General features: G+C 51.1%; 1 protein-coding gene across 1 annotated transcript; it reads right to left on the bottom strand.

Annotated features, from left to right (window-relative positions):
• Window positions 1-82,790: 82,790 nt before the first annotated feature.
• On the bottom strand, window positions 82,791-143,074 carry NSG2 (neuronal vesicle trafficking associated 2). Its single transcript, XM_002710389.5, has 5 exons — window positions 142,872-143,074; window positions 141,819-141,969; window positions 122,515-122,598; window positions 84,997-85,107; window positions 82,791-83,103 (listed from the first exon to the last, which is right to left on the bottom strand). Exons 2-5 carry the CDS (start codon window positions 141,945-141,947, stop codon window positions 82,912-82,914), a joined length of 516 nt encoding a protein of 171 aa, XP_002710435.4. The 5' UTR covers window positions 141,948-141,969; window positions 142,872-143,074; the 3' UTR covers window positions 82,791-82,911.
• Window positions 143,075-143,327: the final 253 nt, after the last annotated feature.

Raw genomic sequence — 143,327 nt, 5'->3', positions numbered from 1 at the left:
AAAAAATGAAAACCACCTACATCCTGGGTGGAAAAAATACACAGGTTACCCCAAGCCTGACAGAGGTCAGTCGTTCCAGCAGTTCAGCACATTGGGAGCCCTGGATGTCCCATAGTAAGGCTTGTTGAGAACTATGTCCTAGTGGCTGCAATCTCTCATATGCCCAGCAGGGGGTGCTGTACTGGATAGCCCCAAGTACAGAGCGTTTGTCCCCAGCCTTTGTCAGGTCTGAACTGCGCCAATTTGTGGATCTGGGCAGATCCTGGCTGCGTGAGGTAAATATGACCTGGTGCTACCAGAGCTGAGGTGCCCTCCGCTGCAGCCGGGGATCCTCCATCACGGGTGTGCTGTGTTAAGGATCCTGGCTCTGCCGTCTTCCCCACTGCAGGCACTGAGGAAGGAGCTTCCCTTGCCAGAGCTTCAATTTTCTCAGCTGAAACACGTGGACTTGACAATAATGAAGCCTTTTCCACGGACAGCTGGGACAGGACCCGGATGACTGATTGCACTTGGTACAACATCCTAAGCCAATGCAGATCATTTTTCTTTACGTCATACAGCGAGGATTTGCTTCCTCATGTGTACACGGTGTAGTTCGGCCTTTGGGAGAGAAGATTAAAGAAATCTCTCTGCTGGTATTGATAAGATCTGGCGTTTATGAGGAGTATAGTGTAGCCCTCTCATCCCAGGAACATGTTCCTCCCTTTGCAGATGCGTAAACCGAGCCTGAGAGAGCTAAAGGGCCTCATTTGGGTCTTGCAGTTAAGAAATGACATATCCGGGGGCTGGTGCTGTGGCACAGCAAGTTAAAGCCCCATATAGGATGCCGGTTCAAATCCTGGCTGCTCCACTTCTGATTCAGCTCTCTGCTATGGCCTGGAAAAGCAGTAGAAGATGGCCCATGTGCTTGGGCCCCTGCACCTGTGTGGGAGACCCGGCGAAGCTCCTGGCTCCTGGCTTCGGATCAGCTCAGCTCTGGCCATTGCGGTCATCTGGGGAGTGAACTATTGGATGGAAGACCTCTCTCTCTGTCTCTACCTCTCTCTGTAACTCTTTCACATAAATAAAATAAATCTTAAAAAAAAAAAAGCAATGACATATCTGGAGGGTGTTCCCAAGACCAATGACTACTCTGCTTCTAACTCTCAGAAATATCTGACCGTTTTTGGAAGTTTTATACCCCCAGTTTCACAGCTCTAAACATCAGCTGAAATTGCAAAGCGTTGAGTGTGCCACTCCCCAAGGACAGACCCTATCGCCAGGGTTGGTAACTTCCTCGATGCCTCTGACCTCTCCCACTGTGGTCCACCTGCTGCATGACCCTACCCTGCACAAAATGCCCCAGTGCCACCCCATCATCCTCAATAGAAAGTCTGGCTCCCTAGTCGGCTATTAAGGGGTCTTGTGGAACTTTCTGGGGTCTTTCCTCCTTCCTGTCCTTAGGTTCCTGTGTCCCTGGTAGACTCAGCCAGCCTTGGCAATCTTTTTTTTTTTTTCATCCCAGTGATTTCTGCTTTCCTACCCTTGTGTATTTGGCCCTGCCGTTCCCTTCACTTGCATTCCCACCCATTCCCCCATTCCCCCAGCTTTACACATTTTGCCATCTGAGATCCTACATAGACTTTGAAGTATGATTGCCAATGCAGCCTTCCCGCGGAACGACCTCAGATGGCGCCACCAGAGGAGACCTGGAGCAAGTGCGTGCAGACCGGCTGCTGCTCCAGTGTCGAGCTGACCCCCTTCCCTGGGCACATTCGAATCTCCTGGCTGTTGAGATTTAGGTGATATCGACCACATCCACGGCTTCAGGGTTGAGTCCTTATTGGCTTAATCCTGGTCATAGTCATGAGTTCAAGGACAGACAGAGACCTGAGTCAGGCCGATCAGAGCCAGTGAAGCCTGACTTTAAGTCATTGATTTGTATTCACTAGTAAGGCAGATCTTCTTCCTTGCTACAAGATTTGAATGTGAAGCACAAGCCCCAGAATATTGTTGACAGGCACCCTGCAGCCACGAACCTTGTGAGACTGAAACCACAGAGGAAATGTAAGATTCCAGGTCCATCGTTAGAAAGACTGGGTCAGACCTCTCCTGTAAGCCACACTGAACACTGCTGTTACCCACTCAGTTCTCTCTCCCGTTGAGGGCTATCTCTTGCTCCCCAACACTCTGCAAATCAGTGGTCTGAAACTTCTAGAAAGCAGGGACTCCTCTCTCCTTTGATAATCACCCCAGTCTTTTGGCTTTAGGCTTTCACACTGTGTGCAAAGTTATGGAGAAATTTCTCCTTTCTACAGGACGTCTCCCAAGAAACAGAAGTCCATTCGGAGGACCTAACATGAAGCTCTCAGACCACAGATAACCATGTCACACAAAACATTGTTTTCTGTCCAAAATCATGACTTCCTTCAAAGGGGAATGAGAAAAGAAAGAAGGAACAACCAAATGAATCCTCTTCAATGAAGCAGGAGGTGGAGAAAAGTGAGTGACTGCTCAACAGAGAGAGAAGATGTTTGAGTTGTCAACGCAGCTCAGGAGGAGAGGGGGAGAACGGTAGGAAGACATAGCTGACATGGAAACAAAATCGTCAGTAGAAATTCTCCTCACTGGGTAAGATGCATGGGGTGGAGGGGGCGGGGGTGGAGAGAAAGGCCATTTGTGAGGACCTTGCTCAGTTCCAATCAACACCCTCATTGCGAATAAAATGGATTGCATTTGCAGGGGAGGTGCTAATAAATATTTATCAAATAATGAATGGATGAGCTAAGCAAGCAAAGTTACAAGGACTTTACAAATGCACATCAAGAAACATAATTCTGGGTTCAGGCAAGATTCCAGGTGATAAACTTGAAGGTGTCATTTCCAGTAACTGAGCTGGGGTGAAATGCATGCAAATGCTATTCCCAAATGTAGACAACTCCGCCTAAAGTTACTCCCTAATCCGTGATGCCTTGCTACTAGGAAGATAGAATGAAAGAAATAGAATTGAAACCGACATGGAGTTTTATTTCCCTGGAGAGTCCGGACAGCTGACTTTACCTAACAGATCAGCTGCTTACCTGGGGTGGCTAGCAGAAGGCTGAACCCCTCAGGCCAGAGGCTGAGGAAAAGCATCTTGGCGCTTAAAGTATGCAAAGCCGCAAAAAAAAAAAAAAAAAAAAAAAAAAAAAAGAGAGACATTTTTAAAAACAAAAATCTATTCATGCGTTCAACCACAGCAGTGCGTAGCAGGTACTCCTGACACCTACAGTCATGGAGCGTTCAGTCTAGTGGGAGAAATGGCAGCTATAAAAATAAATGTACATGGGGCCAGGCTGTGGTGTAGTGGGTAAAGCTGCTGCCTGCAGTGCAGGTATCCCATTTGGGCACCTGTTCAAGTCCCTGCTACTCCACTTCTGATCCAGCTCTCTGCTGTGGCCTGGGAAAGCAGTAGAAGATGGCCCAAGTCCTTGGGCCCCTGCACCCGCATGGGAGACCAGGAGGAGGCTCCTGGCTCCTGGCTCCTGGCTCCTGGCTCCTGGCTCCTGGCTCCTGGCTTCGGATCGGCCATTGTGGCCAATTGGGGAGTGAACCAGCAGATGGAAGACCTCTCTCTCTCTCTGCCTCTCCTTCTCTCTCTGTGTAACTTGACTTTCAAAAAAATAAATAAATCTTTAAAATGTACATATTTTTAAAAAGTAGCTTATAAAAGCATACAGTAAATGCCTAGAGGACAGAGAAGGCTTCGGCAGGGAGGGGCCCCAGCAAGGGCTTTCCCTGAGGGACATGGGCGGGGCTGCAACATGATCTGCAGGGGCATTTAAGTGCTTTTCCTCTCCTGGGCCTCTTCCTCCATTAAAACACGCAGACGTCAAAAAGCTCATGGAGAATGGAACTGAAAGCTACGTTCGTGGGTCAGGTGTGTGGCCTGGTGGCTGAGACGAAAGTTGGGAAGGTTCTGTCTCCTGTTGCCAGCGCCCACCCTGACTGAGCTTCCTGCTCCTGTGGACTCCGGAGGCAGCTGGCGATGGCTCAGGTGGTTGTGCTTCTGCCGCTGATGTGGGAGAACTGGATGTGGCACTGGGGATACTAATACCCCATCTCCATTGGGTTGATGCAAGAATTAAATGAGACAACGTAGTTAGGGCTGCAGGCACACGATCGTTACTTAAGCTAAGTCGGCCTGACGCTGTTGCATTGTAGACAGTCTCATTTGTTGCATGAGATCAGCAATGGAGAATCTTGCTTGCAGAGGCCCACAGCATGAGAAGCGCAGCCCAAGGCGAGAGGGGTGGGCACAGGGTGAGACAATGGACATGAATGGATTCCAAAGCTTAAGTGTCTATGAGATGAAACCCACAGGAGGCCGAAGAAAGGAGTCAGTTTGTAGGGGTCGCCGGGAACGGGTAACAGATATGTGTGCTTCCCTCGGTGTATGGTAAGGAGAAGCACCTGGTTCCTGCCTTCGGATCAGCACGGTGCGCCGGCCGCAGCGCGTCAGCCGTGGCGGCCATTGGAGGGTGAACCAACGGCAAAGGAAGACCTTTCTCTCAGCAAAAATAGTAGCAGCAATAACATCCTGTTTGTAACAGGGGTGCCCTCTTCCCTTTTATGTTGGGAGGTGATTTTCCCACCTTTACACAATTTGATGCAAAACATCCCTTAATGCCAGAGAAGAACAGGGCACAAATGGATCCACATCTTGGCTTCTGGATGTTGAAGGCCAACACGCAATTGCAAAACCACTGGAACACACAGAATCATCATCACGGCCCATTTGTCCACCTCTGAAGGTGCTGCATCTGTTGGGGACACAGGGAGGAGACAAAGAAGAGAGGACAGAAGCCGCGATGAGCTAGGGTAGGGATGGTGAGAGGTTCAGAGAGAGAGAGAGAGAGAGAGAAAGGCCGGACCAGAAGCCACAGCCTGGGGATCCTGGCCCCAGGAGAGCAGCCACCTGCAAGCAAGCGAGCACTGCTTCCACCAGCAGCTTGCATAGCCCCTGGGGACAGCCCAGGTCGCATCGCAGTGGGTGGTGTCCCATGGCAGTGCCAAGGTGCTGAGCCAGCTGTCATTACTGTGGGTGAGATGGAGGAGCACCCACTGCCCACTGCCAGCACCAAACACCCAACAGCAGCTACGCTGGCCCCGACATCGCTCAGTCCCCATCTGCCTTCTCTGGGTAAGTCACTGCAGATTGAGCACCCTGGGATCCTCGCAAGCACCCTTCCCAGGATGGGGGCGGGGCTACGGAGCCAGGAAGGAGATCCTGGGAAAGAAGTTTTCCCTTTTGGCCTCTCCCAGGCAGGTGTTTGGTTTAGTGACGAAGACACCTGTTAAGACACCGCGTCTTAACACCTGGCTCTGCTCCTGACTCCAGCTTCCTGCTAATGTGCACTCCAGGGGAGGACCCAGATTGAGTTCTAGGCTTCCGGCTTCGGCCCCAGCATCGTCCTTACTATTGGACATTTGGGGAGTGAATCAGTGGATTTGAGCACAAACTCTCTCTCTTCCTCTCCCCTCTTCCTCTCAAGTAAATAAATACTCTTTTAAAGCCTCTCCACCCACACACAGGTGCATGGGACAGACCCAGCCTGTTTGGTCTGGGAGCTTTTGTTTTATTTTCCTAATGAAGTCAGATTGCAGATATTGATCAGGACCTGTTTTTCTCAAGTTTGCAATACAGCTTAGAGACCATTACTGGTTAGCGCACTTAGAGCTACTGCCTTCCTCCAATTCGTGCTGTTGTGGCAGAATACAGGGTCATTTATCAAGAATGGGGATTTCTTCCTTTCATTTTTTTTTTTTTGACAGGCAGAGTGGACAGTGAGAGAGAGAGAGAGAGACAGAGAGAAAGGTCTTCTTTTTCCATTGGTTCACCCACAATGGCCGCTGCAGCCGAAGCCAGGAGCCAGGTGCTTATCCTGGTCTCCCATGCGGGTGCAGGGCCAAGCACTTGGGCCATCCTCCACTACACTCCCAGGCCACAGCAGAGAGCTGGACTGGAAAAGGAGCAACCGGGACAGAATCTGGCGCCCCAACCGGGACTAGAACCCGGTGTACCGGCGCTGCAGGCAGAGGATTAGCCTAGTGAGCCGCGGTGCCGGCCTCTTTCTTTCAGTTCTAACAAGAGGCTTGGAGTTGCAAGAGCATGGCTCCAGCATCCAGCAACTGTCCCCCGAGCTGCATCGCCACATGGCCGTGTGAGATCATGGACATGAATGGATTAGAAGCCGGGGTCTCCCCTCTTCTTCTGACAGAACCACTGATGATGCCATGGAAGCCCCACGCCCACCACTTCACCAGACTCCACCTCCAGGCCTGAGCAACTAAGCACTTTGGAGATCAAGTTTCCAACATGCAGACTTTGAGGGGCACACTTAAAGCAGAGCAACTGTGTCATTAAAAATGCTTCAAATACGTTTGAGAAGCAGGAAGACAGACGGAGTTCCCACCTGCTGGTTCACTCCCCGAACACCTGCATTGGCCAGAACTGGGTCAAAACTGGGGCTGGGAACTGGGCATGCAAGCCAGGTCTCCCAGGAGGGTAACAGGTACCCAGTTAAAGGAGCCATCACGGCTGCCTCCCAAGATCTGCATTGGCAGGAGGCTGGGACTCAAACCCAGGTACTCCAGTGTGGGACAGGAACAGACTGAAGCCTGCTCCCTCCCTTGTTCTTCTGACATGTTCAAAATAACCCATAACATAGAAACAAAAGAAATTTTAAACATAGTCTGTTGATGAATGCTACATTGTTTCCATTCCCCACTACTGTAAGGAGATGTTGCAGGGACTAACCTTGTATATTTAAGTGTGTGTGTATATGTGTGTGTGTGTGCATATGGATGTCTTTGTGCTTTTAGATTATAGGATTATTTTTTATTATTTATTTTGCAAGTCAGAGTTATAGAGAGAGACTGAGCTCTTCCATCCTCTGGTTCACTCCTCCAAATGGCTGCAATGACCCACTGGGCCAGGCCGAGGCCAGGAGCTTCATCCGGGCCTCCCATGTGGGTGCAGGGGCCCAAGGACTTAGGCCATCTTCTGCTGCCTTTCCTAGGCCATAACAGGGAGCTGGATTGGAAGTGGAGCAGCCAGGACTCGAACCAACAACCATTTGGTATGCTGGTACTACAAGTGGTGGCTTAACCCACTAAGCCACAATGCTGGTCCCTGGAGTATAGGACTCTTGGATCAGATTTTGATGGTATTTTGCTTTATAGATAAAGAGGGTGCCATTATAATCATCACCATTTGGGAATTATTTCGCCTAGACTTAAAGAGAAAAAGGACTCAGCCCAAACCATCTGAGTGGTTGAGTGACAGACACTGGATTTGAACACAGGTCTACCAGTTTCCACAGCCTGGATTGGACATAGACTGCGTTGCTGTGGCAATGAGGGGACTTCAACGATTTTAAAGGACCGAGGCATCCCATGGGCATTTCCCCGTCCCAAAAGGCTTAGCCTCATCTCAGTCCTACACCCCAGAGCTCAGCCCAACACCAACTTCTCAAGAGCAACGCCTGCTCCCAAAGGCAGGATCTTGCGGGTCAGCTCCTCAGTCAGGAGTCAAGGTTACCAAATCAAACAAATTTGCTGCCTGCTGAGCGGATGGCTGAGCCTGTCTTCCCTCTTCAAGCCCCATTTCCCATCTCGCAGGCTTGCAGCTGCGTAGGGGGTGATGTGACTTCCACAGTGCTCAGCGCAAAACACAGTCCCTGGTAGTGAGGTCTCATTAATTTCTTACTCGGGCTTACATGGAGGGTGGAGGCTCCCAGTACAGATCTTGGGGCTCTGTTCCGTTTCTCCCTCTGAAGTAGGAAGAAGACTCTTTCTTCGAATGTATTACTTACGGGCGGTATTTAAATTGATAGGGTCAGAGGGGGAGCGGCATTCGGCACTAATTGGCAAGCTGAGGGTAAGTAGTTAATTAATGTCCTTTGGACTCAGCAGCCAGGCGTGCAGCCCATTCTGTGAACCCTCCTTTATTTCGTTACAGCCCAACTGACTGCCCTCACGCCTACTTATTTATTGCGCCAGGTGACAAGGGGCTGCTTGCCTTTCTTCCCCAGAATAAGCACTCCCGAGGGTTCCGGCAGGGTAGGGACCATGCTGATTCCTCTCCATGCCTTGCACAAGGTCAAAGGCAAGAGCAGGTGCACCTTAAATGTTTGATGGCTGGAGGCTGGATTCATTCATTCCTTTGATAAATATTTCACAGCTACGATGCGCCATGCTCTGCTCAAGACTCTGAGTTTCTGTGATTTAAACAAGAAAACAAAGATATTTAATGGTGCAAGGAAAGAGATTTGAGATTTTTGAGTTTCCTCTTGGCTAGGTTCCAGCTTTCTCTACTCTGTAATCAGGGGCCCTGGAAGACCTCCAAGACCCTACAACCAGCGTTTTGAGGAATAGGTGGTGACCTTTATAAGCTCGGGTAGCTTTCCAAGGAAACAGACAGGATGTTTGACGAGCCCTAAAAGTTCAACCAATATCATCAGTCTCAGGGGAAATCACCAGTCTGTGTTGTTTGCAGACAAAAGAGTGGGTATATTAGTAGGTAAACCGAAAGCCATTGGCAGGCAAGTGGCGGAGGCTAAGACCCAGGTGGGATGGGCCAGGAAAGAGCTACGGGGCTGGAAGCAGGAGACCCGGGCTTGGAGCCTTGTTCTGTCCCTTCCCAGATGCGGCTTCTCCAGGATGCTGTGTGCCTCCCTCACTGTATCTCATCTCCCCCAGCTATGATGAGAATTAAAGGAACCGGCATAAGAATGTGGCACCACACAATGGCTAAACTGTGTTCCAGATCCCAGCGGCCTGGGTTCAAGTCCTGTCCTTGATCTTGGACAAGTCATAAATTGTAAGTTTTTTTTTTTCATATAGAAAATAAAAATCTTTTAAAAATTATCATGAACTCTCAGTAAATGGTAGTTATTAATAAGTAATTGCCTGGCACATAGTGGGTGCTAAAATATTCCCCTTGGAAAAGCTTATTTGAATAACAAGTGTTGCTTGTTCTAGTGCCTCATGGGAACACAGAGTATGATAGGGCTCCTCAACTGTCTTTAGGCATTGTATTTGGTGTCCTGGCATGAGGGAAGAATGGTCAGATTCTTTTTCTTTTTATTCTTAAGATTTATTTATTTATTTGAAAGTCAGAGTTACAGAGAGAGAAGGAGAGGCAGAGAGAGAGAGAGAGAGGTCTTCCATCTGCTGGCTCACTCCCCAAATGGCCTCAATGGCTGGAGCTGCGCTGATCCAAAGCCAGAAGCCAGGTACTTCTTCCAGGTCTCCCACATGGATGCAGGGGCCCAAGGACTCGGGCCATCTTCTACTGCTTTCCCAGGCCACAGCAGAGAGCTGGATTGGAAGTGGAGCAGGCAGGACTTGAACCAGCACTCATATGGGATGTGGCACTGCAGGCAGCAGCTTTACCTGCTACGCCACAGCGCTGGCCCCAGATTCTTTTTTTTTTAATTTATTTATTTTTATTTATTTAAAAGGCAGAGTGTGAGAGAGAGAGAGAGAGAGAGAAGGAGGGAGAGAGAGAAAGAGAGAGAGAGACACAGATCCACTGGTTCTACTCGTTCACTCCCCAAATGCCTGCAACAGCTGAGGCCAGTTCAGGCCAAAGCCAGGAGCCAGAATTCAGTTCAGGTCTCCCACATGGGTGGCTGGGACCCAGACACTTGATCCATCATCTGTTGCCTCCCAGGGTGCATTAGCAGGAAGCTGGAACATGAGCAGAGATGGGACTTGACCTAACACAGCACACTAAGGGGTGCAGGCATTTCAAGCAGGTAGTGAACCCACTGTGCCTCACAACACCAGCTCCAGTCTGGACATGAAGGAACGGAGAGGGCTGAGAGTCTAGAACAAGACAGGGCCAACCTACCTGACAGCGGTGTCCCTCCCCTAAATCCTGCAGCAACGGCTCTGCGCCATGCAGAGAACTAACAGGCCCTGTTTGCGGTGCTTGCCTCCGAATGCAGCACAGCTGCCCCAGGCTGCAAACGGCATCTCGCCTGTCCGAGTGTGGAGAGAGCAATGGTGACTGCTCCGTTGGTTTCTCCAAATGCACACAGGCCTGGGGCCAGTGACCTGCTGTGGTTGGGATCAGCTGGTGAGGCTTCAGGAGGTGGTTTTTTGTTTTTGTTTTTGTTTTTTTGACAGGCAGGGTGGACAGTGAGAGAGAGAGAGAGAGAGAGAGAAAGGTCTTCCTTCCGTTTGTTCACCCACCAAATGGCCGCTATGGCCGGCACGCTGCAGCCGGTGCGCTGCGCCGATCCGAAGCCAGGAGCCAGGTGCTTCTCCTGGTCTCCCATGCAGGTGCAGGGCCCAAGCACTTGGGCCATCCTCCACTGCCTTCCTGGGCCACAGCAGAGAGCTGGACTGGAAGAGGAGCAACTGGGACAGATCCGGCGCCCAATCAGGACTAGAACCCGGGGTGCCGGCACCTCAGGTGGAGGATTAGACAAGTGAGCCACAGTGCCAGCCCTCAAGAGGTGTTTTGAGGTCCATGTTTTGCAGGGAATCTCACTAGCGCAAGGTTATGGTTTGGCTGTGCTTTGTCCCTGTGGAACTCATGCTGGAGTTTGATCGCTGATGTAACAATGTGTTTTTTTTTTTTTTTAAAAGATGTATTTATTTATTTGAAAGTCAAAGTTACACAGAGACAGAAGGAAAGGCAGAGAGAGAGAGAGAGAGAGAGAGAGAGAGAGAGAGGTTTTCCACCTGCTGGTTCACTCCCTAATTGGTCAAAACAGCCGGAGCTGTGCAGATCCGAAGCCAGAAGCCAGCAGCTTCTTCCGAGTCTCCCATGTGGGTGCAGGGGCCCAAGGACTTGAGCCATCTTGTACTGCTTTCCTAGGCCATAACAGAGAGCTGGATGGGAAGTGGAGCAACCAGGACTCGAACCAGCACCCATACGGATGTCGGCGCTGCAGATCGCGCCTTACCTGCTACACCACGGCTCTGGCCCCATGATGTAACAATGTTGAGAGGTGCTGGCATCTTTCAGAGAAAACTAGGCCACAGGGCTCCTCCTTCAGGAATGAATGAGTGCCTTCCTCCCCAGGCTGGGTTAGGTTTCAGGGACTAGATCAGTTACGTCTATACATGGAGATTAGGTTGTTACAAAGCAAGGTCACCCCTGTGTTTTGGTCCCTTCTGCCTGTGCTGTGTTCCCACCACGTGACGTCATCGGCCATGAGACACCCCCCCCCCCCCCAGCAGAAACTGGGCAGAAGCCAGCGCCATTATCCTGGGCCTCCAGAACTGTGAGCTACATCAACCTCTTTTCTTTATCACGCACTTTGTGTCAGGTGAAAGGGACTAAGACACGCGACTTCTCGGGAGAAGGAGACAGGGAGTGGGGGAGTTTGGAAGGAAGCAAGAGGTAGGCGATGGGGCTTCCTTCAGGACACAGAGTCCCCCAGCTTGTCTGCTATCACTGTTGACGTTCGTCTTTCTGAAGAATGGAAGGCAGAGGGGAGAGGAGGGGCGGTGCTCAGTGTTCCACTTGAGCCAACAGTTACAGCCTGACTCGAAGTCACTGTGGCAGGGCTACCAGGGACAGGAGGAAGTGCATGGAACTCTGTCCTGTGAAGGAGGAAGGTGTGGTCCGGGGTCTCTGCAGAGGACTCGACAGTGTACTGGGATCTGGGAAGTTGTGTCTCTTTGGGAAGGCATTCCAGCTCCGGGCAGAGCAGGCACGAAGGATTCACAGAGCAGCACCTGCTCTTCTTGGAGGCATGACCCAGCGGACGCATCATTGTGTGTTAGTGCAATGCTTTCCTCACGTGTGTGTGGGGGGATGCTGGTGCAAACACACCTAGTCCACTGACAGCGGCATAAAAGTATCCCACAGACAATCGTGTACAGTACATGATACCGGATGATGCAAATAAATGTGTTAATGCTGTGTGTGCCTACTGTACCTTTCATTGCTAGTGTAGAATATAGTTCTACTATACATTTTTTAAAAAGTTTTCTGTACAGCTGTGCTTTGTTACTTGGCGGCTGCTTCCTGCATCTCAGGCTTACCGCTTCTATTTTGTTTAAAGATGTATTATGAATTTGAAAGTCAGAGTTGCAGAGAGAGAGGGGGAAACAGAAAGAGAGAGACAGATCTTCTACCCACTGATTCATTCCCCAGATGGCTGCACTGGCTGGGGCTGGGCCAGCCAGAAGGCAGGAGCTTCTTCCAGGTCTCCTATGTGGGCAGCAGGGGCCTGAGCACTTGGGCCATCTTCCATTACTCTTCCCAGGCCATTCGCAGGGAGCTGGGTGGGAAGTGGAGCTGCTGGGACACAAACCTATGCCTATATGCTGGCATCCTAAGTGGTGGCTGCTTTACATTGATCAGATTGTGTCCCCGTTATTAAAGGACACGTGGCTGTATACAGACCGAGCAGCCAAAGACCTCAGGAAGAAGGCACCCAGGCAGCCCCTTCTCTTGTCCAGTGTAAATGAAGGCAATGGAAAACCAAATGGGAGCGTGGAAACCACTGTGAACTGCACACAAGGCCCTGGGCTACGCACTGGCTTGTGTTTAACATCACAGCCATCTTGCCGGGTAAGGGTTATCACCCCCACATCAAAGACAAGCAGGCTGCGGCTTAGGGGAGGCAGAAGTGATGCGTGCAGAGGTGCACCTCAGCTACAGCGTCAGAGTGGCCCTCATGCTACTCAGATTCTGGGTGAAACTGCCCCGAGCCAAGGTCTCTCCTCTGGTCTCCTCCCCTTCCTGGGCTCCAGCTTCCCTGTGTGCTACTGATTGGATGTGATTTGGCACCCAGACTCATGGAGGCTATTGAATCCCAAAGTCATCAGTTAATGGAAATTGAATGTAATTACAGTGTCTGCAGGTGGGCCCAGTGGGAGGCCCTTAGGTCATCATGACGGGCCCTAGGAAGGCAGTTCCTGGGAGAGCATCATTGTAAAAGCATGAGTTGTGCTCAAACTCCCACACCCAGTTCCCAGCTCACCATGTGATCCTCTTCCCACCTGCACTGCGCCATTGCCTTACGCCACCCTCCACAGACGCCAAACCTTGGACTTGATCCAGAAGACCAAGTGAAATCTCTTTCCTTATAACATTAGGCTGCTCGGGTATTTTGTCATAGTGAGGAAAAACTGCCTAATACACCGTGGCGGGTCCACATGCTGTCTTGTGTCCCCCAGACCCAAAACCACCCCCTCCCCACTGTGGCAGAGACTGCAGGTACCTCCCACCCCCACTCTCCCCTTCCTTCCAGGAATAGACTCTGTTGATGTGCTCAGGCAAAGCACCAGCTTATAGTAATAGTAATAATAATAATAATAATAATAATAATAATAATGCTATAGTTCCCAGAAGCCTTTAGGCTGTGACAGTAGCCCCTACCCCAAATCCTGTGAGAGAGATTTCATCAGGCCCCAGGATCTCTCCCTCAGCTTGCCATTGCTGTTTGCCCTGTGCTGATTCCAAGTCAACTCCTTGTTAAAGACGAACTCATTAAATTACAGGAATCTGTCTCTGCCTCCCTCTCTCTCAACCCCCCACCCTCTCTCTGTCCTTCAAATAAATAAAAATGGCTTAAAAAAAAGGAGGAGTTCGTGCTTCACACACAGTGGTTAAGATGCCGCTTGGGGGCCGGCGCCGTGGCATAGCACTGCCGGCATCCCATGTGGGCACCAGCTTGAGTCCCAGCTGCTCTACTTCCAGTCCAGCTCTCTGCTATGGCCTGGGAAAGCAGTAGAAGATGGCCCAAGTCCTCGGGCCCCTGCACTTACGTGGGAGACCTGGAAGAAGCTCCTGGTTCCTGGCTTCAGATCAGCACAGCTCCTGCCCTTCGGCCATCTGGGGAGTGAACCAGCAGATGGAAGACCTCTCTCTTTCTCTCTGCCTCTGCCTCTGCCTCTCTGTAATTCTACCTTTTAAGTAAAAATAAGTAAATCTTAAAAAAAAAAAAAGACACCTCTTGGTGTGCCCACATTCCACATCAGACTGTCTAGGTTCAAGTCCCAGCCCCACTGCCGTTCCTGCACTCCTGCTAGTGTGCAAGTGTTATAGGTACCCTAAAAACCCCCACACCTACAATGTGTCCCGCTCGCGACAGGCATCTGTGTGCTCACTCAGTGTGTTCTCACCCTCTCTCTCCTTTAAGTAAATCCTACTCACCATGCTCTCACTAAGGGTGCCTCGGCTTTGAGTTCTTATCTCTGTGGGGGCAAGAACCTGAAATACAGCTGAAGATACCGAAGTCTCTAACACCTCGACGAGTTTGGGGATTGAATGCTGGCCGTCTGGCTCCTTGCTCTGAGCACTGCAAATGAACCCCTCCTTCCTGCCAGCACTTCCGTGTGCATGCCAGGAACTGGCTCACTGCGCACTGGGTGAGTGCATGCAGCTTGGGGCGTTCTCCAACAGCTGCAAAGCCCTGCCATTCTGGAACCTGCAAGCCAACACCAGCAACCACCTCCTCCAACCTTCTTCCTTCCCCCATGTGTGCAAAACAGCTCGGCACACGTCTTCCCAGATTCACCAGTCCCAACCAAAACGTTGGTGCTGCTTTGTGCATTTGGTAGACGCTACTACCCACCTGTGAGTCATGCAACCTCCTGTTGTTTTTCTATCTCCTTCCTCTCCCTTTTCCAACTCTTGCTCATTTTCTCCCTACCCAAATTCTCAGGAATCGCTAGTTTTTCTTCCTCCAAAGATGGCCAACATCCTCAGCCCTAGTCTCTAAACTTTAAACACAAGCCCATCAGAAGCTCAGCAGAGCAGAAGCCCTGCACATCACAGGACCCCTCCACACACACACACACACATAGGTGGGTGTGTGGGTTTGGGCCTCGTGGCCAGGACACCAGTTGGGTCACCCGTATCCCATATCGCATACCAGGGTTCGGTTCCCAATTCGATTCCCGGGTTCTAGCGTCCTGCTAATGCAGACCCTGGAAGGCAGCGGTGATGGCTTGGGTACTTGGATTCCTTGCACCTGCATGGGGAGCCTGAGTTGTATTCCTGTGCTGTGTAAGGGAACCCATCAGTGATGCACTCACCTAGAACCAGAGGTGCCTGACACCCCCACACATCCCTTGCGGTGGTTACTGTCCCAGATGCAGAATGGAGTCTCTTGTTCCCATTGTATTATCACACAGGCCAGGATTTATTTGTCTGGCTGTGGCTTTCCACAGCTGATGCTCTGAACATCGCTCCCAACCTTCCCCTGTGGGCACAGCAGGAAGCCGCCTCCTGGCCCTCCGCACTGAAAGGCCATCCGCCAGCGGGAACAGCTCTGTGGCAGGAGCCCTGCAGAGCTGGGCACTCTCCATGTTCCCTTTAATGTGTGTGGGTTCATGCACCGGCCAGCTTCAAGGCCAACCAGGAAGCAGAGGGGCAGGAGGGGCTGGGCCTGCCCAGGGCAGCTTCCTCCTTCAAGGATGACCCTAGACTATGCTTTAGGGCAGGAATACCCTCTGCTTTTCACCACAGATTTCTCTTTTTTTTTTCAATTTTTATTTAATAAGTATAAATTTCCAAAGTACAACTTTTGAATTATGGCAGCTTTTCCCCCATAACCTCCCTCCCACCCACAACCATCCTATCTCCCACTCCCTCTCCCATCCCATACTCCACCATGATTCATTTTCAATTATCTTTATATACAGAAGATCAGCTTAGTATATACTAAGTAAAGATTTCAACAGACTGCACACACAAAGACACACAAAGTATAAAGTACTGTTTGGATAGTAGTTTTACCGTTAATTCACATAGTACAACACATTAAAGACAGAGGTCCTACATGGGGAGCAGGTGCACAGTGACTCCCGTTGTTGATTTAACAATTGACACTCTTATTTATGACATCAGTAATCACCCGAGGCTCTTGTCACGAGCTGCCAAGGCTATGGGAGCCTCTTGAGTTCACCAACTCCAATCTTATTTAGACAAGGCCATAGTCAAAGTGGAAGTTCTCTCCTCCCTTCAGAGAAAGGTACTGCCTTCTTTGATGGCCATTGTTTCTGCTGGGATCTCACAGAGATCTTTCATTTAGGGTTTTTTTTTTTTTCTCCACAATGTCTTGGCTTTTCATGCCTTCAAAACTCTCATGGGCCTTAAGGGCTGATTCTGAGGCCACAGTGCTGTATAGGGCATTTGCCATTCTATGAGTCTGCTGTGTATCCTGCTTCCCGTGTAGGATCATTCTCTCCTTTTTAATTCTATCAATTATTATTTGCAGACACTGGTCTTATTTATGTAATCTCTTTGACACTTAATCCTATCTTTCTGATCAATTATGAACTTAAAGAGGAAATCCAAATGGCCAACAGACACATGAATCAGGATCACTAGCCATCAGGGAAATGCAAATCAAAACCACAATGAGGTTTCACCTCACCCCGGTTAGAATGGCTCACATACAGAAATCTACCAACGACAGATGCTGGTGAGGACGTGGAGAAAAAGGGACGCTAACCCACTGTTGGTGGGAATGCAAACTGGTGAAGCCACTATGGAAGTCAGTCTGAAGATTCCTCAGAAACTTGAATATAGCTCTATCACACTACCCAGCCAGCCCACTCCTTGGAATTTATCCAAAGGAAATTAAATTGGTAAATAAAAGAGCTGTCTGCACCTCAGTGTTCATTGCAGCTCAATTCACAATAGCTAAGACCTGGAATCAACCCAAATGCCCATCAACAGAAGGCTGGATAAAGAAATTATGGGATATGTACTCTATAGAATACTATACAGCAGTAAAAAAAAAATGAAATCCGGTCATTTGCAACAAAATGGAGGAATCTGGAAAACATCATGCTGAGTGAATTAAGCCAGTCCTAAAGGGATAAATATCATGTGTTCTCCCTGATCGGTGACAATTAACTGAGCACCTAAAAGGAAACCTGTTGAAGTAAAATGGACATTATGAGAAGCAATGACTTGATCAGCCCTTGTCCTGACTGTCGAGGAACAACTTACTATTTTATTCCTTGAAGTATTTTTTTGTTTTAACTAATACCATTGGTTGAACTCTGTAATTAACACACAATTAATCTTATGTGCTTAAATTTAACTGAAAAGTGATCCCTGTTAAATATAAGAGTGGGAATAAGAGAGGGAGGAGATGTACAGGTCAGCACATGCCCACTTGGACTTGCCAATGGTAGAGCTAGAAACGTGCCAGGGGATTCCAATTCAATCCCATCAAGGTGGCATGTACCAATGCCATCTTACTTGTTAAAGTGATCAGGGTAAGTTCATAATTCATCACAGATTTCAAACTCCCAAATGGTTCTGTCTGGAAACACACACAGCCCCAGCCTGGTCCCACATCCGCACCAGCGGGCTAACCCCACCTTCAGGGCAAGTATGTGCTGCAAGGAGCAGGTCCAGCTCTCTGGCCCCGACCTACCTTCCAAGACTCGTGTCTCAAAAATAATAGTAGGGGTGGGTGTTTGCCTAGTGGTTAAGACACCAGTTAGATCACCAGCATCCCATATCAGCGTACCTCGGTTCAGTTCCCAGTTCCACTCCCAATTCCAGTTTCCTGCTAATGCAGGCCCTAGGAGGCAACAGTGATGGCTCAAGTCATTGGGTTCCTGCCACCCGCCTGGGAGACCTGAGTTGTGTTCCCAGCTCCTCGCTCCCAGCTTTGTCTCAGTCCCAGTTGTTGCAGGCATTTGGGAAGTGAACTGGCAGATGGGAAGTCTCTCTCTTTCTCTCTCCCATAAATCAATAAACAAACAATAATAGTAACCCTGCTACTTAAATAGAAAGGATGTGTTATAAGTAGGGCATTTCTTATCTGAAATGCTTGGAACCGGAAGTGTTTTAGATTTAGGATTCTCTCTGATTTTTGGCGTAGTTGCATATGCATACTGAGATATCTTGAGAATATCCAGGTCTAAACACAAAATCACTTAGGCTTCCTACATACATGATACACAGAGCCTGAAGGTAATTTTGTACAATATTTTAAATAATTTTGTTCATGAAACAAAACTTTTCTGTTTATAGTGTTATAGCTATATTCAAAAAGTCTTTAATTTCAGAGAATTTTTGATTCGGGATTTTTGGATTGGGGTACTCCAACCCTCACTTACATAAAAGGGGACTTCTCAGGGCAGAACCACCATCTGTGAAGGAAGAGAAGACAGAGTCGCGGTTTAGTGTCGCCTTGGTCGACTGGGAGGGTCTTGCAGCTCTCACCCTCGTCTCACCAGCAGCCCAGCATCCTCAGGACCTGGTGCCTGGGCTGGGAGCCCGGCTGAGGAGAGCCCCAGTCAGTGCTCGGAGAGTGGTCCAGGGCTGCACCCACCTGCCTGCTGTCCATGGCCCCCGTCTCCCACTGTTCACCTGTTTCTGGGTGGCTGTTGCTTGGTTGGTTGGTTCTGCGAAGTAGAAGACTGCTGTTCCAGCTAGTCTAAGCCTGGGGCTATCCAGTCACCAGCACGCCAGCTGGAGAAGTCGGCTGCCCCTGGAATCAGCACCTATTACTTCAACAGTGGGCTGGAAAGGCAAAGCGTTGGGGTTCACCACCACCACTAGCTAGCTCAATCGTCCAAACTTTTGGTCAAACAACTAAAACAAAAACTATTTTCCTAGTTACAGAGGCCCGCTTCTAAGAGGAAAACCGTGGTGTGTGTATCCGTGTCCTATGGCTGCCATAACAAACAAGCCACAAACTCGGTGGTTGGTTTCAAAGGACATCCGTTTCTTCTCTGGCAGCTCTGTAGGTGAGAGGTCAGGGGGCCAGTGGAGTCGGATGGTGGGAAAGGGCAAAGGCACAGAATGAGTTCAGCCACAGGTGTGTCCATGGCCCAGCAGGAGGGGGGGGAGATGAGCTAAGTCTGCCCCACTCCCCAGCCCCCGACAAACACCCACCCACTCCTAACCCAACCACAATGCTCAGACACCCTCCCTGATCCGCAGCTCGAGACAGCTCCGGAGCTGGCAGAGCTAGAAAGTCCCTCCCAACCTTTCCCTAGAAAACGCTCTCGGCCTGCAAGACAGACGTCTTTGGTCTTCCGTCTCTACGGTCTGTTCTCCAATACACCCGTCCCAGCTGTTGAGCTGCCTCTTGCTCCTCAGCTGAGCCTTTCACCGCCACTTACTGTTTCTAACACTAGACCCTCCTGGAACCTATGGGAGGAGTCTGCCCTTTGTGTCTCCCAGCTTCTAGTAGCTTCTGGGACCCTTGGCTTGTGGCAGCTGATTGCACCATCTTATGAGGGCTGTGAAAGACTGTGTCAGTCCCACCTGGGAAGCCCAGCCTAATTTCCCAGTGTCGATGTTCCTTAACCATACAAGTCAACCTTAGCTGATCCTAGGGATCAGGACATGGACTTACCTGGTGGTGGTGGGGATGCCATTCAACTTATCACAATGATGGCCAATACCCAGGCTGTGTGTGTGTGTGTGTGTGTGTACCTGCCTGGACACGTGTGTGTCTATCCCTCCTACCAAGCTTTTCTCAGAAAAACGCACCCATCTTACAGAAACCTCCACTTGAGGCCAACTGTGTAGACCTCCTTTGCCAAGCTAGCTGTGTGCACAAAGTTTGTGAATCAAGATCAAAGGCAACTTAGGAGGCTTAAGCTAGCAACTTCTGCTTTTCCCTCTCACCTATAAGATGAGGAGGGTGGCCCAGTGCCACAAGCTCCTGGACGAGCTGCCGTGTGCACCAGGTCCTGCACTGTGGACTACCCTTGGAGGACACAGGGATGTAGGAAACTCAGCCCCTGTCCTGAGACTGGATACAGGGAGAGAGGAGGTGGACAGGCCCCATTGTATAGCAGCCTGATGGGTGCATCAGACGACTGTATCGACAGGATAGCCGGGGAGGGTCCTGACGCCACCAGATCAAGGCCTCTGTGGCAGCAGAGTGTGACAGAGCAAGGCCAGTGACCCACAGGCACACTCGACAAAGGCTTGGAGAATGCCCATACCACAGTGTGCCTGGGAGCTTCACGGAGCTTCTCCATCTGTGTCTCCAGGTTGTGTGAAGATGATGGAAGGTGACAAGTGCGAGCAGCCTTCCATGAACCACATGGCCACGTGCAGGCAGCAGAGGCCCTGCTGTCACCGCTGCATCCGAGGCACCTGTCTCCTCACTCCAGTTCTCGTCAGTAAGACAGGAGCGATCGCAGGAAGTGACCTCAGAGGGCATTCAAGTGGTGGACGAGGCCAAGTGCCTGGGCTTTGGCGGGGGGCGGAAGTGAATAAGACGTTCACGTGGAAACCAGACCGTCACTCTTGGGGCTCAGCCCTCTGATTGGTCGACTCCTCCGCAGTCAGGGCTGAGCGTCTCTTCCCATCCAGACCAACAGGCTTGGCTCCTGCAAACTCCCCGCACGCATCTGCCTCCACCATCGCTCGCTCTCCGCTGGGCACACACCGTGCTCGCCTTCTCCCTGTTCGCCTAACACTCCCATCTCGCGCTGCCCTGCGGCTCTGACACTTGCCACACCCTGAGTGTCCACTGCCAGGCTCCCAAGCCCTCCCGTGTAGCTCCCTCTTTCTGCTCAGCTCGGAAGACTCCTCTGACCATCTAGCCAAACCACCCTCATGTCCCCAGCCACCACCACACACAATCGGCCCACTGGTCGGGGCTCCTGGTTCTCTTCCTCTTCCTCATCCAGTCTGTTCCACCATCGGAAGTTCCTCCGTGCCACCAGCGGCTTGTGTGTCCCCCACCTGGACCACGAGCTTCCCGAGGCTGGGCGCCAGGCCAGGTTTGCCACTGCCGGATGCCTGACGCCTTCCTTGCCGTCCGGCTGCTCTTACATCTCAAGTCCTCCAGTGCGTACCAGCCTTGTTGTCCACACCCAAATGGAGACTGATCATTGTTGGAACACATTTGTCTCCCAGGTTACATCTGTTTCTGTCTTCGAGAATGTCACAGCAGGTGACAGCGCCCAGATATCTGGAGAGAGAAATAAAATTGAAGAATTCATCATTTCAGTGCACATGATCTCCTTGTTCTTTCCATAGCAACCCTGCATGGTGGCTGGCATGATTCCCAATTACACAGATAGGACATAGAAGTACAGAGAGGCTGTGTAACTTGCCTGAGGTCACACAGCTCAGCTGTGTTGGACCCAGGCTCCTGGCGAGCCTGTTTGAAGATACCCCAGGTATCTTCTCTGCGTCTCCCAGGTGCGTGGCCGGGACCCATCCTGCTGAGCCATCTCCCGCTGCCTTCCAGCGTGCACCTCAGCAGAAAACTGCAATCAGGAGCTGAACGCAGACACTGAGCCCGGAAACTCATATTTGGGCTGCCAGTGCCTTAACCACTAAGCCTGACTCCTCCCCTAGCAATTGTTGACTATGTCACACACCCTTGGCCATTAACTGGAGTCACCCATCGTGCGAGGTGGGGTTTCTGACGCTGGCAGCTGAAAGATTCCTGTGTGTGTCATTACCATACCACGTGGCCTGGGGTTTCATCATTCAGAGGCCAGGGAAGGCCTTCTGGAGGAAGCGACATCTGAGTGGGCGTTAAAGGGTGAGTAGGAGCTCTCTAGCAGAGCTGATGGGAAGAACGCAGAGGACGACCCTGCCCCCTACCCCCTGCCCTGGGCCTGGGCAGCTCCGGGCTGCTGAGCTGAGACTGAGGTGGCCAGAGGCAGAGGTGGGTCAGGAGCACCTGCAGACAGGGCGTCAGCTGCCTTACCAACAATTTCAAGCTTTGCTCTGCAGACAGGAGGTTCTCACTCGGGAGCTTTGAGCCAAGGGGCCTGGGTTTCTGAGTCAGCTCCCGTAGCACCAGGTCTCCTCCTCCTGGAAGCCTGCCGGCTCTTCTGGGGCTGGGTGAGCCGCTCCTCCCCCCACGCTTGAGGCCGTGGAAGGGCCTCGGCATCGTTAAGGCAGCCTGGGCCAAACTCCAGAAGCGAAGCAGCCAGGGTGGAGGATACGCGGGTGACACAAGCAGTCACAGGCCTCTTTCAGACTCAGGGCTCTCCCTTCCCTTGCACCCCCCTCGGAGACAAAGCCCCACCGACCGGCTTGTCACGGATTTTTAGTTGTTGGGGGTAGGGGGTGCGTTCATCCTTGCAGGTTCCTCATGCAAGGGCACGCATGTGCTTAGATGCAGGGAGGGGTGGGCACCCTGCTCTCTCCCTCCTGACCAAAGCGGACCTTGGGTAGAAGAAGCTGCTGGGGGCAAGCAGAAGACAGGAGGAAGTGGCATCACTGCCTTCCCTCCAGGCAAACCGTGGTCTCGTTAGCATCTCAGCTGCATCCTGCCGAGAGGTCCTGGGCCAAAACCTGGGCTCTCCCTGGCTGGAGGGGAAGGGGGTGTACCGGGCGCACTGGCCACCTGGAACCTGCCTAAGGGCGCTCTCGGCAGTGGATGCCCTGGTCTCTGGGGAACCTGGTGCTGGCAAAGTCTCACAGAGGTAATAACAAGGTGAGACCCTCTCCCGCCTCCCTGCCTGCACTGGCCACCCCGGCCCTTCCCACCCATGCACATGCCCCTTCCCACGTGCGCAGAGCACCTGCTCCCAACCAACCAGGCTGCTGCCCACGCCCCACACACCAGCTGGCTCGGGAGTGGGGGTGGGGTAGGCAGGCAGCCGCGGAGCCCAACAAGGAAACTATTCACACGCTGACCCGGGGACTCAGGGATGGCCCACAGGTGGGCTACAAGGAAGAATCCCGTTAGATCTGCAAACCCTGTAAACCTCTTCCTCCAGCTGCTCCTGGCTCAGGGCCCCCATCTCCTGGACAGTGCTTGGACCGCAATATAGGGCCGGCACCGCGGTTCAATAGGCTAATCCTCCGCCTGCGGCGCCAGCACCCCGGGTTCTAGTCCCGGTCAGGGCACCAGATTCTGTCCCAGTTGCCCCTCTTCCAGTCCAGTTCTCTGCTATGGCCCAGGAGTGCAGTGGAGGATGGCCCAAGTGCTTGGGCCCTGCACCCGCATGGGAGACCAGGAGAAGCACCTGGCTCCTGCCATTGGATAAGCGAAGTGCGCCGGCCGCAGCGGCCATTGGGGGGTGAACCAACAGAAAAGGAAGACCTTTCTCTCTGTCTCTCTCACTGTCCACTCTGCCTGTCAAAAAAAGAAAAAGAAAAAAAGAAAACCCACTAGTGATTCCTAAGAGCTCTCTGTTATTCTCTTCCCTGCTCTTTCTTCCTACACATCCCCATATATACATACATCTTTCTTCCTTTCTTCCTCTCTCTCTCTCTTTCTTTCTCTCTGGCATGATCTTAATGAGTAGAAAGTGTTTAATACATGCTTGCCCAGAGCCCGGGGCCCTTCACTGGGACCTGCCCTGTGAGTAGCTGAGCCCCTCTTCCTGGGTCACTGTGTACCCCCTACTGTGTGTCAGGAACACTCAGATGCCTGGGTCCCCTCCTCTTGAGTGGTGAACCCGTGTCATTCCCACGGGCGCCACCAGGGAAAGGCTCAGAAGCTCTGCTTCATGCCTCAGGCACCTGCCCCTTGGAGTCACAGTGGAAATTCACCGTAGTTATTAATTCCCTCGCCTCGGAAACTGGCCCTTTGCTCATTGATGCGCCCCCATGTAGACATAGTGAGTGGCATTTCAGAGGGGTGCAGCAGCTTGCCAAGGTGCACTGTGGGTAAGAGGCCAGCAGTGCTAGAGCCTGGACTGGGCTACTCTGGTCACGGGAAGTGGAGGATGGCAGGCAGGGAGGGGTGGAGGGGCAGTGGGCAGCCATGAGGTTGTCACCTAGACAGGAAGAAGACAGTGGCCTTCCATCCCCCAGGCATGGGCTGGGCTCGTGGAAAACACTGCTTGGAAGACAGGGTCATGGGAGGGAGAAAAGGCCAGGACATTCTCGCACAGTGGTGAACGAGCACAAGGAACCGTGCGCTGATTCTGCGTCCACCTGTGGCTGCGGACATCACTCTCGGCCTGCCCAGCATCCACCGCTGACTTTTCTGATTACAGCTTCCTGAGTTTTGGGACTAATCCTTTGGTCCATCTGGCGGGGCTGACCACCACACACCTCTGCTTCCTGAGTGGGCAGCGACAGCGATGGAGTCAAGGACAGCCAAGTCAGGACCAAGTGCAGTGGAAGGAAGAAGTCCCGGGACTGTTGGCTGGAACACTGGAAAAGCAGCTTCTGGTTTCCCTCCAGGGTATAAGACCAGAGTAGGAGCTGTGCGGGGTCCCCATACGAGCAAAGTCTAAATAGGAAACCAAAAAGCCAAAACAGGAGAAAACCATAGACACATGCTCACACACACACACACACACACACACGAGAGGAGGCACAGGAGAAAGGAAACAGTTTGGTGACTGAGTCCCTGGATCCGGCTGTGACGGAAGCGCATCCTACCCCTGGTCTTTTCATTCGTACCATCGCCCCTTTTGATTTGGGGGGAGGTGAGGGAAGGACCCCGAAAGCTCAACTGGGTGAAGCCAATAACAAAGCCAGGGCTGAGAACCAACTGCACCAGCCTTGTTCAGTGGCCAGAGAGTGGAAGGATATGCTAATAAGCGGGAGGGATATTCACTAAATCTCAGGAGCAGGGAGCCGCCTTCTTTTTGTCCTTTTATGGTCTTTTCCCCTGGTTGCCATAGTGATTGTCGTTTGTCATGGTTCCGATGAGAGTGAGTTTCACGGAAATGAGCCCTGGGGTCTGCTTGAGGCAACCCCCCCACACACCTCGGCAGCCTTTCTGGGTCTCTCCCTGATGTAAACCTCTGGACACCCCACCGGGGAGGAACTTCGGCCCCCACCACCCCACCCGGGAGAGGAACTGCGGCCCTCAAGCCCTTCTGCTCTTAAAGGGAAACAGCGTTAGGGAGCGTGGGGGCGGGACCTGAGGGCAGCCTGTGTGGGCTGCAGCCAGGGTCTGAGTCACTACATCTCCTTTGGCTACTGCTAGGTGGCTGTCATTTGCTGCCTGGGAGGTTCTCATTCCTGCACCTGCTTTGGCTTAGCCATCGGCAGCTTGTAATATGATCAGAGGTTAAGGGTACCCTTCGGAGAAGGGTATGGCCATCAGGCCAGGGCACATAGTGTCTCCCCTCCCCCCTCCATGAGAGCCAGCCCTGATTCGCCCCCAAGCCCTAGGAGCCGGCGCTGGGAGGACAGAAGGCCGCTCAGGAGCAGAGCAGAGCAGAGCCGAGCTGAGGTTCGCCCAGCACCTGTGCCTTCCCTCGTCCAGGGCTGCCTCCCACGGGTTAGGGAAAGAAGGGACATCTGTGACTGGCCAGGAGGACCACATGTGCCTCGAACAGGCCAAGAGGGTTTGGGAGGGGCGTCCTGAGCAGGGGACATACAGAGGCTGACCTTGGCTGCGGGAGCACCGAGGGGTGTGACGGAGAGAGTCTGGGGTCCATGTCAGCTGATGTGGGAGGAGGCAGAACAGCTGAGCTGGGGGATGGTCAGAGAGGAGGCCCCCAAGGCTTCCGACGTCACCCTGAAGCAGTTGGCTGTAGCTTCTGACTTTGGGGGCATTCGGGCAGGTTCATGGTAAGGGTTGGGGACGGGGGTGGTTTCTGGCTTTGGAAGGGAAGGAGGCTAGGTGGGGTGAGGCAGGGAGGCCAAGGTGGAAACTGATGCCTGGGTGCAGGTGAGAAATCAACCTGGTTCAAACAGGGCAGGGCAGGGCAGGGCAGCGCAGGGCAGAGAGCACGCAAGTGGAGCGACATGTGGACGACAACCGTAACAATCAACCCAACCTAGCAATCGGTGGAACTGGGAGAGGAACCAGGGAGCCTGTTTTTCAGACGTCGAGGTGGTGGCACAATCAGGCAGCAAAGCGAGTGATTTCCCAGGCAGTGCTTTGAATCTGCGGAGCAGACTGGCAGGTGGGGGCCAGTGACAGGCAGCTGGTGAGAAGCTGGGGGTCGGGGGGGAAGTCAGGGCTGTGGGGAGAGTTCTGGGAAGCCAGCAGCAGCAAGGCGTTCCCAGTGGGAGAGAGCGGCATGGAGGAAGGAGTCAGCAGTCAGCTCTCCTTAAGGCTGGGGCCCAAGGCAGAGGCCCTGCACCCTCCCACTATAAGGAGTGTGTGTCAACCTCAGTCCTGCTCCATTCCACCTGCATGATCTTAGACAAGGAATTTCTCCTCTCGGAGCCTCAGTGTTCTCATCTGCAAAATGGGCATCAAGCCCCCTCCCCCCACTCCAAAGGGCTGTTCTCAGGAGGAGAGGAGCACGTGGCACGTTCACAGCTCCTTGCCAAGGCTTCCTGTCCCACCGTGTCCCCTGGGGACAGAGGGAATGCTTACTCCAGGACTGAATTTACCTGCAGGGCCGGTGAAAGCATTTTATGGGGCAGAAGGAACGTGGGCTCCGTTCTTTTAAATCTTCCTTGCTTGGGAGGCTCTGCGTGGACTTGCTCCACCCAGAAACAGTACCTGATCCAGAGGACAGAGGCAAATTCTCCAACCTAAGGAGCAGCCCTCCCCCCTCACCTGTGCACAGGGCTCGGGTTTGTTCCGGGGGTCTGTTCCAGAGACCTCAAGGTCACGGACGATGCACCCAGGCAAGGGGACGGATCTCTGATCGAACAAAAGTCACCGGCCGTTGGTACCAGTTTTTGTCCCCGACCAAACGGCTAGCCATGGATGCAGCTTCGACTTTGTCAGAACTGCCGTGCTCCGCCAGATGTGCCCACTTAGAACGCCTGTTTCTGGCGGGATCCTTTCTTGCTGTTGCGCTTTAATCCCTAAAGCAGGGGTCACAAATTCCAGCTCCCATGGGGCTCACCCTGCAGAAGCAAACAGGGAGGCTGCCTGAGTGTAAGATCTTGGGGCACGGTGGAGTCTGCGGTGAGCCGCTGAGCCGAGGCCTGGTGCTGTGCTGCGCTCGGCTCCCAGATCACGGCCACGGCCGCAGGTGATTCTAGTGTTTTTTTAGAACTTTCCACTATTCCAGCGAGACTGGAAACGGGCATGTTATGTGAAATTTTCTGAGATTCAGGCAGGCCACCCACTTTTAAAAAAAATATTTATTTATTTGAAAGTCAGAGTTACACAGAGAGAGGAGAGGCAGAGAGAGTGAGAGAGAGAGAGAGAGAGAGAGAGAGAGGTCTTCCATTCACTGGTTCACTCCCCAGTTGGCCACAACAGCTGGAGCTGCACTGATCTGAAGCCAGGAGCTTCTTCCAGGTCTCCCACGTGAGTGCAGGTGCCCAAGGACCATCTTCTGCTGCTTACCCAGACCATAGCAGAGAGCTGGATCGGAAGTAGAGCAGCCGGGACTTGAACCGGTGCCCATATGGGATGCTGGCGCTTCAGGTTGTGGCTATACCCGCTATGCCACGGCGCCGGTCCCAGACCACCCATTTCTAAACAGGACCTAGATGATGTATTGTTGTTCTAGTAAATAATAACAGTAGCGAGCACTTGTCTGGTAATCTTCAGGTTGCAAAATACTTCTCCAGCTGACAGTTTGATTTGTTAATTTTTCTGCTCTGGCTGGCGCCGTGGCTCAATAGGCTAATCCTCCGCCTGGGGCGCAGGCACACCGGGTTCTAGTCCCAGTTGAGACATTGGATTCTGTCCCGGTTGCCCCTCTTCCAGGCCAGCTCTCTGCTGTGGCCAGGGAGTGCAGTGGAGGATGGCCCAAGTGCTTGGGCCCTGTACCCGCATGGGAGACAGGAGGAAGCACCTGGCTCCTGGCTTTGGATCAGCGCAGTGCACCGGCCACAGCGGCCATTGGGGGGTGAACCAACAGAAAAGGAAGACCTTTCTCTCTGTCTCTCTCTCTCACTGTCCACTCTGCCTGTCAAAAAAAATTTTTTTTTTTCTGCTCTGGACCTGGTGCTGGGAGCTGAGGGTTCAGGGAGATGTCAAGAGTGTTGCTTCCTGCAGGGAGCTACCAGCCCTGCCAAGAGAGACCCATGGACTCACAGTCATCAGTCAGATCCCCAAGAACCCCTTTGCCCCTGGCGGAGTCCCAGTGGACAGGGAGGGGACACAGCAGTCACCCAGTCCCCTGTTCCTGAGCCCTGACTTCCTCATGTGTGTAATGGTGAGGATGGAATGCACAGTGAAGACCACCAGCCTCTGTTAACGGGCACGCCCCCTTTCCTTCCTGTGGGGAATCCAGAAAGCCTAGATCCAGCTCCAGGGCTCTGAAACCCAAAGCTCCAGTGTGACCCAGGGGAAGAGACAGCTGCCGTGCAGAGGTCATGGTCGGGCAGTCCCGGCTCCACTGCTCATCGTGACCTTGAACAAGCCCCTGTGCCTTGCTGACCTTCAGCTTCTTCTATAGAATAGGGGTAAAATCTACCTTGGAGGATGAGCATGAGACGGGGTCGCAGAGAGAGCCCAGAAGGCGGCATCTAGTAACTGCACAATACACATCTGTCGTCTACCATCCACCATGTCTGAGGGACAAGGCCTCAGTCCCCAGACTTCACTGGCACTGGACTCTCCCCTGCCCAATTCTCAGAGCTTGTAGGGCTCAGCCTGCACCATCCAGAAAGGCTCCCGGCTCGGGATTTAGAGAGGCATCAAAACGTGGGAGAGGGAGGTGGAGGAGACCTTCAGCCTCACGAAATGGAAGCTACCTGTGCGTTCCCGGGGCGCCATCCCTAATTAGCTACCAAAGCTGAGGGATTTGTTTGTATAGACAATAAGAAAATTCCACCTCCACAGACAGCAGGGGAGGGTTGAATTTGACCTCCAGCCTTGCTGCTAGGCCCTGGCTCGCATTGCAACATCCGGGCACCCGGCCCAGAGAAGCTGGTGGGACAGATCTGGGTGCGAGCTGGCCAAGGAGGCTTTTTCAGTTCTCAAGTGCAGCGGGGAGAGTCTCAGGTGCAGTCAGTGTCATGAACCCCGGGAGAGGGAAAGGAGCGAGAGCTTAATTTCTCACTCTCTAAATATTCCTGCTGCCGAATCTCATGGAGGCTGAGAGGCAATTTTCTTTTCACATTTTCACGTCTGTGAAATAAAAATGTCTTGTCGTCAGCGTGGGAAGGAAGGGCTGCATTATAATTGAGTTGACAGAGTTTTGTCTTGGTGGTATGTCGGCACCGTGGTGCGTCCTCTGCGCAGGCCCGCGGTAGGACCAGGAGCACCGTCCGTTGCACAGAGGCAGTGAGGAGGTGCTGTGCTCCCAGACTTGAACTTGCATCAACGTGACCTGGAAGGCTGGTAAAACGCAGCCCGCTGGGTCCCACCCTAGAATTTCTAATTCAGCAAGTTGGGAGTGGGGTCCAAGAGCTGGCAATTCTATTACATTCCTGGATGATGCCGAAGCATCTGCTGACTGGGATGACACTGACAGGTGTCAGGGCTGTGCCATGCACTTGACCTTGCTGAACTCAAACCCTCACAGCAGTGCTGTGACATGGCTACTGTTCTTCCTCCATGCTGTAGAAAAGCAAGCTGAGTTCTTGGAGCTCAAAGCAGCTGGGAAGAAGCAGGGGCAGGCTTGGTCCCAGGTCCCTGCCCTGTACCACTTGCCACTTGTCAGTAGAATCAGCCTGGAGGAGTCACTTCTGTTGTAAACTGAGGCTGGTGGGCTCCTCCCACTGAGCCAGGCCCTTCTCCAGAGGCTGGGCCACCATGGAGCAGGGTACTGTGAAGGCAAGAGCTGTCTTTCAGAGTCAAAGGATTGGTTTTACAATTCTGTTTGCAGCCAATGGGGACTCAGATGGATCCTAAGTACCTGAAATTCATTCACAGCCATCAGGCCTTGGGTGGGATATCTCAGAGTGAAGTCAGTCCTTTGTCTGTTGATTGCAAAGATTCAGGTTCAAGGAGGAAAAGGAGGGCCAGTGCCATGGCTCACTTGGTTAATCCCCTGCCTGTGGCGCCGGCATCCCATATGGGTGCCGGGTGGGAGACCAGGAAGAAGCACCTGGCTCCTGGCTTCGGATCCACATAGCTCCGGCCGTAGCAGTCATTTGGGGGGTGAACCAATGGAAGGAAGACCTTTCTCTGTGTCTCTCTCTCTTTCTCTCTCACTGTCTAACTTATCTGTCAAATAAAAAAATAAAAAAGAAGGAACAGGATATCCCCAACGAAGCCTTCATTCAACTTTCCAGGAAAATGTACTGGGCACCTTTCCTCTGGCAGCCACTGTGCTGGGCCTGGGGGAAGAGCAGTGAGTGGGGAGTTGTGCGCCAGGGCTTTGCATTACTGTTGGAGGCTGGGAGTAGAAAGAGGGGTGCAAAACTGATACATAATAACCAGTCCAGAAAACTGATACATAATAAACCAATCCGAGAGTGAGCTAAGCACTCAGAGCTGGAGGGAGATAATCCCTGTGTTGGGGAAATACAGACAAAGGGCCAGACAGACAGGGTGGTGACAAAGTTTAACCACAGAGGTGCCCAGTGGGAAGGAACACTGCAGGGAGGGTGTGAATGAGCCAGCACTGATAGCAAGGGGGGCCGGTGTTTAGTGCTTGCTGTGTGCTGGTTACTGCGCTAAGTCAAATGAACGCTTGCAACAGCCTGTTGAAGGCACCGTGAGAGCCAGCCTTCTGTACCCAAGGGTTCTGCAGCCACGCAATCAACTGAGAATTGAACATACTTGAAATTATAATTGCATCGGAGCTGGACATGCACGGAGTCTTTTGTCTCCTCATTATCCTTGAACCAGCAGAGTGTAACATCTATTTACCTAGCACTTACATTGTGTTAGGTATTACAAGCCATCTAGAGAAGATTTCAAGTACACAGGAGTGTGTGTGTATAGGATATAAGCAAATACGACGCCACGGTGCATGAGGGACCTGAGCAGCCCCAGATTTCGTTATCAACAAAACTAAGGAAGTAGGACTCCACCCCCGAGGACACTTACACACAGCTGTACTATGATGAAGTCGATTTTGTAGGTGAGAAAATGCAGACTTTGTACAATTACACACGTGTGCTCTTGAACCCCACTTCACCTGTTAAAATCCTAAAACACCCCCACCCCTGTGCACCCTGTGACGGTTCTAGGAGGCGGGGCCTGTAGGGTGATTAGGGCACAAGGGTGGAGCCCTCCTGGAAGGGAACCCAGTGAGCTCTCTCCTGGCACTCGCCACACGAGGACACAGAGAGACCACAGCCACCAGGGGGCTGGGGGGCCAGGGAGCAAGTCCTCACTGGACACCAAGTCGGCCCGCTCCGTTATCCTGGATCTTCTGCCTCCAAAACTTTGAGAAGCAAATTTTTTAGCATTTGGGCCTCTGGGCTGTGATGTTCCGTGAACGCAGCCTATAGTGAACCAGACCAGGCTGAAGAGGTAAAGGAGCATTTTAGAAAATCAAGGGGTCTAGTACAGTAGCTCCTGCTCGCCAGCAGACTCCTGGACCCGAAGCCCAGGCCAGGGGAGGCTGGAGGGGTCTGGAGAGGCCCAGGAGTACAGGCGTGGTGATGCCTTCAGTGTCAGCAGCTCTGGGGTGGAATCCCTGGCATGCAACTTTAAATGAATCTCCGCCCCTCTCAGAGCAATGGTTCTAGTCCCAGCTTCTCCACTTCCAATCCAGTTCCCTGCTCATGGGAAAGCAGTAGATAATGGCCCAATTGCTTGGGCCTCTGCTACCCATGCAGGAGATCTGGATGGAGTTCCAGGCCCCGGGCTTCAGCCTGGCCCAGCCGCTGCCGTTGCAGCTGTTTGGGAAATGAACCAGTGGATGGAAGACTCTCTCTCCCCTTCTCTCCATCACTCTGCCTTTCCGATAAGTAAATACATAAATCCTTAAGAAAAAAAGAAACGAGAGTGGCAGTTACCATCACTGCTGTTAAATGTGGGGTGGGGAATGTAGTCTCTCAGGTGGCCGGGGCAGGGGCAGGTCCCCAGGTCCCACAGCTGCTGTCTGACATCCATCAGGGCTTCCTGGGCAAGTAGTCAGCCTTCTGACGTGTCCTTAATACCCACCCTGATCTTTCTTTTTTTTTTTTTTTGATTTATTTACTTATTTGAAAGTCAAAATTACACAGAGAGAGGAGAGGCAGAGAGACAGAGAGGTCTTCCATTTGCTGGTTCACTTCCCAATTGGCTGCAATGGCCAGAGCTGCACTCGTCTGAAGCCAGGAGCCAGGAACTTCTTCCAGGTCTCCCACATGGGTGCAGGGCCCCAAGGACTTGGGCCATCTTCTACTGCTTTCCCAGGCCACAGCAGAGAGCTGGATCAGAAGTGGAGCAGCTGGGACTCAAACTGGTGCCCATATGGGATGCTGGCACTGCAGGTGGCAGCTTTACCTGCTAGGCCACAGTGCCAGCCCCACCTACCCTGATCTTTCACAGTCTTGGAAGAATCTTAAACAGGTCCATCCTCCACCAAAGGGTTCTTGAAACAAGGAAAGTCTTGTCTACTCACAACTCTGAAAAACAGCAAGGTGGGTCTGACAGACCCCTGAAAGGGAAGCTCCAGTGCCCATGCTGTGGCTCGGTGGGTTAAAGATGCAGTCGGCAGCGCCGGCATCCCACAGGGGCACCAGTTGTAGACCCTGCTGCTCCACTTCTGACCCAGTTCTCTGCTATGGCCTGGAAAAGATGGCCTAGGTTCTTGGATCCCCGCACCCATGTGGGAGACCAGGAAGAGGCTCCTGGCTCCTGGCTTCAGCCCTGCTCAGTCCCAGCTGTTGTGATCATTTGAAGAATGAAACAGAGGATGGTTCATTCTCTCACTCTGCTTCTCCCTTTCTCTCTCTCTCTGTAACTCTGACTTTCAAATCAAAACTTTTTAAATTTTTTTAAAGATTTTATTTATTTATTTGAGAGGTAGAGTTACAGACAGTGAGAGGGAGAGACAGAGAGAAAGGTCTTGCATCCACTGGTTCACTCCCCAAATGGTGCAATGGCTGGAGCTGCACTGATCTGAAGCCAGGAGCTTCTTCCAGGTCTCCCACACAGGTGCAGGGGCCCAAGGACTTGGGCCATCCTCCACTGCTTTCCCAGGCCACAGGAGAGAGCTGGATCGGAAGTGGAGCAGCCAGTGCCCTTGTGGGACGCCAGTGCTGCAGGCAGAGGATTAACCCACTGTGCCCCAATGCCGGCCCCATCTTAAAGGGAAGTGCGATGCTCCCCCTTCCTCATTGACCTTAAGCCAAACTCGTTCTCTCAGCCAAAGGGAGTCACACATTTTCTTTTCATCCATAGTTTTTTTTTTTTTTTTTTTTTTTGGCTTTGGTCAGAGTTGGATGAAGTGCTGTTTAGGTGGACACTGAGCCAGCGAGGGAGGGGAGAATGGGGTGGGCTGAGGGGCAGGGCTGTGAGCCCAGCAGGGGAGGGCCCTGGCCAGGTGGGAGAGTTCTATGGCGGTCAGGTGAAGACGTCCTGTGAGCAGGTGGATGTGCGGGGATTGCAGCTGTTTCCTGGGACTTGGCTGAGGACGATCGCGGGAGCATCTCAGGATGTGGCTGTGTGCCCTCGGGGGTGGACTTGCTGGTGGCTGCTTGCCCAGTAGTTTGAAGGAGAGGATTTACCGAGTGGCTGGGAGTCAGGGGCAGAGGTGGAGGGGGAAGGGAAGGTGTCCAGGCAGGGTGCATGCTCATAGCAGCTTCACAAGTGGCCAGGGTCTCAGTACCCATGTCAGTGTGCCTGGCACACTGCCAACAAAGCAGGGGTGAGGTGTGTCTGCGTTGTGTGTGTGTGAGTCTGTCCGTGTGCATGGGAAAGTGTGTGTGTGTGTGTGAGCGGTTGTGAGCGTGTGTGTATGTGAATGGGGGTGAGTCTGTATGTGAGAATGTGCATGGGTGCGTGAAGCCACGAATGTGTGTGCACCAGTCCACGTGTGATGTGGGAGCGTGTGTTTGTGTGCAACTGTGAGTCTGTGTGCAGATGCATGAATGTGTGAGTGTGTGAGAGATGACGGTGTGCATGGTTAGTGTGCGTGTGTGTGTGATGGAGCATGAGTCTATATGTGACTATATGTGTGTGTGCATAGCGCCTTGTTTGTATGTGTTCATGATGGTGAATGTGACATGAGTGTGAGTGTGTGTTTGTGCATGTGAGCATGTCAGCACATGCTGTGTATTGTAAATGTACCTGTGAGTGTGTGTGCACATGCACAAGTGTGTGTGCGGGCATCCCCCCCCCCATGACGTGGTGACCCTGTCCTCAGGAGCCGATGACCTCCCGTCAGCGCCCCTCCCAGGCTGGGGGACCTTGGTGTCAGATCTTGGAGCACACTCACGTGTGGCCCAAGCCAAGTGGCTTCTCTCTGAGCCTCAGTTTCCATGTAAACAAAGTGGGTGCACCTTCACTGCAAGGTGGTTTGGGGCGGTTCTTCAGGGCAGGCGTAGAGGCACGAAGCTGGCATCCTGGAAGCCCCTTCAGGGAGGAATGTTCTGGGCTCGACTCCATTCCACTGGGACCAATTGATTCAATACCTATGGCCATTTGCCGCCTTCTAAACCTCACTCACCCTATGTGGTTTTCCTCACTGTCCCCCGCAGCCCTCTTTCCACCTGCCCACTGACAGCTCCTTGTATGGCCAAACTGGGAACTACGGCTCACCTCTGCTCCTCCAGACACCAGCCCCTGACTCCACTCTGCATCCATGCAGTGGGGACAATATACCTGCCACCGTCTACACGGTTGTCACGAAGAGCTGGTGACTTAGCACACATGGATGGGCTGGGTCATCTGTTAAGCTGGGCTTGTGACGGGATAATGGGCGATGATGGGGATGTCAGCAACGCAGGCGAGACCTTGCAGAGAACAGAGCGGCCCAGGCTGCTGAGCCCGTGGCATGGGCTGGGATTCAGACTGCCCTCACCTCCACCTTTCCCCCATGCCTCTCCGCTCCCCTCCTACGTCCTGATCTTATTTGGGCTGGGACACGTTCCAAGAGAAGGGGAGCAGAGATTGCCCAAAAGAGAGGCCAGGGTAGTCCCAGCTGTAGCTCTGTGGAACATTCTGACCTCCTAACAGCACCCTTGGCTCCAGAGGGGCCACATGAGACCAAAAGCAGCTTCCCACTATCCCCACCCCCTAATCTTTGCAGCCAGCTCCGCTCCCAGAGCAAGGGGGAATAAATCTGCAGCCTTCAAGGGCTAAAATTCTCTTGATTCTTGCTGGTGCCCAGTTTCCATGGCAACCAGAAGCTCTCCTCTGCCACCTTGGGGAATGTCATTAGGCTGCGAGGGGGAGGTGGCATACAAAGCTGCAACATTTCAGGCTGCTGCAGACGCCAGGGGGCAGCTCTGCAGGGCAGCAGCCCTTTTTGTGGGCAGGTTTAATTTATTTATTTTTTAAAATTTTCCTCTTAAATAAAATACATAAACCATTTCCTTACATCAAACCGGTTTTTCTAAGGGGGCGGAAAAAAGCAAACTGATAACATGCACCTCAATACTCAATCAAGGAATTGGAAAATCCATGTTTACATTTCAATTCAGACAGCAGGATGCTAGCCATGAGGACCTGGAGGGCGTCGTCCCATCAAACCCTCCCCGCCACCTCTACAGGCCTCCAGAGGTTTGCAGAAAACTCATGCAAGGCAAAAAATTATGCATAGATTTCAAAATTTGGCAGCAACATAAACTCACCTCTTAATTCCATCTTCTAGGAACTTTTAAAAATACTTTCATATTTGATGGTTGAAGAAAGTCTAGGAGGTGAAGCAGAAAGCAGATTCTTTGCTTTCTTTCCTTATTTTTTTAAAGATTTATTTATTTGAAGTGCAGCATGCTAGAGAAAGAGAGAGAGAGAGAGAGAGAGAGAGAGAGAGAGAATGAATCTTCCATCTGCTGGTTCAGTCTCGAAATACTTACAACAGCCTGGGCTGGGCCAGATTGAAGCCAGGAGCCAGGAACTTCATCCAGGTCTCCCCCTTGTGTGGCAGGGGCCCAAGCACTTGGGCCATCCTCCACAGCAGAGAGCTGGATCGTAGGTGGATCCTGTGGGACTCAAACAGGTGCCCATATATGATGGCGGCCTTGCAGGTGGTGGCTTAACCTGCTGTACCGCAGCATGAGCCCTGGCAGCTTCTTTGTGACACAGAGTTCCATCCACAGAGCCCTTGTCAGCATGTGGTGTTCTCCCCAGCACCAATTCACAGTTAGGCACCTGGATTTAGGAGCCAGGAAGGGAGAAGGGAAAGAACACTGCCTTCACTCTGCATCCCCAGGCCGTGATGCTGATGCGAACCTGGAAGAAGCCCATCCATGTCGCCTGCCTTTGGCCAGACAGCACAGGGTGAAGTCCCAGCTCCTCAGTGCCTCCCTGAGAGGCCGTCCCGGTGGGCTCACTGTGGACCCTCCCCCAGAACCGTGCCCATTGCTTCAGCTAGCTGGAGCCCTGTGTGGCTAACCAGACCCTCCGCATTCCCTTCACATGTTTGTCTTTATTTAAGCTGATGCCTCTACCTGGAAGGGCACATTTCCCTGAGAGATGGAAACCCTGGGTGAGCATCCAGCTTCAGCGTGTACCCCCTGCCTTAGAACTCCTTCTGCCTCTAGCTGTTTGCTTTAAGTGCGCCCTCTGAGCTCACCTGCTCACCTATCTGTCTCCCCCACTAAAACATGAACACCTTGAAGACAGGGACCCTATGTGGCATGTCACTGTGATTCAAGCATGTAACAGGTGCCAGGGAATTTCTCAGTGGTTGACTGGCCCACGTGCACCCTCCCACACACACACACACACACACAGATGGACAGAAACAAGAAGAACACGCAAGTGTGATTAAAAAGTGTTTAAAGTGGACTAAGCCAACCAGAGAAGCTGGGATGTACTACTTTCTGATTTGAAAATCTCTTTGGAGTTGTTGGAACATAATTTGTGTGATATAAACAAATCCGATCTGGTGTTGGCCAACAACCAAGCTTATAGCATGGTTATTCAGGCGTGCCGGGGGACTTCAGGCAGCTCGTCTTATCTGTCTAGTGCCGTTAACATCTCCAGCTAGTCCGCTCACTTAGAGAAAAATCTATGGCTCTAAATGTGTTTATAAGAAAACCACAACCGTTGAAAGAAAAGGACTGAGCATGCATCTAAAAAAAAAGGCAGAAAATAACAAAATAAGCTCTGTAAAGGAAGCGACTAAAAAAGATGAAAGCAGAAATTAATGAAATAGAATATAAGCAAAACAAAGCTGATACTTTTGATTGATGCAACCAGAGAAAAGTCCTTTCCAAAGACCAATATTACAGACAAATTTCTGGCAATTCTTATCAAGAAGATCAGAGAAACAATATTAAAAAATAACTTTAGAAATGAGAGAAGGCAAAGAGCTCTAGATAAGAATGATATTAAAAATGTGTGTAAGAATACTCAGTACAACTTCATGTTGACAAACGTGAGAGGTGAATGAATGGCTTCTTTGGAAAATGGAAATGATTCAAGTTGATTCAAGAAGGGCAGAAAACCTAAATAGATCAATAAACAAAGAAGTTTATATGGTGACCAAAGGCCTACCCCCTTAAAAAGGAAAACAAACTCAGGTGGTGAATTCTACCAATTTTTCAAAAAAAGATGATAATATATAAACTGACAGAAAATAAGGTGGAATATTTCTCATGCATCTCTGAGAAGAATTCTGACATCAAAGCTGTAAAAGGCAGAGGTAAATCACATTCACCAGAAACAAACACGCTGAATAAAACATGAGCAAATCAAGCCTGGTTGTATATTAAAACAGTAATTTCACTATTCAACATAGGTAAAAATCTACAAATATAATTTATCAGTTTAAGAGATTAGAGAAGAAAATGATATATGATTGTTTCGATAGATACTTCAAAAGCACTTGAAAATATTCACTACTCGTCTGCTGAAATAAAAGCATAACCCAAAAGTTGACACTGAGCAAAGTTCAGATGTGCTGGGGAAGTATAGACACATTCTCCTCAGCAGGGGGCCAGGCAATGTTGCTTTCTGTATCAGTCCCTGGTGTCCAACATTCTACTCCTGGTCCCTGCCCATGCAATAAGGCAAGAAAAAAGAATTGGACCTACGATCTAGGAATCAACCAAATAAGAACTGCAGAAGATCCAAATGAAGAAAATTATTAGGCCTTATGAAGTAAACAGCAATAACTTTTAAAAACCATAAACCATGGAATTTTGGGACATAATCCCAGAGAAAAAGACAAATTATAAAATGTCAAAAATCTTTCTGTGTAATCATATTCAGTGCAGCCACCATCATAAATTGAACATTATTTTCCATGAAAAGAAGTAAATTCAAACTTTATATAGAATGAATAAAAATGACTAGAGATATCTTCACAAAGAATAACCATATAGAATTTGATATACCACAAGCTCATGCAAAACCATACTACAAGGCTATGTTAGAATACTGCATAACCGACTCCAATGTAGACCCTTGCATGTGAAAGATACAGAAAGTGGATGCCAAGGCCACGGCCTTAAGGCCCATGAGCAACAAGAATCCTTTCCCCAGAAGCAAGGGACCCTGTGGCCACCCGCCCACCTCTATCTTTCTGTGTTCCGCATCACCACCTCCTGGCCTTTTGTGCCAGAATCATTTCCATACATCCACGGCTTCCCAGTAGAATGAAGCAGAACAGGGACTGGGATTTTTTTCCCATGTGTTCTAACCATGCACTAGAGGCACGCCGGGCCTCGGGTAGGTAGTCTATGAATAGTCATTGGATGTTTCAGGGAGTCACAGAGAGTAACTTGTCTAGAGATGCACCACATTTGGTCAGCTTCACAGCCTCCTGGGGTTGCAGGCACTGCATGGGTGTGGTTTGCGCCCCATAGGCTCCTGTGCTGGTCATGGTGCCCCTGGTGGCGATGTTGGCGCGGGGTGGCACCTTTAGGAGGTGGGCTCTCCTGAGAGGTCATTTAGTCACTGAGGGTGCTGCCCTTGCAAGTACTGGTTTTGTGGAGTGACTTCTCCCAAGAACCAGTTGTCATAAGAGCCTAAGCCTGGGGCCCGCGCTGTGATACAGTCGCCGCCTGCAGATGGAAGACCTTTCTGTCTGTCTCTCCCTCTCTCTGTCTGTAGCTCTATCTTGCAAATAAATAAATAAATAAACAAAATCTTTAAACACACACACACACACACAGCAGTAGTGGATGGTGGAAACAAGGCAATAAACTCAGGTTTCTCTGAGGATGACTCTTCAGTAAGTGTGCAAGAGACAAGACTTGCCTACAGAGACAGCTACAGTTTCTGCCCCCCCACCCCCGACAGCCTGCCTTTCCCCCTGGAGAGAAGAACTGAGATAATGAGTGCTTTCAATTCATCTTTCTGAACACAAACCAAATCCTAGCACACACACATTCTCTGACATGCAGCCCTCCAACCAGCAGCCCTGGGCGACAGTGCCACACTTCAGGCCCCTTGCTGGAGGGGAGATCTGGACACTCAATTCTGGTGTCCAGATCCTGTCAAATGGAATAGACTGTTTCCTGCTTCTTTAAAATCCCTTGCAGATTTCTGTGACTTGTAAGGCAATGTATTCAGAAATATGGGCAGCGACCTCAATGCCCACGGTTTCAAGTGTATCCCTTTGGAGCGCTCTGGCCCTTTTGTCTTCCCCATGCCAGCACAGCGCAAAGCAATCTGCGTGTCCATCCCTGCTGCGGGCGGGCGCGCCTTAAGACGTGATCAAAGGCGACGACACTCCAGTCCCAGGGCACTCACAAACGCACCCTCGCAGGATGAGAAACAGAAAGAAAAGAGGATGCTTTCCTCTGACCTGTGTGTTGCTGAGCTTCCTTACAATAATTTTTGTAAACTCAATTTTTAATGGTGGGCCAAAAAAAATGGCAACCTTTATGTTCGCTTGAAAACAAAGAATAAGGCAACCTAGATTTTTTTTTCTTCCATTCACACATCTGCCTGTAGTCTTGAATGGACTTGGATTCACAAAAGACGAGGGAGATGGTTTATATATAGAAGTGTTGGCCGATTCTGCTTTTACCAGTTAGGATTTACAAGGAAACCAATGTTCGCGTGAGGATTTTTTTCTTTTTTTTTAAAGGAAGCTCTTTTCCCAGCTTGGTGCTGAAGCTGCAGAACCCAGTGCAGGTCAGCCGCCTGGCGCCTGCCCTTTCTCCTCCACCGAGAGAGTGAGGGCGTGGCGTCTGGTGCTAAGGGCAGGTGCACCGTCTTGCCTCTGCTCTCTGCTGACAGCGCTGCCTTCCCGGGAGTTCCGGGCCGTGAGTCTTTGGATACCCGTGTCTCTGGAGTGGAGGAAGTACAAGCTCTGACCCTTCCCGGCTGCTCAAAACCTGGGGAAGTTGAGGCGAACTCTTGATCTCGCCGCACACCTGTGTGCCCTCTGTGGACATCGGCCAGCACCTCAGCAGGCCTCCCAGAACCCTCCCTAGGGCTCTCAGGGGGCAGAGTGGACCCAGCCCTGTCCATTTCAGGGTGTTCCTAGACCAGCTGTGCTGTGGCAGACGGGAAGAGGGAACGCCCCCTGCCTGTCCCGTGGGGAAGCCTTGTCTGCTCTCCCTCCCCTTACTGTCGGGGGAAGCCCAACAAGGACTTGAACTTGCAATCCAAGTCTCCCCCTTTCCTGAAGCTCCCGCGTCCTGCCCAAGCCAAGCAGGTTCCCCTCTCTGTCTAGGAGGCTCCACCTAGAGGCAGCATCTCAGAGTGTGAGCCAGCCTAGGCTCCACCCGGCAGGGCCTTGTGGTAAGCCACTCCTCCCTCCAGGTAAGCCACGCCTCCCTCCAGGTAAGCCACACCTCCCCTCTGCTCCCGGAACCGAGGCTGGAGAACACCACCTCCCGGTGTCCTTGGAAAAACAACTGAAATAATTGAGGTCAGCTGTGTGGCTCAGAGTGGCAGGACCGCTAATTATCGGCCTCGTTCCCGGCGTCTGATCTGTATGGCGGGTCATCGCGCCCCTGTGTCGTCCTCCATTTCCTTGTCCGACTGCAGCCTCCAGGAGGAAGAGGGAGGCATCCTGCTGTCTTCTGTGTCATGGCCCCTGGAGCAGGGGGACCAGCTCCACCAGCCCCTCTCTTTGTGAATGAGGTTTGTTTCCCAACTGCTTATGCCTGGCCCACAAAGCCTTGCATTGTCACTGTCTTGTCATTTCCAGAAGCACTTTGCTGGCCTTTGGCCTCCCATAAGGGCTGACAACCCACAGATGTTCAGAACCACTTGTTCTGAGGGTACCCTGTGTCTCGGGCAGTGGTAATGGGCGATTCAGCTGGAATTTCCCTCCCGTTAGGGGTTGCTCCCCCCTCTTTTTGCCAGGTAGGCTTTCTCCCTGGAGTTAACTGGTATTGAACGCTGACGCCCTGGTTCTTAACTTCATCACAACATGCTGGCTCCATGGGGGACAGCGAAACCCCGGTGGAAAGAGAATGAGGCTGAGAAACAGCAGGGAAGAGAGAGAGGCAGAGGCACAGTAGCTGTGCTCTCACTCCTGCCTACTGCCGTGGGCCTTGGGCACAGCCCATCAGTCCAGCCCGGACTGGTGCAGTAGCCCAGCCCACAGCCCGGCATGGGCAGTAGCTTGCTGTTAGTGAGTGGATGAGACGGCTGGGCAGTCTCTTTCCAGCCTACAGACCTCAGGGAGGTGCGCTCACAGCAGCCTTGCCTTGCTTCCCTCCCGGGAGGGTGGAGGGCACAGAGGCAGAGCACTGTCACTATGGAACGGCATCTCTGTGCCAGGCACTGATGTTTTGTTGTGTCCCTCCCACCCCATCTTTTCGTGTCTCTTTGAGTTTTATGACCTGGGCCTCTCCCAGGAAAGAGGAGGGAGGGATGGGGGACTGTTTGCTAAAAGCATTCTCAATCCATTGTCCTAATTCAAGGAGGGGATTGCTGACACCAAACAGAAAACAGTGCTACCGGGGGCAGGTGTTGCGGTGCAGAGGGTGAAGCCGCTGCTTGTGAAGTCGGCATCCTGTATCGGAGGGCCCCTTTGAATCCCAGCTGCTCCGCTTCCAATCGGGCTCCCTGCTAATGCGCCTGGGAAAGCAGAGGAGGATGACCCAAGTGCTTGGCCCCTACCGTCCATGTGGGAGACCCAGATAGAGTTCCAGGATCCTGGCTTCAGCCTGGATCAGCCCCTGGATATTGTAGCATTCTGGAGAGTGAACCAGTGGATGGAAGATTTCTCTCTCTCTCTCTCTCTCTCTCTCTCTCTCTCTCCCCCGGCTTTTCAAATAAATACATAAATCTTTAAAAACTATATAATGCTACCAGATAGTGAGTGCTGATTTTATTGCTTTGAGAAGCCTGTTTGGCAAACCTCACACGTCCATGTGAAACAGATGGCTTCAACCCCATTCCGCAGATGGGGTAACTGACGCTCTGGAAGGTTAAGGGACTCGCAAAAGGTCACACAGGTACTCAGTCCACTAAGCTCAGGGCCTCTCATCCTACCACTGATCTGTTGCCAAAAGAGAATTTGCTTTGCTTTCCTACCAGTAAAGAGGTCCCTATTTAGCACAGGGAGGGTAGCATGGTCACGAAAGTTATCACATTGTGCAGGTCGGGTGCTCAAGTGCTGTTCAGTCCAATACCAGAAACACAGCCCAAGCAGCCTGACTCTTTGGAAAGAGCTGATAATTAGGTTCTTATAATTACCCCTGTTTCCTTGAGATAGAAAGAAAAATTAGATTCCGTAGGTTGAAGGAGAGTTCTTTGCAATTGTCAGAACTATTTTAACTGAACCAGGGAAAACGCCACTGTGCAAATACACCTCCCGGAGCTGGGGTGTGCAGAGCGCATGGCCTGTGGCTTTGCATCTGGAAGGCTTCTTACTTTGAACAGCTCCATAAACGAAGCCCAAAAAGGCTTCAGCGAGGCTTCATTTCAGAGCGGATTTCATTGCACACAGCTGGTGCTCAGGACAGATGTTGGATTGCGCTGTGCCTCCAGGTGCACGGGGCTCTTGGACTTGGGTGTCGGCCTCTCCCAGCATCCTAGCCCCCTTCCTTGGCCAATAGCTGATCTGCGTAGGAGACATGCCACTCCTCCCGCCCTTCAAGTTCCCGGACAAGGAGGGGAATATGGGCCTTAGCCCATCAGCCGCTGAGCTCTGCCCTTGCTCCCAGTGACTGGAGCAGGCGAGCTGACCTCTCTAAGTCTCCCTCTGCTCACCTATACAATAGGCCTTGCCATGATGGTTAAAAGCAGTGAAATGTAACCACAGTTTTGCAGACATTAGCGCTCAGAATGCTAGCTATCATCATGATTATTGCTGCCTGCCATGGTTTACAAAATTACTGCTACACTCCTTAAACTGCGAGGTTAAACACGGCCAAGTCATCACAAGGCCCTCGGCAGGTGTCAGCCCGCAGCGTGTCCTTGGCGGGGACCACGCACCTGCTGCCGCTCTCTGTCTTCTCCTGTCCTCTAGTATTCTGAGCTGCTTGCCCTCCTTCTGGGCTCTCAGCAGTGGCCTGAGGAGCCAGCAGCTCCTGCAGCCACTCTTGTCCTGGTGACAGCTCCATGGCTGTCCTAACGACTGGGGAAATGGCCGTGCAGTTGTAGGTGACGGCTTTACCTACTATGCCACAGTGCTGGCCCTGCACCTCCATTCTTAAGGGGACCAGCACTGGCTTCCTCACTGGGCTGCGAGGGGCCGGATCCCATATCTCTCAACCCTCATGCATCCCAGACCCAGGCACCCTCTGCCGCTTCATCCTCCTGGCTGCTGCCTGGTGGGGAGGGGATGACCCCTTTGCTGTCTTGCAGCCATGGAGGGGGTGGAGAGGGAGAAAGTGGCCAGCAGCCGAGGCCTCATGGCAGGTGACTTGTGAAACTGGATGGAGAACCTGAACGCATCTAGCTCCCAGTGCATGGCCATCTGCTTCCGCGTGCACCCTGCCTTCCGGCCGTGGAGGAACCTAGGACAGCTGTGAAGGCCACCATGATTGAAGACCTGTGGACAGCACAGCGGTGGCGGCGGCTCCTCACACCATCTCACGTTCCCTTCCAGCTGGGACAACTCTCTGTACAGGGCCTGTGGCTATGTTCGTTGTTCCCTGATTATTTGGTCATAAAATTCAGGCAGCATGCATGCGTGTCCTGCAACACCCAGGGAATGTTCTTAAATGCTCCACTGATGTTACTTTATTTATGTTTTTGAAGTCACGCCACGACCCCAGAAGACGGATGTTAAAAAGCCATTAGTGGAGCCGGCACTGTGGCGTAGCGGGTAAAGACGCCGCCTACACTGCCATCCACTGATTCACTCCCCAAAAGACTACAATGGTTGGTCGGAGCTGTGCTGATCCGAAGCCAGGAGCCAGGAGCTTTTTCTGGATCTCCCATGCGGGTGCAGGACCCCAACCACTTAGTCCATCTTCTACTGCTTTCCCAGGCCATAGCAAAGAGCTGGATTGGAAGAGGAACAGCTGGGACTCGAACTGGTGCCCATATGGAATGCTGGTGCCACAGGTGGAGGCTTAGCCTACTATGCCCACAGTACCAGGCCTCCTGCTGTGTTTTGACTATGCTTTGCTTTATCCCCCATCAAAATCCGTGCTGAGGCTTGGCTCCTGAAACAGTGCTGCGAGTGATGGGACTGTTACGTCACGGAGAGGGATCATTGCCTCCATTGTGAGGCTGGGTGAACTCTCTCAGGAGTGAGTGAGTCTCACTTGTAGGGAACAGAATCAGATTCCACAAGATCTTCATGAAGAGTGTTGGCATCTTCCACGCGCACTCACAGCCCTTCCTCTTTCTGCCGTGTGAAGCAGCCCAAGGCCCCCACAAGAAGTCGAGAGAATGTGGCACCATACTCCTGGGCTTTTCCAGTCTCCAGACTCAGGAACCAGTAATCTTTTCTTTTTTAAAAAGATTTATTTATTTATTTGAAAGAGTTACACGCAGAGAGAGGTCTACCATCTGCTGGTTCACTCCCCAAATGGCTACAATGGCGGGAGCTAGGTTGATATGAAGCTAGAAGCCTGGAGCCTGCTACAGGTCTCCCATGTGGGTGCAGGGGCCCAAGGACTTGGGTCACATTCTACTGCTTTTCCAGGCCATAGCAGAGAGCTGGATTGGGAGTGGAGCAGCCAGGATTCGAACTGGCACCCATATGGGATGCCAGCACGGCAGGTGGCGGCTTTACCCGCTACCACAGTGCCGGCCCCTAATCTTTTTTTTTTCTTTATAAATGACTCAATCTCAGTATTCTGTGGGCAGCAGAAAACACATTGAGATGGTGGCTGTGTAGGTGCTGGTCTTTTGACCTTGTATTTCCAGGCTCACTATTTCTGCATCAAGAACTTCTTTTTTTTCTGTCAAATTCAGCTTGGTGTCTACTTAGAGCAGGGGGAGTGAGTTAACTCTCAGTAGACCTCACCCTCCCCAGAAAGAATAACCATAAGCCATGGAGAGGATGTGAAAACACAACTGCAGCAAAGACCCTGGAAAGCCATTGACTGCAGAGCAATTCTGGAAGGGAGTCAACATGGAGAGAGGACTGGCACGCGGGGCTCCTGGGGGTGGGCTGTGATTCCAGGGTGGTGGAAGACAGCTGCCACTCTGAGAGAAAAAGCCCCTCTCCTGAGGAGCAAGAGGATAGAACTGCGAGGCCACAGCCTCCAGAAAATGACCCAGGAAAGGAAAGATCTGGAGAGGGAGTGGGAGCCCCACACTCTGTGTATATACTTTTTTTTTTTTTTGACAGTCAGAGTGGACAGTGAGAGAGAGAGAGAGAGAGAGAGAGAAAGGTCTTCCTTTTCCATTGGTTCACCCCCCAATGGCCGCTGCGGCTGGCGCACCGCGCTGATCTGAAGCCAAGAGCCAGGTGCCTCTCCTGGTCTCCAATGTGGGTGCAGGGCCCAAGGACTTGGGCCATCCTCCACTGCACTCCCTGGCCACAGCAGAGAGCTGGACTGGAAGAGGAGCAACCTGGAGAGAATCCGGCGCCCCGACCGGGACTAGAACCCGGGGCACTGGCGCTGCAGGCAGAGGATTAGCCTATTGAGCCATGGCACCGGCCCTCTGTGTGTATACTTTGCCCACATATGTGGACATGCACTCATTATGCATGCATGGGACAGACTCAGAGTAGTCCAAACCAGGATTAAATACTGACCCAAGGGTGTAGATGTTGTGCTGCAGTGGGTTACACCATTGTTCAGAACATCCACATTAGACATCGGAGTGCTTGTTCAAGTCCCTGATGCTCCGCTTCTAATCCAGCTTCCCTGCTAATGTGCCTGGGGAGGCAGCAGGTGATGGTTCAAGTACCTGAGTCCCTGCCACCCGTGTGGGAGACCAAAGGAGGACTATCAGGAGGAGCTCCAGCCCTGGCTGTTGCAGGCATTTTGGGGAGTGAACCAGTGGATAGAAGATGTCTATGTCATTCTCCCTTTAAAGGGGGAACAAACAAATAAATAAGTCTTTTTAGAGTAGTGACCCAAAAACTAAGCTAACACCCACTATAGTTAAGGCAGAAATCACAGTTTGATTCTGTGTTACTATCTGCTAAAACAAAATCATCAACACTCTTAGACTATAGCAGAAATGCAAAGTTGCTGCAATATAAAAATTGATATTCAAAGTAAACTCAAAACACATCAGAATATGAAAAACCAGGAAAGTGTGATGCATTTTAAAAGGAAAAAGAAAAATCAATAGTGGTAAACCACAAAATGGCTCTAATGTTGGAATTACTAGAAAGAAAACCTGAACTATGCTCAATGAAGTAAAAGAAAATATGTTAATACATGGAAAGTTGGGAAACAACATTAGAGGAAGAGATTGTGGGGTGTGTGTGTGTGTGTGTGTGTGTGTGTACACCAAGCACAAAATCCAGATCTGAAATTTAAAGTACACTAATGATGGACTTCCCAAACTAGCTTAGAATACATAAGCTTGAAAAGAAAATCAAACATTGCTCTCATCTTGACAGAAACAGTAAAGTGCCCAGCAACCTCAAAAAATTAAAATTTTTTAAAAACTCATGACATATGGACACTGGACATATTTTATTCAAATTGCTGAAAACTTAAGATACAGGCAATATCTTGGAAGTATCCAAAGGGGAGAAAGACACTTCAAACAAAGTCAATTTTATAGTAGTGTCATCTATGTACAGTAATTTCTGTCCATTAAAGTACAAAGCTCAAAGAGTTTGATGGCTGCATACCCATGAAACCAAGGTCACAATCAATACACAACATCATTTGCCTCATTCCTAAAGGATTCCTCACACCTCTTTATGCTCCTTGCCTCTCCTACCTGCCTGACAGCCTCAGGCTGATGTGATTCTTACTCTATATTTCCTTGGATTTTATAACAATGGCTACTTTCAACCTGTATACTGATTTTTCTGTTTCAAAATAATGAAAAGATATGACATATATACTATAAAATTTACCTATTACAATTCCTCAAATTTTGACAAATGCATTATGTAGTTACTGGCCAATCAAGATATAGAACAGTTCCGTTAACCACCTCACAGATTCCTCTATGCCCTTGTAATCATCCTCCCACTCTCAGTCCTGTAAGAACGTGCGGTTTTCTATCCCTACTTTCATGATGTCCAGGACATCATATAAATGAGATTGTGTTGTCACCTGTATTCATGGGTTCTGTATCCTCACATTTCAGCCAACTGTTGATTGAACATAAATTTAAAAAGTATCCAGGGCCGGCGCTGTGGTGTAGCAGGTAAAGCCGCCACCTGTGGTGCCAGCATCCCTGGTTCGAGTCCCGGCTACTCCATTTTAGATCCAGTTCTCTGCTATGGCCTGGGAAAGCAGTAGAAGATGGCCCAAGATCTTGGGCCCCTGCACCCATGTGGTAGATCTGGAAGAAGCTCCTGGTTCCTACTTCGGATAGGCACAGCTCTGGCCATTGCGGCCATCTGGGGAGTGAACCAGTGGGTGGAAGACCTCTTTCTCTCTGCCTCTGCCTCTCTGTAACTCTGTCTCTCAAATAAATAATTATTTTTTTTAAAAAAGCATCTATACTGAACATGTACCAACTTGTTTTCCTTATCATTATGTCCTAAACAAATACAGTATAACAACTGTTCACACAACATTAAATACATAGTAATGGGTATTATAAGTAATCTCCGATACAGTCAGCCTTGGACATCTCTTGAGTCCAAGTCCCTGAGACCTGGTGGAGAATAAACAACCCCAGCCACCATAACGAGACAGACATCGGAGCACCCTTCATGCCTTCCTCCTGCGTGCTGCACCTTGTCCAGCTTGTGCTGCATCGGCCTGCGCAGGGCAGGGCACTGGGGATAGAGGATGCTTGGAATGGGCCTTTGCAGTCTGAAGAACTCAACGCTGAAAGATCTTTCAGGATCCTGACTTGCCAGAACACTCGAGTGGCTTCCAGAAACTTCTGAGGCTCTTAGCAGATGCTTGTAGATCTGGTGACCGCCTGCTCAGCTCAGCTCCAATGTCGACCTCTTGTCCCTTCCTGGAAAGAGATAGGGATTCCTCCCCATGCCCGCAGCTCCCTTTCAGCAGCGCCCTCCAGGAAACACGAGTAGCTGTGTCTCAGGCTCCCAGGCCCAGCGTCGCACCCTGGAAAATACTTCGGAGGCACCCAGACCTGAGGAAGGGAGGGTTGAGCACAGGCCTGGGAATACCTGGGAGACAGAATCTGAGGCACATGCAGGGCTATGCCAGGCAGAGGAGACAGGGATAAGCCTGTCTCTCTAATATAAGCAAGAGAGGTAGATGGGGCCTCTTGCTGAGTGGGACGCCGGAAGGCAGCTGGGCGGGTCTGGAGGGGGAATTAGATGCTCCGTAATGAAGGGATCCAGCATCAACCCCAGCACTCCCCCAGCAGGGAAATCCTGACTTCCCGGGAAAAGCTGTGGAGGCAGAGTCAACACACCCCTGTCCCTCAAGCCACTTGTGTTTCAAGGACCTCCACTCAGATGATGGAAACCCCTAGAAGAAATGGATTCTTTTCCTTCCTTCTTTTTTTTTTTCAAAGATGTATTTATTTATTTGAAAGACATAGTTACAGAGAGAGAGGGAAAAACTGAGAGAAAGGTTCCATCTGCTGGTTCACTCCCCAGATGGCTGCAATGGTCAGGAATGAGCCACGAAAAGGCAGGAGCTTCATCCGAGTCTCCCATGTGGGTGGCAGGGGCCCAAGCGCTTGGGTCATCTTCCGTTGCTTTTCTGAGGCCATTAGCAGGGAGCTGGATCGGAAGTGGAGCATCCTGGACTTGAACCAGAGCCCATGTGGGATGCCAGCGTCACAGGCAGCAGCTTTACCCACTACGCCACCACACCGGCCCCTTTTCCTTCCTTCTTAGAGTTCGCCAGGAGTGTTCAGTGTGATGAGCTCAGTGGGTCCCAGGATGCCAGGAGTCACCCTCCCCTCTGATTCCAGCTGATGTCCAATGAGCATCCCCAGTGGCTGTTGGGGACAAAAGGGACAGTGTTAAAAACACCCAGGATCCTGCCCTTTGCACAGAGCCCAGTCTTAGAGTCAAGAGCCCTGTGAGTGTGGCCTGGGATACCCCGTCCATCCCGGGCACTCTTTCTGCTTCTGTTTCCAGACCCTTTTCGGGAAGGTCTTATCCCGATATCATGAGCGAGGCATTCTCTGAGCCTCTCCCCAGCACCTGCACCTGCTCCTTGCTCACTCACGGCAGCTATCATTACAAACCCGGTCACTGCCGTGACCTGAGAAGCACTTGGTCAGCAGAGAGGTGGGGATTCCTGGCCTGAGCTCTGCCTGTCCACATTTGTAGCCTCAGAGAAGTCTCTCATCTTTGGGCTTCTTTTCCTGGTTGTTGTGAGTTTATTTTATTTTATTTTATTTTATTTTATTTTATTTTATTGAGAAGTCCCAATTTTATTGCCCATTTGGTAACATGTTTGTTCCACAAACTAATTTCCCATAAAGCAAAGCACAGCTTTTTCTTATCAATCGTATAGATTATTTTATTTGCAGAAACTTGTTTCAAACCAAGTAGACTACATATTTCTTCTCTTTTAAATATCCAGAGTAATTTTCTATCCCTTGACGTTTGTTCTTGTTCTCTACAGCAGCCAACACGAGTCCAGCTGAGATGCTCTTGATTATAAATTATCAAGCCAGTCACACATTTGAACACAGGAGATTGCTCTCATAACCGAGCTCAAAAAAGCCTAGCAGATTCTGTTACCAAGGAAATTTCTTAACATCTCTCGTTGTGTCCTGGGTGGGGAACATAGTGGGCTTTGGAAAATGATCCTTAAAAGTTTTGTTTGTTGTTTAGCAGAAAATAATCATTTTTACAGTTTGTGCAAAACATTTTGCGGTTTTCAGATGGCTTAAGTGAGCACTACATTACTGTCAGTGTGAATGTAGGGCCTTGAAAGAAAGCATTTTGCGAAGTTTTTTGTTGTGAGGTTTTAAACACAAGAAAAAAGGCACGGACACAGCTTGTCCCTGGAGTGGGAGCGTGCCGTGTGCACAGTGTAGGCGAGAACCCACCCCCAGGACGGCAGAGAGCCCTGGGGACAGGGACCCTCCCCATCCTTGTAGACTCTGTCTCCAGAGTGAAGTGTGTCCTTATTCTCACTCTGCCCTTTACCGAATGGGTGCGCATAAGGCACACAAGTTTCTCTTCTGAACCTCAGTTTCCCAAGCTGTAGAATAATGACTGTGTTAGAAGAAAAAAAATATGGCTAATAAATGTGAAGTGTCTGATAGTTACTATGATGGAACTATACTCCTTAAACGGCAGGGCCCTGTGAAGCTAAGAATCGGTTCTCTAATTTGTGCACTCTTCTACCCTCAGGGCTTCTGTGTACAGCTGCACAAGTTGTGCACTGCACTATTCCGGAGCAAGATTTTGGTGTGAATCATGCCCCTGGAGCCGTATAGCGTCTGGCATTTGAGGTGCTATAAATAGAACCGATTCCGGCTCCCAGGAGCAAGACGCAGAATAATAAATAAGGAAATAAGTAAACGGCCAATACGTGAAATGAGCTGATAGGACGGGACGACTGGGAGAGAAAGGCTTCACGGAGAGACTGACAGGAGCTGAAGCAGGAGGGGCAGCCCCCACAAAGGTGGGGCGGGGAGGAGGGTGCCCCAGGAGGAAAAAACCAGGTCCTGGGGCCATAGCAGTGTGGGGAGGAGTGTGCGCGCCCCAGGCCAGCCTCTGTGGGTCGGGAGAGCGGGTCCCAGGCTCCAGGGTTTCCTTCAGGGTTTAGATATGAGCCAAACATCCAAACATCCTTGTTTTCTGCAAGGGCGGAAACAGGGACCCATCAGGAGCCCACTGGAGACGTCCTGGTTAGAAAAGAAGAGCGCTGGGACCAGCGAGAAGGCAGTGGAAGTGGAGAGAAATCCGTGCAATGAGTACATATCAGGGTGGAGGCGGCAGGGAGACACGCAGCCACGGGACGTGCAGGAGGAGCCCCCAGCGTGGCCCTCATCACTGGGGCTCCAGCCCCTCTTGCACGGATGGGGAGACTGGGAGAGGACTGGGTGTGCGGGAGTTTGCAATGCCCACTGGACGTCCACAGGAAGCCTCTTTCTCAACTAGTGCTTGATCAGACTCCTGGGTGAGTGACTCACTGCATGATGAGGCTCGAGGGCTTCTTTTAACAAGCACAATTTTGTGAAAAGTCAGTGAGATTGTGGATCGCAGGTGGAGGAAGCTGCCCCTGACAATGCTCTGAAGAGAGAGAACTGATCTTCATGGCCTGATCTGCAGCTGCCCCGCACCACCCACCCACCCATCCCCCTGTCTGTCCCAGGACCCTCAGACTTCCTTCCCCAGATATCTCCTGTCATACTCTCTAGGAAGAGCGGCTGCTGCCCAGGGGACAGCCGAGGTCCCTTCTCTGCCACGGGAGGCCCCGCCCAGCTCCTAAAGGCCCAGGATCAGAGTGGCCCAGCCACAGGGCTGCTGAGAGCAGAGACAGAGGCTGGGGCCAGGGCCCCGTGGTGGATACCCAAGCGATGCATTGTTGTCCAGCCAAGCACGGTGGGATGGAGAAGGACACTCCCAGGGTCCTAGGGAGGGGCTGGGACCCGGGCTGCGCAAGGCTGCGGCTCCCTCTTCTTGAAACTCCTCCCCCACTCCTCCACGAGCTGCTCCTCCCACCCTCTCATTTGGCCTTTTCAGGCTGTGGCAGGTGCTGTCTCCAAGCTGAAGGTACCTGCTAACACCGGATGTGCGAAAATGTCAGAGCTCTTATTTCCGTGAAGTTTCATTTTAAACGCCCTTCAAAGAGACCTGGGACTTCCCAGCTGAGCTCTGCCGTCGGATAGGCTGGGCTCGGATCCCAGCAGTGCGCACCACGAGCTGGACGGCTCTGAGAGATTAGCATCCCATCTCGGAGCCTCAGGTGGCTCACCTGTGGGCTGTTGGCGAGGCGTGAGTGTTATTTTTGGCGGTGTGCGCTAGTTCGCAGCCCGACGTCTGTTTCATAACAGAAGCAGACTAAGCATGAATGCATTTCTTTCTCCCAAATCGATGCCAGACCAAAGACCCCAGGAGACTGCTCACTTCACAAATTCCAAGCCAGCGTGGAAGGCCTGGCCCAGGTGTTGGGGTAGAGGAAGTGGAAGGCAAGATGTACAAACTCAGTGCCCAGCGGAGGGTGGAAGCTAACGGGCCCCCCACTCAGCCTCAGACAGCAGAAGAGTTTCTGGGCTGAAACCTGCAGGAGGGGACGACTATCAAGGTCGCAGTGGGGGAGGGAGTCCCATGCTCTGAGGCAGGCAAGAGCAGGACACTTAGAGAAAAGGAAACAAAGGGACCGGCGCTGTGGCAAAGCAGGTAAAGTTGCCACCTGCAGTGCTGGCATCCCATATGAGCACCGGTTTGAGTCCCGGCTGCTCCACTTCCTATCCAGCTCTCTGTATGGCCTGGGAAAGCAGTAGAAGATGGCCCAACTCCTTGGGCCCTGGCATTCATGTGGGAGACCCAGAAGAAGCTCCTGACTCCTGGCTCCTGGCTCCTGACTTCAATTCAGCCCAGCTCCAGCCATTGCAGCCATCTGGGGAGTGAACCAGCAGATGGAAGACCTCTCTCTCTCTCTTGCTTCTCCTTCTCTCTGTGTGTGTAACTCTGACTTCCAAATAAATAAATAAATAAATCTTTTAAGAGAGAGAGAAAAAGAAACAAATACGAAAGGGGATGGGGCTTGAGGGAAGGAAGGGGAATCTGCCTACAGGCTCAGCAGTGCTGTGGAATTGAAGGAGGGTAGACCTCATCCAGAGGCACCCAGCAGCATGGGTGGGCTGGAGCAGGAGCCCGACACAACCCCGCTGATGGACGCTTTGTAGAGAATGAGTTGTAGCAGACAATGGATGAAGCAGGGACGAGGTCAATGCCCAGCTCCTCTTCCTCTCTGGAGCCCTGGAGTCAAGTGGACCAGGTTAAAATCTCAGCCCTTCCACCTCATTTCTAGGTGCACTTGGATAAGCCACTCTTCTTTCAAGTCCTGGGTTTTCTATCTGTAAGAGAGGGGTGGTTTAGAGCATGCCTCTGGGGACTGACACGGAAAATGCAATGATTTAATCCATGCACAGTGGCTGGCACAGAACAGGCTCCCTTGGAAACTGTTACTGTCACTTCCCCTTCCTCCCCATCACGCAATACCCCCCAATCACCTTTATCTACCCCTTTGCCCTTGCATAAAACCCCTCCTCGCATTTATAGCCACTTCCCAGTCAACCTCTGTCAGCAGCTCTGGGTTGAGGGGTGAGTGGAACAGAAGTCTCACGGGATTTGTGCTGTAGCTCAGTTGCCTAGCAACAGCATCAGCATCTGCATCACTGCAGAGCTGGCTGCATCAGGCACTAGTCAAAACAAAGGCAGCAGAAATGAGTCACAGCCAGGCTCTGCAAACTGGTGGGAGCGGGATCTCGCTTTTGGCAGGGATCAGATACACCCAGAATCTTGCTCAAAGAAGAGCCCAGCCCCTATTCTAGTCCTCTCTGCTCCCAAACTTCACAACTCTTGGGCCTTCTTGCACAAGGAGGAGACTCAGAGCTGACTGGGTACCAACCATGTGGTAGAGCACTCTGCATGCGTTTGACTTTCATAGTCTTCTGAACAATGTTCCCCCCTCCCACCCCCCATTATACAGGCTGTGGACCACCAGGCTCAGACAGAATTCACATTCAAAGTTCAAGTTTATGCGCATTCAAAGGCCAAGCTCATTTTACTATGCACAGGGCACAGGGCACAGAGCCACCCCACCCCACCCCACCCCCCCTTGCTGGACCACTCTTCTGATCTCAGGACACAAATAAGCAAGCATTCTTGGGCCTGGCCCGTATGTGAACCACAGGCAGCTCAGCTCACTTGAGAAGATCAGCACTGGGCTGCTCATCTTCTGTCCAACTCCATCTTCTCAGCGCCGGCACCAACGCCTACCATCACCCAGGCCTGACAAAGTGGGCTTCGTCCTGGAGACTTCCTGGTCCACCTCAAGGCCACTCAGCCACACGTCCCAGTGATGGGCCCATGCGACCTCCTTGCCATTCTCAGTTCTCAAGGCCAGGCATGGCCCCGTCTCTAGATGCAGTCCCATCCAGCCCCCAGCCTCAGCCTCCCCACCCCATTCTGCACCCTACGGCTCTGTCCAAAGGTTAAATCTGACCTGGTTACTCCTGGGCTCGAATCCCTATCACGATTTCACCCTGCCCATACTTTAAAGCCCAGACTCTTTATCAGGGCCTCCAAGGCCTTGAATGATCTGGCTCCCATGCCTGCTGCCCACAGCACAGACCTGCACGTGTGAGCGTGCACACAGAGACCCACCTCCTTCACTTCCAATGCATATTGCCTCCCTCCCTCACTAGTGTTCCAATAACGTGCATCCTCCATTCCAGGTCGAGTGCAGTTTATCCCTGCCTCCTGGTGCTCTGATCCCTGCTTACACCTGTGAGACTGACCAGACCAGCAATGCCACGGTGTCCCTGAAGGTGCACAGGTGACCTGGAAAGGCAGTAGCAGGACACTCAAGAGGACTCAACTTTGAATCCCAGGGAGGTGATTCACGGGTTCTGACTGTAGTTGTTTTAAAGTATGCCCATGGGGCCACAGTTGTGGTGGACTGGTCAAAGCTGCACCACCTATGATGCCAGCATCCCTTATGGGCTCCAGTTCAAGTCACGGCTGCTCCACTTCCTATCCAGCTCCCTGCTAATGCACCTAGGTAGAAGCAATGGAGGATGGTCGAAGTGTTTGGGCCCCTGTACCCATATGGTAGATCCAGAAGCAGCTCTGTGCTCCTGGCTTCTACATGGCAGCCATTTGAGAAGTGAACCAGTGGATGGAAGATACCTCTCTCTCTCTCTCCCTCCCTCCCTCTCCATCCTTCTGCATAACTCTGACTTTCAAATAAATAATCTTTTTTTTTAAAAAGTGTGCCCACACAATCTGTTATTTATTTATTTATTTATTTATTTATTTTTGTTCGAGAAGCAGAGCGGGAGGGAGAGGGAAAAAGAGAGAGAAAGGAGCCGGCGCCGTGGCTCAATAGGCTAATCCTCCACCTTGCGGCGCCGGCACACCGGGTTCTAGTCCCGGTTGGGGCGCCGGATTCTGTCCCGGTTGCCCCTCTTCCAGGCCAGCTCTCTGCTATGGCCAGGGAGTGCAGTGGAGGATGGCCCAGGTGCTTGGGCCCTGCACCCCATGGGAGACCAGGAAAAGCACCTGGCTCCGGGCTCCTGCCATCGGATCAGCGCGGTGCGCCGGCCGCGGCGGCCATTGGAGGGTGAACCAACGGCAAAAGGAAGACCTTTCTCTCTCTGTCTCTCTCTCTCACTGTCCACTCTGCCTGTCAAAAAAAAAAAAAAAAAAAAAAAAAAAAAAAAAAAAAAAGAGAGAGAAAGGTCTCATCCACTGGTTCCCTCTCCAAATGCCTGCAAGAACCAGGGCCAGGCCAAGCAGAAGGGAGAGCTGCAAACACAGCCCAGGTCTCTCATGTGGGTGATGGCAAATGAGTCACCCAAATCATGACCATGGCCTCCCAGGGTCTGCACTGGCAGGAAGCTGGAATCATGAGTCAGAGTTGGGGTTCAAACCCAGGCGCTCCGACCTGGGATGCTGGTGTCTTACCCGGGGTCTTAACTGCTCATGCAAATGCCTGCCCTGCTCCACTCACTCTTTGACATACCCTTCAAATGTTGGAGCTGAATGTTCCCCCTGTGAGTGTTCAACTGAATGAGTGATGAGAAAGCAGGAGTGATGGCATGTGACTTCTGGGGTCAGGCCACAAGAAGCCTCCGGCATTGTCTCTGCTCCATGTTGGATCACTCCCTCTGGACAGAAGAGAGCTGCCATGTCATAAGGATGCTCAATCAACCCTGAGGAGGCCAACAGCTGGATGAGTGAACCCTCATCATCTTCAGATCATGACAGCCTTGAGGGAGACCCTAGTGCATCACCAGCAACTCCATTCACGGGTCATTAGGCACAGGAGATGATGAGCAGTTGCTGTTGTCAACCCCTAAGTTGTAGGACCATTGCCTGCACAGCAACAGACGACTCAACAGCATTGTAGAGTAAATCGCTTAACCTAACGATACCTCCAATTCCTCTTCTTTGGGACTAATACGAATATGTGCCTAGGATATTAAAAGAAATGAAGGGTTAGAAAGCACTTAGCATGGTGCCTGGCATATGTTATGTTCAATAAATACTATTATTTTTGATATTATTTATTCTAAAGTATTTATTTCTCATTTCTAAAGACTCCACATTAGATCAAAATCAGGAGGCTGAGCCCTGACCCAGACAGGCCTTCCTGGTGTGTTGTGTCTCCCAGGGGAAGTCTGGAAACTATGACCACGACAGCCACGGCCACGGCCTCTGCTCTGCGGGAGAATTTCAGCCTAACAGCTGGTTAGGGTTTGAACAGGATTTGGCTTCCCTTTCCTCCCCCTCCTTCTCCTCTTGTTCCTCTTCCTGCTCCTCCTTTCAGGAAGATATTTAAATCCCAAATTTACAAATTAATGGCACTAGGCAGGTGGACACTTACTGCAGTTATAATGCTTGAGAAGCGGGCCTAGAACAAGGTCCTGAGGTCACTGGATTGAGCCCTGGGAGGGGAGTTCTCCCGTGAGGACTGGTCACCAAGGCCAAGCTGGGCCCAGCTTCCGTCTCTGTTCCTGGGCTCGCCATGCAGTCCTTCTCGTGCCCAGCCTCTGTCCCTGCCTTCCCATGCCTCACCAGAGGCCAAACCAGTGGGGCCACCTGATCTCGGCCTTGAACCTCTAAAACTGAGAGTTAAACTAAGTGTTCTCTTTATAAGGTTAGCCACGTATTTCATCGTAGTAAAGAAAAGCTGGCTAATCCCTAATTCCTAGACGACTGAGAGATTGATGAGTCCCCTAATAACAACAATAATTATAATAATTAACGATAGGTAACTGCTATCATGCCCTGAGCTCTTACCCTAAATATCTTGCAAATATGAATCCTCATACTAAAAGATACTGGGTTCAGTGACAGATGAGGAGATGAAACCCCAGAGGGCAGTGAGCCGTGGCCAGGGCTCCCCAGTGCATACGCTACGCAGCCAGGACACGGATCAGCTCTGTCGGATTTACAAAGGGAGAAAGCAGAACAGACACTCTGCCCCTACCTCCAGCCCCAGGAACTTCCAGAAAGGAAATGTTGGCTACAGCAGGAAGTGAACACCTGCCTGAAGTCAGAGGCACTGGTTGTTGGAGAGGCCACATTTGCTGAACACCCTCCTGCCTTCACCTCCGGTACTCAGGGCCTCTGGGTGATTCTGGAAGCCAGTAGCTCTGTTTTTCTAGATATGTCGGCACCCATGAGATGCTGGCAGCTCCCCAACCCAGGAGCCATCTGTTGCCTGATGTCCGTGGGGAGCCAAGAAGAGTCAAAGGCACTGGAAGGAGGGCCCCTCGGAGTCAGCCCTGGGGAACACCTGAGCTCCCCTCGCTGAGGGCCCACAAAGGCCAGCAGCACACGGCAGCAGAAAGAGGCTGCTGACCTTCCAAAGCAGACCATGGCCACAGACCCCGGCCCTGAACATGGCTGACTGGCCAGTTCTTGTCAGTGTCTGGGAGCCAATGAGTGACCTCAATGGGTCATCAGAAAATCTGCCTTTGTAGCCCTTTGTCAAGTTCAGGGAGGAGCAAATGTGCAGGAGAAAGACCAAGTTCTGTGTGCGACTGAGGGTGGGAGGTGGCAGTCCCTGCCGACGTGTGGGCTCACGTCCACACTCTGCTGTCCTAACCCAGCAAGAAGTTGAGGCAGCCCCTCAGTGAGCATATGGCAAAGGGTGGCTTTAAAAAAAAATTGTTATTTGAAAGGCAGGAAAAAACAGAGAGAGAGAGAGAGAGAGAGAGAGAGATCGATCTTTCATTTGCTGGTTCACTCCCCAAATGCTCAAAACAGCCAGGGTTGAGCCAGGCCAAAGCCAGGAGCTGGGACTTCCATCCGGAGTCCTCAATGAGTGGCAGGGGCCTGGTACTTGAGCCACCATCTGAGCTCTCCCAGGGTGTGTATTGGCAGGAAAGTAGACTCGATCAGCAGAGCCACGATTCAAACCCAGGGACTCCAACATGGGATACTGTGTCCCAAGCAGCATCCTACCACTGTGCCAGTTGCCCACACCCAAGCTTGTTTCGTGGTGGTGGCTGTTGTTGTTTGTTGATGTCAAGGATGTAAAGCAACACAGACTCCCCTCCCATGCACCCAGAAGGGACTGGTCCACAGGGTCTCACAATGAGGGACCCCCGAACCCGAGAGGGAGCAAGAGAGACTGCCCGCCCCACCTCCCAGCGCTCAGTGCCTCCACCTTCTTGCTGAGAGGATGCTCGGCTTCTCCCAGCATATCTGCTGACAGACAGCTGCTGCTCCCTGAGCCACAGCTTTCTGGGATCCAGATTTTGGAACTGGAGCCTTGAGCCGGATACTGGGTGCAGCTGTGTGGCCCGGGACAAGACCCTTCACTTCCCTGACTTCCAGGGCCCCTGGCCGTATAGAGAGCTCAGAATCTCCCTCCCAGGCCTGCAAAGAGACTCAGATGTCACACTCCGGCTATGGATGTACTTTGGAAAACGCAAGCCACATACAGGAGGTGAGGGTTATTTCTGTCATAATTACCGTGATTATGAGGCTGTCACACAGCACTAATTGTTCCAGAGCTTTCCCTGATATTGAACCCGCATGCGCTCCCCTCAGCACCCACGCACAAGGTCTTTGCCCCCGTAGGGTGATCTCATTGGTTGTGGTGAGGAAGATAAGCGTTTGTCAGCTTTAAGACGTGAGTGCAATCTGGAAATTGTCACCCTGGAAAACCGTGGCCGACACGCACACACGGATGGATTTACCAGTTGTCACAAGGCTGCAGGCACCAAAGAGAGAAGTGAACTCGTCATCCCTCCCCCTCCTCCTATCTGCCAACAAGCATTCTAGCACCTTCTATGCAGGATACAGAGAGACCTGCACAGTCCACCCAACACACAACTCCCCCCCCAACTCCTGCTGCCCTCATTGCCTTCCATCCAATGTCATCTCATTCAATGGTAGTGGTCCCCCTTATCTGGGGCTCTGCTTCCTAGTTTCAGGTATCTGCAGTCAACCATAGTCCAAAAATATGAAATATGATTCCAGAAATCAACCACACAGAGGTTGCACACCATTTTGAGTAGTGTGATCAAATATCCCTCTCTCACACTCCATCCTGCTGGGGACACGCACCATCCCTCTGGCCAATGTGTCTGTGCTGTACACACTACTTGCCTGTTAGCCTATTTGCACAGCTACCTGTGCACCCCTGCTGCTTTCTGGGGTGGGGGTCCGTCAGTTCACAAAGCACACAGTCTCACCTCCATTTTGCAGATGAAAAAACTGAGGCTTAGAGAAGATGAAAAATCCACCGAAGTTTTCACCCATCGCAAAGGGGAGAGGCTGGAGTGAAATCCATTTGCTTCTGACAACAACACTCAGCTCCTTGTGATATGTGTACCTCTGGATCTCCCATGCGGGTGCAGGGGCCCAAGGACTTGGGCCATCTTCCACTGCTTTCCAGGCCATAGCAGAGAGCTGGACCAGAAGATGGGCAGCTGGGTCTCAAACTGGTGCCTATATGGGATGCCGGCACTGCAGGCAGTGGCTTTACCTGCTATGCCACAGCGCTGGCCCCCCAACAGTCTCTAGGGAGACAAGTATGGAGTGGAGGGAACATGAAATCTGTAGGGGATGAGACTCAGATGCCCATGAAGGGCCCCCCCGGTCATAGTCAGTCTTGCCTAAATGTCACCAGCAAAGACAGCAAGTCTGCCTTTGCAGGACTTTTAAAAACGTTTACTTATATTTCTTTATTTAGAAATCATGGGCACCAGTTCGAGTCCTGGCTGTTCCACTTCTGATCCAGATCTCTGCTGTGACCTGGGAAGGCAGTAGAAGATGGCCCAAGTCCTTGGGCCCCTGCACCCACACGGGAGACCCAGAAGAAGCTCCTGGCTCCTGGCTCCTGCCTTCAGATCGGCGCAGCTCTGGCCATTTCAGTCATCTAGGGAGTGAACCAGCAGATGGAAGACCTCTCTCTCCTTCTCTTTCTCTGCCTCTACCTCTCTGCCTTTCAAATAAATAAACAAATCTTAAAAAAAAAATAAAAAGAAATCATAGTGACTTGGAGAGAGAGATGAGGTGTGGGGGTGGAGGGAGGCAGGGAGTAACAAAGACAAATAAAGATCTTCCATCCACTGATTCACTCCCCAGTCACCACAGCTAGGAGCTGGGCCAGGCTGAAGCCAGGAGCCAGAAACTCTACCCAGGTCTCCAACATAGGTGGCAGGCACTCAAGTACTTGGGCCAAAGCCTGCTGCCTTCCAGGGGTGCATTAGTAGAAAACTCTATCAAAAGCAGAGGCAGGACTTAATCCCACTCCTGTGAATGCGCACTCTGGGAGGCAGCAGGTTATGGCTCAAGTAGCTGGGTCCCTGCCAGCCATGTAGGAGACCTGGACTGAGATCCTAGCTCCAAGATTTGGCTCCAGCCCAGCCCTGGCTCTTGCAGGCATTTGAGGAGTAAACCAGGAGATGGAAGCTGGCACTCTCTTGTTCTTTCTCTCTCTCTGTCAAATAATATTTTTAAAAGAAATTTTTGCAGATGCCTTTTCAGATCCTAAGGAAACTCTTCCTTATTCTCAAGGGTGAGATCATCACTGGGAATTGTAAGTGGTTCTCCAGCCCCACCCATTCCCCATATTGCTGCTCCTCCTCTGTGTCTACCCCTCCAGGCCTGCTCTGGGGCTGCCTCAGGGGCTGGATGTGGGAGCTTAGAGCCGAGAAGAAGGGAATCTGTTCCCAGCTCTTCACTTCCAACTTCCAGAAATCTACACCCTGGGGGGAAGAATTACAGCACAGACTGAATATTTAGGCGAAAACATGAGTCTGTGCCAAGATGGGCTTCCCTCCCTTTGTAGGCTGCCACCCACTCAGAACAGAATAGATTTTAGAGAGGAATCAGGATACTTCAGTGGGTTCTTAAAGAAAAAGCCTGGATCTGGGCTCCAGACTGAGCCCCAGGTAGGAGAGTACCCCAAAGAAGTTGGTGGGGCTCCAGAGCAGAAAGGGCATGCCCCTCACTTCCCCTAAGGAGCCCAAGGGAGGTAAAAGAATCTGCAGAAATGGATGCACTCTTTATTTCGGAAGCAGGGCCGTGGACAGCTTCACATAGATGTCCTGGTGACCAGTATGGAATGACTTCTGGGCACCCAAGAGCCAAACAGCAGCCAGTGGGCCAGCCCAGAGTCAGCACATCTCAAAGAGAGCAGCCTTGATCAACGCTCTGTGTGTGTGCATGTGTGTGAGATTGTCTCCCACCCAACCCTGCACCCAGTGCATAAGCAAATCTCAGGTGGGTTCCCTACACCCGAGTCCTAGGAGATTGTCCCTCATTGTCACTGCCTCTACTTTTGCATTTTGTGTCATCCTCACACTGTGTTTCTTACAGGGTTGCAACAAGAATCAAACAAGTTAATGTATTTAGCACACTTCAAACCATGCCCAGTGCAGAAACAAATGTTCTTTGTGTTAAGTACAACTATCCGTGTATTCGACGCATCTGTATTAAGTTTTGTTGGATACCAGACACTGTTCTAATCGCTGGAGACATCATAGTGACCTTGATAGACAAGGTTGTAAGACCAGCAATGAGCATGTAGACAAATAAAGGAACAAGATATTATGTGCTATGAGTTCCCTGATGGGTAAGTAACAGGGTAGTAGGAGGGTGAGCGTCTTGGAGAGGTGACCTAGATAGCATGCACAGCAAGGCCTGTCATGGGAGGTGACGTGGGGGCTAACTCCTTTAGCCTGAATAGAAGGCTGCAGAGGACGAGCTGGAGCAGAGAGCTCTGCACATGAGCAATGGCAGGTGCAATGATGCTGGATGAACGCATCAAAACTCAGCTCAAGAATTCCTGGCTAGACGTGTGTTCAAAGACAGGGAGGAAGTGTGGCTGGGGCAGAGTTCACAAGAGGGAAAGCAGCAAGAGCCAAGACACATGAAACACAGCACAGAGCAGCCAGGTTTAAAGCAGTTGGAGGATCCTTATGGGGGAAAAAAAATCTGGCTTTGGTGCCCCCAGAATCATGGCCGAGCCACAATAGGGGAGGATGTTGAAGAGAGAAGCGGGCATGTGAGCTCTGACGGATACGTAGGGAACCACGGGGGCCTCTACGGGACCAGACTTGATGGGAAGGAAGACCCGTCTTCTGTTGCTGTTTGACCAAGTGCTGTTCGTTTCCCAAGGCTGTTGCAACAAAGCACCTGAGCAGGGGTGGGTACAACGTTTAAGGCAGCAGGAACATGTGTGTCTCCCTGGCTTGCATCTGCCGTGCCTCTATTTTACCTCTGTTGTCACATGGTGTCCACCCCTCCTAAACCCGGTACATGACATCTTGGGACACAAGTCACCCCATATTAGGACTTACCCTCACCCTATTTCCAAATAAGGCAGCATTCACAGGCACCAGGGATTAGGACTTCAGCATGCCTTTGAAGGAGACACAATTCCACCCGCAACCCATATGTATATCAGAGTTTCCCCTGATTCACCTTACAGGCATCTGTAGGCAGGAAGCCATCGCCTTGACACTAGCTAGGAAGCAAAGGTGAGGACCCACGGTTTTGCAGGTTCCAGACACAGCGTTTGCCCTTCAGACCTTCTCAAAACAGTATCTGGTGCAATTTGTTGCCTAAATCCAGCTACCAGCTCCCTGTCAATAATCTTGCCTCAAAGACTGTACAATGCATCATCAAGACCAAGCTTTCTCCCTCCTGGAGATGAACTCGCTTCTCTGCATTTCAGTAAACTGTCTTCCTGTTCCCTCCACCCAAACAGCAGCAAGCTCCCTGGACTGAATGCAGGCCACCCCCAGGAGGGGACATCCCTGTCTCTCTGGCCTGCACAACGGGAGGTAGGAAGAGGGCTGGGGAGGGGGACTGAAGCTCTCCAACCTCTGCCATGGGGCCCGGGGCTGCAGAGACCCCCTTCCAAAGCCTACCTGGTGAGGAGCCCCCACTCGAACCGGGCCGGTCACATGATGCGGGAAGCAACCAGACTTTGAAAGCAAGCACACTAAGCATCACTGTGTTAGGCACAGGTGCCTCGGCGCAGACAGCACTGGGTAGGCGCTTGACCAGTTCTTCCTGATCCTGTGTGTTTGTCAGGACAACGAACTGCTGGAGAGAACAGCTGCAGCAGCCCGCTGGCGCATCGCGACATCAGGAAGCTCCATATGGGTGATCCTGAAGGTGGATTTCTCGGTCCAGATCTGGCAGCAGTTAAGATTGTCCCGCACCTGCAAGCTATCGAATAGGGCTGGCCTCATCGTGTGGGAGCTAATTCCTGGGTCAGAGACAAAAGACACAAGTGCGGTGTTCATTCACATTGGTTTCCTTGGCTCCCTAAGTCCTTTGGCAACCAGGCTGCATGGCCCCAGCACGGCCCCAGCACGTGCTACGCTGTGGGTCTACACCATGGATGAGGAACCCCAAGTGTAGGCAACCTGCATCTTTTATAATGGACGGATGTCTTTTTGATCCTTGCCTCAGTACATCAGGCCCTAACTCAAGAAAACACTATCTTCATCCTCCAAGGCTGTTGGCCATACACAGGGCTCTGAACAAATAGTCTGGATAAAACCGATGGGGTACCTGTGCTCACCAGGCATGGAGACATAGAGGAGCCCGGGGGAAGGATCATCTTTTAACTGTAACTTACGGCTAAGCAAGGACTCAGGCCCAGGCCCATAGCAATACTCTCTATGTTCTAGAATCTTCTCTATGCAACAGGAGCAGAAAGAGAGCAGAGCATTAGGAGTGTTTAATGGCCCAGGCCTAGAAGGGGTGTCCTCATATACCGTTAGCCAGGACCTAGCTAATGAGTCGTACCTGCCCACAAGAGAAGTGGGAAGTGTAGTCTGGCTGTGTGCCCAGAGGAGGGAAATAAAGGCTTTGGTGTGTGACTCATCAAACCCTCTCTTCCTGCTTCCTTTTTTTTTTTTTTTTTTTTTTTTTTTTTTGACAGGCAGAGTGGACAGTGAGAGAGAGAGACAGAGAGAAAGGTCTTCCTTTGCCGTTGGTTCACCCTCCAATGGCCACCACGGCCGGAGTGCTGCGGCCGGCGCACTGCGCTGATCCGCTGGCAGGAGCCAGTAGCCAGGTGCTTTTCCTGGTCTCCCATGGGGTGCAGGGCCCAAGCACTTGGGCCATCCTCCACTGCACTCCCTGGCCACAGCAGAGAGCTGGCCTGGAAGAGGGGCAACCAGGACAGAATCCGGCGCCCCGACTGGGACTAGAACCTGGTGTGCTGGCGCTGCAAGGCAGAGGATTAGCCTAGTGAGCCGCGGCGCCGGCCACCTGCTTTCTTTTTTAAGCCAGATTCCACAAAGATGCTCCAGGGATTTCTGAGAATCTTCTGGAAGGTAGAGAGAGATAGATGGGGGGGAGGTGGAAGTCAAGAAACAGAATGGAAGGGAAGACCACAGTTCTGATGGCATGAGAAAATATTTGTTTAAGAGCGGGGCGGGGCGGGGGGATGACAGTCACAATGTTAAATCTCCTAGGCTACATTTTCCCAGGATGGCCCCACTGCCTCCCCCTGAAGGATTTCCTGGGATGTAGGACTGAATGGGTCCATTTTCCACTGCTGGAACAAAACACCTGAGGCGGAGTAGCCTGTACAGCTCACACTTTGGGGGGTGCGACAGCCGGGTCTCAGCTTCTGCTGGCTCCATCATAACACGGCAGATGGCTCCAGGTGGGAGTCTGTGTACAACGGAGGGGTCACAGAAGGAGGCAGGAAGCCAGAGGAAGGGGAGGAATTAGTCTGCTTGTTTTATAACCACCCATGCTCATAGGATCTGGGATCCCATGAGAACTATTCGAATCCCCTCCAAAGGCAGTACTCCCAATGATGTCAGCACCAGCACTAAACTCCACCTCTTAAAGGTTCCTCCACCTCCCACCACTGCCCCAGTGAGGTCCAAGCTCTCAACACATTAAGGCTTGGGAGACCGAGCAGAGACTGTCAGGGAAGTCCCAGGCAAACCGAGGCAGCTGCGCACCTTACCTCGGAGCCCTCAGCCGCCGTGGGAAGCTATTCGACCCTTCTGAGCCTCGTTTTCTTCGTTTAGCCCCCAACTCACTGTCTACTGAATATGCGATGAGTGGTCCATGAAGAGAGAAAGTCTTTTGTAAAGGATCCCACACCCTTAGAGGGCAGTCTTGGGAAACTGAAATTTAGGGTGGAACAGAGAGTGTTAGTGTCAAGTAGGGGACAAGCTCAGACCCCATTGCCCATTGCTGAACTGGCTTTTTTTTTTTTTTTTTTTTTTTTTAAATAAATGAAGGAATTGATGGGCCTCGGAGAATTAGATGGTGGAGACTCACCCAAGGCCGCCTAACAAGTTTGCTAGCGGAGTTGGAACTCCCAGGCCTCTTTGCAGTGGGCTCAGTGCCCTACCTCTGCCTGGCATTTAATTTTTTCTCTCTTCTACTCCTACCATCTAACAAGCCCCTCCGAGTTTCAGAACGTCGTTCAGAGATGAATGTTGCTCACCCGCGGGTCTCCGTATGTGGTCAGATCAGTAATCGCCAGCCGTCGGTCCCCGCGCTTGCCAACTGCTACATGAAGCGAGTTTGGGAAATGAAATTTTTGTCACTGTCATGAGTATTTATTTCCTTCAATAAACTCTAGCATTGTATTATGTGAGCCCTAAAGTATTGATATTTATCTTGTTTGCAGTCGATGGGGAGTAAAATGCTTTGCACAAATCCCAGCTTATAACTTTAGAGATTTAAAAATGAACTCCTGCATTTCTGTTCAAACTTCAAATGAAGCCCTCGTCTTCCGTCTGGGTCTGGCCAGCTTCTGACCTTCACTGATATAAATATCACTTCTTTCTTCTCGAGTCCAAAGGTGCCACTTATAAAATAATCCTAACCGTTTTTAAAGGCTAATTCAGCATGGCAACGTGTGGAATATTAGGGAGGGAATCTGCTCAGATGTGTTGTTCAAATGCTTATCTGTCATGAAACACTTTGTTGTGGGCACACCAATGGTTCCAACCTGAACTGACAACTGACCAAAAGACAGTTCACTGCTTCCACCCTGGACCTGGTGCTGCTGCTCCTGTCTTCCTGCCCTGGCAATGCCAGAACTGTCCACTCAGGTGCTGGAAATGCAGAATGTGTTCTTGGTGCCTGCCTGAGCATCACCACCCACATGCAATTTGTCACATATGCCATCATGCCTACATCACACACTCCATCATTTCTACGCTCCCCTGTTTACCTCTGAAATCTGTTAGTCACTCCTTCTTCATGGCTACCAACTTAGCTCCATTCTTTTTTTTTTTTAAGACTTATTTATTTATTTGAAAGTCAGAGTTAGAGTGAGAGAGAGAGAGAGAAAGAGAGAGAGAGCCTCCATCTGCTGGTTCACTCTTCAGATGGCTACAATGGCCAGGGCTGAGGCAGGACAAAGCCAGGAGCCAGGAGTTTTCTGGGTATCCCACACCAATGCAGCGACCCAAGTACTTGGGCAATCCTCTACTGCTTTCTCAGGCCTAGCAGAGAGCTGGATTGGAAGAGCAACAGGTGGGACTTGAACCAGTGCCCATATGGGATTCTGGTACTGTAGGCAGAGGCTTAGCCCACGCCGCCACAGCACTGACCCCTATTTTTTATTTTCAAAGATTTACTTTATTTATTCATTTGAAAAGCAGAGGGACAGAGAGAGGGGAAGAGATCTTCCATCTGCTAGTTCCCTCCCCAAATGACCACAACAGTCAAGGGTCGACAAGCTGAAGCCAGCATCCAGGAACTCTACCCAGGTCTCTCACATGAGTGACAGGGGTCCAAGCACTTGAGCCCAATCCACTGCCTTCCCAGGTGCATTAGTAGGGTTCTGGATGGCAAGCAGAGCTGCCAGGGCCCTAACCAGTACTGCAACATAGGATGCCAGTGTCAAAGGCGGCTGCTTAATCCACTGCACCACGACACCAGCCTCACCCCGAACTTTTAAAACCACTTCCCTATCTCAGTGGGCCGATTGAAAAGCTAGCATTCTAATAAACTCCTCCTCTCTCCCCAACCAACTTTTCCCTTAACCTACTAGCAAGTTTCTGATCGGTGCCACCAAAGCCATCATAGCAAATGAGGTGTCTGCAGTTAAGTGAACCTCACTTTCTCATGTATCGCTAAGGAGCAGGCTGATGGGAAGTGGCCTACATCACTTCCTCTCACTCCATTGGCCAGAATTCAGTCACATGAGCTCCTCCTAGGTACAAAGGAGTCTGGGAAATACCGTCCCAAACTCAACGGCTACTTCCCGTTCTATTCCATTGAAGAGATATCTGTCTTTTGTGGACCGTGTCTGCCACTCACTGTCACCAGCAGCTAGCACAGCACTGGTCACGTTCGGGGAGATCAGATAAAGAGACAAGGGAGGACGGCGCCGCAGCTCACTAGGCTAATCCTCCGCCTTGCGGCGCCGGCACACCAGGTTCTAGTCCCAGTCGGGGCACCGGATTCTGTCCCGGTTGCCCCTCTTCCAGGCCAGCTCTCTGCTGTGGCCAGGGAGTGCAGTGGAGGATGGCCCAAGTGCTTGGGCCCTGCACCCCATGGGAGACCAGGAGGAAGCACCTGGTTCCTGGCTTCGGATCGGTGCAGTTCCACCTGTAGCGGCCATTAGGGGAGTGAACCAATGGAAAGAAGACATTTCTCTCTGTCTCTCTCTCACTGTCTATAGCTCTACCTGTCAAATAAAAATTTAAAAAAAATAAAAAAAGAGACAAGGAGGAAGAAATGATACCATGTTCTTTTCCTTTAAGTGGGCAAAAATTTCTATTTACTCTTGAATCTCTTACTCTTTTAACTGAGGGTGAACCACTCTTTTTTTCATAGACATATTGAAATATAACTCAGTGAAAACTTTATGGTTTTATTAAGCAATTTCATTTTCACTCTCAGGATCTCTATGGGAATAAATCACATATAGATAATTCCTGAAAGGTCACCTGGAAAATAGATTTCTGTGAATTAAATCTTGTCTTCCCCTGGCCTTTATTATGCTATCAAAGTCAAGTTTCTGTGGGAACACATTTCTAAGCCATGTCATATTTAAGAATTCAACTACACATATATCACAAACTTCAGTGTGTGTGGATGGGGGCTTGCAAAATAAGTCATATAAAGAAAATGTCTTGGACGAAGATGATTTGGACATTGTATTAGTTTCCTAAGGCTGCCACAACAAACTACCACAAACTGGATGACATGCACACAGGGCACTTGTTGTCTCTTGTTTCTAGATGCTACAAGTCCCAGTTCAAGCTGCCGACAGGGTTGGCTCCTTCCGAAGACTGCAGGGAGAATGTGTTCATGCGTCTCTCTGAGTCTCTGGTGGCTTGTTGAAGATCTATTCCTTTCTTGGCTTGTGGATGCCTCCCTTCTGTTCCTGTGGGATTCTCCCTGAGCATATGTCTGTCACTGTGTCTAACTTTACCCATTGTACAAGGACACCGGCCATCCTGCGTTAGAGGTCATCCTAATGGCTTCGTTCGAATTCCATTATCTGTGAAGACCCAAGCTCCAAATAAGGTCACATTCACAGGTACTGGTGGCTGGAGTTTCAATATGACTTTTGGGAGGACATAATTCAACCCCCATGGGCAGGCATTTAGCCTGGCAGATAAGACACTCGCATCCCATATCTGAGTGTCTGGTTCTATATCCGGCTTCAGCTTCTGAGTGTAGCTTCTTGTCAATGAAGAACCTGAAAGGCACAGCATTGGCTCAAGTGGTTGGGTCCCTGCCAACCATGTGGGAGATCCGGATTGAGTCTCCAGGTCCTGGTTCCAGTTCTGGCCCAATCCTGGCCACCGCAGACATTCTAGGAGTGAACCAAGCGATGGCAGTGCTCTCTCTCTCTCCCCCTCCCTTCTCTCAAATAAATAAATAAATATATAAATAGATAAATAAATAGTAGTGGAAATAACAACAGTTCAGTGCACAAGAGTTAACATCTCAAACAATGTTCAAAATGGGAGCAGCAGGGCCCAGATAAGAAAACAAAGTGCCCTGCACCAAAGCAACTTAACCTCTGCAATCCTCACACTCTTTCCCTAGAGACCTCAGGATCCTTTGGGATTTCCCCAGCCTTATAGTGCCAGGCTTAAAAATAAAACAGCATTGACCTCTAAAAGGGTGAGCATTGAACTTGGGGGGAGGATCGAAGTGTGTGGGTGCCAGAGGAGAGCTGCCCGGGTGCAGACTTCAGGATACTTCCTCCTTAACCGTTCAGCGTGAATGCCATTAGCTAGCACTCAGCATTGGTTTAGACCTGGGTTTTTCAGTAATGTTGAGGTGAGATGTGATAAATGAAATGCACAAATGCTGAGTTACATGTTGTAGGCTTGTGACGAAGGACATCTCTGTGCACAAACACACGCGTATCGAGTTCTAGAACACCTCCATCCCCCTGGGACCTTCTTTGGGCTTCTGTCTCAGTTACTGCACACACTCTCAGCACAGAGGCAGCCAGTGTTCTGATTTCTCTCATTGAGACCATCTATCATTGGTTCACCCACTGCAAAACTTCAGATAGATGGACTCTGGCCTAAGCCTTTTTTCACTCAACACCTTGTTTTTGAGATTGTTAGATGTTATTACATGTATCAGTGGCTCATTCATCCTGTTGCTGACTGGTACACAGTCAATGAGGATAGAATGCAGTTACTTTGCCCATTACCCTACCTGTGGGCATCTGTGCTGTTTCCAGTGTTTTGCTTATTAAGGAAAATGCTCCTAAGGAGATTCTTGTCCGAGTCTCCATGCCTTCATATTCAGTTATATGAGCGCACTTGCTGGGCCACAGAGCAGGTGTTCAGTTTTATGTAAAAAACAACTTCTAGAATGTTTCTGTAGTAGCTGGATCATTCTAGGCTCCCACTAATACTTTCCTGAGATTTTGAAAAATAATGATCACCCTAAGGAAAGCAGACCAGAGAAGAGTCCAGACTGGCAGGTGACTGATTGGGAAAGCATGCCACAAAGATCTCTCTCTCTCTCTCTCTCTCTCTCTTTCAACTTTGAGAAAGGTTTATAACTCAGTACACTTTGGTTCCTCTGTGTGCACCTAGAATAATCCCAAACAACTACCAAGACACCAGACAGGGCTTGGAGAAAGAAAGAAGGCTCCATTCTTAATTTAAACAGTAATTTATTGGGACAAAAAAAGACCTATACAGTGGAATATTTTAGTATCCATGTCAGTGTATTCTTTTATTCACTGTAAAAAAGCTTGACCTACTTAATACAGAGGGAAATAGTCTGGGCTGAGACAGAATGCTTTAGTGATGTTTCCCTATTCGTCTGCACCCAGCAGTTGTGGCAGTGAGCCAAGCCCCCTGCACGTGGCCTCCTTATCAGACGCCTCTGCAGCAGGACTTTGGGTGATGCCTTATGGTTTTGAGAAATCCATGCCTGGAGTTGGAAGTCTCCAGCCCTCTCCATGAAACTATGGAACTCTTAACACACTTTCTGCTTTTACTATCTGGGCATCTTCCACGTGAGGAAACAGACTCTCGGAGGGTACACAGAGTTTGTTTCAGGAAATGAATTCTCCAGTTCTTCAACTTCCAAAAGCCCTAGGCTTCTACAACAGTGTCTCTGGCAACTTCCAGGGGCTAGCTTCTCTCCTATGCCTTCTACTTCTTCCCAGTCACCCTGCTCCCACACAGCAAAAACCAAGCTGGTCACTCATCAAACACTGATACTATCATAGTGTTTTTGCTACCTCTGAGAATAAAGACCCCTAAGCCCAATTAAAGAGAGAGATTCAAGAATGGACTGCTCTAGAAAGGGAGTCATTTCAGCAAAGCAAAGTCCTGGAATGAGGAATGTTAACTAAATGCTCTCTAAGGCTCCTTACTGACTATTCAGCTATCTGTCTGTCTGTCTATCTGTCTATCTATCTCTTTATCTCTTTCCATCTAAGACTCATAATTCAGAAGTGGGATACTTGTCTCAAGGTCAAGTTTATTTGAACTAACTAATGAAGTCACAAGTTTTCTGACCAACAGTTGGATTTGGCCAATGGCTTAAAGAGAGGGCCTTGCTATTTTAGGTTATGTGGCAGGCATTTTCCAAATTCAAAGAGCTACATGTACATCCCCAAAGAAAATTCAAAGACAATATATTTGAAGTACATACTTAAGTATGGAGAAATAGTAAGTTCATCTTTTGCAACTGCTTGAGGGATTTACATGTCATTCTAAAAATGTGGGAAGGAAAATGTCATTTCCCAAGTAATGACAGGGGGCTTTGAGTTCAATGTGCCAGGGCCCATGCCTTAGACTATCCTCTGTCCCATTGCTCTTTCAAGACACTTCCTCCAAATAAACACAGTGCTCTTCTCAAGAGGAATCTGGAGAATTGAGTTCTTCCCGCATCGTGTGTTGCATGGAAAATAAAGCTGTCTCTTGGCTTTTGCAAAAGCAAATTTATTTGTGAAGAGTCCAGTTGGCCATAATGAAGCCGTCCAAGGGGACCCAGATGAAAGAGAGACTTGACAGAGAGACCAGAATCCAGCCCCAGGGAGCGTCCTTCAGCTGCATGGGTTTTCCAGGTCCCAGCTGAAAGAGGCTTTCTTCGCAGAGCTGCGGGAAGGCACCACAGGCCAAACCCCAAGCAAGAAGCAGCGCCCATGGCTTTTCAGCCACGTGGGGTCTGAATCCCCTCTGCCATCCTTGCTTAGTGAGCAGCACTCTTTCCAACATGGAAATGTCCGACATCCCTCCCAGACGGAAGAAATGCAGAAGACGGAAGTGGATTGATGGAGCCCAGCCCCAGGAGCTTTCTTTTTTAAATATTTATTTATTTGTTTGAAAGGCAGAGTTTAGATAAAGAGAGAGACAGAGAGAGAGAGGGAGAGAGAGAGGGAGAGAGAGAGAGAGAGAGAGAGAGAGGTCTTCTATCCACTGGTTCACTCCCCAAATGGGTGCAACGGCTAGAGCTGATCTGGTCCGAGGCCAGGAGCCAGGAGCTTCTTCCAGGCTTCCCACGTGGGTGCATGGGGCCCAGTGGCTTGGGCCATCTTCTGCTGCTCTCCCAGGCGCATTAGCAGGGAGCTGGATTGGAAGTGGAACAGTTGGAACTCAAATTGGCACCCACAAGGGATGCCGGCAGCGCAAGCAGCAGCTTTACCCAGCATGCCACAACACCGGCTCTGCCCCAGCAGTCTTCATCTGTGCTGCCGAGAAGGGCCAGAGTCGTGATGCAGCAGGGTAGTTGATGCCTGCGGCACCAGCCTCCCATATGACAGCGCTGGTTTGCGTCCCAGCTGCTCTGCTTTCAATTCAGCGCCCTGCTAATGAGTCTGGGAAAGCACTGGTAGATGCTCCAAGTACCTGAGGCCTTGAAATCCATTAGGGGACCCAGATGGAGCTCCTGGCTCCTGGTTTGACCTAGCCCAGCCCCAACCATTACAGCCATTTGGGGAGTGAACCAGCAGATGGAAGATCTCTCTCTGTCTCTCTCTCTCTCTCTCTCTCTTTTTCTCTCAACACACACACACACACTTCAAATAAATAAAATAAATCTTAAAAAAAAAAAACAAACAAAAAGAGAGGGGTGAAAGAATGATTAATTAAAAGCACAACTTCTCACGCTGGAGAAAATGCAATAATGACTTTAGAAGATTTTCCGTGTTTTTGTTCCACATGCAATTAAATACCTTTGCTGATTTCAAGCCCAACTTGCTGATGCCATTCCCTCTAACCCTCGTGATTACAAAACAGGAGATGGGGTGCTCACAGCTTACCTGGGGGAAGGGGGATGTTTTCTAGATCGTCTATGCCAAATGTAGCTCCCAGCTAGCTAATCGCTGCACTGTGGCCTGAGTGTGCCTGTTGGTGTGCTGATGGTTGTTCCTGGCACTGGATTGTCCTCCCCTCACCACCCTGCAGGCTGTGGTGATCGTGAACCCCTACAAGCTGTGTAGAACCCTGTGTTCTGTCCCCTAAGGGGCAGCCTGGCCGCTTCACAAGGGCAGGGCCAGGTCCACCCGCGTGTAAGCCCCCAGCAGCTAATCCAAGCAGCAAGAGCCGTGTCCGAATGACCGTGGGGCATTTCAGAGAGCGGCAGCTCGGAGCTGTAAGTGCTTGGCATCTGTCGTTATCAACTCCAGCGGCGAGGGGCGTGCATTTCCATCACTGCTGGCTCCCCAGTCCCTGGCACACACCCTGCTCGTGCGTCCAGCACAAGATGTACTGAATTAGATTCTTGGGACGGACAGCCAGCACACAAGTCAGGAAGGGGCGCAGCGCTGACTGTGTGTCTTACAAACGCTGCAGCGTCTTGACGAACACCGCAAATACTGGCTTCACGTTTCTTTAAGCCAGAGATTCATTGTCTGGGCTCCAGAGGCTGCATGAGGAGCGCAGCTGCTTCCTAAGGACTGGGAGGGCGCTGGTTCCGTGCCCCTCCCCCAGCTTCCGGAACTTCCTGGCTATCTTGGCTGCACCTCACTCTGCTCCCACAAGCCCTTCACCCTACGTGTGGGTCTCTGCCCATTTTTCCCTTTCCTACGGACGCGCATCGTGTTGGGTCTGAGCTCACCCCAGTGACCTCATTTTCCCTTGATTGTCTCTGTAAAGACCCCACCTGTCAGTAAGGTCACGTTCTTCAAGCTGCGAGGAGCAGAGAATTAGGACTTGAGCGTCTTTGCAGGGGGGAGGAGCAGACACAATTCAAGTCACAGCAAAGTAGATCCGCCTGCTTCAAGTCACAGCCCCGTGGGTTCCCAGCAGTGCGACCAGGTGCTCGAGGGCCCCGAAAGGTGTATGTGTGCCACACCTGCTCTTCTACAATTTATTGTAAAGGAATAGCCTTTGCCTACTTCCAAAGCATCTTAGAGAACCCCAAGCATTTGGATATTCTACAAATGATCTTCGCAGCAGCCTAGTGTAGCAGGAATTCCTACCCTTCCTTCATGGGTGAGGAAGCAGAGGCGTGGAGAGGTGCTGTGCCCTCTCCCAGCTCCCACGGCCAGAGAGCGCTGGAGCTGGGATTCAGACCCAGCCCCGCCTGATCGCAGCCCCGGGCTCTTTTGACTCCACCGATCTGGACCTTTTCTCTTTCAGGAGCTCGCTGGTCTGAATTGTGGTTTTTTTTTTTTTTTCCTCTTTTTTAATTAGTTGGACAATTTGCATAGAAGGGAATAAATTACCAGCATAGAAAGATACATCCTCCTAATCAAATGTGTTTATTTAAAGCCACAGGGGGGGAAACCAGCTCCGTGGAGATGTCACTGGGTGTTGTCAGTTCTGCTGGGGAGTGGGGCTGGGGGCCTGCAAGCCAGATGGAGGAGGACTTCCGGGAGGGTGCGGGATGGTGGGGGCAGGCACACACCGACGCCAGGCTCAGGCCCAGGAACTGCAGCAGCAGAACGGGTTCAAAGTCCAGCATTTAACCTTCCAGAAACTCAGTTTCTTCATTGAAAAATGGAAGAAAAATAGCACTCAGGTTTCCAATCTAGAAAGCCAAGTAGTTGGTGAAATCACCACCCAATATAAGGGTCACAAGAAATAAAGCATAGTTAAGGGGAATGAGATGAAGAGTCTGGGGCACGTGTTGAGCTTTAAGGTTCCTGAAAGGGTGCTCAGTTTGAGATAACCAGCAGGCAGAGGTGTCTCCAGACGCAGGATGCGAGACACAGATCTGAACAGGAGAAGGACATTTGGGAATTATTGGCACAGAGATGACCTCTCATCCATTAAGTCAACCGTCCACCCAGGGGCTCACAGACGAGATACTGGCTGATGAAAGTAGACTGTGATAACTCTGTGCCAAAGGAACAGAGAGGATTTGGAGGACCGCGGTGAAAGACCCTCCCTAGTGTGGGGGGGGATCAGGGAGGGCTTCGTGGAATAAGTGACATCTGAACCAAGTCCTGGAATGTGCTTGATGGTTGAGAGGACTTGGAGGCTGAGTAGCTGTCCGGAGGGAGCCTGCCTGGAGGAATGGAGTTGGGCAGGCAAGAGCAGGACACTTAGAGAAAAGGAAGCAAAGGGCCCGGCGCTGTGGCGTAGTGGGCAAAGCTGCTGCCTGCAGTGCTGGCATCCCATATGGGCACCGGTTTGAGTTTTGGCTGCTCCACTTCCTATCCAGCTCTCTGCTATGGCCTGGGAAAGCAGTAGAAGATGGCCCAGGTCCTTGAGCCCCTGCACCTGTGTGGGAGACCCAGAAGCAGCTCCTGACTTCGGATCGGCACAGCTCCGGCCATTGCAGCCAGTTGGGGAGTGAACCAGCAGATGGAAGACCTCTCTCTCTGTATAACTCTGACTTTCAAATAAATAAATAATTAAAAAAAAAAGATTCTTCCCCCCCAAATGCCTATCTCCAGTATCACCACGGGAAAACATCAGCCAAAAACCAAATTGAGAGGCCGTCTTTCAAACACCTGCTCAGCACTCTTCAAAGGGTCAAGGCCGTGAAAGAGGAGGTAGGACCCAGGACGTGTCAGCCACGGCAGGCTACTAAGGAGACATCTAAATACAGTGTGGCGTCCTGGATCAGATCCTGGCCAGAGACAACATTGTATGGAAAACTATGAGATATAAATAAGTCTACAGCTGCTCATAAAGCTTTGGGTTACAGTTGGTTCGCGAATTATGACAGACACCTGAAAGCAATGCTTTCACTTTACCACGGTGTACCCGGGTTCGAGCCTCGGCTCTGGCCCCTGATACCAGCTTATTGCTAATGCAGTCCCTGAGAGGCAGGAGTGATGGGTTCCTGCCTCTCACAAGGGAGACCTGGATGGAGTTCCTGGATTCCTGCTTTGGCTTAACTCAGCCCTGGCCATTGCTGGCATTTGCGGAGTAAAGCTGCAGATGGGGGCTCTCCCTGCCTCTGACTTTCTCTCTGTCTCTCAAATGACAATGCTTAATGATATATTTATGTAACTAGATTTATTAATAAAAATTCTCAGTAGACATGGAAGAGACAGGCAGCCTGTAGGTCTGTGTTGGGGCATGTGCACAAGACACGGGAGACGGGCTTGTGGGATAAGGAGCAGGCAGGATGTAGCCAATGTCACGGCCCTGGCCTCACTGTGACCCATAGCCACCCTGCTGGGGGTGGGGAGGCTCTTCATGAACAATTCCAGTTTAGCAATGAGGAAAGTCAGGCTGAGTGACAGCCTTCTCCACAGCAGGTTAATATGCTGAGTGCCCGCAGGAGGTAAATCTTTAAACATTAATTCATGCAATTCTCACAAAATAAGGTAGGAGCGATTGTCGTCCTCATTTTCAAGATGAGGAAGCTGAAGTGCAGCGAGAGGAAGGCCACTGGCAAAGGCCGCACGCAGAGCTGGCTGCCCTCCTCGTGGGAACCTGATTCTTCTGCCACGTGCCCTACCCTACATGTGGCCCGAGCCCAGCCCAGCGCCAGCCTCGAAGTGACCAGTAACTGACATAGAGTCAGTCCACAGTCTCTGGACACCCTTCCCTTGGGAGGCCACATAGAGAGGGGGTGGGGCATGGAGAAAGGAGAGGGGATGGCGTGTGCAGAGAGAGGGGTGGCCATCTTTGAGGGCCAGGGTTCCCAGAAGGAGATCATGTCTGGCATAAAGCAGAGTCACATAAACACCCCACTGTGCTAGCCTGAGTCCGGACTATGGGATCCAGCATGCATTGTCGCCATGGAAACCTTTTTCCTTAACTCTTCAGGAATTCTTTTTTAAGAGATAGTATTGTGTGCTGCTTGGAGGAATTTTCGGGGATCTATTTCTTCTTCTTTCATACGACCCCCTGGTTGGGTTAGCACACACCATGAGCGGAGGGAACCCTCAACAAGTGATCTTTCAATGTTCCAGAAATGTGGATGCCTCCTGCAGTGTCTCCCGCCCCGATCAGGTGCTGGGAGTGCACCAGGCCCCATCGCTGCCTCTCATCATGCACTTGTCTGTTCTCGCATCTCCTCCCTCACCTCGGTCTGGCCTGGGAGCCCCAGGGGGCAGGGGGGCCATGTGGGCATGTGTCAGCTTTGCATTCAGCCCTGCGCAGGGGAGCCATCCCATGAGCACGTGTGCCAGGAAGCCCTGGGCGCTCTCTCCTCTGCACCTGTCCAAGGCTCTCCCCATTACCTGGGAGGAGACCACCGCGCCACCTTTTCTGCACACTGCTGAATCCAGCCTGCCCAAGTGTAACTCATCCACCGAGGCCCAGTCCTAAGACCAGTTCCTCCAAGAACCCAGGGTGGCACATTAACTAACAAGTCCTCCCATCCTCAGGGCTTGAAGCAGACTCAGCTCCTCTGCCCCACCACCTCTCCTGCCCTCACCTCTCCTCCTGCCTCTCCTCTCCTCCTGCCATCACCTCTCCTCCTGCACTCACCCCTCCTCCTGCCATCACCTCTCCTCCTGCCATCACCTCTCCCCCTGCCATCACCTCTCCTCCTGCCTCACCTCTCCTCCTGCACTCACCCTCCTCCTGCCCTCACCTCTCCTCCTGCCTCACCTCTCCTCCTGCCCTCACCTCTCCTCCTGCCCTCACCTCTCCTCCTGCCCTCACCCCTCCTCCTGCCCTCACCTCTCCTCCTGCCATCATCTCTCCTCCTGCCTCACCTCTCCTCCTGCCTCACCTCTCCCCCTGCCATCACCTTTCCTCCTGCCTCACCTCTCCTCCTGCTGTCACCCCTCCTCCTGCCCTCACCTCTCCTCCTGCCTCACCTCTCCTCCTGTCATCACCTCTCCTCCTGCCATCACCTCTCCTCCTGCCTCACCTCTCCTCCTGCCATCACCTCTCCTCCTGTCATCACCTCTCCTCCTGTCATCACCTCTCCTCCTGCCATCACCTCTCCTCTTGCCTCACCTCTCCTCCTGCCATCACCTCTCCTCCTGCCCTCACCTCTCCTCCTGCACTCACCCCTCCTCCTGCCCTCACCTCTCCTCCTCCTCACCTCTCCTCCTGCCTCACCTCTCCTCCTGCCTCACCCCTCCTCCTGCCTCACCTCTCCTCCTGCCTCATCTCTGTTCCTTCCCTCACCTCTCCTCCTCCTCACCTCTCCTCCTGCCATCACCTCTCTTCCTGCCTCACCTCTCCTCATGCCTCACCTCTCCTCCTGCCTCACCTCTGTTCCTTCCCTCACCTCTCCTCCTTCTCACCTCTCCTCCTGCCTCACCTCTCCTCCTGCTGTCACCCCTCCTCCTGCCTCACCTCTACTCCTGTCATCACCTCTTCTCCTGCACTCACCTCTCCTCCTGCCATCACCTCTCCTCCTGCCCTCACCTCTCCTCCTGCCTCACCTCTCCTCCTGCCATCACCCCTCCTCCTGCCTCACCTCTACTCCTGTCATCACCTCTTCTCCTGCACTCACCTCTCCTCCTGCCATCACCTCTCCTCCTGCCATCACCTCTCTTGCTATCACCTCTCCTCCTGTCATCACCTCTCCTCCTGCCTCACCTCTGTTCCTTCCCTCACCTCTCCTCCTGCCATCACCTCTCCTCCTGCCTCACCTCTGTTCCTTCCCTCACCTCTCCTCCTGTCATCACCTCTCCTCCTGCCTCACCTCTCCTCCTGCCATCACCTCTCCTCCTGCCTCACCTCTCCTCCTGCCATCACCTCTCCTCTTGCCATCACGTCTCCTCCTGTCATCACCTCTCCTCTTGCCATCACGTCTCCTCCTGCCTCACCTCTGTTCCTTCCCTCACCTCTCCTCCTGTCATCACCTCTCCTCCTGCCTCACCTCTCCTCCTGCCATCACCTCTCCTCCTGCCTCACCTCTCCTCCTGCCATCACCTCTCCTCCTGCCATCACCTCTCCTCTTGCCATCACATCTCCTCCTGTCATCACCTCTCCTCCTACCTCACCTCTGTTCCTTCCCTCACCTCTCCTCCTCCTCCCCTCTCCTCCTGCCCTCACCTCTCCTGCCTTCACCTCTCTTCATGGCTCACCCCTCCTACTGCCTCACCTCTTTTCTGAACAGCTTTGATTCTGCCAATCTGGGAGGCTCTTGAAAGAGGCTCCCAGTGTCAGTGAATAAATTAAGAAGTGCACAAAAGGCTTTCTGCAAACCGAGAGGCTGTTTTTATGATCGTGACCTGGGTCCCCAACCCTCTGTCAACCAACAGGGCTCTGCTAAGCCCCATCCCCTAAAATGAAGGGGGGCCTTTCCCCACCAAGTCACCTCTGGTTAAACTGGCCCCTCACTCATTGGATATCCATGGGAGCAGACAGGTCTCCTTCTTTTTTTCTGAAGAAAAAATGGTTAACTCTGCCAGGAAGGGCGCATGGTCTAAGCATCGCTCCTAAAAGCAGAAATATCTGTCACCATCCCCAGTCCAGTCCATTTGCCGCCTTTTCCAGTTGTTACCAATAGCCTCTTCATTCCAGAAAAGGAAGAATGACTTTGGTTGGTTTTTTGAGGCCAGATCCATTCATGACAGAATGTTTGAACATGTGCCCATTAAGTCTTTAGTTGACTCTGTGTAATTGAGAAAAACATTGAGTGTTTATACGTGGGCTGTGTGGATCAGCCAGCCCAGGTCCCTGCCCTGACCTCTCCAACTCACCGCCGCCTAAAGACAGGCTGTGTGGTGTGGGTGTGGGTGAGGTTGTCTACTGCTCTGGGCTCAGCAGCCTGTGTGGCCCCAAAGGGCAGGAGCTGTGCTGTCGTCCTTCCCTCTCCCAGTCCGTGCATCTGCTCGGAGCCTTGGTTACCGATCCCGGCCTCTTCCACAAATGGCCTGCTGTCTAAATTAGAGAAGGGGTGTGAACACAGACTATAAACTGAAATGCAAAATGCAGAGACGCGTGGTTCTGCTGCAAGGCACTGTGGTGAACTCACAGCTACCGAAAAGCGTGGGTTAGAGCCACGCGGCCCTGAGCAAACTGCTTCACGCTCCGTGTCTCCACCTCTGCATCTCAAAATTGGGATGATGACGGCGATGGTGATGGCAGTGGCATCGAAGGTGGGCGTACCTGCCTCTCGGAATAGGCAGGATGGCTTTGTGAACTACAATCCATAAAGCACAGAGCACAGGGAGGAGTTCCGGTGTTCTGTTCTTAACATTCACCACTGGTCCTGAGTGCTGACTTAGAATCAGCCAGTTCACACCTGTGATAATGGTGACTGATAACCTTAACTGTTGCCCGGGCCTGACACAGACCAGAACAATCCATGGGGCCAAGAGGTCACAAAACCTGGGTTTGAATCCCAGCACCTCTGCCGCCGCCCCAACAGTCCCGTCATCCCTCCGAGCCTCCATCTCTTCGTCTGTCACAGGAAGGGTAATGGCTCTTACCTGCTAAGGTCATGCCGAGTCTTACCTGAGCTGGTTATGAAAAGGGCCCCGCGTGTAGCTCGTTGTCTGCCTCCTCAAGTTGTCAACTCACTGCCCATTGCATGTCCCGGGCACCATCACTCTTCTTTTGTTGAGACCTATTTCCTTCCCCAGATGTCAGGGCAGTGCCTGTGTCCCCGCAAAACCACCTGTCCTAAGCTGAATCCTCAGTGGGGAGTGGGTGATGAGGGGTGGTTGGGCCACAGGAAGCCCCACCTTCACAGATGGCCCAATGTTGATTGCCAGAGGGCTCCAGGCTGCCGGGGGCACCTGTTGCTCCCTCTTGTTCTCTCAACACCCTTCCACCACGGGACCAGGCTGGAAGAGGCCCTTGCCAGGTGCAAGCATCTTGAACTTGAACTTTGCAGGCTCCAGAACACTGAGGAATCAATAGATGTTCCTTATAAATTACCCGGTTTGTCCCCATCTGTGATAGCCACAGAAGGTAGGCGGAGACACTGTGTCACAGCACAGTGGGCTCCAAGCCACAGAGCCATGTGCCTCTCTGGGTCCCCGCCCGAGACCTCAGTGTCATCTCAGGCCCCAGGTGCCCCTCCACAGCCCAATTCCAGCCCAGGACACTGCCCCCAGGGCTGACCCCACCCCAGCGCCCTCCCCATGAGGCTCAGCGAGCAGATGACCAAGTTGCAAAGAAAGGTCAAGACGCTCAGACACATCTATCTTTATTTGTTTCCTGTCAGAAAATTTCAAGAATTACACCAAAAAATACTTCAGCCTCTGCTATCTACTGACAAAAATACACCACGAAATTATGAAGCGCTCAGCAGTTTTGCTAGGGACGATGTGTTGTTCCACTTCGGATGACAAATGAATGTACAGGTGACTCGAGGTGATGGGAGGGCTGGGGTGGGAAGGGAGGAAAAACCAGACGAGAGCATTTGGCGGGATACTTTGAGCTACACTAGTCTTATCATCCAGCAGCTGTGTACGATGATTTCGGCAACGTAGCAAGCCACACACACAAATAGTACCCTTTGCATGACCTGCCGGACACTCGTGGGGAACCTGGAGCACCTCTCAAATAAGCAATCCCCCCAGCCAGCCACTTGGGGCCCTGTCGGGCCTGAAGCCAGCACCCCACAGAATGGGCCTCCCTGAAATGTTTGGGAGGGGCCACAGCGTGGGAGTGCCCAGGGCAGGGAAGGGTTCAGTCAGGGCCGGAGGCCGCCTCCTTGTCCAGAGCTTCTGGAATCCCACGGGGGAGCTGGACAAACGTCCCCTGCCAACAGGACGGAGTGGGCACAGACAGCCAACACCCTTCTCAGCTTCCTTTCGCTGCAGCCTCAAGCTCAGCGTCTCTTCCCGGCTCTCACTGAGGGTCCTGGGTAGATCCTATCACGGTTCCTACTGCGATTAGCACTTGGAGAATCAACAAACACAGATTTAAAACTCAGTGCCTGTGCTCTAGCTCAGGCAAGGGTTTACACACCTGCCCTGGGGCTTCCTTCTTCCTGGAGTCCCCCCCACCCTCCACCCCTGCTGTCTTGCAAACCTGGGCAGTGTCCAGCTAGAGATCTAGAAAAATTAGGGGAAAAAAAATGAAGCGAATCTGCCCATGTCTCAATCTCAATGTGTGTGTCTGCATAACCCACGGCCACAGAGTGGGCATTCAGAGCCCAGGCCGTGGGTTGGCTCAGCCACATGGGTCAGCCCCAGCCACAGCAGGGACACTGTGAAGTTGGCAGCAGGGGTCAGTGCGCTCCCGTCCCGGCCGAGTGCGTCCTGGGCTCGGGAATGCCTAAATCAGTCCTTGCTCCGACTCCGCCTCTCCTCGCTCCCCGTGTTCCTATCCTGCAGCCCAGAGGCAGACCACAGAGCCCCGGCGTGTGCGGCTCCCTTGCGCGGCTGCCGTGGAAGCCCACCTTGAAGCTGCTGTTTCCCACCCAGGAAGCCCGCGCCCTTTACCCTTCGGCACTTCCAGAGAGAGCCAGTTCCATGCTTTGGGGTCCTTTCCCTCGTGTCTGTTCTTCTCTGCTTTTAAGTTTGCCTAACAAAGAAGAAGCAGGGGCTTTGAAAATATCTTACATGGGAACAGTCAACACGAAACATGCCTTTGTACATGAGCCTGACTCGGGACGAATCAACAATACCAAGAGACAAAAAGGAACACCGATCCAGACAACTCCAGTGCACGAGATTTTCCAAGAGCTCCTCCCTCCCACCCCACCCCGGCCCCACCCCCGCCCCCATATCCCAGGAGTACGGTGTTGTCTTGTAACTGGAGCTCGGCTTAGCCAACGGGGGTCCCCCTCTCCACCACCGCCCCCCATCCTGGCCGGGCGAGGCCTCTAATGGCCCTGGGTCTTGGGTGGTTTGGGCTCATGGATGACAGCAGCTGCCGACAGCCACGGCCCGATGGCCCGGGCGGTGCTCTGCTTGGCCATGCTGTAGTGGCTGATGACTGTGTAGAAGCGGCTTCTGGAGTTGGGGTCCTGGGAGGAGTAGTAGGCGTCCAGGGAGGCTGGGATGCAGCGCTTGTGCTGGGAAGAAGAGACAGGGTGAGGGGCCGTTCAGGCAGCTGCTTCCACCAGCCCACCACGCAGCCACCCCGTCTGGGGACCACAGCCCCTGTGGGCTCTCATCCAGACGAGAGCAGGTGGCAGCACCCAGCCTGGGCCTGGCACAAAGCGGGGCTTCCCCGGCCCCAACAGCATCACCATTATCAAAGCTGTCCCTTGGAAGACACCCAACGGAATGAGCCTCACACTGACATTGCTTTGTGGCCAACCTCCTTTGCTTTCTGACTGGGTGACTGTAGGGGGCGGTGTTGGCACCACCACCAGACCCCCTCACCCGGCCCCCACTTGCTTTTCCAGGATGTTGCCCGCAGTCACTGGCTGCTAAGTTTGTTTCCTTCATTTTACACTTGTATCTCTTTTCTCTGGTGTCGACAGTCTCAGTTCCTAGCATCAGTGTAACTGTATTTGCATTACCCTACACTATATACAGAGCCATCACAGAACAAGATAAGATCACCACTAAGGATTTGACTACTGAATGAACTTCGAGGTCTTCCTGCTGCTCTGTGTGTTCTCAGAATGCAGACAATTCCCAATTGATGAAGCATCAGCTTCGGAGTTTCTGATTTTGCAGTGGTGGAAAGCTGTGCCCACATTCTGGAATCCCACTGGAGAGCTGGACAAATGTTCTGGTTTTCACTTCCAGTGCAGTAGCCAATACATTACATGATCTAGTCAGCACTTTACTATAAGGGAGGCTTTGTGTGAGAGGACTTTGCACAACTGTAGGTCGCTGTGAGTGTTCTGAGCACGTGTACGGCAGGTTCAGCTAAGCCCTGGCGTTTGGCAGGTTAGGTGGGTTAAATGCATTTTCAACTTGTGATGGGTTTATTGGGAATAACCCCATAGTAAGTTGAGAAGCATCTTTATATTGCAGTTAGGGCCAATATCTTATATTCTGTAGTTGCTGGTGAAATATTTGCTTTCTCTACAAGTTTGCGTCCCCGACTGGATCTAGAGCTACGTTCTGTGTTTAGCTTGTTTCTAGTTACAAGGACCAAGAGTAAGCTACATCCAGAGAAGCCATGCTTCCCTCCCCCAACCCTCCCTTCCCCTTGCATCTTCATTTTTATTAATTTTCTAATTTATCCCTCCAGAATTTCTTTGTGACGAAAACAAGCGAGTATCTTTAGCCTCCCCTTTTCTCACATGAAGGTAAGGTCCCCCTTCCTCCGTTTGTCCACACCATCTTAGAAGACAGTCTGTCCATGCTTCCCCCAGCACAGAAGCTCCATTGCATGGACATAGCGTGGTTTATTCAGCCAGGCCCTAAGGTGCTTCCAGTCTTCAGAACTTTGAGTCCTAGAAGAGTGGAGTCGTAGGAAGCTAACAGCCTATTCCCAGGCCGGGACATCTCCTGTGGAATCCTTCTACTTTGGAACAGAATAGCTGTGGCACCTCAGCAAATCCTCTTAACGTGGCGCTCTTAGCCTCTTTATATAGAATGGGACAACAGACCCTAGTTTTCACAATGATGTACAGTCTCTTTGAGATAATGTTCATGGAAATGTCTAGTTAGGGGCCTGGCAGATAATAGACAATTGATAAATGATAATTACAACTATTGATGCTATCACCTGTTTTAGCTCTAAGGCAGATTCTGTCTTGATTGTCTCTCACGCTGATATGGAGCCTAAAGCTGGACCATCCCCTGACCCTAGAGCGTGGGCTCTACCCTGCCTGCTGGAGACGAATACTGGAAAATGCCTCGCCAGGCTCGCACTACGTCTTAAGCAGTCTGTAGGAAGGCTGCCACAGCCAGAACTTAGAAGCCAAAGAAGAGAAGGCACCAACAATCCCTCTAATGGACGTTGACACTGGCCTGGGGCCACCCACCTGCCCAAAGCTCCTTACCTTATAGACAAATCCTTCTGGGCAGCTGTGGTCATAGGTGAAGGCTTTGTAAACCACCAGGAACACGATGCAGGCGAGGAATGCTAGGGCCAGGCTGACAAGGATGGTGACCTGGGGGAAGACACCGTGGAGAGTCATCCAGCCTCTGCTTGCCCACCCGTCAGCTCACATGCACGGCTCTCAAAACCTGGAAAGAACAGGGCTCCAGGAGCCCAGAAAACTAGAACCCGACTTTGACACTAACTTGCAGCCTTAGGCAAACCACCTGCACTCTGTGGGCCTCGCCCCCCTTCTGCAGGACAATCTTTGAGGTTCCTTTTTGACTCAACATGTGGATTTCCCACCTTGTTTCACTTTCTCTATTAACTGTGCAGGGAGTGGGACATGGGACCCTTCAGCCAATGCTTCTGGTGCCTCTTGGCTACCAGCATCCCCACCCCCACCCCCACCCCCACTACTGATATCCAATCTCAGACAGCAACTCTTTATTTAACATCCACTCGGACATCAGAGCCACACTTTGAAAACAACTCCCCCCACCCCTCCCCACACTCCCTGCTCTTTGTCTACCTCAGAGTTGCTTCCCCTGGATTCTTCCTCGTTGCAGGAAATGTCAATTCCACCTTTGCAGTCAGGAAAGCTGGAAGCTTTGAAGTTAACCTTGACCTTCTTTGCTTCTGCTCCACACCCGATCTACCAGCAGCATGCTTTCCCATGCATCCATCATCTCACTGTGGCTTCTGGTCTCAACTCCTTGCACCCTGGCCCAAGCCATCATGCCCCGTGACCTGCAGTCATGAAGCAGCCTGCTAACTCATCGCTTCCTTGCACCCTCTGCTATATTTGACACAGCAACCAGAGGGATCATTGTCAAGTCTGAGCCAGGACATCTTCCTTTTCTGCTCACAAGGACACAGTGATCTCCAACTTGGAGTCTCCCATCCTTTATCCACATAAGCAACATTAAAGAAGCAATACAACAGCAAGCAAACTGAGAGCACCGCCAGGATTTGGCAGCAAAGAGTAGATGGCTGCCTTCAAGGGAACCTCCAGGCTTGCACTGGCCCCGTGCACTGCCTGTGATCTTGGGACATGATTTTGGGACAATGGTGTTAATCAACAGGATTTTATTGCCAAGTTAGTTTTTGGAAGCTGGTAGCCCTTGGAGCCCACTGGCCTCAAAATATGATAGACATCCTCTCGCAAAGAAAAATGCAACCAATCTTAGGCATGTCTGTCCAGTCTCCTTCTCACTCCAGGGCCTGTTTATAAGGATAGGAAGAGACAGGACTTCAAAGAAGCAGAGTTGTTTGTTGACGGGGAGGGCTTTGAGAAAGGAAAGATAAGGGGGATCTGAGGAGAGTCTGTCTGAGTTTTATGGGCAGACAGACACCATCCCTGAGAAATTCCCTGTGCATGTGGATGAGGTTTGAGGAGGGCGATGTGTCAAATCCCATTTTTATCCATTGCTGATGCACGGTGCTGCCCCCCCATTACCCTCCTCCCCAGCCGCCCTCGGCTGAAGCCCTCTGCGCTTATCTCCTTGCCCCGGATTGGGTTGAGGGTGGCATAGCAGGGAGATGCTACGGAGATCAGACCAGAGTCACCCAGCAGGATGTGGGGCCGAGATGGAAGTCAGTGGAGGTTGAACATGGAGTGGGAGATCTCCCTCAAAGGCACACCTACCCACCCCCCGTGCCCTGTCCCTCTGAGGATAGCATTTTCCTGGCACAGAAGAGGAATGGTCAAGGCCACTGTCCACCACCAGGGCTGGGGACCCAGGAACATGGCTGGCAGACGTTTGGAGGAGTGGAGGGCTAAAGAAATCAAAAACACCCAGATTTCCTGAAGGCTCAGATGTCCAACAACTGAGGGATGGGTACACAAACTGTGATGACATCAGCCTTTGTATCCATGGATCCAACCAAGTGCAGACTGAAAATGTGCTGGGAAAACTTGTGTTTGCACTGAACATGTCCAGACTTCTCTTTGTTTCATGACTCCCTAAACAACACATAGTTAACGGTTTCCACAGTGTTGCATTGCGCTGTGTTCTAAGTCATCTAGAGACAGCTCAGAGCCGGACAAGGGAAGGTCTGGCCCGCGAAATTGCTGGGCCTGGCCCTGCCAAGGCAATCGCAGGCAGGACTTGAAATTCAATCCATTTGTACGGCCCGTGAATGATGTTCTAAATATCAAAATGGCCCTCGGCAGAGAAAAGGTGCCCCTCCCCGAGTATAAGGGAGGTACGCATAAGTTAAATATAAATACCAGGTCATTTTATGTAAGCTACTTGAGCATCCATAGCTTTGGTATGTTTAGGGGTCCCAGAATGAATCCCCTGACAATTAGCAGGGGAAGACTGTCCATGCATTCAAAGGCATATTATTCAGCTGTAAAAGAAATGAAGCATCTGCTACAAATACAGGTGCACCTTGAAAACTTGACAAATGAGAGGAGCCACACATAAAAGGTCACACATCCGATGATTCTATTTGTATGAAATATTTAGAAAAGGCAAATCCAGAGGGGCTGGGGGTAGGGGAGAGGGTGATGCCTGCCAATTGTCACAGGGTTTTCTTTTAGGCAATGCAAAGCTTTTACAAGTAGACAGAGGTGATGGCTGTACACTGTAACTATTTTAAATGCCACTGAGTTGTTCACTTTAAAATGATTGATGCAGGGGCCAGTGTTGGGGCATTATGGGTAAATCTGCCACCTGCAGTGCCCACCATATGGGCACTGGTTTGAGTCTCGGCTGTTCCACTTCCAATCCAGCTCCCTGCTTATGCACCTGGAAAAGATAGCCCAAGTCCTTGGACCCCTGCACCCATGTGGGAGACCCGGAAGAAGCTTCTGGCTCCTAACTTCAGATTGGCCCAGCTCTGGTGGTTATAGCCATTTGGGGAGTGAACCAGCAGATAGAAGACCTCTCTCTCTCTCTGTCTCTGTCTCTTCCTCTCTCTGTCTTTTCAAATAAAATAAAATAAATCTTTAAAAATGATTGATTTCATGTTGTATGAATCTTACCTCAATTTTTAAAAAGTGAAGGGACCAATTGCAAGTGGACACCATGGCCTCCGCCCCCACAGTGGGACTCTTCCCAGACAAGGCTAACTTCCGTCAGGCTGTGCCTTATGGTGAACAGAGGCTGTTTGAGCTAAAGAAGAGTTTGCCTCCCTGGAAACTTCTGGAATTTTGGCAACTTCTGCAACTCAAGGCTGATCATTCCTCGAGACCTCAGGGTAGCCAGGCAGTTCAGGGAGGTAAGTCAGCCATGGCCCGCTGGGGGCCCCACAGTCTATTGTGTGAGGAGGGCTGGGCACTTACTGCACACAGGGTGACACCAGCAACAGGGCCACTGGACCTGATGGGAGCAGGGAGCAGGGAAGTCCTCTGTGGGGGCATGACACAAGAAGTGGCTTCATACAGAACTCTGGGACAGTGACTGAGCACTCGTTCACTCCCCAAATGGCCACACCAGCCAGGGCTGGGCCAGGCAAAAGCCAGAAGCCAGCAGCTTCATCCGGGTCTCCCACATGGGTTTAGGGGGTTCAAGTATTTGGGCCATCTTCCACTGCCTTCTCAGGTGCATTAGCGGGGAGCTGGATCAGAAGTGGAGCAGCTGGGACTCCAAACGGCACCCATACGGGATGCACACCTGCTGTGCACAGAAGTTGCAGAAGCCCGGCTGTGCTGGAAGCCTCGCCAGCTTGGGCAAGGGCTGGCCCGGAGGGTGCAAGTGAGGGGAGGCCTGGGAGGCTGGGCAGCGGGGGAGAGACTCCCTGAAAACCTGGGCTTTATCTCCAGGGTAACAGGAAGCTACTTAGGGGTTTTAAGCAGCAGAGTGGCAGGCTCAGGATTCTATTTTGGAAGGACACAAGGGAACTGCAATAAGTTTGTGGAAAATAGAAATAAATGCCAAGTTTATTTGGGTGTGGGACAATTTCAGAAGGCATGCATCCCTGTAGACTGTGGGGGTCCCCAGTGGGCAGTGCCTGACTTACCATCCTGCACTGCCTGGATGCCCCGGGCTCTCGAGGCATGATTGGCCTTGAGTTGCAGAAGTTGCCAAAATTCCAAGACTCCATGCAAATGCATGCTATGAAAAGGGCTGTGCATGGATTGCTCTGTGGGGAGTCCCCGTTTGGCTCCAGGATGAGGTTTGCTGCGGGTGGATTTCACCAGAGCGCCCTGCAGAACCAGCGCCGCTGCCCTGCCCTGCCTCTCCCTCTCCGGCAGATTTGAGGAATGCAGGGGTTGCACACACTGGGTCCCTGCAGCAGAGCTCCTGCCACGGCCCCGGAGGCTGGGGGCAGAAGATCCCGCTTCCCCACGCAGCCTGTCTGAACATGACAGTCTGAGCGTGCATCGATATTTATCGACAAGTTTATATAACGTTGCTCCTCGGAGACAAAGCAAAGACCTTGCTCTCAACTCTTGAATTTTACAGCCTGGGACTAGCAATAAACAGCCTGGTGGTTCTCTGGCACCGGGTGTGAGTGTGTCCCCAGCATTGTGGTCCTCACCCTCAGCACGCCAGAGCCCCCCCTCTGGTCCCGTCTCCCTGCTGGCTCGCTCATTCACTCACTCAGCACATACTTATCAGGCCCCGTGCCACAGTCCTAGCCTCAAGGAGTCCACCGCTGGGACAGAGGCAGACACGGAATGAGCAAATAAGCAAATAGAGACGGGCCAAGCGAGAACGCAGGGCTGGAGCCAAGCACAGGAAGAGGAGCGCCCAGGTGGGGCAGTCCGAAAGGAAGAGCCAGTGCGAGGTGAGCTCCGGCCATTGCATCGCACGCCTGCCTTGGGGACAGCCCAGGGTTGCAGAGGGTCTGGCAGGAGCAGTCTGGCAGCCACCAAGGGGCCCAAGGAGGAGAGCGGGCCAAGGGCAGTAAGGGAGAGGCAGAGGCTGGCACTGTGGGCTTCGGACGTCAACGTCATCCTTGTCCTCCCCAAGACAGGAGCCTCCAGCGTCCAGCCCTGGTCCTTTGAGTGTAACCGTCCCATTCAGCCACCACCCCCAGGCTCACGGGTTCCCGGCAGTCGGGCCCCCAGCCCACAGCTCTTGCTCGGGCCTTCTCCTCAGCCTTCCCGTCCAGCCCTGAGCTGGAGCTGGGCCCCCTCTGCTCCTCCAGTGGGGACTGGGGTCACTGCCACGAGCTCAGTCCTTGCAACCTCCATCTGCCGGGGACACCGCAGGCAGCAAGCGAGACTTGTCTGTTGTGTCGGGCACAGAGACTTGTGCAAAGTAAGGACCAGAGATGTTGCTGAACCGCAATATTGAGTTGAATTAAGCTCTCATGCTCTCTCTCTCTCACACACACACCACCCAGTCCAAACCACACTCAAGGCAGATGGGACGTGTCCACACCTCCACTCCACCTTCTGTTCTTTCCCAGTCCTCCTTCCCAGCCCCATCCATCAGCAGCCCTGCCCACCTGCCCAAACAGAAGCCCCAGCACTCGGGAAAGAATCAGGGCTTGGGTCAGCATCGGCTAAGGCGGGGTCAAGATGTCTCTGTCCACTTCTAGGGTCACAGAGAGAACAGAGGAAGGCAAGCTGAGGGAGGGGTTGGCAGTGCTGGGGGAGAGGGGCTGGGCCTGGCGTAATAGGGCCCACCTCCCCACAATCCATGTCATCTCCATATCAATAATAATAAATTATACAAGCGATTAGGTGTGTGTGAGCACCCCAATCCCCTGAAGGAGGTAGAAATACCAGCCCCATTTTTCTGATGGAGAAACAGGTTCTGAGAGGTAAGTGGGCTGCCTGAAGCCCCTTCAGTTGGGAAACGTTACGTGGGGACCATTCCCCGAGGTGTCTCTTGGGCACCCGGAGCTCACCATGTTCACAGCAAGCCCATGTCGTCCTCCACAGTCACGGTGGGAAGCCCCACTGGCCACTGCTCAGGCCTGGCCGCCTGCAGCCCTCCCCACCTCCCCTGCGCCCCCACCCAGGACTAGCACCTGCTCGGCCTCCAGCTGCGGTAGCTTCTGGCTCTGCCGTCACTTCTTTACCACGCCTGATGGTCCTCACTGTGAGCTCCCTGGCCAGGACCACCGCCTCCTCGCCCCTGCCTGCAGCAGTACCCTCATCACTGCTCCCCTGGCCCCGGTCTCCACCCTGGACTCTCTAACAAGCCACCTTGGCCATGCTGCTTCCCTGAGGTATGAGTCCCACCTGCAGGACGGCGCCCTGACTCCTGAACATAGCAGACAAGGCCCTTCCTCCCCCAGTCTCCGTTTCCTCCAGCTCCCCCCAGCGCCCCCCCCCCACACACACTTGCAGTTGCTGCTCCCACGGCCCAGAACACCAAACAGGTGCCTACTCCTAGATCCAGTTCAAAGATTCTCCCCCATCCTTGAAGACATCCTCTCCAGAGTCCTTGGGCCATCCTGGGCCACTGGCCCATGTGCTCACAGAGTCCTGAGACTGCCCCAGTGTGCCACAGTAACCCCCTCGTGGGAGGCGGGGTGGGATGCCATGCCACACTTGCACTTAGTAAACTCTGGCCACATGCCCAGCACTGGGCCAGGCGCTGTCTACAGACACACTCTGGTTAGCCTCACCACAGCCCTGTGAGCAGGTGCTGTAGCTCCATCTTCCAGGAGTAGAGGCTGAAGCAGAGAGAGATTATGTAATTGTCTCCAAGTCCCACAGCTCATGAAATAACACCGTCCAAGGACTGGCATCGTGGCACAGTTAGGTTAAGCTTCTGCCTACAACACCAGCATCCTGGATCATAGTACCGGTTCAAGTCCCGGCTCCACTTCGGATCTAGCTCCCTGCTAGCACACCTGGGAAAGAAGCAGAAGATGGTCCAAGTGCTTGGGCCCCTGCCACCTATGTGGGACACCCAGATGGAGTTCTGGGCTTCTGGCTTCAGCCTGGCCCAACTTGGTTGTTGCAGCCATTTGGGGAGTGAACCAGTGAATGGAAGACCTCTCTCTCTCTCTCTCTCTCTCTCTCTCTCTCTCTCTCTCTCTGTCTTCCTCTCCTCCCTCTTCCTCTTAAACAAATAAATGATTTTTTTTAAAGGAGGACAATTGGGAGCCTAACTTGAGAAGCGTGGCCTGGCCTGTTAGTCAGCGCCATCCTCCTCACAAAGTGCTCACTGAAGAATTTCCTTGTCCGCTGGACATGCACTGGCCCTCCACTGTGTCACTGATCATTCTACATGAAGGGTTTGGAATACTAAAGAGGACGTGGTGACCCCTGCTCCCACGACCCCATGATGTCCACCTCGAATCCCTGTGAATGAGCCCCTCCACCTGCGAGCGGGAAATAAGAGTATCTGAGGATTCAACCAGATGTCGCCTGTGAGAGCTGGCTGCGGGCTGCGCGGAGGCCCCTGGAAGACATGTGCACACCCACCTCTCCGGAGCCTGCGCGAGAGGCCTCACTTGGAAAGGAGGTCTTTGCGGATCAGAAACGCACCTGTCAGACACATGCAGAGTGCAGAGGAGCCCCCTGCAGACGGAGGGAACTGAGGTCGGAGTGACGCTGGAAGAGACGAAAGACCCTGCCCTGGACGCTGCGAGGCAGCACGGCCCTGCCAAGCCCTCAGCTTGGGCCCTCTGGCCTGCTGAGCCGTGAGGGAGTGAGTTTCTGAAGCCCTGCGCCTCGTGGTGTATAGCGATTTCTTACGACAGCTCCAGGAAATGAATGCAGCGCCCGCACCTACAACCACCCTGGTGCTTGGTAAACTAACCCCCCTTTCTCCTCATCACCTGCCTTGCTCCGCAGTGTGCATTTCACAGGTTCCATGTGCTCCTGGGCTGACATGGCTCCACTCCATGCCATCTGTCTCTTGCCCCCTTGCCAAACTCCTGGTCAGGCTTCAAAACCCAACCTACCACACGTTGCCACCTCTGGGCAGCCCTCCTCGCCTATGTGTACTCTTGTTATACCTGGCGCATCCCTCTGCCACTTAGTACTCTACTCCGTGTGTCCCAATCATCCGTTCTATTGTGTGGTGTGTCATAGGACCATACCTATTTTACTTTGCAGCTTGGGCTTCCAGCTCATGAGTGGGCACAAGGTCATGGAGATGTTGAATGCAAATCCCACCTTCCCTACTGCACACTCCTGTCCTCATGTTTAGCACAGAGCCCTGCCTTGCAATGAGGCTTCAGGACCCTTCCCAACCGGTCCACAGCCTGGCGGGGTGAGTGCAAGGACGAGGAAGAGCCCTGTTGGGTAGTCACTGCCTAAGCTCTCTGAAGGAGGATTCCTTCATTGGTTCTAAGGTGATCTGCTTCCTCCCTGCTGTGCCCTTAACAAGGGGAAGCTTCTGCAATGGCGGCTGGGAGAACTGCAGCCTTCGTGGTGGACAACATCCACGTGGCTCTCCACACTTGCTGGGGCCCCACCAACCTTCCTCTCTGACCTCTGCCTCTGATGTGCTGTGTGACCTTGGGGAAAATGCTTCACCTCTCTGAGCCCTTGTTTCCTGTTGGTGTGACTCAGTGAGATGATGCCTACTGAGTACTGGCACATGGGCACAGCTGCAGCCAGCAATCACTCCTTGACTGCTCAACAGTGCACCAGCTACTGGGACAAGTGATTTTTATGTATATTATCTCCTCCATGCCTCCTCATGACCCAACTGCGACCCCATTTTGCACTTGTGGAAACTGAGGTACAGCAGAGTTAGAACCGGCCTGAGGCCACGTGGCTACTGAAGGTGCAGAGGCTGCTTTGAACTCTGGGGTAGCTGATGAGGAAGGAAGGCCTCAACCCCAACACCACTTCACTGGCCATTCAGGAAACTGTCAGGCCGGTAGCTGCGTCTGCTTGCAGGAGTGGCCTGAGCGCAAGGCTATGCCCCAGACAGGGTGATTTTTGCTTAGCGGAAGTCACCACGGAGTGACAACGCCCAGGGGTACAGCAGAGTGCAGAACAGCAAGTCCCTGCCCACTGGCAGCCCAGCCAGGACACTGAGCTAGGACCACCGCCACCCCACCCTTCCCCAGCCACCTGCACACCAGGAAGTTCATCGCCATTAATATTCAGCCGCAGCTACACCCCAGCGCCACAATACCCAACGAGCAGGCCCTTCGGATGAAGAACGCAAACCCTGGAAACCTCAAAGCAATAGAACCACTCACATCAGGGAAATTAAATTTTGTGGGGAGATAAAAACAGTGCAGCCCGAGGGACATTCGTCTTTCCTCTGGCAGCTGGAACCCCCAGGGACGGAATTCGGCTGCCCGGCGCCTCGTACCTGGCTCAGCCCCAAAGATCCCACAACAGGGCTTGAGTGGGACGTGCAACTGGCTCACAGCCTCTGTAAATTCCACCCAACTGACGCCCTGGTTTCCTCGGCCCTTTGCCTCGTGGTGGGGGCCAGGTTGTCTGGACTGCATCGCAGCTCCACCTCCCAATCCGTGCCTGAGTCCGGGAACCCTGCCTGCCCTTTGGAATCCTCAGCTTACTTCTCCGGGAAATGGGGGCGATGCACCTGGCTTCTGTAAGACTGCACGTAGCTGAGCGTGAGAGACCTCAGGATGGCCCAGACCCATAGAAGACGCTCAGCCCCTCACAGGAACAACCTGAGCCTCCATGGAGTGCTCTCGGGTCCTCACAGCTCTACGGAGGTAGGTATTGTCCGTGTGCCCATTTTGCAGATGCTACATCCGAGGCTGACAGAATGATTTACATGTATGAGGGAGAGAGTGAGGATTTGAACTGAGGTCCAGCTAGCTCAGAAGTCTGGCCGCCCATCTGTATGTTAGGTTGTCTATAAACCTATAACCACTTTAGACTTTATTTTCATTAAGAATGGGTTGTGCTAGTATCATAAGAATGATGTTTGAAATCCAAGAGGAGAAATACCCATTATAATCAGGCCACTTTCTCCAATTCATTTTTACATGTGTGCTTCTAGTTCCTATCCACATGCAGCCCAGCATAAAAACTTGATTCTTTCTTCTTTTAATTTTCACACACACACACTTCCTTCAAATTTCTGCGGCCACAGAGTACATCCCCACATACCAAGTCTGGGTCTTCCCAAAACAAGAACAAGAAAAGTGATTCTCAGTTGTCATGTTAATCCACACACAACCGTCATGACAGGACAAGTGTCCACTGGAGAGGTCAAGATGCCGCTCGGGATGCCCATGTCCCATGTCACAGTACCTGCTCCTATTCTAACCTCCTGCCAATGTACCTCCTGGGAGCTAGAGGTGATGACTCAGGTGGGCGGGCAGGTGCACCTGCCACCCGTGTGGGAGACCTGGTTCAGTTCCCTGCTCCTGGCTGCAGCCTGATCCAGCCCCGGCTGCTGCAGACATTTGGGGAGTGAACCATTGGAAGGGAGAGCTCTGTCTGTCTCTGTCTCATAAATGAATAAGCACATAATTTTTAAAAAAATCATAAGTTATACACAAGAAGAACTGGAAAAGGAAGTGTCACGTGTTAAGAGCATAAGCCAAGGCTGCTGGTTATTGCCACTGTCCCTGCCATAATCATGCCTCACTGGGGCTGGATTTGGTTCGGTTATTTCCTCAGCCTGAGGGCCACCAGGTGTGCACTGTGGCACCATCACCTGTGATCTGATGGGCCCTCCAGAGTGAGGCCTCTCAATGGTCTCTGAGCTGCCTCAGGACAGATGGACAATTCAAGCGGATGGGATGGGACAGAAAGAATCTCTTGGGCTTCTCCTGAGTCCCCTGCCTGACCCACTCCCCGCTGGCCATCAGAGAGATCCGCCTACAGCCATCTGCTCAGCATGACCCGGCACAACTGAAAACCCTGCCCTCACCACCTGTGTCCTGGCACAGTTGGCTGGGGCCCCACTGGGCATCCCACCGTCCAAGGAGATAAATCGGCCGCAGCCTGGGGTTCCCACCATGGCTGTTGATGCCCCCTGGTCTGCTCCAAACCCAGAAATCAGCATTTTTCACACATCCAAGAGGTTTTAATACAAGTAACCTGGGGCAAGTCCAAAATCAGAGGCGAGGAATTCACACCTCTTGACTGTCAAGTACACCGCAGGGACTGATTCCAGAACCCTCTGTGGACGCCCAAATCCACAAGCGCTCAAGTCTCTTGTACAAAACCGCCTAGTATTTGTGTAGGAGAGGTTTTCAAAAAGTCCATGGAAAATGTGTGTTACGAAAAAGCAGGGAGTGGATTTAAAAATACTTTTGCACCAAAATAAACTTACTTTTTCATTCCATTTCTGCATGAGTTTTTCTTAGCCTCTTGATGTAACCTGCACATATCTTCCCGTGTGGTTTAAATCATCTCTAGACCGCTTACAAAACAAACGCTGTGCTGATTGTTGTTGTATTGCTTAGGGACAATGACAGGAAAGTCCGTACACACTCATGGCGGTGTCTGAGTCATTCGGATCTGGAGCTGGCTGAATCCACAGATGTGACACCATGGAGGCACTGGCCCAACGGTGCTCAGTCCTTCCCAGAATCCCATAACAGATCCCGTTGCTATGTCAGGTTTGCATATGGAGAAAGCGAGCGAGAAAGGCAGGGGGGTCAGTTTGCAGGACGACCCAGCTCATCAGTAGTGGAGCGAGACATAGAAGGAGACCAGGTTCTATCTGGACCCAAGATACGTCTTTCTTCTTCAGCACTGCAATGGCCCAGCTCACCTGCCCTGTAATGCCAACTGCTCCTGCCCCAGGAAGCCTCACATTCACAGTCAGAAAACAGGCCCCACAGTCCTGGCTGCTGCACTGCTGACATGCCTTCTGCTGCCTTCCTTGGAAAGTGCTATGTGTATGTGCACGTGCACACACACACACACACACACACAACCAGGAAGCCTTCCCAGACCTGTCCCCTCACCAGTGAGGCCTCTCCAGGCTTCCATGGTCATCAGTCAGGGTCACATATCACCCTGATCTCTGAGGGCCCGTGACCTAGCCTGCCCCAGTGGCCTGGGAGCTTCCTGAGAGTGAGGACCCAGCTTCTGTGACCTCTTCTCCTGGTTTTAGCCTGGGTCTGTCACACAGAACACAGCAGTGAGCTTTGAAGGGCCCACATCCATTTGCCAACCTTGAACATGCCCCAAAGCAGAGCCTGATCATCCCATCTGCCTAGAGGCCCATGAGTACGACCCCAGCCATGCTCAGAGGTGCACACTTGCCTCCCTGCAGCCCGGCCAGCCTGCTGGTGAAGGCACACGTCCTGTGTTCCCGTCTCCATGGAGACATGAGCCCTGCAGCCCAAACAGCTTGTTCTATTAAGCTACTTCTATTCCTCAATCCCTTTTCTTGGCAGAAGAGTTGATAGAAGAAAATCAGGTCAGCAAAATTGGTTTGGAAAATTAGAAAACTTCCCCTCCAAATTCCAATGTGTGGCACTGCGAGGTGTGCCAGTGGGGGCTTCTGAGCCAGATAAACTAATCCACGTCTTCCTATAACTGCTGCCAAGCTGAGAAGTAACGCCTGCCAGCACTGCAGTCTGGCACACACCGCAGCGTGTCCCTGGGAAACAGAGCCATGGGGGTGTGCTCTACACAGTTGGCTGTGTTTGTCCGTGAGGAGGAAGGGATCTCTGCCCTTGATTCCACCTCCTCATGCCCTACATGCTCCTGGACAGACGCACAGACACACTCCACCTGGGAGGAGTCCTGGAGGGACTCTCGCAGAAAAGGTTTCTCATGGCCATAGGCCTGACGTTGCTACCCTGGGAAGAGTCAGCTTGCAAGGCTGGCTCCTGGCTGGCATCCATGAGCCTGGATTTTGGGAAAGCTCACCCTACTATAAGCACAAACCTTTGTGCATTTACACTGCCTTCTTGCACTGCAAGGTGAGACTCCTCCCTGGGGTGAGGACAGGCATCCCACACCCTCCCTAGCCTCATACCCTGGGGCTCCCCACCCACTCCCCCCTACTGGGGGTGTGCCCCTCAGGGCCATTGGCTGCTTACCATGGGAAAGAACAACTCTTCACCTGCCATTTGGAATCTGTCTTTATACACAGTAGTCTCTCTTTGTCCCTATTCTTATCCCTAATTCCAGTTATCTGTAATCCACCATCATCTGAAAATAGTCAATGAAAAATTACAGACAGAAAAACAATGTGTTGTTTTAAATTGCATGTGGCTCTAAGTATCATGACAAAGATCTCACACCTTCCTGTTCTGTCCTGCACAGCATGTGAATCTTCCCTTTGTCCAGTGTATCCATGCTGTCTATGCCACCCCCCCGTGAATCACTTAGTAGCTGTCTGGGTTATCAGAGGGACTGTCTTGGTATCGCAGTGCTTACGTTAAGTAAGAAGGTCTAACACTACGTCACAATGTCTATGGCATTCACCTTCCTCCACCTCATCACATATGCATGTGACACCATGACAAGGAGGGCGAGTATAGCACAATTAGTCTGAGAAGAAGGAACCACATTCGTGTGAGTTTATTACTGTATATTGTTACAACTGTTCTATTTGATTAGCAGTTATTATTGTTAATCTGTTACTGCACATAAGTTATAAGTGTCACTTTATTATAAGTATGGCTACATAGTAAAAAGCATAGTGTACAGATGGTGCTGTGGCATAGCGGGCTAAACTGCTGCTTGCAATCCAGCATCCCAACTGGTATGGGCACCAGTTAAAGTCTCAGCTGCTCCAATTTCAATCCAGTTCCCAGATAATACACCCAGGAAAGCAGCAGAAGATGGTGGAAGTGCTTGGGTCCCTGCCACCCATGTGCACACCCTGAAGAAACCCCTGGCTCCGGGTTTTGATCTGGAACAGCCCTAGCCATTGCAGCTATTTGGGGAATGAATCAAAGGATGGAGTTTCTTTCTCTCTCTGTCTCTCTCTCTCTCTCTTCCTCAGTCTGTAACTCTGCCTTTGAAATAAATAAATAGAGCTTTATGAAAACAAAAACAAGGGGCCAGCGCTGTGGCGCAGCGGGTTAACGCCCTGGCCTACAGCACCAGCATCCCATAGGGGCACCAGTTCAAGACCTGATTGCTCCACTTCCAATCCAGCTCTCTGCTATGGCCTGGGAAAGCAGTAGAGGATGGCTTGGGTACTTGGGCCCCTGCACCTGCATGGGAGACCCAGAAGAAGCTTCTGGCCCCTGGCTTCAGATCGACACAGTTCTGGCCAATGTGGCCAGTTGGAGAGTGAACCATCAGATGGAAGACCTCTCTCTGTCTCTCTCTGCCTCTCCTCTATCAGGGTAACTCTGACTTTCAAATAAATAAATAAATCTTAAAAAAAAAGAAAACAAAAACAAACACACAGTGTGTATAGCATCCATCCAGTACTGTCTGCCATCTCAAGCATTCACTGGGAGTCTGGAACGTCCCCCCTGTGAGGAAGGGAGACAGCAGCACAGATCTCCTTGACAGGAAGCCTCAGAAAAGAGGCCGGAATTCGGCACAGCAGGTTACCATGTGTGCAATGCTGCCGTCCCATGTCGGAGCACTACCGAGAATCCCAGCTGCTCTGCTTCTGATCCAGCTTCTTGCTAATGTGCCTTGGAAAGCAGCAGAAGAGGGTCCAAGTATTTGTGTCCCTGCCATTCATGTGGGAGATTAGGATGGAGCTCCTGTCTCTTAGCTTCAGCCTGGCTTAGCCCTGGCTGTTGAAGCTATTTGGAGTGAACCAGAGGATGGAAGATGAGTGTGTGTGTGTGTGTGTGTGTGTGTCCCTCTCTCTATCACTCTGCCTTTTAAATAAATTAAGTAAATGAATGAATAAATAAACCTTTAAAGAAGCTGGCAGGATTGTGGTACCAAAGCCCCTTCTCACCCCTGTCTACAGAGGTGGGCGAGTGACTGCGGACTGCCCCCACATCCTCTTGGCCCAGTGGAGGTGCTCACCAATGTCCCCTTTAGGTGAGACCTAGCAGCTGAGCCTGCCCTCCATGCCCTGAGTCTGTTCCCAGGCAAAGTTCATGGTGACCACAGGTGGCGCATCTTTCTGTCTGACTGTTGAGTCCTGAAAGAGACAGGAAAACAGGGTAGTGGCCAGAGCCTCGTCTGAGACCAGATGCTCAGCCTGCATTCCAACCCCATCTCTGACTGCTTCTCTTATTACATTTCCTGGGCCTTAGGAGTCTCATCGGGAACTGGGATCATAAGAACTACCTCAGAGTCCTGACGTAAGGAGGAAATGAGATCATTGTGTGGAAATGCTGAGCCCAGTACCTGGCATGGAGCAGATGTCCAGAGACTACAGATCTGGGAAGAACACACATGCCTTAAGATCTAAAATCGCATTCCCTCTGCCTGTCTCAGGCTGTCATTCAATACTCTAAACTCATTTTCCTACTTTAGATTCATCAGACTCCTGCACATGGGTGGACAGGAGATAACTCGAGCCACTGTGAGATCTGCTGATGAGTTTGGTCCTATCTGAATAAATGACATGGCTTCCACTGGGCTTTAGGAAGTGCAGGGATGAGGCGGCCGACGGCTGTGGCCACTGGCCTGAGCTGGGGGACAGCGGCTGCAAACTCAGGACCAGCAGGCTCTCGGCTTGCACCGCGTCATAGTACCACCCATCGTCTGACTGTGAACAGGCTCTGTGCCTTCTCTGAACCTCAGTTGCTCCATCTATAAAATGGGAACTAAAATGATCCCTAACACCTGAAAGTATTGCAAGGTGGCACGGCGATTTGGTCTGAAGCAGTGCATGCTCCGTGAATGACATCCGTGCGAAAATATCAGAGCCAAATGTTGTCAAGATTCTCTCCTGGAGGAACGGGAATTTGGCTTAACAGTGGAGACGCAGGATGGCGTACCCGCACCCCACTGGAGAGCTCCTCTAGCTCCTGACCCCTGCTTCCTGCTCATGCGGACCCTGGGAGGCAGTGGGACAGTTGAGCCAACTGGGTTCCCGCCACCCACAGGGGACACCCACACTGAGTGCCCAGCTCCCAGCTTCAGGCCAGCCCAGCCCAGCCATTGCAGACATTTGGAGAAGTGAGTTAGAAGATGGGAGTTTGTTCTCTCTCTCTCTCTCTCTCATTGTAAAATAAAAAAAAGCAATTAGAAAGAGAAACGTGCTACTCCCTTGGGTAGCGATGCGAACCCTGAGATGGGACGATCAGTCGGAAGTGAACATCTCTGAGTGGTCCTGCCCGCTGCCCCTGACTCCACTCAATTCCTCGTCAGGATCAATTCCGAAAGAGCGAGCTGCCTGGTCTTTGGGCTGTGCTCCCACACCCCAGATGACTCCCCTGGAAAAGCTCAAGACAAACATTAAGATGTATGATATGTGGTCTAGTTATATTAATTTCATTTCTTATTAATAATTCATAAAAGCAACTCCATACGATGGGCCCTTTCATATTCCTGTTTTATAGATGAACAAAATAAAACCTAGAGAAGTTAAGCCACCTGCCTAAGGGAAATTCAAATGACGAATGGCGGAGGCATGACTTGACATCGGGGGTGAGCCCAGAGGCTGCAAGCACCTTCCACGGGCCCCAATGCCTGCAGAGTGGCTGCCGCCAAAGTGGCTTCTGGGATGCAAAGATTCTCCCCATCCCCACACCAACCAAAAAGGCTGCCTCATCACCATCACGCGCAATCAGCTCCCTGCGGAAACCCCCAAAACCCATTAAAGAAGCCCGTTCTCCAGGGCCCCCGAAGAACCCCACTTCGTAAATTGCCTTTGGAAAGTAAAAGGGAAATGAAACATCTGCGGCCTCGACTTTGCATGAGCAATAATTCACGAGTCTCTTTCAGAACCCAGAGAGGAGAACGCCCCACGGGAGGGAGTGGTGTAGATGTGTGATCCCGGGCTTTCGAGCCAAGAACTCATTAATATTTGTGGAATCCTTGAAAGAGAAACAGCACGGCTGAAACAGGAGCATTCCAAAGCAATAACTCATTTCTCAATTGAATGTGCTATTGGCATAATCATTCGAAAGAAGAAACAAGAGTCCAGGGGCCCTGCTCGTGGGGGGAGATCAATCTATGGCCTCTTGAAGAATCGTTCACTTGAGAGCTTCGAAGCAGGGCAGGCTATTGGCCTAGTAGTTGGGGTGCCCCAGGCCCACATCGGAGCACCTGGATTTGATGCCCGGCCCTGGTTGTTTTATCTACGTTGGGCCAAGGGTTTTTACCTTTGAGAGTGAACTTCTTACAGGATGGAGAAGCTAAGGTTTTAATTCACATGGTTGCGTCTTCATGTGGCAATAATTAGAGGAAAATGCACAGAAAATCCAAGCATGTTTCTCTAGCTCTAAGCAGCCTATCAAGAGGGGGAAGCCAGCCTTCCCCAGCCTCCTTGTCTGGAACAACACAGAGCAGATGAGTGATACAGACGTGTGTGGCAAGGGCTGGGCGCGCGGCAGTGGGCATGCTGGGGACTACTGGATCCAATGGAACCCGCCCTGTGCATGGGGAACAGCCCCAGCTAGCTCAAGGACAGGAGGGAATGCGGTCCTGCAAGGGCCAATCTTGCGATTTTGCAGGAAAAGCTGGAGATTGTGAACTATGGGGGACATTTCCCAATTTTCAGATTGGGAACAGCAGGTCCAAAATGGTGCTTTCAAGATTTGTATTCATGATTTTTTTTAAACTTTTCAACAACTTCCCAATTTTTTTTTTAATATCGCTATTTCATAGGAAATAAGTTGCCCAAAGTGACTGGGCCAGGGAGAAATAGCGGGAAACCCACCCAACTCTGGTGAGGCAGAGAGCGTGAGAGCTCTGGCTGAGTGGGGAGCAAGCTCACAGATGGCACTGGGCACCCGTGACCATGACTGCACAGGGCAAGGCGGGCAGCTAGTGGGCTTCAGAGTGTGTGTCCACAGACATCTCTAAATAGATCCAGGCCCAGCTCCTCCTACCCCATGGAGAGAGCTGTTAAGGCTGAGAAGGCTCTAACACTGAGCCCCTGCTGCAGGCACTGGACTTTTCATGTCTTGTTTTCTTTTCAGTCTGCAATGACCAATGGTTTGACGAAGATGCCATTAACCCCGTGATATTATCCTGGGATCACACAGCCAGGCCACGCCCCGGGCCTCGTCTTTCTGACTTTTGCCTAACACACCTGGGCCTTCCTCTTACCTGGGTTGTTCAGCTCCCACTGCAAACTTGTCAGTCACCAGCATCTTGGAGAAATAGTACCCTCACATACACACACACACACACACACACACAGGTGCACACACACACCCTCCCCGATCTTACCAGGGCCATTTAGCACTAAGTGAAATTCACTAAACTGAGATGTGGCACAGCCTTACCGACTGCACGGGTAGTGACAGCAGCTACAAATCTGTCCCCACACGTGGGTGACAGGGCTTGCACGGCGAGGTCATGCAGTCTGTTTAAACAGTGCCGCCCTGACGGTGATGTTCACTGGTCATTAAGAGCTGAAGAGGCTCCCAAGGGGCTCAGGATCCAGGCAGAGCACTGGTTCGGTTCACACAGCAGCAGTGCCTGGCCTAGGGGCTATCGCTCCACTCTGCCCTACATTGGCTGTCTGACTTTCTGCGAACACCTCTGGGCCTCGCTCTACCTACCTGCAAGAATGGGACTAATCCTTATACCCACCTGCCCAGTACATTGGGCACACCTGCCATGGTGCTGGGCATGAGGCTCCCGGAACTGCTGAATGCTATTGCTGTCAGTGCTATTTAAACACAGTCCTTAAGCAGAGATGAGCAGAGCTGATTGTTTGACTTCCTGCCACTAATATAGCCGGATGCCCGGCTGAACTGATTCATTTTGTCAAGATGGTCTGGTGAGTCACAGCCCTAATTAACTCTCCCATGGTTTTACTGGGGCAGGAATCAGACCCGTGGGTTTCACCCCACTCTCCCTGGCTCCCAATAATGGAGGTTAGTGTCCCTTGTAAGCCTTGCTGATGAGAAAATCATGCAGGAGACACAGGGTGACACACACACTCACGGTCTCCATGGAGCATTAAAGCAAGGGCCTGGAACCTAATGGAACTACCTTCCTTGCACCAAGGTGTCCCCCAGTGGCTGCAATGCGGGCCCCCAGCTCGTGTGCTTATTCCAGCGCGGCCTCCGCAGCCCTGGCAGGATGACGGGGACACTGAGACACACTGGGGCTTTCCTTTACAGAAAGCTCCTCTTGGAAGCACAGTGGACAAACCCTGGGACTGGGTGGGGGTGAGGTTCAGGCTGGGGGTGGTGGGGGGAAACAGGGGGTGCACAGTTCCCAGCAAGATGGCTGAGAAAACCCACAGGACACCTTCCTGTGCCAGCGCTGGGTTTTGGCTGAACTGTTTGCTCCTGGACAGCCAAAGCCTTGCGGATTCAGCGTGGTGGCCCCTGCACCTGGCCAGGGCTGGGCTGCACAGGGGGCTAGATAATCCGTGCTCAGTAAGTAAACACCACCTAGCTCATCTTCTCTGGAAAGGACGTGAGGCAATGCACAAGCTACGTGACTTATCCATCGTGAATGGTCCCTGAATGCTCACTTCGTGCCAAGCTGTGTCCTGAGTACCGTCTGCGATTTCCCATTGTGTCTTTGCCATTGTTATAGGTTGAGCATTACTAATGCAGAAATATGAAATCCAAAAGTACTCCGAAATCCAAAACTCTTTGGGTGCCATGACACCACAAGTGGAAAATTCCATGCCTGACCTCATGCAATGGGTCAAAGGCAAAATGCAGGTGCCCTAAGAATATCATATGAAGTTACCCTCAGACCATGTGGGCAATGTGCATGCAAAACATAACTCAGGTCATGTTTAGATTTGGGTCCCAGGCCCAGGAGACCTCATAACGGAGATGCGAATATTCCAAAGGCTGAAAAATCCCGACTTCCAAACACCTCTGGCCGGGATCACTTGAATCAGGGATACTCAACCCGTATTTGTGGTAGGTGTTGTTATTATGCCTGCTTTCCTGATTAGAAAAACAGTAAGGACGTGAACAGAAAGAGCAAAGAACGACGTACATGAGAGGCAGCTGGGAAAACTGTGCCCCGCCTTGCAGTAGGGGCCATAAATTGGCTCCAGGTTTTCTGGGAACCTGACCAACGGTTAGGAACTGGGTCAGTGATACATCCACGGAGCCCAGAAGACACAAGCTGATGGCTCTGAAGATGTACAGATGGCTCCCGTCTGACTCATACAGCCTGGGGCAGTCACCTCTCCCTCAGCCTCTGTTTTATCCCCTGGACAAGGGGAGTGAGTATAATACCATCCCCATCACGGGGAGGTCACAGGAGCAGAATGATGCAGCAAGCGCTGTTTCTGGAATCCAGAAGATGTTCTGTCAATATTTGCCCTCCTGCCTTATTTCTGGCTCCTCTTCCCACTCCACTGCGGGAACGAGGCATCTTAAAATGTGGGTTCCTATCTGTGCAATCGCCAGCAAGGCTGCTCAGCCAGCGCATCTCTACCTGAAAAGAGAAAGGAGCCATGGATGAAGGCACTGGGTTTTGCAAGCACACCTGCTCCTGAATTTCTCCAGCAGTGGGCAATGGCACGGTTTGCTAAAGTCTGTCCTGGGTCCCACTTGAAATGCACAGTGAAACAAAAGGGACCCCCGACTCCACTATGGTAGAGCCTTGCCCTGGGACACTCAGGAAAATCGCGCCTTTCTGTCATCTCCTGCAGCAGAGGAATGTCATTGATTTTCCCAGCCTCATTTTCGTGTTTGAAAGAATAATTCCCCCCCAAGGCTCCTCAGAGAACCGTAATGGAGAAAATCTCATTCATATTTTACCATGTAACCCAAAGCTTAATCATCCATCAGAGCAGAGATGCAGGCTGAAGGCCCGGTCTGGGGGCAGACCCAGCGCCAGGCCCTCGGATGCAGCAATGACCTCTGTGTGGCTCGGCTCTTGGGAGAGGCCCTTAGAGGACAAGGTGAGAAGCACTGTGATAGAGATGGCTCTGGGGAATGGGGCCCTGAGCCACTCGGAAGAGATGGGCAAAGGACCATCCAAGCCTGTGCCAGTGTATGGAGGCAGTGGCGGGAGTGGCACACCTGCTGGTGAAAGATGACACTTGAATGGTCAACAGAGGCAGCTGAAGACAGAACATAAGCGTCAAAGACCTCACTGGGAGTACCAACAGGGCTCAACTTCTGCTGTTCACTGGCAGAGTCCCATCTGAGTGCTAAAAATGACTTGGGCTGGGGTGGGAGGTGCACGCCAATGTTGTGGCATAGGAGGTTAATGTGCCTCCTGCAAGGCCCACATCCCATATTGCAGCGCCAGTTCCAGTCCCAGCCACTCTGCTTGTAAACCAACTTCCGTCTAATGCACCTGAGAAGGAAGCAAAAGATGGGCCAAGTGCTTGGGCGCCTGCACCCACAGGGGAGACCCAGCTGGAGTGCCCTGCTCCTGCCTCTGGCCTGGCCTAGCCCTGGCTGTTTTAGCCATTTGGATGGAAACTGAAATCAAGGTGGGTGGATTTAGCAGGGAGGAAGGCCAGGCAAGGGCTCTGGGAAGAAGCCAGACCTGAAGGAGTGTGCCATAGCCCAGAGCACTTCATGGCTCAGGACTGAGCTAGGTATCTGGGGAGATAGCAAGGCCAGGAGGTAAACTTACACTTTGTGGGTGCCAACAATGTCTTGATGCTGCATATATGCAAAGTATCACTACAGAAGACAAGTTGCTGTAGTTTGAATGTTGTTCATCCCCACCAAATCCAGCAGGGAGGCCAAATTCCTCAGTGCCAAAGTGCTGGGAGGCGGACCTAGTAGGAGGGGTCTGGGCCATGGGGGCGGAGCCCTCATGAGCAGACAGATGCCTCTGGAAAGAACTGGTGCGCAATCAAGGGCGTCTGGGGCCAGCCCTTGCTCTCTGCTTCTTCCTGTCAGTTGAAGCAGCCCAAGGCCCTCACCTGATGGATTCCCAGCCCCCAGAACCATGAGTCACCCTAAACCTCTACCTGACCATTTCTTCCCTCCTTTCCTTTGTTCCATGACAGCAACACAAAACAAACTAAGACATCATTTTTCAGATAAAAGGCCTAATGCTCAGGGAGGGAGAATGAGTCACCAGAGAAAAGCGAGTCTGATGGCGCCCCACCCCGCGCCCCGCACCAGAAACGAGCCAGACCGGACCGCAAAAGGAGACAATGCGTTGCGTCAGTGTGTGCAGCCTGCAGGCAGACTTGTTTTCTGGATCCCAGGATGACTAATGGATGCCTACGGGGTAATCTGTAAATACAGAGCCCCGAGCTCTATTAATATTCCATGATAAATGATATTGCTTGGGAATCGAATTCACATCAACGGAAGTTTCCACTGTATGGCAGCATCCTGGGAACATTAGATTGTGGGCTGGGCCTCGGATGTGCGTGCGTCACCCACATGAGCAACCCCAAGGCCTGGGCCCAGCCAGCTGCTCAGTGAATACTTCTTGACTGAATGGGGCCACTTGGAGAAAAATTGCTCTGGGGGGTACAATGCGGTGAGTGACAATGGACACGTTGTCAAGTTGTAATTTTTCAAAGCTTTATTGATAGAGCTGGATATAAATAGAATGTGTTTGCAAATTAATTCTTTGCATAGTTTCTGACTACTACTCATATCCTCCTAATAATATGAGGCCAGATGACTTTTATGGATGAGACCTGTTTAAAAATAAAAGAAACAGATGGTTTCTCTACTCGTTCAAGTGTTCTATAGCGTGGAGCAAGAGAAAGGCAGGTGTGTCCTCTTCCCAGGGGCAGCTTCACACTAATGCCAAACCCGTCAGAGACAGTGCAACAAGACCTCACAACACTACTCAAGCAACAATTTTCAGATAATTTATTAGCAAGCAAAACTCAGTGGTACACCATGACAAGTGAGAACACGTAAGAGCAGCTTACTATTTGGAAATCAGCATAGTTTGCCTTAATACTGAGTCAAAGAAGAAAAACCATATGACCATCTCCACAAAGGTAGAAAATGCAATTGGTGGTGGTGGGGGAGGGTGCGTGTGTATTAAAACCACCAAAATTTAAATGGTGAAACACTAGAAACAGTGAATCTTATGTACTGACCAATGCGATTAGATAAGAAAAAGATATTAGGAGTCAAAAATTTAGAAAGAAGAAATAGCAGGAGATAACTAAATGTCAGCTAAAGGGAAGCAATGCTAGCATCAAGGGCAGATGAACCACTTGTCTATCTAGAAAACTGAAATAATTAAATTTTTAAGGAAATGAGTTGAAACAGGCAAATTGGTAACTGCCTGAAAGTAAATAAGTATACAGAATTCTAAAGCATTTGTTGTTGATAAATACTAACCAGTTAGAAAATACATAGCCTATGACACCAGCTTTCCACATCAAGAGTCCCAGCTGCTCTACTCACAATCCAGCTTCCTGCTAATGTGCCTGGGAAGGCAGTGAAGATGGCCCAAGGGCCTGGGCTCCTGCCACCCATGTGGGAGACCAGGATGGAGTTCCTGGCTCCTGGCTTCGGCCTGGCCCAGCCCTGGCTGTTAAGGGCATTTGAGGAGTAACCAGTAGATCTCTCCCTCTCCTTCTCTCTCTGTCTTTCTCTCTCTGTTGCTCTGCCTTTCAAGTAAATAAACAAACATATAAATCTTTAAAAAAAAAACACTACATAATTGAAACAATTTAGCATATGATATCAAGTCATTATCAGATTCATGGAAGAAAAGGGAACAGAATTAAACTCGATGGAAATGCAGCATGTCAAGTCAGGAAATAAAAATTGTCTGAGACAAATTCCAGATGGATCTAAATTTTCACATAAAAAATAAAAATCATAGAAGCCCCAGAAGAAAATGCATTTAAGGTGGGAGAAGGCCTTAGTTCTGCTGGAGTTGCCGTGTATCAATATTTTCCTTTATGCCTTCTGGAGTTTGTGATTAATTTGAGTCAAAGGCAAAGAAAGAAATCCTGCTGGATTAAAAAAAGAAGCTGTGCCATAAACAAAACCAATAGGCGAAGGACAACTGAGAACATAGCAAACAAGTGAGAAAGACGGAGCGTGCAGCCTGAGGAAGCAACCACGCACATCAGTGGGAGGCACCCTAAGTGGTCCAACTGAACAGGAAGCTTTTCCAGACCAAAGGTCAAGTGTCAGCCAGAACACGGAGAGAGGCATCATTTCACTGACTGGGAGAGATGTGCACATTTAAAGATCAGGCATCGGTTTTTTATCTTCAGATTGGTAATGTTTTTAATCTTTGTTAAAACCTGGTGCTGGCAACAAGTAGAGGAACACACCACGGAGGGAGTACAAATTAGTGGGGAAATCTGGGAAGATAATTTGGCAAAATCTGTTACAATAGAGGATTTCCATAGCTTCTGGAAAAGTTTTTGAAACTGAAGATTCTCATACCCTACAGATACATGTGTAAAATATAGGAAGGAGGGGCCGGTGCTGCAGCTTAGCAGGTAAAGCCACCACCTGGTGCTGGCATCCCACATGGGTGCTGGTTCAAGTCCTGGCTGCTCCTCTTCCGATCCAGCTCTCTGCTATGGCCTGGGAAGCAGTAGAAGATGGCCCTAGTGCTTGGGCCCCTGCACCAGCATGGAAGACCTGGAAGAGGCTCTTGGCTCCTGGCTTCGGATCGGCCCAGCTCCAGCTGTTGTGGCCACTGGGGAGTGAACCAGCGGATGGAAGACCTCTCTCTGTTTCCCCCTCTCTCTATCTATAACTCTACCTCTCAAATAAATAAATAAATAAATCTTTAAAAAATATAGGAAGGATATTTGTGAGTGTGTGTCTTAGTCCCTATGGGATACTGAAATAAAATACCACAGAATAGGTAGCCTGTAAACAACAGAAATGCGTTTCTCACAGGTTCTACAGCCTGGAATCCATGATCAGAGAGCCTGATGAAGGCCTCTTCCAAGCACAGATGGCGCCTTGCCAGCGCATGCTCACTTCGGAGAAGGGTTGCCCAAGATCCTTTAGGACATTTATTAAAGATTTATTTACTTATATGAGAGGCAGAGTTGGGAGGGGGAAGAGAGAGAGAGAGAGAAAGGTCTTCCATCTGCTGGTTCACTTCCCAAATGGCCTCAAAGGCTAGAGCTGAGCCAATCCAAAGCCAGGAGCCAGGAGCTTCTTCCAGGCCTCCCAAGTGGGTGCAGGGGCCCAAGGACTTGGGCCATCTTCTACTGCTTTCCCAGGTCACAGCAGAGAGCTGGATCAGAAGTGGATCATCCGGGACTCGAACCAGCACCCATATGGGATGCCAGCACAGCAAATGGAAGTTTAACCTACTGCACCACAGGGCCAGCCCCAGGACCTCCTCAGGATTACAATTTCAGCATATGAAATGAAGGGGCTGTAAAACATTCAGACTGCAGCTGTGTGTGTGTCTGGAGTGTGTGTGTGTGTGTGTGTGTGTGTGCAGAAACACCAGAGCAGGCTCACTGTAGAATGGTTTTAGCACAGAAGTCTGCAGGCCGGAACAGCAGAGGGCTGGTTGAGAAAGGTTGTGAAGCCTCATCAGTCTTCAGCGATGAACAAGAACATGGGATGATTTCTGAGATGGATCATTAAGGGGGAAAAAGCAAGGTGCAGAAGAACGTGGTCCCAGCTGCGGAAATGCAAGAGGACAGCAAGTGTGTGGATGCATCTAAATGTTAACACATGTACTAATGTGCGGAAGACGTGTCTGGATGGTGACACAGGAAACCGTCCCTGGGCTGCCCGGCAGAACTTAGTGCGAGGGTGGAAATGCACTGTCCGGTGTGCTAGGTCTCAGCCCCTGGCACTGCCCAGCACCTGAAATGCAGCTAATGGGACTGGAGGATGACTTAGGAATTGCATTTCATCGTGATTAATTTGAATGTGCATCACCACACGTGTCTAAGGGCTTCCAACTTGGACAGGACGGACATGGAGGGATATTTGGGGTGAGAGGATTATGGATGGAGAGAAGGGGAGACTTTGTATTTCAGCTTATGTCTTTCTGTACTGCTGGCATTTGGCGTGTGTGTGTGTGTCTGTGTGTGTCTGCGTTACTGACCACCTATTGTATTCAAGGCCCCAGCAGATACAGTCACAGGAGCTCAGGAACTGAATCAGGGACTGGTGGCAGGCACATGGGCTCTGAGGACAAGTCCAGCAGGTCCGCGAGGCCGGATTTCACCTTGCTGGCCAGGGCATGCTCAGAACGGTTCTAAGCAGGGAAAGGATATGACCACGTGAATTTTAGAAGAGAGGTATCCTGGCTGCGGCTTACCATGTCCAGAGCAAAGACAGGAGCTGGAAAGGAGGGAGGCAGTTGAAATATATGCAAAAATTATTTTTATCCTTCTCTGCAGAAAAAAATAATAAAGCTATTTTATGAACCTAAAATTGCATTTTGTACATTTTGCTTTGCTCATGAAACAATCATATTTAGTCTGTTTAAGAGTTATGCAATACTAACATAAAAGGAAATGTCCTTTTCCCAGCTCCTGCGCTAGCTGCTTCTTATTAGCCCCCATATTAGTCAGCTTTTTGAACAACACCAGAAATATCTGAGAGGAGCTTCTTAGGAACAAAGCAAGGTTTATTCGGGCTCAAGGTTTGGAGGTGCACAGTCCACGACGGGGCAGCCCTATTAGTCTGGCATCTGCAGAGGGGTACAAGCACACGGCAAGCCAAGAAGCTGAGAGCGGTCAGGCCCAGCTCAGCTGTGGTCACCAACCCTACTTTCCAAGGAATGCCCAGGGATCCAAAGACCTAGCACTGGGCCCGCGGCCCAGATGCCATGATTAGATCAAGTGTCCGCTCCAAATTCATCGGCCATTAACATTACTCCATTGACTTTTAATATAAGTCTTTGCAGTTAACATGTGTGCAGGAGTGTGGAAAGCCAAATCCTATTCGAACCGTAGCAGCCCCCTACAGTCTTGAAAAGCCTTTTTATCTCCATTTTTACTAATTTCTCTAAGGCTTCCAATCTCTAAGAAGCTACAAAGAGAAGAACTTGCAGTACCAGAGAAATCGGACTTAATCTTGGTGGCATCCATGCGCTGGGATTCCCGTGTTGGAGCACAACAAGCATGCCAGTAAACCCAGGACCACGGCCCCCACTCTTGGTGTTACTGACATTTTTGGAGGGACAACTGTTGTAGGGGGAGGTCCTATGCATCCTGGGATGTTCCATAGCCAGTAACACACACACACACACACACACACACGTACACACACACAGATGTGACCACCAAAAATGTTTCCAGGCATTTCCAAACGTCCCCTAGGGAGCAAAGTCATCCGTGGTTCAGAACCTAGAACATCACAGCTAAAGGACCTTTGGGATCATCTCACTCAACTACCCATTTTACAGATGGGAAAACTAAGACCCAGAAACTGAGACCACAAAGCAGATTTCCTGACTCAGTTGAGAAATTTTTTTTTAAATTACAGTTGTGTTTTTTTTTTTTTTTGCCTCAGAGAAATGCAATGTAAAAATGGAGAATTTTCATTTATCTGGCTGAACGTGTACTCCTCCCACTAATATCTATCTATCTATGGTTCCTTTCTCTTCACTTGTGCATGATTCAGCCTAGCATTTCTGTGCAATAACCTGCTTTTCTAGTACAAATGCCACCAAAAGTAACAATTTTTTTAAAGACTGGGAGACAGCCCCTCTCTTTCCTCCCAGCATTTTCATGAGTGGAGGGGTTAAGGGGAAGCCATCCGCTGTGTGCCAGGGGCTTCTGTTCGCCAGGCCTGCAGCACAGCACACACACGGGCACCATGCAGTCCTGGAGCGAGGAGGCTGAGGCTCACGGAGGTGCAGGCCCAGTGAACTGTAGAACCCGGGTCTGAGCGAGGGTGAGGCAGCCCCGAGCGCAGAGCGTGGGGAATGAGAAAGGCGCGCTGAATCCCCTTGGACAAGCAAATCCCCCCCTCTGCTGAGGAGCCCGTGTGCCTATCCAGCAGGAAGGGTGCCTGTGTGACAGTTGCTATGACAACTCGTTTTCTTATAATTATAGAACACAGTGGTGACATGACAAGCAGCACGCTCAGTCTCTTTGTTAGGGCCCATCTTCCTCTGACAGTTCCAGGAGCTTTAACATCACAAATTTTTTAAGAAAAGAAGACCCACTTATTATCATTGAGCATTACAGCAGCAGAGGGCCAGGGAGCTAGGAGGTCGGGAGATGAGGCCTCCCTCCCCTCCCTGGGGACTGGGCCCCTCAGGTGGGTGGGCCATGGGGCATGCCTTGAAATCTCCCTCAGGAAGTGTTTGCCTCTTTTGTTTTTGGATCAGGGCGATTAGGGAGTGCATTCAAAGAGAGGAAAGCAGGAAAGAGCAAGACAAACCTAATACTTGGCAAATAACAGGATTTTGCAGCAACATTTTCATTCTCCACCACTTTACAGTTTAGTTTAACTTGGGCAATTCCCAGGCAGGAAGATAGCATAGAAAAGAGTGCACACACATTCATGCATACACACATGCACACATGCACACACACCTCTGGGTCAAAAAAGCCTGAGCAGGTGGCGGCATTCTGTCCAGGTGTGCAAGTGCCCAGGAATGAGGCTGTCACGTGACAGCCACAGGAAGTGGTCCTCCGTGGAGCCACTGTGGAACAGTGCTCATTTGCATTATCCCACCTCCGCATCGCACCTGGCCTCTGACGTAGACCTCATTCCCCCAGTTTACAGATGAGGAAACACAGGTCCAGGGAGCAGACAGGGACTTTAGCTCACACAAACTCACAGCATTGAACCCCTAACCCACGTATTTCTTGCCCTTCTATTTGGCCTTTGCCACAGTGGCACACTGGTGAGCCGCCTCTTGGCGAGCAGAGAGGGGGACATGCATTATTCCCTGGTCTCACCATGGTTGGTTTTCAAGCTACCCACAGCTCAACACTGCATTGCCAACTTTGGACAATCAGCTCTCAGGGTCTCCTAGGAAGCAACTGTTCACCAGATTCTGGAAGCCTGCCTCTACACTAAACGTGTTAACAAGAGACTTGACTTGGGCGGCATCCGTTTATCAACATTTATTTGAATAAGTGGGAATGAGAAGCCAGCAATAAAAAAGAGCCCAGTCATTTGGCTGTGGGGTGGTCATTGAACTCCCAGCCCCTTGTCCAAGCCCTGAGCATCCTCCTCCTAAGACACAACTGTGAGTGTCTATTTTCTTTCCGTGGGAAATATTTTCCTAAAAAAAAAAAAAGAAAAGAAAAATTAAATACTAAGCCACATTTGCTTTCCAACTATCCATTAGTAACAGTATGTATTTTTGAAAGTCACTCCGATGGCACACCCATGGGACCAAGAGAAAGCACTCAGCCAAAAACATAGGCCAGATCTGTATTCTAATTTTCAATAAAACCTCAACCAGAAGTGAAATGATAAACATTAAACACTCGCACAGCGTTCTGCACCAACTACTCATGTGCAAATTCTTTCTGTGCCAGAAAATGACTCTGCTTCTAACCCAGCAGGCAGTGTTTTTAATAACTTGCCTAGAAATGTACCTCAAAATAAAAAAAAAAAAAAGGAGACCAATAAAAAATAAGACAACACACGATACAGTAAAATCTCTTATCTCAGTGCCGTGGTCAGTAAACAGCATCTCACCATTGGAATGCAGTCGCCAGAACTTTGGTGGAGAATTGGTGGCAGCAAGTGGCCAGGCTGTACTGGGGTCTCACCTCCTGAGCGGTGTGGCCCCAGGCAGAGGGCTTTTGTGAGAACCTGTCCTCTCCAAGAAGCGCAGAAGAAAACACAGGGCTCTGGTTTTCAATAAAGGTATTTAGAACGGCACAGCCAGAGCTGCTGGTGCAGCCGTGTGGTGTAGCTTGTCAGCCATGGGGAGTTTTTGATGGCTCGCCCATCTCCTTATTCATTTATTAAAGCCATCTTTTTGTGTTTGGCCTGGCAAGGTGCTGGCTGGGCTCTTGGGGTCCAGATTAAGCAAGCACCAGTCCTGCCCCAAAGAGCTCACCGTCCAGGCAGGAAATGCAGCGATGCCAACACTGGTTAACAGGTGCTGGACCGGAGGGTCGGATAGGAGGCGTGCAGGAATCCAAAAGAGGAAGAGCAGGCAAAGTGCGGCTGTGCAGCCTCCGCAGGCCAGTTGCCTGTTGAGAGAGGAGTGGGGAGACGGCCCCAGGGAAAGGCAGAAAAGGCATTCCAGGTTGTGAAGGGACAGCATGGAGGAAGGCACAATGGGTTCAGTACTGGGGGTAGGCGTTTGGCCCACTGGTTAAGATTCTGCTTGGCTGGCACCGCGGCTCACTAGGCTAATCCTCCACCTGCGACGCCAGCACCCCGGGTTCTAGTCCCTGTTGGGGCGCTGGATTCTGTCCCGGTTGCTCCTCTTCCAGGCCAGCTCTCTGCTGTGGCCAGGGAGTTCAGTGGAGGATGGCCCAAGTGCTTGGGCCCTGCACCCGCATGGGAGACTAGGAGAAGCACCTGGCTCCTGGCTTCGGATCAGCACAGCGCGCCAGCCGCAGCGCACCAGCTGTGGTGGCCATTGAGGGGTGAACCAACGGAAGGAAGACCTTTCTCTCTGTCTCTCTCTTTCTCACTCTCTAACTCTGCCTGTCAAAAAAAAAAAAGATTCTGCTTAAGATGCCCATTACTGGCAAACCTGGATTCATGTTCTAGATCCAGCTCCAGCTCCAGCTCCACAATCCAGCTTCCTACCAGTGTAGACCTTGGGAGGCAGCAGATCATGGCCCGAGTACTTGAGTCGCTGCCATCCACACAAGAGACCAAAAGTGAGCGCCCAACTGTTGGCTTTATTCTGGCCCAGCCCCAGCCCCAGCCCCAGCTCTTTTAGGCATTTGGGGAGTAAACCAACAGATGGGGGGGAGAGGCATTCTTTCTCTCCCTCTCTCTCTCTCTCTCTCTCTTTCTCTCTCTCTCTATCACCCTGTCTCTTGATTTTTTTTTTTAAAGAGGATTCGGTTTCATCAGGTAAGGACCAGTGCTTTGGGGAGGTGAAGCACCTATGGGAGGAGACAGGTGAGAGACAGAAGCCAAGGAAAAGGCTTGAAGCCCAAAAATGCCAGTGTGGACCTGCAACAGGCAGAGTTGGCCCCTGGGCAGTGAGAAGAATGGCTGGCGGGAGCTGAGGAAGGGGACGGAGGCCAGGGAGGAGAGGAGAGGAGGGGATGCAGCTGCAGTGGAGTGGAGCATGAGAACAGATGAGAAAGGAAGCTCACTGGGGACTGCCCCAGAGGGGAGGGGCCTGGCTCCATAGCTGTCAGTCACGGCAACCGGCACCTGCAGGCAGCACGGCTGTGTCTCCACATCTCTTTCCCTGAGCAGACAGAGGCCGAGACAGACTGCCAAGGCCCCCAGAAAAGAACAAGGGAAACCGGCAGCGCAGGTTGATCAGTAGCAAACCCTGGGGAGCCACTCTCGTGAGCCAGGGTTCCCCATCCTCAGGCTGCAGCTTCCCCTCCATAGCCTTCCCTATGCCCCTACTTGTGGGGCAGGTGGCCCAGGGCTTGGAGCCTGGCAGAAGGTCCCAGCTCCACACCCCTCCCCTAAGCCTGTTCCGCTGCTCCTCTGCAGTGGGGTGATAATCCCTCCAGCAGAGTCTGGAGGGGGTCTGCTCGCTCAGCAGGAGGGCGTGCTCGCAGTGCCAGCCACAGGGTGGGCGCAGCAGAGAAGCCCAGATCATTGAGCTGATGAGTGAGTGGATGCAACAGTACAGAAATCAACAGCCTGCGAGGTTAGGCCTGAAATTTCCCCAAAGGTGTTTTATTTTGGTTCTGTTTATTTGGGTTGTTTTTAAGAATGCAGATGCCAGTTCTATTCACAGGACTAGCCCCGCAGACCATAACGGTTCCCATGATCCAGCACCTCGCCATGCCTCCTCCCCACGGCTCCACAGCACAGGACAGCAGCTGCACTCTACAAGGATTCATTTCGCATCTCAAAACACCTAGTGGTGGAGAGCCTAGAGGTCCCCAACACTCAGCAACGGTCATTCTTGAGAAGGAGGAAATGCTCATTACCCCGACTTGTCCATTATGCGCCAAGCACATGGACTGAATTAAATCACCATTCCCCATGAATAAGCACAGAAAACTGAAACTGAAAAGAAAATTAAAACTTTTTTTTTAAAAGGACTACCCCTCTTGCTCTCAATTCCTCCTGAAGCCCTGTCTTTTATTGTGTCCACCTGCCAGAGCAAATGACGAGTTCTGGTCCCCTTAGTCCATCACATCCTTCCCACTCTGACTCCACCCCCCCCACACCCCCGGACTGTGCTCTGGCTTGATCTGCAAGCAAAGCCCCGAGATCTTTCTGGACAACCTCCAATGTGGGCTTGCCCAGGTCATAGCCAAAGGGGCCAGATCTAAACCCTGAATCAGGACACGGGGTCAAGGATGAACTCTGAGATCATCCCCAAAGGCTGGGGTCCAGCATGCAGCACACCCAACACTCACACCATGCCAAGCCCTGTGCTGGCAGCCAGGGACACAGAGGTGGGCCAGACACTCTCCTGCTCTCCAGGGACTGCAAGCTGGGAGGGGCTGCAGATGGGGGAGCAGCCAGTTGGAGCTCAGTGTTGATGGAGGACCCACCCATGTGACCCATCAGAGCCCAAAAGAGGCTCCAGCCCAGGCTAAGAGGATGAGGGAGGGGTCCCTGAGGAAATGACTCCACGGGCACAGCACAGCTGAGAAGCTGGCCAGAGCAGGTCTCCTCTAACCCACATACGTGTAAGCTTATGTTACACAGAAGTGCTTATGTGTGACCTAAGTGTTCTGTCACTCACCCATGTGAGTGCCAACAACAGGCATCGAGACCAGTCCAAAGCAGACATTAGTGAAGACAAGGAAGGAAGGAGAGGGAGAAGAGGCTGGACAAGGACACTGGAAAGGCAGCAATGAGGTGTGGCACAGAGAGGGGAGACGCGGCCACGGAGCTGGGCTCTTACTTCACTCTGACACTTCCTGGTTGAGGGACCTTGGGAAAGTAACATTGCTTCTCTGGACACCAGTTCCATCACCTGTAAATTGGGGCTGATAAGAATACCTAGCTCCCAAGGTTGTTGTTAGGCTGAGAAGTGGATGTAAAGGCATTTTTAATGCACCTTGGAATGGATGTGTTGCAAAACAGTGTACTGCCAAAAAAAAAGAAGCCCCCACTTTCCAGGGGACAGATTCATGGCTCCAGAGGTCACTGTGGAGAGCCCCAGAGTGCTCACGAATGCAGGCACTGAACAGGCTACCACCTTACAGTTCCTCCAGACTGCCCCAGTCCCGTCCCCATGGGCAAAGCCAGGCAGGGGAGGGCCAGAGCCCAACCAACAGACAAAAATCCAGCTAATTAGGCAGCAAGCTCAGAACTTAGAGGGAAGAAAAGAGATATGAATAGGCAGGAAATTAAATGATCATTTATTAATCCTCTAGAGGGCAACAAGAACTTAAACTAATCAGCGCTGAGAGACTGTGTCCTGGTTTTATTGATGAGCCATCAGGATCTCAGAGCAGTACAAGGATTTTCCCAAAGTCCTGAGCCAATAGATATCAGATCAAAGTCTGACACACCCAGGTGAGCCCAGGTGCTTTTCATCAGCTTGCACAAAAAGCAACTGGAGATGTCACTCCGATCGGCCCCACAGACCAGGTCAGGAATAATCCGGCAGCACAGTCGGCGGTCCCATCACACGCGAGCGCCCTCCTCGACCAGCAGCCCCCATAGCACCAGGACTTGCCGGCATGCCAGCACCCTCCCAGCTCCAGCTCCTGCCAAGGTGGCACATCTCTCCAAGAATCAGAGGGAAGACCACAGCTTCCCCCTGCCGCCTCCCAGCTGCCCAGTGGCCCCAGGACTGTTTTTCAGGTCTGTTTCCCTTGACCATGACGGCAAGGGCTTCCTAGGCCTTAGAAATGACAGAAATTCCAGGCAATGCTTTCAGGGATCTTTATCCAGTCATCTCTCCCTGCCCTCGTCTCTTTGCTGTCTCACAGAACTGAGCTCTCAGGTCAGCTTTACAATTGGAAGTCTCAAGTTGTACCACCCCCGGGGAAGGAATGGCGGTGGGCAAGGGATCCCTAGGGTTTCCTGGGCTCCATGCAGCACCTCTCAGGTAGGGGCCAGTGCAGGCTCTGCAGCCCTAACCCCAAAGCCCTTGACTTTCATGGGGTTTCTCCAGTCAACATCTCCACCCTGAGCTCCAGGATGCAATGCTCCAGGGCGCCTCCTCCTCCCCACCGCACCGGCCTCCAGGCACGCACTCCCCTGTTCTCCTACTTTCTGCCTGGGTCCTGGGCCCAGTCACACAAGCCAGACACCAGGAAGTCCTTCCCCCCTTCTCCAACCTGCACCCCAGTCCCACCTGGAGCCTGAGCCCTGAGCTGCAGAGCTGACTCAGCTCAGACTCCCAGCCTCATCTTCATTAGGCCTCCCACACCCCCAGACTCCCCACTCTTCTCTGCCTCCTCCACAGGGCCCACAGGGAGCTCCCTTTCAGAAAGTGAAAACCAGGCTAATTAAGGCTCATAGCTTTACATAAGCAAAGGAGACTTGCTGCATTCCTCCTATTTTGTTCCTGGTGGCAGGGCGCCCCTCTGCCCGCCCACAGTCAGGGCCCCACCCCCAGGAGGCCCTGGACCCTGGCCAAGTGGCTCCTTGCCTCTTAGCTGACTCATTTCGATCCTAAGCCCTAACCGGAAGTTACCTACTGCAGGTGCACGGCTACATGGAAAGGCCCAGCAGGCCTGGCTGTGAACCCCAGCTCTGCGGCTCCGCAGCAGGGTGAGCAGCTGACATCACTTCCGTGAGCCCTACTTGTTGGAGAAACAGAAGGCCCCTTGATGCCCAGGGACTTCGTCCCAGGCCCCCAGCGGATGCCTGCAGCAGCCAATAGTAGCACAGCCCGCGCACACCAAGTCTCTTCCCAGGCATGCCAGGATGGGGTTGAACAGATCCGTCCAGCGTGGAACAGTGTGGCCGTGCTGGGGAAAGGAAAGAGCCGCCTTTGGGCCAGACGGCAGCCCGGTGCGAGGCTGCATCATGCTACTGGGAAGGGCATAAACTTAGGAAGTGTTTATTTCTGGAACCTACCATTTAACACTGTCTGGACCGCGGCTGACTGCACGTGACTGCAACCACAGAGAGTTACAGCTCAGCCAAGGGAGGCCCCTTGCGTGTCAGGCTGGCTTATTTAAAGATGCTAAAACAGCCATGTCGCCCAGAGTCCTCGCAAAGGGAAACGATGCGGAAACGGGACACGGCCCCATGCCGCTATGGATAGCCCAGCTGTGGGCAGGTTTCAACTTGTTTATTTCCATGTTGTTTTCCCTTTGTGGTGTTTGTTTCTTTCATAGTTCCAATCCTAGAAAGCATGCAATTTTAATCTCTGCTTCCTCCCCACCCCCAACATCCCCTCAAGTATTTGCCCAGATCATCCCATGTTTTCACGGCCATCATTTTAAATGACTGCTGAGCATGGAATATTCCATTAAAAGTGTTTCACATTCTATTTGGCAGAAGGAACAAATTTCAAAAACGATTCTCCTATTTGTCTGATGATTATAACAATACACGTTCATTGCGTAAGACTTGATAAGCACAGAAAAGCAAAGAGAAGATGAAAATCTCTCTCAAGCCCATAATTCAGAATAAATTACCCTCCAAGGGAAGAAAATGTGGTTTTTAAGAAACTAAGAATCTTGGCGCCGCGGCTCACTAGGCTAATCCTCCGCCTTGCGGCGCCGGCACACCGGGTTCTAGTCCCGGTCGGGGCACCAGATTCTGTCCCGGTTGCCCCTCTTCCAGGCCAGCTCTCTGCTGTGGCCAGAGAGTGCAGTGGAGGATGGCCCAAGTGCTTGGGCCCTGCACCCCATGGGAGACCAGGAGAAGTACCTGGCTCCTGCCATCGGATCAGCACGGTGCGCCGGCCGCGGCGGCCATTGGAGGGTGAACCAACGGCAAAAAAGACCCCCCCCCCACTGTCAAAAAAAAAAGAAACTAAGAATCCATTCTAGGGAGGCAAGCTTGTTGACAGAGCCATGATACAGTTGTTGAAAGTCTAGCATTGCTTCCAAACTTTGATTTTCAGAAGAGCCCCATGGCAAACACTCTTCTGTATCAATCTGGGCAAATTTGCCATGATCTCTGCTTCCGGGAGGCCAGATTAACCTTGTCCCCTGGTCTTGATGCACACATATTATGCACCACAATGTCACATGTGTGTTCCTGCAGGTGTGTGCTCACTCGTACAGGGATCTGTGTGCAGCTGGGACCACACTCACTGGAACCACGCTGTGGAACAGACACTCAAGGTCCAGGGAAAAAGAAGAGCAGCGCCTGCTCTCAAAGCCCACACCCACAGTCCAAGGATATAAATGGAGGTGAAGGCGCTCAAGGTGCAGCTGGGAGACAGACAGTCCAGGACAGAAACACTCCAGTAAGTGTATCCACATGCACATTCCAGTTGCTGGACAATCGACCAAAGGCTGTTTTCACTTTCAAAACCCCTGGTGTCCCAGTTGACATAAACGCTACTATTAATGGTGCACTTCTCCCAAAAGATCCAAGTGCTTTTCATGCAGTCCACACTCCATCCACACAGCAGCCCTACTATTATCTCTGCTTCATAAGGGTTAGTCACTCTGTCTGATAGATTAGGTGGAAACAAAGCTCAAACTCAACCAGACCACTTCGATATCCACCCATGGAACCACGTGTCCTCCTGCCCCCACGGCTGAATTTGCGTCCTAAATATCTTCTATGAACATCCACAACTCTGTCCGCTCCCACCCTTGTCTGAACTACTCCTGCCGTCTCTAACTTGGACCACTGCAGTAGTCTGACAGCCGCCCCAAGCTCCCTCCTGACTGCTGTACCCAGGCACTCTGTAGAAGTCTGTACGCTTTTCCCAAAACCTGGATTCGATCACTTCTTGCCTCGTGTTGAAGTCCCCTAGAGGCTTCTTGCTGCATCAGGCATCACCGTTGGATCTCTCCATACAGCTTCCAAGGCCTGGCCGCCTCTGTCCTCTCCTGCCTCATCTCTGTTTGCCACCCCACCCCACCCCCCAGCGCCCATCCTCATGCACCTTATTTACATCCAGGCTGGCCTCGGGGCCTTTACACAAGCTCTTGTCTCTTCAGCCACCAGCACCTGCTCACCCCCACTTCCATCTCAGCTCCCACATGACTTTCCGGGAAGTTCCTCCTCTCACCATCACAGAGCAGGCTCCACGGCTCCCTCTCACAATTCCCCACGGCAAGGAGTCTTTACCACAGGCCCTGGTGAGCCCTCCACCAAGGCATAGCAGGGCAACCGTTTGGTTCTCACTACCCAGAAGCCAGATTTTCTTTCCCTTTGTCTTTGCAGCACTTGTTACAACCTCTCGCACTGACTACAACTTGAAGCTCTGCACACATTTCCACCACGTTTCCCGCAGGTTGCGACGGAAAAGCAAGGGGACAGGAGAAAAGGAATGAAGGAGGCAGTATTAACTCCCAGATTCCACAGAGCATCCTGGAGGACAAGAGTGGAGCTCCCGCTGTCTGATTAAACGCAGCAACCCAGAAAGAGGGCTTCAAGGAATTCTCCGGGCAGCGCCGGCGCAGTCCGCGCCTGCGTGGCAGGGCCGGCGCCAGAGGCCGGGCGGGGGCTGAGCTGGCCGTAGCCGGCCTTACCTTTGCTGTGTGTGTTACACCATCAAGAAACTGACCGTAAACTCGGCGATTTTCGGCACCCGGAACTTCCCTTTGTTCTTCTGTTCCGGCTGATATTCCGTTCTTGTCTTCACGATCACCTGGAAGGGTCACCCAGGATTAGCACACGCGCACACTAGGAACAGCCCCCCCCCCCCCGCACGCGCCCCCTCCTTTTGCTTTTTTTTTAAATCTACTACCATGGCGTAAAGATCAGAAGAGGAAGAATTCCTGTCTCCCAAACACTTGCCAGAAAAGAGAAAATGTAAGCCACACTTCCCTGTTCCCACAGACAACCACAGCCGACAGCTTTGGTTATACCTTTCCAGGTGCTGCATAGACATACGCGTATTATATGTATTCGCTATTAATGAGAACATCTTAACGAAATGGAGTCATATTTCATGAACGACTTCATCACCCTTTATCATACAATACTATACTTTCTCCCAAGTTCCCAGTGTAGAGAAATGTATGATTTCTTTTTGCCTTTTTAAAAATGATTTATTTATCTGAAAGGATTACAGAGAGAGGGACACACAGAGAGAGAGAGAGAGAGAGAGAGAGGGAATCTCCCATCTGCTAATTCACTCTCCAATGGCTGCAATGGCCAGGCCTGGGCCAGGATGAAGCCAGGAGCCAGAAGCTTCATCTGGATCTCTCACATGGGTTCAGGGACCCAAGAATTCAGGCCATAGGCCATCTTCTGCTGCTTTCCCAGCCACATTAGCAGAGAGCTGGATTGGAATGGAAGTGGGGCAGCTGGGACTCGAACCAGTACCAATACGGGATGCCAGCACTGCAGACAGCAGCTTAATCTACTACACCACAGTGCTGGTTCCCCACGCCATTTGGTGGTGTATATTTCACTGCACTCATACAGTACAATTGACCTAATCAACCTTTAATTGAGCATTTAGATTTTCCCACAGCTCTGGTTATACAAGGGTACTTCAGACAGTTTGTGGAAAAGTGGAATGAAAAGATGTTTGTTAGTTTTGGTACAAAAAAAATTGAAATCCATGCATAGTTTTTTCATAATACACATTTAAATTTTTTGAAGACCCCTTGTATGCATAGATTTTTTTAAAAATTTGCACCAAAGTAAACTTACTTTTAATTTCACTTTCCATGAACTTTTTTTTTAAAAAGATTTATTTATTTATTTGAGAGGCAGAGTTACAGAGATGGACAGATGTCTTCCATTCACTGGTTTACTTCCCAAATGGCCATAATGGCCAGAACTGGGCTAATCCAAAGCCAGGAGCCAGGAGCTCCCACTGGGTCTTGCAAGCAGGTGTAAGTGCCCAAGAACTGGGGCCATCCTCCACTGCTTTCCCAGGACATCAGCAGGGAGCTGGATTGGAAGTGCAGCAGCTGGGACTCGAACCAGTGCCCACATGGGATGCCGGCACCGCAGGCAGATGCCTAACCCACTATGCCAAAGCACTGGCCCCTCCATGAACTTTTTGAAGTGTCCTTGTATAAATAATTCGTGTGGAGGGTGGCGCTGACATTGTGGATAAAAGCCACTGCCTGTGATGCCAGAATCCCATATCAGAGTGCCGGGTTCCAGTCTCAGACACTCTACTTCCAAAACAGCTTATTGCCAAAATGCCTGGGGAAGCAGCAAACGGGTCTGGGTCCTTGGGCCCTGCCATCCACACAGGGACCTGGAGAAAATTCCTGGCTCCTGGTGTCAGCCTGGCCCGGGCCCTGGCTGCAGTGGAAGATCTGTGTGTGTGTGTGTGTGTGTGTGTGTGTGTGTATCTTTGTAACTCTGCTTTTCAAATAAATATAAATTAAAAAAAAAAAAAAAGGATATGCTGTCAACCCAACAACCCAAGAATGGCACTCCATCCCCCTATACAGACAGAGTGGAAGGAAGAGAAACCTGGCAGATCATCAGTAGCTATTGCCAATGCCCCAGGCCTGCAGGAACCCAGAACCGACTGGGCCTTGGGGCCCCACCTAGCCATGATCACAACCCCACTTAGCAAGGTTGCTTCTAGGGCTTAGCAAGGTTGCTTCTAGGGCTCAGCAAGATGATAACGAGTGGTAGCCTTGAGCTGTTTCTGTGTGCCAGCACTAGGATCAAGTACTTCATGTCCCTTAGCTGCACACCATTACTATTTCCACCCTCTTGACAAGGGAGCTGCAGCTCAGGGGTGCTCAGACACTTGTGCAAGGACACACAGCTGAAAGGAAGCAATCTTCTAACCACGATCACTCTTACAGCTTGAATTCACAGACTTAGAGCTTAAAATGACGAATTTTCCCCGAAAACTCCCATCATCTTTTCACCAGACAACAGTCAGGTGTATTGACTGGAGCACAAATTTTCCTGGAAGAATGTTCTTTAAAGTCTGCAAGCCGTGGTAGACTCCCCGCAGCTCAGAAAGGAAGGGAGTATCTACCTTGCGGCACTCAAGTATGTCAGTTAAGGAGGCCCTGGGTCTCCTCCGGCCTCAGAGCCCATTTCCAGGTATGAATTCTGCCATTGTGCCCCACCCTCTCTGTAGTCTGCTCCTCTAAACAACAAAAAGACAGCCCTTGCCTGCTGCTTCAAATAGGAAAGGGGTGCAGCCCAACACAGACAAGGGCTTATAGTGTGTGGGGTGGGGGGAGGAATCTACTCTTTTTTTTCTTCCTTCCTACCTCCTCTGCCAAGGCATGGCGACACAGAAGCCTCTGTACCATAGGTAATGAAAATAACTCACATACTTTGCATGTGTGCTTTAGGTTCTAAGCCAGGAGCTCCTTGATTCTACACCATGAGATATTGATATTGCTAATATGGTAGTGGGGGAGGGTTGGAAGAATGTGGGCTGCTTTCAAATCCTGGGTGGTAGCTTCAGGTGAACCCTAGCAGCCTTCTGTGTCTTGGTTTTCTCATCCATGGAACAAAGGAAATAACTATAAGTATCTCGTTGGATTGTTATGAGACGTAGATGAGTTAACACGAGTTAAACCCTCAGATGGTTGAGTGAACAACAAATGTTTCTTTGAACTCTGCCTCCGGGTGCCACCACGGTTTGTTCTGTGGCTGTTTGAAACACACATGAGACTGAGCCTGGCTGTACCTGTGAGCCTTCAAGTCCACACAAGACCTTCTCAAGGGCAGAGCTGGGGATGCGCGTTCGGCACAACAGCTAAGACACTGCTTGGGACACCCACATCCCTCATGGCATGGCGTGGGTTTGAGTCCTGGGTCCACTTCCACTTCCACTTCCATCATCCTGGGAGGTAGCAAATGATGGTGCAAGCAGTTGCATCCCTGTTACTCCCATGGAAAACTCCAACTGAGTTCTGAGCTCCTGGCTTCAGTTTGGTCCAGCCCCTGCTATTGTGGGCATTTGGGGAGTAAAACAGTAAACGAAAGTTCTCTGTCTCTTGCTCTCTCTCCTGCTCTCTCTCTCAATCTCTCTCCCTCCTTCCCTCCCTTTCAAATAAATTATTTTTTAAAAAAATTTAAGAACAAGGCTATTAAGCATGCTCCTTCCCACACTAATGGGGAGGGGAGGGAGGATGGAGTAGGGGTGGGATCAGGGCTTGAAGGATGAGTAGACATTTACTGGGTGGACAAGAAGGCAAGCGAGGACATTTTCTATAGAGAGAACCACATGGTCAAGGACACAAAAGCAGGAAGTATCATGTGGTCTGCAAGCACCTGTTTCACAAGGAGCCACCATGGGAACGGGAAAGTCAGGAACTAGCAAAAAAATACCAGAGCAAGTGCTAAGGCAGAGCTCACAGGATAGGGGCTTCCACTGTCACCTAAGACAACATTCCAGGCTGGAACAAGTGCAGTAAGACATGTGCAGGTGACTTAGGAACTTAAAAGAGAGTCTGCAAATCCCACTTACTAGAAATACTTTGGCTATCACTGGATCCATTGTTAGGTGATGGTGTGGTACAGAAAAATGTCTTATCATTTCCCTGAACCCACGTTCCTAGAAATATTCACAAACTTGGATTTATAATTTCATCTCCATACATATATGTGTGTGTGTATGTATATTACATTCACAGAAAGTAGAATTAAAAGAAGTTTATTTTGATACAAAAACAGTTGGGGTCTTCAAACAGGTTCATAAAAATGTATATTATGCAAAAACTATGCAAAACTAGTACAAAAATTTTTGCACTAAAATAAACTTATCTTTTAATTCCATTTTTCCATGAGCAACCTATTTTCATTTTATTTGAAAGTCAGAGAGACAGAGAGGTGGAGTGAGATCTTCCATTTGCTAGCTTGCTCCCCAAATGCCTACATCAGCTAGGGCTAGGTCAGGCTGAAGCCAGGGGCACAAAGTTCAACATGAGTCTCCCACGTGCATGGCAGGGACCCAGGTACTCCTGTCATCATCGGCTGCCTCCTTGAATGAGCATTAGCAGGAAGCTGTATTGGAAATGAAGAAGCCAGGACTCAAACCAAGCCACAACTTAACTGTTTCCCCTCACTCCTGCCCTTCTATGAACTGTTTTAAAGTCTTCTCACATATACCTAAATAAAGCACAGTGGATATCCTGGTCAACATGAACCATAAGTCTAGGGTAACTATTGCCTTTTTCTGGGGGGCAGCATCGAACCCTAAAGTCCCTGCCTCCTGGTGTACCTTCACTATGTAATTTTCTCCCCAAGAATGTGGGACAAAGCCCTGTAGATAGTAGCTGAGTATAGTTCCCCATGAGCAGCCGACCAGAACACAGGAACTCAGTCCCATAATGACAAGGAACTGAGCTCCACCAATGTCCTGGATGAGCCTGGAAGAGGATCCGAACACCAGCCAAGACTGCGACCCCCCGCCCCCAGCACCTTGCTTTCAGGCTTGTGAGACCTGAGCAGAGAACTCAGTGTACCAGTGGCTGGACTTCCAACCCTTGACAGCTGTGAAAGGGGCCATTCATGTTGTCTTCAATCACTAAACCTGGGGTAATTTGTGCCAGCAATAGGAAATTAGTATACCTTCCCCCTTGCCAAGCCCAGCTCCTGGCTTGACCCCTTCCCTTCTAGATCCTCAGCCATCACACTGGTCTTGAGCATCTTCACGTCACACAGCAAATGTTAAGAAGCCTCTGCTTCTTGGGCCTTCTCTCTGCCACTCTTGTTCTCTCATTGTCTTTGCCAGAGCTTCTCAGCCAGCTCAAAACCATTTTCACCTTCTAAGCAGACTTAATAGACCCTTCATTCCAGCTAACATGTGGGGCAGGAGACAGAACTAAAAAATATTACTGCTGAAATGAGACAGTGAATGAACATCCCAATTGTCATAATAGTAAATATTTTGATGTTGCTTCTCCTGTATCCATCCCTTTCTTCAACCCAAAATTCCCTGAGGAATCTTCCAGGAACTTACCACTACCCCACTAGGGGGCATCCATACGGTTTGTTGGGAAGGACCGCTCCCTTAATGACAGAGGTGTTCCCTACTTGGGTTAAACCAATCAGGGTGCTAGCCTATTGATGACACAGTTTGATTGGTTCAGACATGGGCATGCCACCCAATTGAACCAATGAGATGTGAGGTAGTGTTGACTGGGCACATGAGGAAGGAAGCCCCCTAGGTCTTCCTAGGTGTCCACTGGAGCAAACTTCACCTCCGGGTGGTATGGTGGGGGCTTGAGTTACGGAATGCTGTAGCAATTCCTGAGCCTATCAAGAGAAGTCAGGCAGAGGACAAAGACAGCACCTAAAAGGAGGCAGAGCCACGCGGAACCCAAGGAAGCGGAGATGGGCTCCTATGACGTCTGCCCTCTGCATCCCACGCTGCCTGAAGCTAGACCCATGCTGAGCTTGCAGGAAAGGGAGTAAGTATACCTTTTTGGGGTCTTAATCCAATTGAGGTTGGAATTTCTGTAACTTGAGATTAAAAGCTTCTCATCCGATATAAGTGTGTCCTAAGAAAACTCATGAATATGACCTGAAAAGCTATTAGAATTTAGTAAGATAGCCAAATACCCAAATTAGTCTACCAAAATCAATAGATTTCCTAGTTGTCAGCAAAAATTCAGCTCAAAAATATACTGGATCCCCCAGAGGACACATGCACCAGAACATTCGGAACAGCTTCGTTCACAACTGCAAGCAACCAACATGTTCATTTCCAGGAGAATGGACACACTGTGGTTCATCCAGAAAATGGAACACTGAACAGCAATAGTGTGTGTATATGTATATATATACACATTATATATACACACTATATATATATACACACACTATATAATATATAGTATATAGAGTATATAGTGTATATATATATAGTATTTATACACTATATATAGTATATATAGTATGTGTGTGTGTGTGTGTATATATATATACAGTGAAGCTCCTAGACTTGAATTCAGCAAGAGGACTATGACACAAGATCAGATTTCATTGATATGGGTTGCAAATATAGTAATATATACTCTAAATATATATAAAGCTTATTTTTTTAAAATATACCACTAATCAGTTGCAGTACTGGCCTTAGGGTGCTCCATTTGGGCAGATTTTGGGCCCATAGCCCTCTCTTGGAATCCATGTTCTGCTTTGCCCTGAACCCTGAGTGACTTTCTAATGAAAATGGTCATTTGGGTTCCAGAGCCTCTCTTCTTAAACCTCAGAGCTCAAACACAGGCCACGGGACAACTGTGTACCTGACACCACGGGGCATCCTCTGTCATCTGCTCCTCACTTTAGCTGTGCCTCACTTGCTGCAAAAGCAACCCAAGCTGCTACATAATATTTTAGTTCCACCCCTATGGAAGTATTACCTCTTTCAGATCCCATATCCAAGGCCAAATGGCTTGGGCTCCTTTGCCTGGACAAATGGACAGTGCTGTGCAGTCATCTTCTTTGACCTCTGTCCTAGTCACAATTTTCTAGCTTTAAATGATGTGAGAGTGATAGAAATTCAGTAGAAACTGTAAATTTCTGAATCTGGCTTGTTTCCTGGACTAGCAAGATGCAAATCTGCAGTATGACACTCTGGTGACACTGGGCAGCAGCAGTGGGTGCAGCTCCTGTCATGAAGGGGGAACCACCAATGGAGCCTACAGTATGCTGTGTGGCTGAGCTGGGGGGGCGGTAGGCTGGGCGCTTCACTGCACTTTCAACTTACGACATTTACAATGCTTTCAGCTTTCGATGGGTTTGTCGGGATGCAAGCCCATCCTACGTGAGGAGCACCTGCACCTGACTGGCTTGTTCTCCCCGCCCACCTTGAAACATTTTCCTCCTTGAGTTTGTAGCAGTCCCTCCTCAGTTCTCTTCCTACCACACTGAGCAGCCCTCCTCAGCTTCCTCTTCAGGCTCCTCCCCTTCCTCTGGACCTCGGAATGTGGGGCTCTCCCACGGCTAGGTCGTGGTCATTCCCCTCTCCTGGCACAAGCCCCTGCTGGGAGTTCTCACTCCTCCCCATCACTTCCAAGTCCATCTTTCTTCCTCAGGATTCTGATTTGCATGTGCCTTCAGATCTCACTGACAATCAGTTTACCTGGTTGGACACGTGCCTTTCAATTCACACACACCTGCAGCAGTGCTCTCGGGCTGCAGCCCACCTGCCCTGAGCACCTGACCCTCCACCTTCTCAGGCCGTGCCACCCCAGTGCAGGGAACACAGCATTCTCCACACCACTGTTTATGTCCAACCACACCAGGGAATCTTTCATGAGCCCTTCTTCCAGTCCGCACACCCATCCCATCTTTTCCATCCATCCCGGGGCCAGCTTCCTCAAGTATTCTCTCAAAGGGACCCCTCTGTCCAGGTACACACGCTGCCTCCACCTTGGCCAATGGCAGCCCCAGCTCTCTGATGAATTTCTCTGTTCCCATTTTTGCCTCTCCAAACCCACGGAAAGGGTCTTGGGTCAAGGAAGTAACGCACACGAGCAAGCATTCAGAAGACAACCTGCCGCCTGAGGGAAGCACCAAAGGCAGTTCTGAATGGCCAGCGAGCAGTGGGGTGAGTGGGGGACAGAGAAGAAGCTGCAGGGAGCTCCGATGCCGCTCCAGACACCTTGAGGATTACCTGAGAGCTAAGGAAAGAGCGCAAACAAGAGAATGGCTTCCCAGGTGTGCACTGCCTGCAGGGGAGCAGCCTCTGGCCACAGTGACGATATCGGGGTGGGGAGAGGCAGAGGACGGGGGAAACCCAGCCCTCCAAAGTTAATGGGCTCAACCAGCCGTTCTTAGGGAGCAGAGCCAGAAACATTTCCTTTCATAAAAGACAACTAACCATTGCTTTTATTTTTTAGTGCTAGGAAGGGGAAAGCATCAGAAATGTTAGCCAGTCCTTATGAATTGTACCTTGGAGGAATCAGCTTGCATAAGCAAAGAGAGAGCGAGAGAAGGGAAACAATGAACCTGCAGAAAAAAAGGCCTTATTCCAGGTGTTCTTCTTTTACCCATGCTTGAAAAGGAAATGGAGCCAAACAGAGCCCTGAGCCCCTGGATGAATAGGAGAAATTGGAAGAAAAACACGTGGGGAAGGGAGAGGAAATATTCTTTTTATTATTCAAGGTGTGGTTTCATACGAATTTGGAAAAATGAGTGTCCAGGTTTTTGACTATCATTGTGGACAGAGGCAAAGTAATAACTTTGTTCTCTTTTCATGTTTACACATCAGCCCCCCATTGTTCTGTCAGCTGCAAATACGAGCAACATAATTTAACATAATTGGCATTGTGGAAATGGGATAAATTATTCATCCCAAAAGGAAGGACCCCTGTCTGACTGTAATTCCCCCTGCGCTGGCGAGGCCAGATTATACATGGAGGTTCAGATGGTGCAAAGTGCAGACCATAAAAATTTAAAATACTACTTCCCAGGATTATCAATAATGAAGAGGTTCCCACATGGAGAGGCCCTACGATTGGCAGGGACAATAAATAAAAGCTCAGAAGTGCTGACAAGCAGCGAGATTGTATTTTTATGAGCTGGACTTGCACAGGCCAAAAATAGATCTGCGCTGTACCTCAGCTCATCCCTGCAGCAAGGAGAAGTTCCGAGCCAGGACAATGGATGGCCAGCCGCCGCACGCCTACTGTGTGCCAGCCACTCTGCACCTGCCCTCCTACTGTGTGTGCATTTCATTCTCATCCTTCTGATCACATTCTCTCCAATTCTCAGCTCTCTGTGAAGTCCTTATTCTGCTTCTTCTCATTTTCCAGGGGAGAAAATCCAGGCTGTGGTAGGTCAGTCATTTGCTTGTGACCAGATGACCAGTAAAAAGCCGAGCCGGGATTCACACTCAACATCGGCTCGCTGTCTCTTACTTTTCATGGTTTTGTTTTTGTTTTTGTTTTTCACAAGTATCCTCTGATGCCGGAAACTTTACCTCCTACATCTCAGCAGCTCCTCTCAATCATTGTAGGAGGCAGGGCTGTCAATCTCCTGTTGCCTGGGTCCCAGAGAGCAGAAATGACATCACAGCCTCCCAGGATCACCAGGAGACAGCACCAAGGCTGGGAACTGAGCCCTGACCCAAGAGCCACCCAACACTCCAAGGCTGAGCCCATGGAACCTGGGACACAATGGGGCCCCAGAAATGTTGCTGAATACATGAACAGACACACCCTCGCTCTAAAGAGGGAAAGCGGAGGTGCCCTTATTGAGGCTGAGTCCTGAGTCAGCCACCTCCTCACCGCACACCTCCTCTTTGGGCCGGCGAAGCTGGGTATTGGGCTTGGAAGACAGAAGCTCAAGGTACTGCGATGGCAGTGTTGTCACCCCATCCGCCACAGGGGCCCAGAGAGCGGCTCACAGATTGATACTGATCGCATGGCAAGAGTGAGTCAGAAGCTGCCCTCTAGAACCAAGGAGCCTGCTGACTCCTGGTCCAGGGCTCTTTCCAAGGGACTTGTCTGTCTCCCTTGCTGGGCTTTTGCTTTCTCAGTGACAGGATGGGAGGTTGGCCAGTGTGGCCTCAAATGAACCATCTAGGCCAAGACGTCTGTGACCCTCCAGTTCAATGGCAACACACAGGATGGGGCAAGATGAGGCGCTTGCCACGGGCCCCCAGCTCCTTCCGTTCTGAGCAGAGGCTGCCTGGGCTGGTGATCACTGGGAGGCGTGGCTCTGCCACCTGTGTGCCCATGTCCGGAGGCCCAGGCCACTTGGTTGCTCTGCTCCCCTTGTGCTGCCTAGAGCTAGACCCCATGTTCTCTAGGGACCAGGGACCTACTTCTAGGACTGAACTGACACTGGTGACAACAACAACATTCAGCCTACTTTGCATTAAGCATTGACTGTGCAGTGGGTACTGTGTGTATTTTTCTCATCTCACCCTTGCTACAGACTTTAGAGGAAGACAGTACTATCATAAGGAGACGTAATATCAGAGTGGTTGCTAAACCTGCCCAGTGTCACACAGCTAGTAGGTGGTGCGGTTAGGATATGGATTCCGATTGCAGTGCTGTGATACCCCCCTGCAAATGCAGGAACACCGGCTTGCTGAAGGTGGTCTCTCCACATGGGAAAGCAAGCAAGTTACATCAGTCTCCAAAGCTGTTTTACCATCTGAAGTGGGTGTGGTTTTTTCGATAAAAAATCTAAAACACACTCATGGCAATAAAGATGAAAATCATAGAATAAAAATCTTGGGCCAGCATATGGCATAGCGGGTACAGTCACCACCTGCAACACTGGCATCCCATATGGATGCCAGTTAAAGTCCCGGCTGCTCTACTTCCAATCCAGCTCCCTGCTAATGCACCTGGGAAAGCAGCAGAAGATGACCCAGGTCCATGGGTTCCTGTACCCACTTGGGAGACCAGGAAGAAGCTCCTGGCTCCTAACTTCATACAGGCCCAGTTCTGGCCATTGCAGTCATTTGGGGAGTGAACCAGCAGTTGGAAGATCTATCTCTCTCTCTCTGTCTCTCTCTGTCTCTCTTCCTCTCTCTCTCTCTCTAACTCTGCCTTTCAAGTAAATACATAAATCTTAAAAAAAGAATAAAAATCTTCAGATGGTCTACAACTGTCCCTATCCCCACTCCCCAAATATTTAAGTTTCTTATGTGTCTGAAAGTGTTTTTTTTTTTTTTAGATTTATTTATTTATTTGAAAGGCAGAGTTACAGAGAGGCAGAGGCAGAGAGAGAAAGGGGGGGGGGGGTCTTCCATCTGCTGGTTCACTCCCCAGATGGCCACCACAGCCAGAGCTGAGCCAATCCGAACCCAAGATCCAGGAGCTTCCTCTGGGTCTCCCATGTGCATTCAGAGGCCCAAGGACTTGGGCCATCTTCTACTGCTTTCCCAGGCCACAGCAGAGAGCTAGATCAGAAGTGGAACAGCCAGGACATGAACCGGCACCCATATGGGATGCCGGCATTGCAGGCAGCGGCTTTGCCTACTATGCCACAGCGCCAGCCCCTGAAACTGTTTTTTTATCAATTATAAGAATGAAACATACACACGTGATGCCCTCCAGGTTCACCTAGGTCATTGCAAAGGACAGAATGTCATCTTCCTCTGACTGGATGCTATTCCATTGTACATATAACATTTCACAATGCTTGCATGGATCTGAGCATCATATCAGACTCCACAAATAAAAGGAACTTCAAAAACTTCATGGAAAATGGAATTTTAACATAGGAATTTACTTTGGTGCAGAGCAAAAATATACTGCCCAAATTGTTTTCCTCAGTATCCAGAAAATGTGTATTATGAGAAAATGATGCATGAATTTCAAAACTGGCTTTGCACCAAAATAAACTCATACTTTTCATTCAAATTTTCCATGAATTTTTTGAAGTACTGGCATATGTACACTTATGTGTCAATCAAAAGTAAAATAAAACTAAAAAAAGCATCAAATATACATGTATGTTCTATGTTCCCACCCATGCGATCACCCCACACCACCCTCCTTTGCAGCTGTTTTACCCAAGCAACGTGTCTGCTGTCTCTGCATATTGCACACACAGATCTGCCTCACTCTCATAACACTCGCTCATTCCCCATCCATGCACCCGAGTTGATTTAACCAGTCCCTTTTCATAGAACAGTCCAGATTGTTATCAATTTCTAAAATATATGTCTATATAGATACAAAAATATATGGGCCTTGGCATATTTGAAAGGAATATGCCCGCAGGCTAACTTCCCGCCATTAGGAAGCATACCATTTAAATAGCGTACAGTTCAAATTGCATAAACAATGTCAAAACACCCTCTGAATAACACTGCATCAAATTATATAACCAACAAGAGTATATTGAGGTCAGCTTTGCTCCCAGTGCTATCAATGCTAAGCTTTATCAAATTCTTCTCTTGCCAATCCTTCTAAAAAGTATTATGTCTTCAAATCATAGAGAATTTTTAATAAACTCATTTGTCATTTTATATCTATTTGCTGGAGCTGCCTACTCAGAGCCTTTGCCCAAATTCGGGGTGATTTATCATCAATCTCTTAGGAGCCTCGAAGAACAGGGGGTTCTAGGAAGCTAGAGCTGGCAGAGGTGCATCCCACTGCTCCCTGGGCAGGGCTGAGATTTCTGTGATCTTGTGTCGTGGGGAGAAAGAGACCCGGAGCCGAGTCCAGACGAGAGCCCAGAATGCACACAGCTCTCTCTCGGTGACAAGGGCCAGTCCCTTCGCTCAGCATGCTCCTAGGTCTCCCTGTGGAACTCCAGCCACCTCAGCCCCGATCCCCCTCGGCAGCGTTCGCTCTTGGAGTCTTTCCCCAAGCATCACCTTCCCAAGCCATATTCTGGCCACCCCATGAAAGACAGGGAATGCTGCCCTTGTGCAGTGCCCTGAGTGAGTCCTGTAGAGTCTCTGTGTATTTTCCCTCCAAGTAAGCTGTTTTGTAGAAGGTCTGCTCATTTTACAGCCGAAACAACACAAAGCCCAGAAAAGCCAAGCAATGTATCTAGAGCCACACAGCCAAACAATAGCTGAGCTGATTTACACCCAGGCCTCAGGACTCCCAGGTGCACGCGGTCCCAGGTGCAGAACCTGAAGCACACCAAGCACCACCAACTGGTCCCTAAAGCTCGGCGCCCTCCCCTCCCCCGAGCAGGTGAGCCCGCTTCTTGGTGAAGACTCACTAATCAGCATGAAAGGAAAGGCGCGTGTGCCCAGAGCCCAGTAGCTGGCTTGCCAAGCACACGATCCGCCTGGGCCTTTGCCAGCACAGGGCTGAGTCTGTACTCTGTACACCGCCTGCTTCCTGTGGACCTGCCATCCATCAGCTGGCATCTGGCAGCACACCTGCGTGCGCTGTTCTTGTAGGAGAACACGTCAGCCCTCCGAGCCTGTCCCTGCAGCTGCAAAGTGGGGTGACGGCAGCACCCTGAAAGAGGGGTTGTGGGGATGGCTGGGCTGTTGCAGCCACTTAGACAAAAGGCAGTGAGACCCCAAAGGCAGCTCCTGGCCTCTGAAATCTGCATCTAAAGAGCTCACTCCCACGCTCTGGAGGAAGCCACCCAACTGCTGAGACTCAAGAATATTTCTCTGCCTGTCAAGTGGAGAAATTGAGCCCAGGTTTAAGTCGCACGAAGGGAGGGAGCCTTGTTCAGCCAGCATTTCCCACTGGCTGCGGAGTGGGAGGACTAGGGCTACTGAGAGGATGCACGGTCAGGCCTAGAGGGGGCACGTGGGGCAGGGAGAGCAAAGGCTCCTAGCAGCAGTCTAAGTACATCCCCTGGCCCACCACTCCTGCCCCCATCAGGAACACAGCAGAGGCAGCTCGCCAGCCAGCCTCGTGCCTCCCTGCTGTCTTCCAGCACTCCTGATGGGAATGCTGCAAGAAGCCCAGCACCTCTGTCCAGGGGCAAAATACTCTGGTGCTGCGTGAGGACTTATCGGAAGGAGAGGTGCCTCGTGCATGAGCTGAGCCTGTCCTCTGTCCTTAGGGTGGCCCCCGGCAGCCAGGGGCGTCGTCCTGTAAGAGAACTCTGATCAGCGTCCCTCCTCTCGTGACCAGGTGCCCCGCTTACCTCATCTGCGAGGTCTCTGCCCCTCACCCAGCATGCTCCTGACTCTTCCTGCAGCTCCCTTGATGTCTGCCCGCCTCCTGGGCCCCGCCCCTCCTCCCCTTTACCAATGCCTACTCCAAGTCCCAGCCAGGGCTTCTCCCTCTGCAAGGCTTCTCCAGCCAGCATCCCTTCATAAAGAGGCCTGCCTATGCCTCAGCCTTTCCTACATCACAGAGCCTCAGCCTTTCCTGAATAGCCCTTCTCCCAGTTTGCAACCATTCCCTGCTGCTTATAGAAATGGCCCATGTGAAGTCCTTCTTCCTCACTGGACTGGAAACTGCATGAGAGCAGGGACCCGGCATCTTTCCATGGCCTGGTGCACAGAACATACTCAACAAGATTTTGCAGATAGGTGGATGGACGGACAACGGATGGATGGATGGATAGATGGACAGATGGATGGATAGATGGCGGACGGACAATGGATAGATGGAAGGAGGGATAGATGATAGGTGGATTTAGGGATGAGTGCCTTCCAATGTGATAAATACAGCCACAGCTGTACTGATGGGCGAGGTCAGGAGGCCCACTGTCTGAACTGAGTCCAGGAGGGTAAGTTTTGGCTTATGGGACAAGCAGAAGAGTGAGATGGGCATTTTGGACAGAGGGAACAGCATGTTCAGAGCACCCTGAGGGGTGCTGAGAACTCGAGGGAGGGGTTTTTCATCTCAGCACTGTAGACCTTGGGGGCAGTGGGGAGGGGTCCTGGGCACTGCAGGACGCTCAGCAACATTCATGGCCCCTCCCCCTAGGTGCCAGCAGGTGTCACCTCCCCTCCAGCTGCGACAGCCAAAAATGTCTGCAGACATTGCTGAATGTTCCCTTGGGAGGCAAAATCACCCCCATTGAGAACGCCTTCTCCAGCAGGGTCTGACATGCTCGTGTCCAAGGTACAAAGTAGCCGTGAGAGGAAGGGAAGCCAGTGGGCCTGCATTGAAGGATGTCAGGCAAGGACTTAAGGATGGTGTGCTGTGGGGATGAGGGGCTGGCATGGATTCTGCAGGGAGGGCCCCACGCACAACTCTGGCAAACACAGGAGGAGAGCTGGGGACTGAGTAGAGAGAGAGTAGGCGAAGGGCCATCTGCAAGCCCAGGCCAGACCAGAGCCAACCCTCCAGCCCCAGGCAGGGAGGGAGCCCCAGGGCTGTGCTGTTTCCTCGTGGAGCCACTCCCAGAGCCCCACCATCAGGTCTGGGAGCCTGCATGGGATGGCCACAGGTGAGAGCAGATGGAATTGGAGGAAGCATTCTCCCAGGGCTGAAGGCTTCTCAACACTAAGGCAGAATCAGGCAGAGGGAAATGGAGGTTCCAGCCCCAGCAACTCCACTCTTCATCGGTGAAGCTTGGACAGATCACTGCATTGATTACTGCCTCAGTTTCCTCATCAGTGAAATGGGTGTACTAGGTGAGGCTACTGGGAAGAGTAATGAAATTACAGACAAGAGCGCCCTGCACAGCCCGTCCCTGGTCCAGAGCAAGTGCTTTAGACTTTTTCATCTTCCAAAGGCTCTGTCCTGACACTCATATTCCACACTAGAAAAGACTGTTCAGTGACAGAATCTAAAGAGGGGTTTCATAATTACACACCAAGTTCCATCTGTGTTTTACATCTTCTAAAAGGAAAACCATGATTTAACATCGGAGCCAAATATTGGCCGGCATTGTGGCATAGTGGGTAAAGTCACCACCTGCGACACTGGCATCCCATGTGGGCGCCAGTCCATGGCCCTGCAGATCCACTTCCAGTCCAGTTCCTGGCTAATGTGGCTGGGAAAGCAGTGGTGGATGGCCCAAATGTTTGGGCCCCTGCACCCACATGGGAGACTGGATGAAGCTCCTGGCTTCTAGCTTTGGCCTGGCCCAACCCCAGCTATTATGGCCATCTGGGGGAGTGAATCAGAAGATGGAAAATCTCTTTCTCTCTCTCCGCCCCGCCCCCCCGTCTTTCTCTCTCTGGCCTGCAAAAATAAATAAATAAATAAATCTTTAAGGAAAAACATTTCTGATAACCACCTTAGCTTCAAACCCCACCATCTGACTGGAACCTAACCAAAGGGCTGAGGGCTGTGTTCGGGCTTACCTTGCTCCTCTACCTCAGGCCTGTGAGCTGAGTTCCAATGCTACCGTCCTCATTTTACATGCGAGAAGGCTGAGGCTAAGGCAGGTCAGGGAACCCACCCCAAGCCATTAGCCAAGGTAGGATGGGAAAGCCTGGAGCTGGGATGGGACCCCACCTGAAGACGAGGCTCCCATCTGTGCGGGAAGCCGTCTCACTCCACTGAGCACCCACAAGACTTGGGCATCTTCAGGGAAACTCGCTTTTTCACACTTTTTTTCTATTGTCAGGAGAAGAAACATGTTTACTCCTGAAAAGATCATCAAAACTAAATGTGTACACAAAACCCACTAATCCCCTACGCAGGGAAGAAAGAGACCTGAGGGGGAAGACTCGAGCACAGGGAAGTCAAGCCACTGGGCTGGAGCCAGACAGCAGGTCTACAGACTTCTGGGCCAGATTGCTCCTCCTGTGGTTGAAGGTTCTAGACCTATACTGCCTGGGTTCTGCACCCAAGATGCTTCACTGTCCATGTGCTTTTGGAAATCGCTTCACCACTCTGTAACTGAGTTTCCTTCAAATTTGATTCAAAGCAGTGGATCCTTTTGGGTCCCATGAACTACTGAGTGAATGAAAGAAAAGTGTGTGTGTGTGTGTGTGTGCACTTCTCTCAGATGCACACATTTACATAAATACGGCTTAGGACAGCACCCAGCATTTAGGAAACACTTAAAATGGTAACTATTACTGTTTTATAATTAGCTTTGTGCCAGGCACGTTACATATGTGGCCTCATCCAACTTTGTTCTGACCATTGTGAGACAGCTGTGATCCTCACTGATTCATAGAAGAGGCAACTTAGGGCCACCTGGCAGAAAGACTTTATCCTGAACCTCAGAGGGACTCCACGGTTTGCCCCGGTGGGGATGTGTTCCTCTAGGGAGTTCCTCTAGGGAGTGGTTAATCTGGGATCCATTGCATCTTCTAGGATACATGGAAGTGCAGGTTCACCAGAGGAGATGATGTATTTGTTGTCCAGGCTTTGCGATGGTTTCAGGCACACCTGGATCAGATGGCCAGCAGGTGTTCAGTCTGTGTTCTCTCTCAGGGAGAGAAGGAAGCCCTCTGAGATGGATAGGGAGAGTAAGGTAAGAGAGAGATGGCAGCCATCTCTGGATGTCCCACAAGAGTGTGGCAGGATGGGAGAGATGACAGTCCCCTTCCCTTGTACACCTCTCTGGAATATGCAGACCTGCAAGACAATAGTAAACCTCAAGACAATAGTCCCCAGGGCCAGTGCTGTGGCACAGTGGATTGAAGCCCTGGCCTGGAACATCCCATATGGGCACCGGTTCGAGTCCCGGCTGCTCCTCTTCCGATATAGCTCTCTGCTGTGGCCTGGGATAGCAGTGGAAGATGGACCAAGTCCTTGGGCCCCTGCACCTGCCTGGGAGACCTGGAAGAAGCTCTTGGCTCCTGGCTTCAGATCGGCACAGCTCCAGCCATTGCGGCCATCTGGGGAGTGAACCAGCAGATGGAAGATATCTCTCTCTCTGCCTCTCTCTGTAACTCTGTCTTTCAAATAAATAAAATGAATCTTAAAAAAAAAGGCAATAGCCCCCTTCTCCTTCCCAACTTCCACTTATGTCTGAGCCCACACCCCAGCATTTCCACTTACTCCTTCTGTGAGACTGCACAACTCACCCCGCTGTCATCTATGAATGTAAGTGCACAATCCCTGACCCCCAGAGGTCATGCACATCTCAAACTCTGCTCCTTAACTTCAGCTGCACACATGAGTTATCTGGAAGGATTTCATTAATGCTGACACCTGGGGCTCACCCCAGAGATTCTGAAAGGATTGTTCTGAGGTTCTGCCCGCACAGCAGGAGCCTCAAAGACTGATTCAAACACACCATGAAAAACGGAGAACCTCTGGAACACATGTAGCAGGTCCTCAACTGAAACTACCACCTTCCATCTCTTTAGTGTTAACTGCCAATTCCAACTTTGCTTTTAAAGGCTTTCCAGTTTCTCCGGATGGTTCAAGAATTCCTCATTTCTGCCATCCCACCTGAGCACATTCTTATATTGACTCTGCACTTTCAAAACAAATGACTCGACCCCCAGCCAATCAGCGGGGCCCTTTATCCAGCTTTGGCTCCTCTTCTGCTGATGAGATGGAGCCAATTGGTTAAGACACACAATGCCCTCCTGGAGATGCCAATGAGAAAATCCAACAGATGGAATGATCCATTGTTCACTCTTCAGCCAGGGAACGTCACCATTTGTCTCCAAATCCCTCCCTCACAGTGTACAAAAGCTCACATTACAAAACCCCAAGTACTGTTGAGTGGCTCTTAGATGACAATGCCTCTCCCACCTGGGTCCATGGGCCAGCCCGCCCCCACCTGCCTTTGTAGGAGTGCCCACCTCCATTCTTCACGGACCACTCCCATGTCAGGAGATGCACCATCAGCCAGTCACTCATTCCCGGCCCCGCCTCCTCTGAAGACACTCTACCCCAGTCTCACTGTTCCCCCAAGCATTCCATGCTTTGCGTGTGTGTGCCCCGTGCCTTACATCCCTCTCCTCCCATGGTCTACCTGGAAGGCTTTTACTCACCTTCAGAACCCCTATTCAAATGCTCTCCTCTGCAGTTTACCTAACCTGTTCTCCAACCTCAGCCACAAATCCCACCCCCATCCTCTTCCCAGGCAAACACAATTTAGTTGTTTCCATGTCTGCATCCTCACAATTTCTGTACTGCTCAGCATGACCATGATACATTATATTCATTTGCTATACCAGATAAGGATTTTCAAAACGTTGTCTTTGTATCACCAACTCCTAGTGTATGGGGACAGATCTTAGCAGGTGCAAACTGAATGTTTCTTGGACTGAATCCAATTCTCTGTGCTCAAATCTACACCAATGCATTTTTTTAAACACCTCCTCCAAAATAATCAAGATGGATTTTTCTGTCACCCTCTAGAAGCGTTATTAGTATTCATCTGCTGTGACAGAACTTTAACAAGGAAAGATTAATTTGCTTGCCCATGGATGTAGATGTGAACAAAAAAATACAATAAACACTTACCACAAATCTGAGACAACACAAGAGATGTCTTGCCTCTGGAAGGAATAACTACATTTTACCAGAAAAGGGGCATATTTGACAGATGACAAGATGAAAGGGCTCGGGGGTGGAATATTTTGCTGTTTTATTTCCTGATATGGGGAGGTGGGGGGAGCCTGGGGGCTGATGAGAGGCAGAACACCTGCTTTACCTTCTCCGGAGCAGGCAGCTGTAAGTGATTAACCTCCAGGGGGGTGATGAGAGGGACGGTCTGGAAGCCATCCTCGACCGAAGGCGGCTTGCTGCCCTTCTCGCTGGGGTTACTGTTCAGCTTCACCATCCTTATGCCTTTCTTCCCAGACCTAAGGCAAGCAGGGGGATTCTGGTTACGGCAGGAGGCAAAGCAGGGAAAGAGAGGGCTGGCGACAGAGAAAACAGTGCTGTCCTCAACAGCTCCATTTGGGTGGCTTTCAATCTACTGATCAGTCATTGATCTTCTGGTTAGATTTCCTGACATGATCCCCATCGTCCAGTAAAATTTCTTTAATCATCAAAATATGCCACTTGACCATGGGGTTTGACAGCCCTCAAATTTAAAAAGCTGAGGAAGATCCAGGACACACACACACACACACACACACACACACACAAATACAAGCTTAAAAAATGCCTAAGACACTAGAGCCTAAGTATCCACATAATACCAGTGAGAAGCCTACTCTTAGTGCAAAATGCAATTCTATTATCCTAGATCCCCCTGCAGTATGATGTATTTGATTTCACCATCCTGCTTGCTATTTTATTATATTGATTTTTCTTCAGCAATCTCCCTAAAATACAACATTTTTTTAATGTCTCTGGGTGCAACCTTTTACAGCCTATGTATGCTGCACATGAAATACAATTTCCTAAAGCAACAAGAGGCTGATTTGAATCTGATCCTTTTATGCAGCCATGAAATACCTCCATTTCCTCAATAGCAAAGGGCCATTTTTTGTTGTTGTTGTTCCATGGAAAGTTAGCAGCCCCTGTGTTGCAAGATTGCCAACTAAATAAACAAATCACATATTTTCCTCTCTAGCTCCCTTGGGTGTCAAACCATGATCCCACCCCACCCTCAAAAGCCCGGCACAACTGAATTTCTCCTGCCAATCCTGCACATGGAACATTATTAAACAAAACAGGGTCGTTGTGGGGGTGCAGAGGATGGCAGGGTTCGGGGGATATCAGGGAGTGGTTACCGCAGAAATAAACGCCTACTTACTGTGCTGCACTCTTGGGGGTCAGAGCAGATGCAAACCAATTTGAGGAGGAGGAGGACGAACAGGAGTCCTCCCTCCTCAGCCCGAGCTTGTGGTGCTGAAAGGACAGCGCCTCGCGTGAGTCTGGATCGGAGCTTCTGAGAGCAAGGTGCGAGAGCGAGCGGGGAAGATCTGGCAGCTGCCTGCCTGCTTGCTCGCTCGCTCGCTCATTCGTGCCCCCCTCCCACCGGGGAACAGGCTCCCACACCATCTGTCATCTGGCACCCCCTGCTGTTTCTCATGCATGGCCACAACCACTGCATGGGACAAAACGGTTTCAAGAAAGTGGGAGGGATCCTTTCCACGCCAACAAAAATAAAATAATTAATATCCAGCATATAACAAGCAATCCTTGTACCTTTGGAAAAACTGAACAAGCAAGCACATACATTAGAAGTGGTCACCTCTCAAGACCTTCC

This window comes from Oryctolagus cuniculus, chromosome 6 (genome assembly GCF_964237555.1).
Source record: "Oryctolagus cuniculus chromosome 6, mOryCun1.1, whole genome shotgun sequence".
NCBI classification, from domain to species: Eukaryota; Metazoa; Chordata; class Mammalia; order Lagomorpha; family Leporidae; genus Oryctolagus; species Oryctolagus cuniculus.
Note: the sequence above shows the minus strand (reverse complement) of the source record. Positions and strands in the feature narration are given on the sequence as shown.

Coding starts and splice junctions, on each gene's coding strand:
- NSG2 (XM_002710389.5), bottom strand. CDS start 141,947: ATGGTGAAGCTGAACAGTAACCCCAGCGAGAAGGGCAGCAAGCCGCCT. Junction 122,599..141,818: donor AGCTGCCTGCTCCGGAGAAG/GTAAAGCAGGTG, acceptor TGACCCTTCCAG/GTGATCGTGAAGACAAGAAC. Junction 85,108..122,514: donor CGAAAATCGCCGAGTTTACG/GTCAGTTTCTTG, acceptor GTCTTCCCCCAG/GTCACCATCCTTGTCAGCCT.